Source organism: Arachis hypogaea, chromosome 5 (genome assembly GCF_003086295.3).
Source record: "Arachis hypogaea cultivar Tifrunner chromosome 5, arahy.Tifrunner.gnm2.J5K5, whole genome shotgun sequence".
Taxonomy (NCBI): Eukaryota; Viridiplantae; Streptophyta; class Magnoliopsida; order Fabales; family Fabaceae; genus Arachis; species Arachis hypogaea.
The window spans coordinates 85108858-85253036 of record NC_092040.1 but is presented as its reverse complement, the minus strand read 5'-3'; the positions used below and the strand labels follow the sequence as shown (position 1 = coordinate 85253036).

The 144179-nt window shown below is 38.4% G+C and overlaps 2 protein-coding genes and 2 non-coding genes across 6 annotated transcripts; 3 read left to right on the top strand and 1 right to left on the bottom strand.

Moving 5' to 3' along the window:
* Positions 1-60371: 60371 nt before the first annotated feature.
* Positions 60372-60475, bottom strand: LOC112804671 (small nucleolar RNA R71). Its single transcript, XR_003203282.1, has one exon. It is a non-coding gene; the product is annotated as a small nucleolar RNA R71 (small nucleolar RNA).
* A 12450-nt stretch (positions 60476-72925) lies between these two features.
* On the top strand, positions 72926-106722 carry LOC112803633 (uncharacterized). The gene is made up of 5 exons (XM_072195996.1): positions 72926-73418; positions 103099-103654; positions 103728-103838; positions 103951-104064; positions 106482-106722. Exons 1-4 carry the CDS (start codon positions 72926-72928, stop codon positions 103985-103987), a joined length of 1197 nt encoding a protein of 398 aa, XP_072052097.1. The 3' UTR covers positions 103988-104064; positions 106482-106722.
* On the top strand, positions 83044-83147 carry LOC112804459 (small nucleolar RNA R71). The gene has a single exon (XR_003203074.1). It is a non-coding gene; the product is annotated as a small nucleolar RNA R71 (small nucleolar RNA).
* Positions 106723-110222: 3500 nt separating the features above from the next.
* Positions 110223-116374, top strand: LOC112801693 (uncharacterized). 3 transcript variants are annotated; one of them, XR_011882175.1, is made up of 4 exons: positions 110223-110942; positions 111016-111126; positions 111239-111352; positions 116102-116374. XR_011882175.1 is itself a non-coding variant. In XM_025844600.3 (3 exons), the coding sequence occupies exons 1-3, from the start codon at positions 110674-110676 to the stop codon at positions 113789-113791; spliced, it is 402 nt and encodes a 133-aa protein (XP_025700385.1). In that variant the 5' UTR covers positions 110223-110673; the 3' UTR covers positions 113792-114010. The 3 variants fall into 3 exon arrangements, 1 of the variants encoding a protein (XP_025700385.1); XR_011882174.1 differs by lacking the exon at positions 116102-116374 and adding an exon at positions 113770-114010; XM_025844600.3 differs by lacking the exons at positions 111239-111352; positions 116102-116374 and adding an exon at positions 113770-114010.
* The last annotated feature ends 27805 nt before the right edge of the window (positions 116375-144179 follow it).

Below are 144179 nucleotides of genomic sequence, written 5' to 3'. Positions count from 1 at the left end.
CGTCTTGAGAATTTGTAGAAAATCTAAAAAACTTTATTCAAAGAGAATGCAAATATACATATAGGTGTTTTATCCCTCTAAGTCGGGCAATTTGCAGATCTTGGCTTGGCACCTCAATAAAAAAAACCTTTTCAGGAAAAAGAGTGCGCCTTATCCTAAGACCTTTATTACCTCTAACTGTAGTACCTTCGTAAGTTGCAGGCATGCCATGACCTTGGAAGCTCTTGCCCTTCGAGTTTGGACAGTCTGTAGTGGCCCTTTCCAAGTACCTCTACGACTCGGTAGGGTCCTTTCCAGTTTGCTGCCAGCTTTCCTTCTCCGGGTCGAGTTGTTCCGATATCATTTCAGATTAGGATGAGGTCGTTCTCGGCACAACCTCGCGGTACTACCTTTTGATTGTATCTTGAAGCCATTCGACATTTCAATGCCTCTTCCCTGATTTGAGCTTTTTCTCAAATTTCCAGAACTAGGTCGAGTTTTTCCCTTTGAGGTTGGGAGTTGGCTTCTTTATTATAGTGAATCACTCTGGGCGATCTTTCTTCGATCTCTACTGGGATCATTGCCTCCAATCTGTAAGCTAATCGAAAAGGTGATTCCTTTGTGGTGGAGTGTGGAGTTGTCCGATATACCCATAGGACTTGTGGAAGCTCCTCCGCCTAGGCTCCCTTTGCGTCCTGTAATCTTCATTTTAACCCGGCTAATATGACTTTATTAGCAGCTTCTGCTTGTCTGTTGGCCTTAAGGTGTTCTATGGATGTGAATTGGTGTTTTATGTTCAGGTCGGTCACCAATTTTCTGAAGTCTGCATCTGTAAATTGAGTGCCATTGTCTGTGGTGATGGAGTATGGAACCCTAAACCTTGTGACGATGTTTCTATATAGGAATTTTTGGCTTCTTTGAGTAGTGGAGTTAGCTAGGGGTTCCGCTTCAATCCATTTTGTGAAATAGTCTACCCCTATGATGAGAAATTTGACTTGTCCGGATCCTTGAGGGAAAGGACCGAGAAGGTCGAGTCTCCATTTTGTGAATGTCCAGGGTGAGGTTACGCTAATAAGCTCCTCTGGTGGAGCGATGTGGAAGTTGGCATGCTTCTGGCATGGTGGACATGTCTTTACAAATTCTGTGGCTTCTTTTTGTAGAGTCGGCCAATTGAATCCGGCCCGGAGTATCTTTTTGGTAAGAGCTTGTGCTCTAAGGTGGTTGCCACAAATGCCGCTGTGTACTTCTTCTAAGACTTCCTTTGTGTTGGAAGTGGGCACACATTTTAACAGTGGTGTTGAAATCCCTCTCTTGTATAGATTATTGTTTATGATTGTGTAGTGTTGTGCCTCCCATTTTAACCTCTTTGCCTCCTTCTCAACTGTGGGGAGCGTCTCTGTTTTAAGGTAGTTAATTATAGGAGTCATCCATCCTTGATCCTGACCTGTTATGGCTAGGATTTTTTCTTCTTTTGTGATTGACGGGTTCTGCAGCGTTTCTTGGATAAGGCTTCTATTATTACCCCCTAGTTTGGTGCTGGCTAGTTTTGAGAGTGCATCAGCTCGGGCGTTCTGTTCTTGGGGTATATGGCGGACCTCATATTCCCTGAGTTATCTGAGCTGTTCCCTGGTTTTGTCCAGGTACTTTTTCATGGTGGGATCTTTGGCTTGGTAGCTCCCTGCTATTTGTGAAGTGACTACCTATGAGTCGCTGAAGATGATGAGCTTTTGAGCTCCAACCTCCTTAGCCAGCTTCAAACCAGCCAGTAGTACCTCATACTCGGCTTGGTTGTTTGAGGCAGGGAACCCGAATTTGAGGGAAAGTTCGATTTGGGTTCCCTGGTCGCTTTCTATGATGACGCATGCACCGCTTTCAGTTTTGTTCGAGGAACCGTCCATATAAAGATTCTATTCTATAGGAATTTCCAGGGTGTCTGTAAATTTTGCAATGACGTCGACTAGATATTGCGATTTGATGGCTGTCCGGGCTTCATATTGAAGGTCAAATTCAGACAACTCGACTGCCCATTGCAAAATTCTGCCTGCTAGGTCCGTTTTCTGCAAAATCCCTTTTATGGGTTGGTTGGTCCGAACCTTAATGATGTGAGCTTGGAAATATGGACGGAGCCATCGAGAGGTTAGTATGAGAGCATAGGCAAATTTTTCTATTTTTTGATAGTTCAGCTTAGATTCTTGTAATGCTTTGCTGATGAAGTATACAGGTTGTTGCCCATTGTCGTCTTCTTGAACTAATACTAGGCTACTTCCCGGCTTCCTACCGTGGGATATAATATAAGTGGTTCTTCTTCCCGAGGCCGAGTTAGGATAGGTGGCTGTCCTAGGAATCTTTTGAAATTTTGGAAGGCCTACTCGCACTTCGTTGTCCATTCAAACCTCTTTCCCTTCCTTAGAGTGGCATAGAAGGGGAGAGATTTTATTGCTGATCCAGCTAGAAATTTGGACAAGGTTGCCAACCTTCCATTGAGTTGTTGTACTTCCTTGACAGAAGTCGGGCTCTTCATGTCGAGTGTGGCCCGGCATTTATCCAGATTTGCCTCGATTCCTCTTTGTGTGAGCATAAAACCAAAAAACTTACCAGCCTCTACTACGAAAGTGCATTTTGCAGGATTAAGTCGCATGCCATGCCTTCTTATAGTGTCGAATACTTGGGTGAGGTCAGATAGCAGTGTCTTTTTCACTTTGTGTCTTTATTAACATGTCGTCCACATATACTTCCATGATTTTTCCGATGTGATCCGTAAAGATCTTATTCATTAATCTCTGATAGGTAGCTCCTACATTTTTTAGTCCAAAAGGCATGACGATGTAGCAGTAGTTTGCTTTTGGGGTTAAAAACACAGTTTTTTCTTGGTCGGGTGGACATCCGCCACTTCCCATTTGATTTTTTTTACCAAGACAACGTTAGCTAACCATAGTGGGTACGTGACTTCTCTTATGAATCCTGCCTCCAGTAGAACTTGTACCTGTTCTTCCACAGCTTGGGATCATTCTGGCTCGAGCTTTCTACGTTTCTGTTGTACTGGCCGAGATCCTGGGTAGACTGCTAGCTTGTGGCACATTAACTTGGGGTCTATGCCTGGCATGTCTGCAGCCTTCCATGCAAAGAGGTCGACATTATCTCGTAAGAATTGTACAAGTGATTCTTTTATGTCTCCTTTTAGGATTGTACCGATATTGGTTGTTTGGTCTGGGATATCTCCGATCTGGACTTTTTCTACTTCACCTTTGGGTTGTGGGCGGAGTTTTTCCCGCCTCTGAGCTCCACCAAATTTAATTGTGTGGAATTCTTCTCCTCTGTCTCTGAGGTTTAAACTTTTGTTGTAGCAGCGGCGCGCCGTCTTCTAGTCTGCTTTTATTGTAGCTATTCCTTCTGCAGTTGGAAACTTCATGCATAGATGTAGAGTCGAGACTACTGCGCCGAGCTGATTTAATGTTGTCCGACCTATTAAGGCATTGTAGGCTGAGCTTATGTTGACCACAATATAGTCTATTTTGAGTGTTCTTGACTGGTTTCCTTTTCCAAAGGTCGTGTGTAGTGAAACGTATCCAAGTGGCTGAACTGGGGTGTCTCCCATTCCGAATAAGTTGTTCGGATATGCTCTGAGTTCTTTTTCTTCTAGGCCGAGTTTGTCGAAGGCAGTTTTGAATAATATGTCGGTGGAGCTTCCTTGGTCTATCAGTGTGCGGTGGAGATTTGCGTTTGCTAATACGATAGTGATGACCATAGTATCGTCGTGTCCTGGGATGATGCCGGATGCGTCCTCTTTAGTAAAAGTAATCGTGGGGATGTTGGGTGTTTCCTCTCTTCCCTCAATATGATATACTTCTTTGAGATATCTTTTGTGAGATGATTTCGAGATCCCGCCTCCCACAAACCCTCCGTGTATCATGTCGACGTGTCTTTCGGGTGTATGGGGTGGTCGTTTTGCCTGTCTGGCATCTTCATCCCTTCTTCTTTTTCTGGGATCGTCTGCTCAGCTCGCCCAATGCCGATCTAAGTTTCCTTCTCTTACCAATTTTTTGATGATGTTTTTAAGTCGAAACATTCATTGGTGGAATGTCCATAGATTCGATGATATTCACAATATTCTGCCCGGTTTCCTCCTCCTTTTTTGCTTTTGAGTGGTCGAGCTGGAAGTATCTTTTCAGTATGGCAAACGTCTCTGTAGACATCCACAAGGGATACTAGAAGAGGGGTATAATTATGGTATTTTTTGATCTTTTTCCCATGTCGATCTTCTTTTTTCTTGGATTCTTTGTCCTTATCTCGGGAGGAGTAGGAGAATCTGGATTTTGAGGTCTCTCCTAGTCGAGCATTTTTCTCCATGTTGATATACTTCTCAGCTCGTTCTTGTACCTCATTTAGAGATGTGGGATGCTTTTTTGATATGGATTTGCTAAAAGTCCCTTTTCGTAGGCCATTGATGAGGCCCATGATTGCCGCTTCTGTGGGTAGACTTTGTATGTCTAGACATGCCTTGTTGAATCTTTCCATGTAGCTGCAGAGACTTTCTCGATCTCCTTGTTTGATTCCTAGTAGGCTCGGGGCATGCTTGGTTTTATCTTTCTGGATAGGTTGTCGAAGCTTGAGATGGACCTAGGGGGTAGATTGTCGAACCACTTAATCACCATTTTTGTTAAGGTAGTCGGGAAGGCTTTGCAGCGGATTGCGTCTGAGGCGTCAGTGAGGTACATTTGACTTCTGAAATTACTGAGGTGGTGGCTAGGATCCGCCGTGCAATCGTATAAGGCCATATCTGGGAGTTTAGAGTCTTTTGGGATTTCGGTCTTCATGATCTCCTTGGTGAATGGATCTTGGTCCTTGTGGGAGCTGTCCTCGTGGGTGGAACGAGTCGCTTTGGTTTTGAGATCGGCTTCGAATTTTAGGAGTTTGTCCTCCAATTCCCAGCGTTGCCTTATCTCCCTTTGTAGGTCCTTTCCTGCTTCTCGCTGATGTTGGGCTTCTTTCTCGAGTTATTTTAAACGATCTCGAAGCATCTCAAGGGCTCCCGAGTTTGGTGAATTTTTGTCTTCGTTAGGTTGCGGGGTATCTTTTGGTGTAGTGTCCACATTTTTGTGTGGCGTTCTGTCTTCTAGACCTGAATCGTGGTCATTGTCATGGTCGTTCGCCATGGTGATGGGATAACTTCCAGGTTCCCCGGCAACTGCGCCAATGTTCTGGGGGTTACCTGAAACTGTAGGTCGATCTCGGACGAGATCTTCTGTACTGATCAGAGGTGACGAGTCTGGCTTGTGTATGGCAACCGGAGCTATCAGGTCCAATTTGTTGGACTGGCAATGCTGCTGATCCTTTGTCACCGGAGGGTGGTGGTACCTGCAAGGGACTCTGATGCTTAAGTTAGCAAGGGTATTAAGCAGGTTTTTTATGTAGAATCAGAGTATGAGTTATACCTGGGTGCTCCAGTGTATTTATAATGGTGTAGGGTGACCTTTTCAAATAAGATAAGTTAGTTATCTTATCTTATCTTTATCTTATCTTTTGTGGGAACCACCTTTATCTCTATAGGCTTGGGCTGCCTTTGGATTTGGGTCGCGTTCCTCTATTTGGGCCCTTTATTAGGCTTTTCTGGCTGTTTGGCCGAGCTCTTTGAGAAGAGGTCGGGTAGCTTGACCTGAAGAGGTCGGTCGTCTCGTTGCTAATCATCCCAGGTCGGACAGCTCGACCCAGGATATGAACACCAATGATGCAAGGAGATGGACGCCCCTACACTAGAAGGGTCAACTTTGATCAAAGGTTAGACCAAGTCCTCATGGACATATATGTGGAAGGAGCTCAGTGAAAAAGAGACTCCAAGGGCAAGCCAGTTCAATTGAGAAGCAATGACCTTAAACTCGTGGCTAGAGGATGGTTGGAATTCGTCCAGCGCTCCATCATTCCTACTAGCAACCGATCTAAAGTGACTGTAGATCGGGTTATCATGATCCATAGCATCATGATTGGAGAGGAAGTAGAAGTTCATGAGGACATATCTCTAGAACTCTACAAAGTGGCTGACAAAACCTCCACTTTAGCAAGGTTAGCCTTCCCTCATCTCATCTGTCACCTATGCAATTTAGCTGAAATTGTCATAGAGGAAGACACCCTCATTGAAGAGGACAAGCCCATCACTAAAAAGAGGATAGAGCAAATAAGAGAGTCCACTCATGGACCTCAACAAGAGCATGAGGAAGTCCCTCATCAAGAAATCCCTGAGACACCTCAAGGGATGCATTTTCCTCCACACAACTATTGGGAGCAACTCAACACCTCTGTGGGAGATTTGAGTTCCAATATAGAGCAACTAAGGATGAAAACCAAGAGCACTCCATTATTCTCCATGAAATTAGAGAGGATCAAATAGCCATAAGGGAAGAGCAACAAAGGCAAGGAAGATACATAGAAGAGCTCAGGCGTTCCATTGGATCTTCAAGAGGAAGAACTAGCCGCCATCACTAAGGTGAACCCGTTCTTTGATTTTCCTTGTTCTTATCTTTCTATTTTTCGATTTTTATGCTTTATATTTGTCTATGTTTGTGTCTTTATTACATGATCATTAGTGTCTAGTGTCTATGTGTTAGAGCTATGAATAATTCCATGAATCCTTCACTTTCTTAAATGAAAAATGTTCCTAATTACAAAAGAAAAAGAAGTACATGAATTTTGACTTTTGTCTTGAAATTAGTTTAATTATTTTGATGTGGTGGCAATACTTTTGTTTTCTGAAAGAATGCTTGAACAGTGCATATTTTTTATAGTGAAGTTTATTGAATGTTAAAATTGTTGGCTCTTGAATGAATGATGAACAAAGAGAAATGTTATTGATAATTTGAAAAATCATAAAATTGATTCTTGAAGTAAGAAAAAACGGTGAAAGGGAAAAAGCTTGCGAAAAAAAATATAAAGAAAAAGAAAGAAAAAGAAAAAGCAAGCAGAAAAAGCCAATAGCCCTTTAAACCAAAAGGCGAGGGTAAAAGAGGATCCAAAGCTTTGAGCATTAATGGATATGAGGGCCCAAAGGAATAAAATCCTGGCCTAAGCAGCTAAATTAAGTTGTCCCTAACCATGTGCTTGTGTCATGAAGGTCCAAGTGAAAAGCTTGATACTGAGTGGTTAAAGTCGTGATCTAAAGCAGAAAGAGTATGCTTAAGAACTCTGGACACCTCTAACTAGGGACTTTAGCAAAGCTGAGTCACAATCTAAAAAGGTTCACCCAGTTATGTGTCTGTGGCATTTATGTATCCGGTCGTAATACTGGAAAACAAAGTGCTTAGGGTCATGGCCAAGACTCATACAGTAGCTGTGTTCAAGAATCAATATACTGAACTAGGAGAATCAACAACACTATCTAAATTATGAGTTTCTATAGATGCCAATCATTCTAAATTTCAATGGATAAAGTGAGATGCCAAAATTGTTTAGAAGCAAAAAGCTACTAACCCCGCTCATCTAATTGGGACTAAGTTTCATTGATATTGTGAGATTCATTGTATATTCTCTTCTTTTTATCCTATTTTATTTTAAGTTTCTTAGGGACAAGCAACAATTTAAGATTGGTGTTGTGATGAGCGGATAATTTATACGCTTTTTGGCATTGTTTTTAGATAGTTTTTAGCATGATTTAGTTAGTTTTTAGTACATAATTATTAGTTTTTATGCAAAAATCACATTACTGGATGTTACTATGAGTTTGTGTGTTTTTATGTGATTTCAGGTATTTTCTGGCTGAAATTAAGGGACCTGAGCAAAAATCTGATTCAGAGGCTAAAAAAGGACTAAAGATGCTATTGGATTCTGACCTCCCTACACTCGAAGTGGATTTTTTGGAGCCATAGAAGCCCAACTGGCGCGCTCTCAATTGCATTGGAAAGTAGACATCTTGGGCTTTCCATCAAAGTATAATAGTCTATACTTTGTTCGAGATTTGATGGCCCAAATTGGCGTCAAAACGCCGGTCAAAGACCTTTTTCTGGCATGTGAAAGCCTATGCATGTGAAAGCTTCAATGCCCAGCCCAAGCACACACCAAGTTGGCCCCGAAAGTGGATTTCTGCATCATTTACTTATTTTTGTAAACCCTAGGTTACTAGTTCACTATAAATAGGACTTTTTACTATTGTATTTTCATTTTTTTATCATCTTTGATCTTGGGATCAGATCTTTGAACCCTTTTTGATTGTTTCATGTTATTTGGGTGGCATGGCCATTCGGCTATGTCTAGACCTTGTTCTTATGTATTTTCAACAGTGGAGTTTCTACACCTCATAGATTAAGGTGTGGAGCTCTGCTGCTCCTCATGAATTAATACAATTACTACTATTTTCTATTCAATTCAGGCTTATTCTTGTTCTACGATATCCATTCGCACTTCAACATGATGAATGTGATGATCAAGTAACACTCATCACCATTCTCACTTATGAACGCGTACCTGACAACCACTTCCATTCTACCTGAAAACAAGCTTGAATGCATATCTCTTGGCCTCCTGGTTCACAACGTATGGTTTTCTCTCCTGACAACAGAGCCTTCCATTCCATGCGATCAAAGTCTTCGTGGCATAAGCTAGAATCAATTGGCAGCATTCTTGAGATCCAGGAAGTTTAAACCTTGTCTGTGGTATTCTGAGTAGGATCTGGGAGATGACTGTGACGGGCTTCAAACTCGCGAGTGCTGGGCGCAGTGACAGTGTGCAAAAGGATTAATGGATCTTATTCCGACACGATCGAGAACCGACAGATGATTAGCCCTATGTAACCCATAGCCGGATCATTTTCACAAAGAGGATGGATGGTAGCCATTGACAACGGTGATCCCCCAACATACAGCTTGCCATGGAAAGGAGTACGCATGACTGGATGAAGGCAGTAGGAAAGCAGGGATTCCAAAGGAACAAAGCATCTCCATACGCTTATCCGAAATTCCTACCAATGAATTACGTAAGTATCTCTATCCTATTTTATGTTTTATCTATCTTTTAATTACCAAAACCCCATACCCATTTGAATCTGCCTGATTGAGATTTACAAGGTGACCATAGCTTGCTTCAAGCCGACAATCTCTGTGGGATCAACCCTTACTCACGTAAGGTATTACTTGGACGACTCAGTGCACTTGCTGGTCAGCTGCACGGAATTGTGAAGAAAGTGTGTGAGATCACGATTCTGTGTACCACTTCTCTTCTTGGTAATCAATTCTTTAAGAAATTTTGCATATAATGGCATCTGCTCCAAAGTTTCAGCCAGGAATGTTGATTTCAAGTTTCCTAAAGATTTCTAGAAATTTAGGGAATTGGTGGTCCCTCATTTCTTTGTGTAGCGTCTGTGGGTAAGGGAGTTTAGGTACATAAGGCTTCACTCCTCCCTTCTTTTCCTCTGATTGTGGCTTCATAACTTCCTTGCCTTTCTTAGAGGTTTGTGCCTCTTTATCATTATTGTGGTCCATTTTGTCCTCTTCTCTTGGCTCTGTTGCTTCCCTATTGATGTCCTTTGTGTCTTCTCCAACTATTTTGCCACTTCTCAACTGCAAAGCTTTATATTCCTCCCTTGGGTTGGGGATTGTATCACTTGGAAAGGCATTAGTTGACTGTTCAGCTTGTCTGGCCAATTGCCCCACTTGTCTTTCAAGATTCCTCATCGTGGCCTCTTGTCGCTCTTGTCCTTTGATTAGGCTCTCTTGTCCTTTGGCTAAACTTTGTGTGGTCTGAGCAAGTGATTGTGTGATTTGGGTACGGGCTTGCAAGGTTACTTCAAGATTTGAGATCCTAGTTTCCTGATGGTCAATGAGTGGAGGTATGTTGGGGTATGATTGTTGTTGCTGGAAGTTGTTTGGGACATTGAGGTGGGTATTTTGTGAGTTGAATGGTGGTGTGAAGAGGTTATTCTGATGGGCTTGTGAATTTTTGTGGAGTTACTGATATGTGTTTTGTGGTTTCTTGTATTGGTTAGTGTTAGATGAGTGATTTTGGTTGTTTGTGTTGCGGGAGTTATTTGAATTGTGGTTTCTCTGCCATTGATTTTGATTATCACCCCACCTCAAGTTAGGATGATTCCTCCATGATGAATTGTATATGTTACCATGAAAGTCATTTTGAGAAGAACCTGAGGTGTTATACATGTACTGAACATGCTCTGGTTGCTGCTCAATGTTGCCTTCTTCACTTTGGCCCCACTTATTTGAAGGTTGACTTGCTGTGTTCACTGCAGTTAATTGAAGTCCATCTATTCTCTTGGCCATCATTTTCATTTATTGTTGAATTTGTTAGTGCATCAATTTTTTTTGTGCCAATATAGTGTCTACACCCTCAAGCTCCATTACACCCTTCTTTGAAGTTAGGTTGCATTGCCTTTGAGACGAATAGAAGTACTGATTATTAGCAACAATGTCTATGAGATTATGAGCTTCTTCGGTTGTCTTCATCAACTGGAGAGACCCTTCTGCAGAGTAATCTAAAGCCTTTTGTGCTTCTAGAGTCAGGCCTTCATAGAAATTCTAGAGTATTACCCACTCATTAAACATGTCAGGTGGGCATCTCCTTATCAATGATTTGTATCTCTCTCATGCCTCATAGAGTGACTCTCCATTCATTTGTGTGAAAGTCTACAACTCTGTTTTTAACTTGATGATTTTCTAATGTGGGTAAAACTTAGCTAGGAATTTTCTCACCAAATCTTCCCAATTATTGATGCTCTCCTTGGGAAAGGTCTTCAGCCATTGAGATGCCTTATCCCTTAAAGAGAATGGAAACAGCAACAGCTTGTATATGTCTGGATGCACACCGTTTGTCTTAACAGTTTCGCATATCCTCAAAAAGATAGACAAATATTGATTTGGGTCTTCAAGAGGACCCCGTCCAAAAGAGCAATTATTCTGCACTAAAGTGATGAGTTGAGGCTTCAACTCAAAGTTATTGGCATGGACATTTGGAGTGAGCATGCTACTTCAACAGTTCCTTGGGTTAGGAATGGTATATGAGACCAATACTCTTCTAGCAGGTGGTCTGTTATTGTTAGCAACCTCTTCAGCTGGGTTATGCATATTATCCTCTATAATCTGATCTTCTTCTTCTAAGTCCTCTTCACCAATTACCTCCTTCCCTCTTGCTTCTCTTCTAAGTCTCAGGAAGGTTCTTTCAGGCTCAAAATCAAAAGATGTAGATCCTCCTCTCCTCCCTCCTGGCATGCACAATTACAAACAAACCAAGTAGAACTGTACACTCTACTGATAGAGTGTTGTTAGATAGTTAGATGACACAAAGTGTCGAACAGTTAATGTGCCTTAAACAAAAGGAAAGAAAAATGCCTAATCTAGACTACCATTCTCTTAATCATTGTTAATCATTACCAATCCCCGGAAATGGCGCCAAAAACTTGATACGTAAAAATTACATTTCATGTATAACTACCGGCAAGTATACCAGGTCGCATCAAGTAATAAAACTCACCGAGAGTGAGGTCGATCCCACGAGGATTGGTGGATTAAGCAATTTTTTGTTGAATGGTGATCTAGTTAGGCAGACAATTTATATGATTTCTTGACATATTCAACATGAAAGTAAAGTGTAGTAATATAAATGAAAAGAAATTTAAATGACTGAAATTAAAGAGGAATGAAATAAATAACTGGAAACGTAAAAGCTGAAACTTAAAGTGCAAGGAAATAAGAACTGAATTGTAAATGACTGAAGCTTAAATTGTAAGTAATTAAGGAATAAATGTAAATGTAAGAAATTGTAAATGACTAAAGCTTAAATTGCAAGTAATTAAAGAATAAATGTAAATTACAGAAATGGTAAAGTGCAGGAATATGAAATAGGGAATTGGGTACTGGGTAATAAGAAATTCAAAAGAACAGAAGTAAAGATTGATGATAGGTGAGATCACTAGGGATCAGAGATGTTGATTTCTCAAGAATTAATGGTGATCAATTCCTACTTAATCATGTAAGATAGATCCATGGAAGATTGTAAGTAATTGGTCCCAATCTCTTGGTGACTCAATTTCTCTCAATACAATCAATTACCACTCTCGTGATCTAATTGGTCATGAGAAGAGATGAAGTTCAATAACTAATCCTCAAGCCACACAACTCTCAGGATCTCAATTCAGGGTGGTTACATCTCACATACCAACCCAGAATGTATTAATCAAGAGAATTATGAGAGGATAAACTCTAAACTGACTTCTATGTCTCCTTTCTCAAGTTCAACACATAATTCAAATAGATTCAATCCCTCTCTCTCGATAGTAATTGAATCTGTGAAGAACAAGAGTTCCCTCTTAGAATAATTGGTGGACGAAATTGTGATACAAGAGTTCCAGGTACTGTTAGAGAAGCTTTTTCTTTCCACAACTCCGTTCAACTTAACCAGCAAGTGTACTGGGTCATCCAAGTAATACCTTACGTGAGTAAGGGTAGATCCCACAGAGATTGTTGGTATGAAGCAAGCTATGGTCACCTTGTAAATCTCAGTTAGGCGAATTAAATTGGTTTATGATGAGTTCGAAAATTAATAAATAAATAGAAAATAAAAAGGGATAGAAATACTTATGTAAAGCAATAGTGGGAATTTCAGATAAGTGTGTGAAGATGCTGTGCTCCTCTCGTATCTCTATTTTCTTATTACATTCGTCCAATCCTTCCTACTCTTTTCCATGGCAAGCTGTATGTAGGGCATCACCGTTGTCAATGGCTACATCCCATCCTCTCAGTGAAAACGTTCCTATGCTCTGTCACAGCACGGCTAATCATCTGTCAGTTCTCAATCAGGTTGGAATAGAATCCCTTGATTCTTTTGCGCTTGTCATCACGCCCAGCCTTCAGGAGTTTGAAGCTCGTCACAGTCATTCAATCCCAGAATCCTACTCGGAATACCATAGACAAGGTTTAAACTTTCCGGATCCTCATGAATGCCGCCATCTATCTAGCTTATACCACGAAGATTCTGTTGGGGAATCTAAGAGATATGCGCCCGGCCTAGAGTAGAACGGAAGTGGTTATCAGTCACGCGCGTTCATAGGTGAGAATGATGATGAGTGTCACGGATCATCACATTCATCAAAGTTAAGTATAACGTATATCTTGGAATAAAGATAGAAGAGAATTGAATAGAAAGTAATAATAATTGTATTGAAACTTGAGGTACAGCAGAGCTCCACACCCTTAATCTATGGTGTGCAGAAACTCCACTGTTGAAAATACATAAGTAAAAGGTTCAGGCATGGCCGAATGGCCAGCCCCCTGAGTGATCAAGAGACTGAATAGTCAAAAGATTAAATTGTCAAAAGATGTCTAATACAATAGTAACTTATCCTATTTATACTAGACTAGCTACTAGGGTTTACATGAGTAAGTAATTGATGCATAAATCCACTTCCGGGGCCCACTTGGTGTATGTTTGGGCTGAGCTTGACCTATCCACGAGCTGAGGCTTCTCTTGGAGTTGAACTCCAAGTTATAACGTGTTTTGGACGTTCAACTCTGGATCATGACGTGTTTCTGGCGTTTAACTCCAGACAGCAGCATGTACTTGGCGTTCAACGCCAAGTTACATCATCAATTTTCGAACAAAGTATGGACTATTATATATTGCTGGAAAGCTCCGGATGTCTACTTTCCAACGCTGTTGAGAGCGCGCCATTTGGAGTTCTGTAGCTCCAGAAAATCCATTTCAAGTACAGGGAGGTTAGATTCCAACAGCATCAGCAGTCCTTTTGTCAGCCTTTTTCAGAGTTTTGCTCAAGTCCCTCAATTTCAGCCAGAAATTACCTGAAATCACAGAAAAACACACAAACTCATAGTAAAGTCCAGAAATGTGAATTTAACATAAAAACTAATGAAAACATCCCTAAAAGTAGCTTGAACTTACTAAAAACTACCTAAAAACAATGCCAAAAAGCGTATAAATTATCCGCTCATCAATAATCTACTTGAATTGAGAGGAAAAGAAGAGTTAATAATTTATTGAAACCAACAGAGCTCCTCCCCCTAGTGAAAGTGAGGTTTAGTGATTCATAGCTCTAAGTTCAAACAGAATACTCGAATTGAAAATTGGATTCAACATCAAAAAGGAAAAGAGATTCAAACTCTAACAGAATTGAAACTAAAAAGTAGAGCAGAATCTCAATAGAAAGTAAAATGTAAAAAGTACAAAAGAGATCTAAAAGAAAAATAGACTCAAAAGAAGATCTAGAAGAAGTCCCTTTTGATTCAATATTCCCCCTTTTTATACTGGTTTAGTGGCTTCTTCAATTGTACTTGTAAGTTGCTTTAATTGGGCTTTTTTTTTGTACTTGGACCGATCCAGCTCCAAGAGAATGTAGCGTGCTTGATGAGAGTAGAGTGTTCGCACACCCACGCGTACGCATCTCCTACACTTGCGCGTCGATGACATCTCAGTACTTATCATGCATACGCGTCCTATACTCCTACACGTCCTTGCAGCGCTTTCCAAGAGAGCGTAGTGCTCGTGCCAAGAATGCCTTTCCACGCGTATGTATCATTCACGCGTACGCGTGGATTGCATAATCTCACTTCCACGCCACTGCTCCATCCATGCATTTTCATGCCTCTTCATAGATATCACATCCACGCGTATGCGTTAGATCCACGCGTACACGTCGATGGCTAAATTTGAAATCCAACTTTTAAAAGTATCGCAGGTGCTCTTGGTGGGGAACGTAGCGCTCTTGGTTGAAGAACGCTGCTCTTACCCATGCTACGCATCATCCACACACACGCGTGGCCTTCCAAAAATCATCACTTCTACACGCATGCCCTATCCATGTATTCGCGTGTTCCTTCAAAAGTGCCACTTTCACGCATATGCGTCACCCACGCGTACACGTCGATAGCAAAACTTCCTTGGGTGAAGAACGTAGCGCTCTTTGAAGGAGAGCGTAACATTAAGAACCATGCTATAGAAGAATGTAGCATTCTTCAAACAAGCGTAGCGCTGAGTTATTGTGCCCTTCTCCCCTGTCTTGGTCATAAAACAAAATCGCAACATATCAAAGCTCTGCCTCTTGAGCTATTGCAAAATTGAGCACAAAATCACTTAGTCCTTGACATATTAGTGCATAATGAGAACTTTATTCAAGTGTTTGTTTATTTTGAATAAAATGCATGAAATTAAACTAAACTACTTAAACTAACTAGCTAATCTAACAATAATGCGAATGCATCAATATTCATCCAATCATTCTGAGGAGACTATTCTTGGCCACAGCCAGAGCTCTCATTGATGTTGAGCAAGGGGAGTTGATATTGAGAATACATGATGAGCAACTCACATTTCATGTCTTCAAGCCCTCACATGAATCTGAAAAAGAGAACAAAAGCCTAAAGGATGATCACAATGATGTATTCCTGGAGGAAGCAAGCAATGAATCACAAGCAGAGTCTCTAAAGACATCCTTGTTGGAAGAACAAGAAGCCAAAGAGATACAACAATCAAAGAAGTCCAAAGAGGAGCAGAAACCACAAGATTCAAAAGAGACAATCAACAAGGACCCTTCTGACATGAGAAGTGTTGAAGTACTACTTGAAAGAGAGAAGAGAATCGGGAAGAAGGTGCCAAGGGGATGGAAAAACAAGAACATCCCTACAGAGGATTTCTCTCTAGGGGACAAAGTGATATCAATCCACCTGTCACTAATCCCACCCCATCTTCCTATAATTCCATCTTAGCTACCTCAAGTGTACACAATCAACAAAGTCCTCTCATTGGAGCATGTCGAATTTCTCAAGGAAGGAAGTGGAGATAGATTCACCATGAGAGGGGGAGGACCTCATTATGGAGTTCAAATTAGTCAGCCACCATTGATGCCTTCCTTCTAATTTGTTAATTAAGTTGTTTGTTATGCAGACTGGAATAATTTCCCCAACTAAACAGAGGATGAAGCTTATAGGTCACAGAAAGAAGGATGGATCCAGTTACATCTCCCAACTTAGAAGTTCCTTCGTTAAAGGATCAGTATAAACCAAAGGGAAACAGTGACACCGGCCTTACCAAGATTCAGCATCTTCAAAAGGCTGATGGTGGAAGTTCAAGCATTATTCACCCGGTGAGAACAATAGAAGAGGAGAACCTTGATTATGACAGTAATGCTAGCTCATCCAGCTTGGTTTTTAGTAGTCCCTACTAGAAAAATGCTCTTTAGGCCAGATTTTGAGATGGATAATTGATTTAGAATATGTTTAATTTAGTGGGTATGTTTAATTTAGTGTGAGATGTATAAATATTCAAAATTATGTTCATTCCAATACTTTTGGTTCATTATAAATATATTTTTTGTTGAAAATCATTTTTATTATTATGTATTTATTTTTTTATAATATTTAACTCATTTAATTAAAAATGTAAAATGATACATGTAATTATATTACTAAACAGTACAAAAAATTATTAGAATATTATATATATATATATATATATATATATATATATATATATATATATATATATATACAGAAAATTAAAAAAAACAGAAGGACCTAAGGCTACACTTATAAAAGGTAGCCATGGTATAAAATGTGGCTACGCTTTACACGTGATGCAGTAGTGTTGAAAAGCGTAGCCTATTCTGGCAAAAATAGAAGCTGAAAAGCGCAGCCTTTGGTCGTGGACAGCATCACTTGAAAAGTGCACCCTATTCCCAAACGCCAAAAGCGTATCCCTTGGTGCAGAAAAGTGTAGCCTTTGAGAATAGGCAACGGCTGGATAGGAATCACCCCAAAAAGCGTCGCCATAACCCAGAAAGCGTAGCTGTAGCCTAAGGCATAATTTTTTTTCACTTTTGGCTACACTTTTCAAGTGTACCTGAATGGGTGTTTTTCTTGTAGTGTATAATCAGTGATCATACATCATCTCTTCCTATGAGAAATTAGATTAAGGAATTGGGAAATTGTTCAAGCTTAGAGAGATTGAATTGCCAAGGAATTGGGATTCAATTACCTAAGATTGCTAAGAGATCAATGAGTTGCATGGATTGAGGAGGAGATGAGAATGAACTTGATATGGAGAATACAATATCTCCTGAACCCAATGAATTTCCCATTTCTAATTTCCCCATTCTTTACATTCTTCTGTTTACATTTTTGTTTAATCATCCCCATTCCTATTTAATTTACTTTCTGCCCTTTACATTATGCCATTTACTTTTAGTTATTTACATTTCTTGTTATTTACTTTTCCCGCCAATTAAATTTCTGCTATTCTCAATCCAATTTTGCTTAGCTCAACTAGAACACTCCTCTAATTAAAGTTGCTCAACTAATCAATCCCTGTGGGATTTGACCTGACTCTATTGTGAGTTTTTATTTGACGACAATTCAGTATACCTGTCGAGGGAAATTTGTAGCGGTACAGATTTTCGTGCATCAATGAGTCATTAACCTCCTAGGTTAAGGTTAGGAGCTCTGCTAAGCCTTATAGATTAATAATATCACTCTTCTAATTCAACCTATGCCTGATTCCATTTTAAGATGTATCTTCGTTCTTCATCCTAATGAATTGGGAGTGTAACTTGACCGTCATCCCTATTTCACATGGTTTCTTGTGAGTCCTTGACGGGATAGTACTAAACCACAAGCTTTATTATACATCTCTTAGAAGGCTAATCCACAACTTCCTTGGGTACTTGGAGATATTAGTACATCCGATGTACAGGGCGATTAGGGCCTTTGTGGTATAGGCTAGAACCAGGACGCAGCATTCTCTGATCCGGAAGATCTGACCTTGTGTGTGGCGCTTTGAGTAGGATCACCAAGGGAATGGACTATAGAAGCTTCACCCCTGTTCAGATTGGATGACCGCTGACCCAGTGTTTGATCAGAAGTAGAGGAGGCTAATGACCACTGACCTGGCGTTAGTCATTTACATCCTGCCATGGAATGAATCATCAAAAGTTGGAGTAGATGGTGAGAAAAGTTGATGCAGAAGGAAGAAGCATCTCCGAAGCCTCAACCGTTCTCTCATCATTGATTTCACATCTATTTAGTAACTCTTCATTTATTTATCTATTTTATGCATTTTTCACAACAACTATCGTCTTTTCGAATCGCCTGACTAAGATTTATAAGGTAGCCATTACTTGTTCAAACCAACAATCCTCGTGGAACCGACCCTCACTCACCTGAGGTATTACTTGGGCAATCCGGTGCATTTGTCGGTCTATCTATACAAATATTGCGGAGTCAATTTCATGCACCAAGTTTTTGGCGCCATTGCTGGAGATTGTTCGAGTTTGACAAACTACTGGACTATCTTGTTGCTTAAATTAGGTACTTTTAATTGTGTCTTTTTTTTCTTTTTCAAAAAATTTTTCAAAATCCATCTTTTCTTGTCTTTTGCTTGAGTCTAGTGTCAGTTCTTAAGTTTGGTGTCCTTTGTGTGTTCTTTATTTTCTTTAAATTTTTGAATTTGTTCTTGAGTGTCCTTCTTGGTATTCAAGTTGTTCTTGTTTCTTTTCTTGTTTTGATCTTAAAAATTTTTAAGTTTGGTGTCTTTTGGTGTTTTTCTTTTTAATTTCGAAAATTAGTATCCTTTGATCTAAAAAATTTTAAGTTTGGTGTCTTTTGGTTGTTTTTCTCTTTCTTCATTAATTTGAAAAAAAAAATAAAAAATTTTTCTTTTATCTTTATTCAAATTTCGAAAATCTTTCTTTTTTTTATCTTGATTTAAAAATTTATCTTTTATTTTTGTTTTTTCTTGTTAGTAAAATCAAATTTAAAATCTTATCTTTTTAAATCTTTTCAAATCTTTTCTTTTGATTTGATTCTTTCCTATCTTATCTTTCTTTTAAAATTTTAAAATTCAAAACTTTTTCAAATCTTTATCTTATCTGCGGTTCATCTTTTCTTTTAAAAATTTCAAATCATTATCTTATCTTATTTTAATTTCAAAATTCAAAACCAAATCTTTTTCAAATCTTTTCAATTCTTATCTGATCTTGTTGACTTTTTCTTTCCATTTTAAATTTCAAAATTTTTAAAATTAAATATTTTTCAAGTTTCCTATCTTATCTTAATTTCAAATCTTTCTTAATTAGTTAATTGTTTTCTCTTCCCTCTTTTTCAAAACTTCCTAACTAATTTCTCTGTCTTCTTTTTCGAAAATCATCTTTCAATTTTCAAATATTTTTAATTAATTAGGTTTTAATTTCCTTCTTGTTTTCGAATTCAATAAATAAATAAAATAAAAACAAAAATATTTTAATTTTAGTTTCCCTTTTTACTTCTTAATTTTGGAATTCTTCTACCCCTCTATTCGAATTCTTCTTCCCATTCCCCTATCTTCATTCTTCTTTCTTCTTCACATCTCACTAGGAGTTCTCTATACATTGACATAGAAACTCCCATTCTCTTTCTTTCTTGGTTTTCTTTTTCTTGTTTATGAGTAGGAATAGAGATAAAGAACATCTCTTTGATCCTGATCTTGAACCTGAGAGGACCCTAAGGAAGCGTTTACAACAAGTTAAACCACAACACTCCCGAAGAGACCTCATAGAACTTTTTTAAATAAGAAACTGAAAATACAAACATGGCAGTCGATCAGAATAATGGAGGAGATGCAAGAAAGGTTCTTGGTGACTTCACTGCACCCACTTCTGACTTCTATGGAAGAAGTATCTTCATACCTGCCATTAGAGCAAATAACTTTGAGCTTAAGCCTCAGTTAGTCTCTCTAATGCAATAGAATTGCAAATTCTATGGACTTCCACTGAAAGATCCACATCAATTCCCATCTGAATTCTTGCAAATATGTGATATTGTTAAGACCAATGGAGTGGATCCTGAAGTCTACAGGCTTATGCTTTTCCCTTTTGTTGTTAGAGACAAAGCTAGGATATGGTTGGATTCTCAACCCAAAGAAAGCCTAGACTCTTGGAAAAAGTTGGTCAATGCAATCTTGGCCAAGTTCTTTCCACCTCAGAAGATGAGTAAGCTCAGGGTGAAAGTTCAAACTTTCAGACAAAAAGAGGGTGAACCCCTCTACGAAGCTTGAAAAAGATACAAGCAACTGATCAGGAGATGTCCTCCTAACATGCTCTCAAAATGGACTATCCTAGGTATCTTCTATGACGGTTTATCTGAGATGTCCAAGATGTCCTTGGACAATTCTGCTGGTGGATCACTCCACTTGAAGAAAATGCCTGAAGAGGCATAGGAACTCATTAAAATGGTTGCAAACAACCAATTCATGTACACTTCTGAGAGAAACCCTGTGAATAATAGGGTAGCTCAGAAAAAAAGAGTCCTGGTAGTTGACACTCTAAATGCCATATTGGCTCAGAATAAGATCTTGACCCAACAGGTCAATATGATCTCTCAGCATTTGACTGGATTGTAAATTGTAGGTGACATCCCTCAAAACACCTCCTATGATGAAGATGCTTATGATCCAGATCAACACATTATGGAAGAGGTGAATTACATGGGAGAACCCTATGGAAACACCTACAACTCCTCATGGAAAAATTATCCTAACTTCTCATGGAAGGATCAACAGAAGCCTCAGCAAGGCTTCAACAATAATCAAGGTGTAAAAACCAGAATAGGTTTAATAATAAACCATTCCCATCTTCTCAGCAACATATAGAGACTTCAAAGCAGAGCCTTTATGACTTAGCAACCATAGTCTTTGAACTCTCCAAGATCACTCACAGTTTCATAACAGAAGCTAGGTCCTCCATCAGAAATCTGGAGATACAAGTTGGTCAGCTGAGCAAGAGAATCCCTAAGACTCCTCCTAACACTCTCCCAAGTAACATTAAAGTAAATCCAAGAGAAGAATGAAAGGCCATCACTGTAGAAGCTGAGGCCGAATCTAAAGGAGAAACTCTGGGGTTGAACGCCAGTAAGGGAGTCTTTATTGGGCGTTCAACGCCCAAAAAGGAACCATCCTTAGCGTTGAACGCTAGTAAGGAAGTCCTTACTGGCATTCAATGCCCAAAGAGGAACCATCCCTGGCGCTGAATGCCAGTAAGGAAGTCCCTACTGGACGTTCAACGCCCAAAGTGGCACAAAAGCTAGCCTTGAATGCTAGTAATAGGGCAGCTAGGGGTTTAACACCCACAAAACACTTCCCGATTAAAGATCTGAAGGGAACTAAGGCTTGTGAGGAGACCGTAGAAGTTCCATTGAATGCCTACAAATTATGGATTATAAGGATCACTCCTCCTCCGATGAGGAAGAGAAAACTAGGGAAGAGCAAGTTGCACGTTAACTAGGAATCCACATGAAGCTAAATGCAAAGTTATTTGGAATAGAGACATTAGAGAAAGAACCTCCAGTGCTCACCAAGGAACTCAATGCATTAGTTCAATAGAAATTACCTTAGAAGCTGCCGGATCCCAAACGCTTCCTAATTCTTTGTACTATAGGCACCATTACCTTTGAGAAAGCTCTGTGTGACCTAGGGTCAAGTATAAACCTCACACCACTCTCTGTAATGGAGAGGCTAGGAATCTTTGAGGTACAAGCTGCAAGAATCTCACTAGAGATGGCAAACAAGTCAATATAAAAGGCATATGGTCTAGTAGAGGATGTCTTAGTAAAGGTTGAGAACCTTTACATCTTTGCAGATTTCATAATCTTGGATACTGGGAAAGAAGAAGATGAATCCATCATCCTTGAAAGACCCTTCCTAACCATTCCCAATGCCATCATTGATGTACTAAAGGAAGAGCTAGTCCTGAAATTGCATGAAGACTGTATGTTATACAAGATACCTAGCACTAACTCTCCCTCTGACAAAAGAGAGATAGTTGTGCAACACCTAGTGTTCCAACCCTCTCTCTCAGTGCAAAGTTATACAGAGCCCCCAGACACTGGTGCACGAAATTGTGATCTCAATGACACCAACAACTTGGTATGTACAATTGTAATCTCAACTCTTTTTCACAACTTTGCACAACTAACCAGCAAGTGCACTGGGTCGTCCAAGTAATAAACCTTATGTGAGTAAGGGTCGATCCCACAGAGATTGTCGACTTGAAGCAAGCTATGGTCATCTTATAAATCTCAGTCAGGAGGATTCAAATGGTTATAGAGTTTTGATAATTAAAAGATAAATAAACATAAAATATAGATAGAGATACTTATGCAATTCATTGGTGGGAATTTCAAATAAGCGTACAAAGATGCCTTGTTCCTTCTGAATCTCTGCTTTCATACTATCTTCATTCAATCATTCATACTCCTTTCCATGGCAAGCTGTATGTAGGGGGATCACCGTTGTCAATGGCTACCGTCCATCCTCTCAGTGAAAATGGTCCAGTTACGAGTTACACAGGGTTAATCATCTGCCGGTTCTCACTTGTGTCGGAATAAGATCCAGTAATCCTTTTGCGCCTGTCACTACGTCCAACAGTCATGAGTTTGAAGCTTGTCACAGTCATCCCATCCCATATCCTACTCAGAATACCACAGACAAGGTTTAGACTTTTTGGATCTCAAGAATGCTGCTAATTGATTCTAGCTTATACCACAAAGACTCTGATCTCACGGAATGGAAGGCTCTATTGTCAAGAGAGGCAACCATGCGTCGTGGACCAGGAATCCAACAGATACACACTCTAGCTTTCGTAGGTAGAATAGAAGTGTTTGTCAGGCACGCATTCATAAGTGAGAATGGTGATGAGTGTCACAGATCATCACATTCATCAGGTTGAAGTGCGAATGGATATCTTAGAACAAGGATAAGCATGAATTGACTAGAAAACAGTAGCAATTGCATTAATACTCGAGGAACAGCAGAGCTCCACACCTTAATCTATGGTGTGTAGAAACTCCACTGTTGAAAATACATAAGTGAAAATAGGGTAGGCATGGCCAAATGGCCAGCCTCCCAAAATGTGAACAATGGTCCAAAGATGTCAAAATCTAAAGATCCCCTAGTACAATAGTAAAAAGTTCTATTTATACTAAACTAGTTACTAGGGTTACATAAATAAGTAAATGATGCAGAAATTCACTTCCGGGCCCACTTGGTGTGTGCTTGGGCTGAGCATTGAAGCTTTCATATGTAGAGACTTCTCTTGGAGTTAAACGCCAGTTTGCAGTCTATTTTGGGCGTTTAAATCTAGCTTAACCTGTTTCTGGTGTTTAACGCCATAATAGGGTAGGAAGTTGGTGTTTGAATTCCAGTTTGCATCGTCAAAGCTCGAGCAAAGTATGAACAATTATATATTTCTGGAAAGCCTTGGATGTCTACTTCCCAACGCAATTGAGAGCACACCATTTGGGTTTCTGTAGCTCCAAAAAATCCATTTTGAGTGCAGGGAGGTCAGAATCCAACAGCATCAACAGTCTTTTTTCATCCTCTGAATCAGATTTTTGCTCAGGTCCCTCAATTTCAGCCAGAAAATACGTGAAATCACAGAAAAATACACAAAATCATAGTAAAGTCTAGAAATGTGAATTTTGCTTAAAAACTAATACAAATATACTAAAAAGTAGCTAGATCCTACTAAAACTATTTAAAAACAATGTCAAAAAGCGTATAAATTATCCGCTCATCAGACACCAATTCTAATTTTGGTGTTGGGCAGTCAACATCAAGCACTAAAAATATTGGTACTAAGAAGAAAGTACCTAAAGAATGGAGGGACAAAAAGATCCCCATTAAAGGCCTCTCACCTAGCATGAAAGTTGTCTTCACTAACAATCCAGTCATTCCACATACTGTGAACAAGATCCTGTCTCTAGAGCATGTGGAACTCATCCATGAGAGCACAGGGAAGAAGTTCACTGTATAGGGCAAAATTCTGACCCGCTATCCATCTCCGTAAGGAGCTAACCATCAAGCTAGTGATGTTAAAGAAGCGCTTGTTAGGAGGCAACCTAACCATAATTAGTTATTTCTATTTTTCATTAAATTTATTTTAGTTATATCAGTTTAATTTTCATATTTATTTCTTTAATCTTGTGATCATGTGCAGTAGTTAAAACAAAAACAGAGACAGTCAGAACTGGAAACAGAACACCCTGGAGCAGGTACCTAGCTGGCGTTGAACACCAGACAAGGGGCCAGAATGGGCGTTCAACACCCATAAAGAGCAGCCAATTCTGGTGTTGAATGCCATATAGGGTATCCCTGTTGGGCGTTCAACGCCCAAACAGAGCAGCATTGCTAGAGTTGAACGCCAGCTAGGAGGCAGAGACCTAGCGTTGAACGCCATGAAGGAAGTCTCCTATGGGCATTCGACGCCCTATAAGGAGCATGAAGCTGGCGTTGAACGCCAGCCAGGAGCAGGAGCTGGGTGTTCAATGCTCACAAGGGGCAGGGAATTTGAATTCCCTAGCCTTCCAAGACTAGTGGGTCCCACAGAATCTCCACCCACCCCACCTTCTTCTTTCTTCTACTTTTACTCTTCCCCACACACTCTTCCCATAAACCCTCAACCACTCACATCCATATCTCTTTTCAAAACCATCATAAATCCCACCAACCCCCACCCACTCAAATTCAAATTTCCACACCCAATTCTCACCCATTCATTCGAATCCTACCCCATCCCATTCTTATAAATACCTCTTCATCCAACCCTTCATACACACACCTCACACACTAAAGCCCCCACTTGGTCGAAACACTCTCTCCCTCCTTCTCCCTCTATTCTCTTCTTCTTCTACTCTTTTCTTCCATGTTCTTATTTTGCTTGAGGACGAGCAAAGCTTTTAAGTTTGGTATTGGAAAAGCCTTGCTTTTTTGCTTTTCATTCACACTTATGCACCCAAACCCGGAGAATCCTTTAGAAAGAGGAAAGGGAAAGATGTTGCTTCCGCCTCTAAACCTTGGGAAAGGGAGAAATTCCTTACTAAGGCTCATCAAGACCACTTCTATCAAGTAGTGGCAAAGAAGACGGTGATTCCTAAAGTCCCCTTTAGGCTAAAAAAGAATGAGTACCCAGAGATCCGACAAGAAATCCAGAGGAGAGGTTGGGAAGTTCTAACCAATACTATCCCGAAAGTTGGAATCTTGATGGTGCAAGAGTTCTATGCCAATGCATGGGTCACTAAACATCATGATACAAGAGTGAACCGACGCCCAAAAATTGGAGCACCATGGTCTGAGGGTGACCCTTAGATTTTAGCCCGAAAAGTGTAAGGTTGGCACTCTATTTGCCAGTAATACAAGGAGACCCACACCCTTTCACTAGAAGTGTCAATTTTGATCAACAGCTAGATCAAGTCTTTTCAAACATTTGTGTGGAAGGAGCTCAGTGGAAGAGGGATGCTCAAAGCAAGCCTGTCCAACTAAGAAGGCTTGACCTCAAACCCTTATATAGAGGATGGTTGGAATTCATCTAACGCTCCATCATCCCTACTAGCAATTGATCAGAAGTGACCATTGACAGAGCCATCATGATTCATTGCATCATGATTAGGAGTGAGGTGGATGTACATGAAGTGATACCTTAAGAATTGTACAAGAAAGCTGAAAAGCCTTCCACCTTATATGTCACTTATGCAATTTAGCCGAAATTGTCATAGAAAGAGACATCCCCAGTGAGGAGGACAAACCCATCACTAAAAGAAGTATGGAGCAAACTAGAGAGCTTACACATGCACCTCAACAAGAGCATGTCGAGCAGCCTCAACAAGAAATCCCTGAGATGCTTCAAGGGATGCATTTTCCTTCCCAAGGCTATTGGGACCAATTGCATACTTCTCTAGGAGAATTAAGCTCCAACATGGATCAGTTGAGGATGGGACATTAAGAGCATCCCACCATCCTCTATAAAATAAGAGAAGATCAAAGAGCCATGAGGGATGAATAACAGAGACAGATGCGTGGTATAGAAAACATCAAGCACTCCATTGGTTTCTCAAGAGGAAGTAGTAGCCACGATCAGTAAGGTGGACCTGTTCCCTTAAATCCCCTATTGCCTATGCTATTTTTCTGTTTTTCATTATTTGTTTCTTGTTTCTAGTGCATGATCATCTTTATTTATGTCTTGAAAGAAAATTTTAATTGAAAAAGAAAAGTGAAATGCTTAAATTTCGAGTTATATAATAAGAATAGTTCAATTATCTTGATGTGGTGACATTGCTTTTACTCTCTGAATGCATGAAATAAACAAGTTAAGAATGTTGGCTCTTGAATGAATGAAGAAAAAAGGAGAAGTATTATTGGTAATCTGAAAAATTTAAAAATTAATTCTTGAAGCAAGAAAAAGAAGCAAAAAGAAAAAAAAAGAACGAAAAAAGAGAAAAAAAGAGAGCAAGCAGAAAAAGAAAGAAAAAGAAAAAGCCAATAGCTCTTTACACTAAAAGGCAAGAGTAAGGATCTAAGGCTTTGAGGATCAATGATTAGGAGGGCCTAAAAGAAACAAAATCTTAGTCTAAACATTTCAAATGAGTTGCTTCCCTAACTATATGCTTGTAGTGTGAAGGCGTCAAGTGAAAAGCTTGAGACTGAGCAGTTAAAGTCGTGATCCAAAGCAAAGAGTGTGTTTAAGAACTCTGGACACCACTTTCTAAGGATTCTAGCAAAGCTGAATCACAATCCGAAAAGGTTCACCCAGTTAAGTGTCTATGGCATTTATGTATCTGGTGTAATACTGGAAAACGAAGCGCTTAGGGTCACAGCTAAGACTCAAAAGAAGCTTTGTTCAAGAACCAAAAAGAACTAAAGTAGGAGAATCAATAGTATCATCTGGATTCTAAGTCCCTAAAGATGCTAATTATTTTGAGCTTCAAAGGAAAGTGAGATGCCAAAACTATTCAGAAGTGAATAGCCACTAGCCCCACTCATCTAATTGAAACTGAGCTTTATTGAAAACGCTAGGATTTATTGTATCCTTCTCTTCTTTTTAATCCTCTTTTATTTTTGGTTGCTTGGGGACAAGCAATAGTTTAAGTTTGGTGTTCTGATGAGCAGATATTTTTATACGCTTTTTGGCATCATTTTCATATAGTTTTTGTTATGTTTTGTTTATGTTTTATTATGTTTTCATCGGTTTTAGTAAAAAATTCATATTTTTAGATTCTACTTTGAGTTTATGTGTTTTCTGATGAGTTCAAGTAAATTTTGGCAGAAATTGAGATGCTTTGGAAAAAGTCTGATTCACAGACAGAGAAAGGACTACAGATGCTGTCAGATTCTGACCTCCATGCACTTGACGGAGCATTTCTGGAGCTACAGAAGTCCAAATGGCGCACTCGCAACTGCTATGGAAAGCTAACATCTATGCATTTTAAGAAATATATAATAGTCTATACTCTGGAAAATAATGTTCAAAACTGGCGTTCAACGCCAGCCACCAACCCCATTTCTGGTGTCCAATGCCCAAAAGGAAGCAGCTCGCATCCAACGCCCATTCAAGAGTCTAAAGCTGGCGTCCAACACCCCATAGAGAGTACCAACTTGTGTAGCTTCACTCATGATCAGCCCAAACACTCACCAAGTGTGCCCGAAAAGTGGATTTTCGCACTACAAGACTAGTTTATCTTATTTCTGTAATTCTTAGTTATTAGATTAGTATATATAGAATAAGGATCACCCTTGTTTAGTGAGACCTTTTACCTAATCTTCTTCCCCCCCCCCCAAATTTTACTTTCGAACATTACATTATTGTGAGCTTTGAGTCACTAACCTCCTAGGTTAAGGTTAGGAGTTCTGCTAAGCCTTATGGATTAATAATATCACTATTCTATTTCAACCTATGCTTGATTCCATTCTAAGATGTATCTTTGTTCATCCTCCTAATGAATTGTGAGTGTAACAAGATTGCCATCCCTATTTCACATGAGTTCTTATGATTCTTTGACGAGATAGTACTGAATCACAAGCTTGATTATACATCTCTTAGGCGGCTAATCCACGACTTCGTTGGGTACTTGGAGACATTAGTGCAGCTGAGGTATAGGCTACAACCAGGACGCAATATTCTCTGATCTGGAAGATCCGACCTTGTTTGTGTCGCTTTGAGTATGATCACCAAGGGAATGGACTGCAGGAGCTTCGTCTCCGTTCAGATTAGATGACCGCTGACCCAGCGTTTGATCTGAAGCAGAGGAGGCAAATGACCACTTACCTGGAATTAGTCATTTACAGCCTACAATGGAATGAATCATCAAAAGTTGGAGTAGATGGTGAGAAAAGTCATTTACGCAATATTCTCTAGTAACGTTTCATTTATTTATCTGTTTTATGCATTTTTCACAACAACTATCATCTTTTCAAATCGCCTGACTAAGATCTACAAGGTAGCCATTGCTTGTTTAAATCAACAATTCTCGTGGGATCGACCCTCACTCACCTGAGGTATTACTTGGACGACCCGGATCACTTGCCGGTCTATCTGTGTGAATATTGCGGAGTCAATTTTGTGCACTAGTAAACATATCTTCTGTTGTTCTAATGCTTCTGTTTTGATTGCTTGCGCTACGCTTTGTGTGAATGTTATGGTGATTAGCTCTTGATTCCAATTTTGATATGGTAGGAGTAGTTCAGAAACCTAAATCGGGTGAATGTGTGAATGGTTAAGAATTTGAATTTTATTTGGTTGAATTTTCTTAATCCAATTGTCCTCTAAGATTTTTACTGAATGTCCTCTTCCAATCTTCTAAAAAATGCCTTTCTCCAAAACTTTTCTACCTTCCAGAACACTTTTCCAACCCCAAGATGGATTATTACCTATTTCTGTGTGTAGGAAGGTTAAAAATTTAAAATATATGCTTTGATAGTCCTTGTAAATTAGAGAATGGGGCTGAAAGATTGGCATACCAACGTTGGCACCTCCCTTGCTAGCACCGTTGTTAGCAACGTTGATGAGACAACATTGGGCCACCAACGTTGCTTGTCATGCTTGGAACATTGGGGAGCAACGTTGGTGAGCCAACTTTGGGCCACCAACGTTGCTTGTGATGCCTGGAACGTTGGTGGGCAACATTGGTGAGCCAACTTTGGCCACCAACGTTGCTTTCTTTCTCTTTGACAACGTTCATAGGCAACATTGGTGAGCCAACTTGGGCCACCAATGTTGCTTGCTCCTTCCTTGGCAATGTTCATAGCAACGTTGGTGAGCCAACTTTGGCCACCAACGTTGCCTTCTCTGCTTCTTCTTTGCCCTTCTCTTGCTTCTTGGTGCACGAAATTGTGATTATCAATGGCGCCATCAACATGGTACGCTCAATTGCAATCTCAACTCTTTATCACAACTTTGCACAACTAACCAGCAAGTGCACTGGGTCGTCCAAGTAATAAACCTTACGCGAGTAAGGGTCGATCTTACGGAGATTGTTGGTATGAAGCAAGCTATGGTCATCTTGTAAATCTCAGTCAGGCAGATTCAAATGGTTATGGAGGATTAATTATTTAAAGATAAATAAAACATAAAGTAAAGATAGAGATACTTATGTAATTCATTGGTGAGAATTTCAGATAAGCGTATGGAGATGCTTTGTCCCTTCCGTCTCTCTGCTTTCCTACTGTCTTCATCCAATCCTTCTTACTCCTTTCCATGGCAAGCCGTATGTTGGGCATCACCGTTGTCAATGGCTACAGTCCCGTCCTCTCAGCGAAAATGTTCAACGCACGCTGTCACAGCATGGCTATTCATCTGTCGGTTCTCGATCATGTCGGAATAGAATCCATTAATTCTGTTGCGTCTGTCACTAACGCCCCACAATCGCGACTTTGAAGCTCGTCACAGTCATTCAATCCTTAAATCCTACTCAGAATACCACAGACAAGGTTTAGACCTTCCGGATTCTCAAGAATGCCGCCATCAATTCTAGCTTATACCACAAAGATTCCGATTAAGGGATCCAAGAGATATCCACTCAATCTAAAGTAGAACGAAGGTGGTTGTCAGGCACACGTTCATAGGTGAGAATGATGATGAGTGTCACGGGTCATCACATTCATCAAGTTGAGGAACAAGTGATATCTTAGAACAAGAATAAGCTGAATTGAATAGAAGAACAATAGTAATTGCATTGATACTCGAGGTACAGCAGAGCTCCACACCTTAATCTATGGTGTGTAGAAACTCCACCGTTGAAAATACATAAGAACAAGGTCTAGGCATGGCCGAATGGCCAGCCTCAAATAATCTAAGAAATAGACGTCCAAAGATGATCCTAAGATCTAAAGTGATCAAAAGATTTCAGGATGTCAAATACAATAGTAAAAGGTCCTATTTGTAGATAACTAGTAGCTTAGGGTTTACAAAAATGAGTAAATGACATAAAAATCCACTTCCGGGCCCACTTGGTGTGTGCTTGGGCTGAGCATTGAAGCTTTCATGTGTAGAGACTTTTCTTGGAGTTAAACGCCAGCTTTTGTGCCAGTTTGGGCGTTTAACTCCCATTCTTGTGCCAGTTCCGGCGTTAAACGCCAGAATTCTTGAGCTGATATGGAACGCCGGTTTGGGCCATCAAATCTCGGGCAAAGTATGGACTATTATACATTGCTGGAAAGCCCAGGATGTCTACTTTCCAACGCAATAGAGATCTCGCTAATTGGGCTTCTGTAGCCCAAGAAAATCGACTTCGAGTGCAAGGAGGTCAGAATCCAACAGCATCTGCAGTCCTTTTCAGCATCTGAATCAGATTTTTGCTCAGGTCCCTCAATTTCAGCCAGAAAATACCTGAAATCATAGAAAAATACACAAACTCATAGTAAAGTCTAGAAACGTGAATTTTAAATAAAAACTAATAAAAATATAATAAAAACTAACTAAAACATACTAAAAACATACTAAAAACAATGCCAAAAAGCGTATAAATTATCCGCTTATCACTTCTCCTTACCTATCATCAATCACACAAATTCATCAAAGCCTTGCCATAATCTCAAGATAATGCATCATTCATTGCATTAAGTAATTCTTGCATAAATCTCATGAAAATGCACATAATTAACAATGTTTGATTGAATCAAGGCGTGCATACATTTCTCATCCAAATGCTTACTTATTGCCTAAGAAAGTGCATGAAACCAAGTCAAAACAAATGAAAAAAGGCTTGTGAAACTAGCTTAAGATGCCTAGGCATCAGAGATCAATCTCCATCCCTATTTTCCTAACATAGCTAAGTTAAAAGCCCTGAGATCCTTAAAATTCAGATCACCTTTGTTCTTTGGTCTACAAACAATCCGCCAATTAATCCACTACATCTTCCTCTCTGCGTTCCTTTGGCCCCAAAAAACTGCATTATTGACTTTTGGATGTCCTTTAATAGTGTCTCAGGGAGCTTAAAGCAGCTCAATGTATATAGAGGCATTGCAGTTGCCACTACTTTTATTAAAACCTCTATGCCACTAGCTAAAGGTAAAGCTCACTTCCAATGCTGTAGTTTTTGCAAAACCTTGTCTTTGAAAAAATTAAATGTCTCTTTTTTCGATCTATTGATCACTGCTGGAAGACCTAATTACTTGTTCTGGCAGCCAACATGTAGGGCAAACAACAGGGAAGCCAGCTGATCATGAACTGATAGAGGAGTGTTCTTATTAAAAAAAAAAACAGATGACTTATCTAAATTTATCACCTGAACACTCACTTCTTCATAGTCTTTAAACAACTTTAGTTAACTTTCGCAATATTTCATTGTCGTCTTACTAAACAAAATAGAATTATCTGCAAAGAATAAATGACTGAACATAGGGCATCTGGGGTTCAGTCTCAAACTAGAAAATTCTAGCCTCCGTTCTCCTTTGTGGAGCAGACAAGAAAAACCCTCTACATAGAACAAAAATAGATAGAAGGAGATAGGATCACCCTGACGTAATTGATGACAAGTCATCATATACCCATTTTTCAAGCTAATTTCACTTGTTTTGTTAGCATTTATGCACTTTCTTGTATCCTAAGTAAGTGATTTGGAGTGAAAATGCATAACTTCTCTAAATCAAGCAACCACCATGAAATTAATGATAATCCATGAGGTTTAAGCTAATTTTAATTGAATTTTAATTGATTTATAAGCCTCTTGAATTTAGTGATACTTGGAGTGGTTGTTTTGGTTTATTATAGGTGAAGAAAAGAAAAGAAAAGGAAAAGCGTGGCCTAAGAAGTGTAGCCCAAGGAAAGGAAAGCGTGGCCAAAGTAATAGAAAGCGTGCCGCATGCAAGGGGGAGGCAAACATTGCCCTCCACAAGGGCAGACTGCCCTCTAGGAGGGCAACATAAAGGAACCAACCAAGGAAGGTAACTCTGCCCTGCCCACTACAAGGGCAGAGCACAAAATGGTGCCTTGGAACCAAGAAGAAGAGAACCTTGCCCTGCCCTCCACAAGGGCAGTATCGGGCTCGAAAAGGAAAGAAATCAAAAGAAAAATGCCAATGATGCATGCCACAAGGATCGAACAAGGAACCATGAGGAAGCTAGGATTTAAGGTTGATTGCCGTGCCAAGAAACCAAGAAAAATGATGAGCGTGTGCTTCTGCCGTGTTTCGAACACGGGACGTGAAAGAGGAAACATTGCCCTGCCCTCTGCGCGGGCAGGGCAGCATCTTGTGTGTGGCGCACCAAGAAGCAAATCTGGCGCACCATGGCACGTTCCTGGCAGCATCTGGCGCACCAAGCTCAATCCTGGCAGCACCAAAATTTCCTGCCCTGCCCTCCGCGAGGGCAGGGCAGCATCCTATGCACCAAGGAAAATTCTGGCGCACCAATTCTTGATTCTGGCGCACCAATTCTCGTTCCTGGCAGCACCAAGCACGCACCGTGGCGCACCAACCTTTCCTGCCCTGCCCTTGGCGCGGGCAGGGCAGCATCTCACGCACCATGCCGCGCCAAGCTCGCACAAGGCTGCACCACGCCGCACCAACCGTCCGCACCATGCACCAATTTTCTGCCCTGCCCTCCACAAGGGCAGGGCAGCCTCCTGGAGCAACATTTTGGGCCAAAAATTCAAATTAAAAATCCATTTGAATTCATTTCTTCACCAAATCAAAAGCCCATCCAAATCCCAAAATCCAAGAATAGAAAGTGTATAAATAGGAGTTAGTTTGATGTAATTAGGACTTTTTACCACTTACCTTTTTGACTTACTCTTGGCTTAGCCTTTGAATTTGCACTTTCTTGGAGCTTTGAAGTTCTTGTAATTGTTCTTGAGAGATTTGACCGAGCACTCAGAGGATTAAGGGAGAATTGACTGATCTCCTTCCTCATTCTTACTCGGGCAATTCTACTCTTCTGTTTCTGAGTTTTGGGTGTGTGAAATTGAGGAAATTCTGTCTCAATTCCCATCTAAAATCTCTTTAGATATTTTTCTGCATAATTGAATTTGATTTCTGTTCTTCTACTACTTCTTCTTCAATTTCTTATCAATTGCTTTGTGAACTTGGATCTAGGAAGGCAAATAGAGATCTAGGCTCTGCTACCTAGTCTCTAGAGACCTGAGACCACAATTTACTTTTGGTTCTTCTGTGAACCTCTGCTGCATTTTACTTCCTTTATGTTTGAATGCTTATTGCTTCTGATTCAATTTCTGCTCAATCAATTGTTGCAATTTACTTTCTCTTTGTTTAGATTCTGCAATCCCAGTCCTCAAACCCCTTTTATATTCAAGCCATTTATCTTTCTTGCCATTTAAGTTACTGTAATTTACATTTCTAGCACTTTAAGTTTCAGTCATTTACTTTCTTGTTCTTTAAGATTCTGCAAATTTATTTTCCTGTTCTTTAATTTACTGCACTTTTCCCTTCCCCCTTTACATTTACTGTCATTTACTTCTTGTTAAACACAAATCACTCAACCAAAACTTGATTCGCTTGACTAAATCACCCACTAAACTAAAATTGCTCAATCCTTCAATCCCTGTGGGATCGACCTCACTCATGTGAGTTATTATTACTTGATGCGACCCGGTACACTTGCCGGTGAGTTTTGTGTTGGATCGTTTTCCACACATCAGTAATCCTCTACATGGTTTAAAAAAACCATAAGGTTGACCTTCCACGGTAACAAAGTAAGAAACCGTTGTCACACACTCTTTAATCCAGTCCATCAACTTTTTGCAAAACCCCATCTTGCTCATAATCTCCCACACAAAAGTCCACTCAACCTTGTCATAAGCCTTGCTCATATAAAGTTTCAAAGCCAATTCATAGTCTCCATAACTTTTATTCTTCAGAAAATGCATAAACTCATGCACAATTAAAATATTATCACTAATCAATCTTCCTCTAATGAAAGCATGATGAGAGAAAATCAATTTTACACAAACTAACCATCAAGTGTATCGGGTCGCATCAAGGAGTAAAACTCACCGGAGTGAGGTTGACCCCTCAGGGATTGATGGATCAAGTAACTTTAGTATGGTGATTAGTCTAGTTAAGCTAACATTGACGAGTTGAGTGAAATTGGATTAACAGAAAGTAAAGTGCAAGAAATCTAAAGTGCAGAATGTAAAAAGCTGGAAAAGTAAATGGCAGAAAACTTAAATGACTTGAAAATTAAAGCGCAAGAAAATAAAATAACTAAATCTTAAATTGCAAAAATGTAAATAACTGAATCTTAAAGTGCGGAAAATTAAAATTGCAGAAACTTAAATGGCAAAGAAGCTTAAATTGCATGAATTATAAAGGGAATCGGGTGCGAGAATTCAAAACAGAAATGAACAATGCAAATTGCAGTGAAATAAGAGAGATTTAAGTTGAAGAAATTCAAAGAAAATGATTCTTCAAAGATTGGAGATATCATAATCCTTCATGAATCAAATGGATCTCAACTCCTTTCTCAATCATATGTGTAGATCTATGGCAGATTGAAATTGATTGGATCCCAATTCCTTGGCAATCCAATCTCTCTAATCACAATCAATTTTGCCAATTCCTTGATCTAGTTGTCATGAGAAGAGGTTAAGTGCATATCTCTCATCCATTAGCCACACTAACTCTCAAGATCTCAATTCCTCCCGAATGATGTTGATCAAGAGAGTAGTGAAGGATAGAGCTCCAAATCTAATGCAAGTGATTCCCCTTCTGAGGCTTACACAAGCATTCACTGAATTAAACCTCCTTCCGGAGTGAGTAATTCAAAATCAAAACAGAAGATACCCAATAGCTATACAATTGAATTGAGAAGGAGAAGAATTTCATTGATTCATTGGGATTACAATAGAGCTCCTCTCCCAAATGAAATTGGAATTTAGTTCATCATTGCTCTAGTACAAAATAGAAAGAAAAGAAAAAGTGCAGAACATGAAGAACAAAAAAATAAAAATGAAATTGAATGCAGAGTTTCCCAATTAGGGTCTCTCACTCTCCCAAATCTGCTTCCTTGCTAACCCCCTAATAAAATCAAATTCTCCTCTATTTATACACTTTCCAATTTAGTCTTCAAGTACTTGAATTGGGATTTTTGGCCTTTTCTCCAGCAGGTCTGAATGGGTCCGTATTGGTACTTTAATTCAGCTTTAGGAGAATGTAGCGTTCTCAAAGAGAGCGCATCGCTCATTCACCGACGTGTATGCGTCCCCTGCGCTTGTGAGTTCTTGCTCGCTAAGTACTCATCACGCGTACGCGTGATGTACACCCACGCGTCTCTGGCAGCGCTCTCCAAACGAGTATAGCATTCGCACAAAGAACGCTACTCCACCCGTACGCGTCATACACGTGTACGCGTGGATTGAATAATGTTACTTTCTCCGATGCAGCTTCATCCATGCGTTTGTGCCGTCATCACCATTGTCACACCCACGCGTACACGTCATGCACGCGTACGCGTCGGTGACAAATCTTCATTCCAAATTTTGAAAGTGTCGCAGGCATTCATTGAAAGAGAGCGTAGCGCTCTTGGCTTCTGAGCGCTATTCAAACCCACGCGTATGCGTCATGCACGCGTGTGTGGATCTTCCAAAATGGTTGCTTCACGCATGTGCGTCTTGTATGCCTACGCATTGCTGGAGAGCATAGCGTTCTTTGAAAGTGAGCGTTAAGGTACAGGAGAACGTGGCGTTCTTCAAAGTGCGTAGCGTTCTTTTCCCCTGCTTTTCTTCTCTGCTTCTTTCTTGCATCTTTTCATCTATCATCAATCAAACACATGCAATCAATGCATTGCCAAAGGCATAAGATTTTGATTCATTCATAATAATCAAATAAATCTGGCATAAATCTCATGATAATGCATAAAATTAACAATGTTTGATTGAATCAAGACAAGCATGAAATTCCAATCCAATCACTTACTTATTATGCAAGAAAGTGCATGAAACCTAATAAAAAAACAAGTAAAAATGCTAGTAAAACTAGCCTAAGATGACTTGTCATCACAACACCAAATTTAAATCTTGCTTGTCCCCAAGCAAGTAGTGAAACATGAGAAAAAATCATAGTTGTAAGAACCGAACCGGTGATCGAACCGGTCAGGTTACTGGTTCACTGGTTTATTGGTTCAATCGATAAACTGCTGGTTGAACCGGTAAAACCGGTTTCACATGAATAAAAATATAAAATACTAAAAATAGTCATAAACTTAATAAATTCAAAATACATATCGTTAGTTCTTCACCAACATTTTAAAAACAACCAAGTTTCAAAGTCTAAATATAACTAATACAAAGATAAACATGAAAGTAGTTAGTACTAGTACATTAGTATCTTAATTAAACACAATATGGATAACAATTCATAAACTAAATCCAAGGAGTGATTTCGAAGTCGGCAAGTTGCTCTTCATCTGACAAATGTGGAGCTACATCCTGATTGGTTTCATTTTGATTTGCATTTTCCACAGAATTATTAGCTCCATCATCCTCCCGATCATCTTCCAAATCCAATTGATCTAGCATTATAGATAATGTTTCACAAATCAAGATAAAAAATAATATAAAACATGTTATAAGGTATACAAAAATCATAGTTGATCAAAATTCATAAATAAATAAAAGCATACCTAAATCATCTAAAGGTGATCGAAGAGACATATTTGCAAGATCATTTCGTAAAGTATCAATTTCTTCAGGAGTTAAAAATGGTGGTGAATCTTCAAGTATCCATTCCGAATGATCCTCAAATGCATCAAGACAAATTGGATCATAAACTTGGTTTCTCATTTGGGTCCTATGTTATCAATATATTTCGTTACTCATGTGATGATTAAGATTTTAAAATAATGCTTTCAACTTAAAACAATCAAGAAAGTACCTTTGTTGTAACCTTAAGTTGTAATGAACATAAACAAGATCATTAAGTTTTTGATGCTCTAACCGATTCCTCTTCTTTGAGTGAATGTGTTCAAAAATACTCCAGTTACGCTCACAACCTGAAGAGCTACAAGTCTGGCTTAAAACACGAATAGCCAACTTTTGCAAATTTGGTGCTCCACAACCATAAGATTTCCACAATTGATCTTAACATAAAAAACAGATAAATAATTTATCACAATCATAAATATCACATATAAATACAACACAATAGTAAAAGACCAAATTTATGAAAAAATTTCACCTGGCATAACAGTGGTTCGTTCATGTATTGCAGAAGGTCTTCCAAAATCTTTCTCAGCATTCTTAAAGATCATCTTCTCACTTGTCAGCTTAGAATTCAATACAGGATCATCATAAGCATATTTCTCAATGACATCCAACAAGCCAGAAATCGTTTCTTTGTGCTTTTCAAATTCTTCAGCATTAAATCGAAAAGCTGGATTTAACCAATAACCAGTGGCATGAAGATTTTTCTTAAGTTGTGCATCCCAACGGGTATCCAAAATCTTCAGATAAGGATTAACAACCTTCTTTCTTTTCTGAAACCTCCTCACCATTTCTTCTCTAGCCTTATAAATAGCTTGATAAAGATAACCCATGGCAGGTCTGTCTTCACTATCCACAATACGTAAAACATGAATAAGTGGCGAAGTAAGCTTAACAATATCAGTGCATTGACTCCAAAATTTAGAATCCAAGACTTGATCCACAAATTTCTTAGCTTTGGCTTCTTTGGAGTAAGCTGAGCTTGTAAATTCTTTAGAAGTCACCATAGCTCTCAAAGGATCCTTTTGAGCTAAAATACTTTGCAAAGCAATGAAATTTGTAGCAAACCGAGTTGGAGCTGGACGAAGTATTTCCCGCCCACCTGTAAACTTTCTCATCAAGAACAGTGGATAGCAATGATTATAGATATACTTAGTGATCAGTGAAGCTTGTGACACAGTTTGACTCACTTCTTGCAACTTCCCAATATCTTGAAACATCAGATTAACATAATGAGCTGCACAAGGGGACCAATACAATTTAGGAAACTCAGCCTCCAACAATCTTCCCGCAGCAACATAGTTTGCAGCATTGTCCGTTACAATATGCACAACATTCTCAGGACCAACAAACAATACAACATCCCTAAACAACTTAAACAAATTTTCAGCAGTTTTTGAGATATTAGAAGCATCAACTGACTTTAGAAAAATAGTTCCTTTAGGACAATAAACTAAAAAATTAATCAAAGTACGCCTACAATGATCAGTCCATCCATCGGCCATAATAGTGCATCCAGTTTGCTTCCAAATCTCACGATAACCATCAATCATTTTCCTCACATCCTCAACTAATTTACTCAACAAATACCCACGGACTCTTGGATAACTTGGCCTTTTATACCCTGCACCCATGCTTGCAATAGCATCAATCATTGGCTGATAGTAAGCTGAATTAACCGCATTAAATGGAACAGAGGCATCCACCATCCATTTCGCAATAGCAATATCACACTTCTCCATAATTTCTTTGCTTTGAAGAACGTTTTTGATAGTTGGTTGAGCTCCGGGTGTTGTTGCCGATGGAAAATAGGATTGTAAACCTTTGACTTGTTTTCCTTTTCTAGAGATAGGTGTTGGAACCCTGGATTTTTGTTGTTGTTGCATCTCATTACGTTCGATCTCGTCAAATTCTCTTTCAACATCATCACAAGCATTATAACATTCGGCATATTGTTCTTGAGTTTTTCTTTTCTTGCTTCGAAGCTCTTCAATACTTTCATGGAATTGGTGTCTCACTGCAGCTGGCACCTTTCGACAAGACTCAACATCTCCTCCTTTTCCAGCCAAATGAAGTTTAAACCGATGAATTCCTCCACCCCTAATAAGCTTCTCACAATATATGCATAGCAGAATTGTTTTTCCAGACTCCACAACTTGTTTACAATGACCCCATGCAGGATCGGTTTTTGCTCTATTATTATTTTTTTTGGGTTCCGATTGATGCATCAGAAGTTGAACCTTGTTCTTGCAAAGATGGTGTTTCTGATGGTGTATTCGCAGAAGCCATTCTAAAAGAATATGGAGTAGCAAAACCGCAAAATTATAAAACAATAGCAATCCTAAATTTGCTAGTTCCTATTCCCTATTCAGCAAGATAGCAACCTTAAATGCTTAAATAGTTAAATTCCCTATTCAGCAAGACAAGCATATTCATATATCATAGATTCAAATCAAGCATATAATCCAACAGTTTCATATTTCCAGTATAAATCAACAAAACAACAAATTTACAACTTACAAGTCAGCAAGGATATTCAGGTTAACAATTTCAACAAGCATATTCAACAGTTTCATATTTCAAGTTTTCAACAAGGATATTCAGCTTAACAATTTCAACAAGCATATTCAACAGTTTCATATTTTAAGCTTTCAACAAGGATATTCAGCTTAACAATTTCAACAAGCAATAAGCATATTCATATTCATAACAGCAAGTCAGCAAGAAGTGCAAAAAAAAAGTAAGTTTACAACTTACGAGTGCAATGCAGAACAGAGCGGGTGTAATGCATTTCACACAACAATCATTAAACTTCAAGTGCAGAACAGAGCAGAAGCAGACTACACATTACAAAACTGGAGCTGCTTACCTGTTTGACAGAGTCACAGAGTAGAAGAGCGAGGGCGACTGGGCGAGGGCGATGGCGCTGGAATGGCGAGTTCGACTGCGTGCAACGGCCGAATGACGAGTTCGCGGCAACGGCGAGTTCGCGGGTGGCGGGTTTGTATCTGTCTTGTTTGGCTGTTCCTACTCCCTTGGTTCAGTTGAGTTGGTTTCTTCAGAGTTCAGACCGGCGGTGAGACAAAGAGGATGACGGCGGGCGGCTGGGGGCTGGGTGAGTGAGGTGAGGCGGACTGGCAAAGGGCTGAACTTAGGCTTAGCCGCGCCGTTAGGGTTGGGGGAAAGGGGAGGGAAAGTGGAAACTGGGGTCGGGTGGGGGTGGGGATTGGTTTGGTAGCCCGTAGGGCTTTTCTTTTCTTTTTTTATTAAAAAAAATAAACTAAAACGACGTCGTTTTGGAAAAGAAATAAAAAAAATTTCTGAACCGGTCGGTTAACCAGAAACCGCCAGTTTTCAGGTTTTCATCAAAACCGGCCGGTTCAACCCGGTTCGAAACAGCTCTCTTCCTTATCCGGTTACATCACTCAACCAGACCAGTTCTGGGTCCGGTTCACTGGTTTTCCGGTCGAACCGTCCGGTCCGGTCCAGTTCTTACAACTATGGAAAAAATGAAAGAAAGCAGAAAAGCATACTTGTCTTTATTTGAAAGCATTCAGCCTAAGTTCATGGGGTTTCATGCATAATGTAATTGAAGCTCTACTTTTATTAGTTTCCAGGTTTGAATTGTCCCTTTAAGTGTTAACTATGGGTTGCTACTGTGAACCTTGTTATTTATCCATCCTTGGTGTTTGATTTTTTTGTTTTACTTCTGCTGAGAAACTTATTCCTCAATTACAGCTTAGTGTCATGTGTTGTAGCATCTTTTTAGCTTGTTTTTTTTTTCAGTCAACACATTTTCACTATAGACACTTAGCTCACAATTCTTCTTAAGAACATTGGTGCCCAGCACCTCTTTGGGTTACTAAATTCTTTGTAGCTAGGTTGTTCTTGATAGTAGATTTTCGGTTTATAATCCCAAGTTAGTTAACCCAAGTTACCAAGTGTTGACACACTCCTTAGAACCTATTCATCCAAGCAGATCCCAGTACAAAAGCACCACAGGCATATATTCTTAAGATCCAAGCTATTGGTGTCTAGCTTTATTCTTTGTTTCTTTCATTTTTGTTGCCAATTCTTGCTTTTCTTCCTTCCTTTGTTACTTTTTCTTTCTTCCAAGGATATTTATTTACTAAGGTTTCATTAGACAGTAGCCAAATTCACACTACAATGGAACATTCTACCCTTCATCTTTATTAGTGAACTTGCTTAAACAATCAAACATATACCACCACTGATCCTTATTCTAGTTCCTACCAAATTAGACAATTTTACTTTCTGTTTCACCATTTTCTTTTATTCAAGCAAAAGGGGAAACAAAGCATACATTCATGTAAGGTGCATATGCAATAGACACTCAGACTAGAACACTTCGAATGATAATTGAAAGACAGTAATCAAACAGAATGCAATCGACATACACTAATAAGTAGGGTAGACTTAGACTTTCAATTAAGAGCATTTCAAATCAGATGGAATTAAGTAACAATAAAAACTCTTGGTGGTGTCTTCCAGCTTTCCCTTTGTCATCATCCTCTATAGCTTTTGTATTCTTTTTTGTGTCCTTGGATGATGGTGCATAGTTCCTCCAAGAGATTGATTGTATTCCTGCAAAGTTATTGGAAGTTGCTTGCTCCCCAAGCACTTGACAAATGGTTAGCATGCATGAATGGTTGTAGGATTTTGAACTTATTTTGGTGTGGAACACCAAACTTAGTTCTTTACCCTCATCTGTTATGCATCAAATTAATCACTTACATGAAACCTTGTGCTTTTAAAGAAAACAAACTATAAACTAGACAACAATCAATGGTTAAGTAGTTTTCCTAATTGTTTGGAGCCAGTGACTATTTATGCAGAAGGTTGAAATGTGTTATTATTGAAATCTTCGGTGGAACACCAAACTTAGCATCCTTCATTCATCCTTGTATTGTTTCGGTGTGCAACACCAAACTTTGCTCCTTGCAATATATCCCTTTTATTGAAATAGCTAGGAAAAGAAAACTACCTCTGGTTGGGTTGCCTCCCAAGAAGCACTTCTTTATCATCATTAGCTTGAAGTTGGTTCTCTGTTAGGGTGGCTGATAATCATAGTGCCTTAGCTTGTCTCCTTTCACTGTGAGCTTTTTTCCTGTGTTTTGATGAACAATCTCTATGTGCTCCAGCAAGGGTATTTTACTGATAATGTAGTAATAATCAGATTGTGGAGATGCCTCCGACTGTTGGTAAATCAACCTCACTTTGTTTCCCTCTGAGAACCCTTTAGTTAGAATTTTCCTATTTCTCCACCCTTTTGGAACCTTTTTCTTGCTCTTCTTTCCTTTCCTTGGTGACCCTTCTTTCTTGGCAGCAGGCCTTATGTCAGGGGCTTCTTTCTTAGTGGTCAATCTTGTAACTTCTTTCTGCAATCCTTCCTTAGCTTTCTTATCTTCATAACCCTCGTGTTTTTCTTCAATGCTTGGTTTCTGTGCCAAGAGTGAGTTAATGATCGATTGCTTGGGCTTTTCCTTCCAGTTTAAGTCTTCCTCCTTAATTCTCATGCAGTCTTTCTTTTCAGCAGGATGCTGCATCTCCTTAAAGACATGTAAAGTGATATGTTCATCATGTACCCTCAAGGTTGTTTCTCCTTTCTCCACATCAATGATGGCTCTTGCTGTGGCTAGGAAAGACCTTCCTAATATGATAGAATCACTTCCCTCTTCATCTAGATCCAGAATAACAAAATTCGCTAGAAATATGAACTTTTCCACCTTGACTAGGAGATTCTCTACCACTCCATTGGGAATTACCATTGATCTATCAGCAAGTAGTAAGGACATCCATGTAGGCTTCACTTCTTCTATAGACAACCTTCTCATCATAGACAGAGGCATCAGATTGATAGTTGATCCTAAATCACACAGTGCCTTATCAATAGACATGTTGCCAATGGTGCATGGCAAAAAGAAACTCCCAGGATCTTTAAGTTTTGGTGGAAGACCTTTTTGAATTACAGCACTACACTCTTGGGTCAAGATCACTGGTTCCTTTTCATTCCAGCTTCTCTTTTTGTTGATGAGTTCCTTGAAAAATTTTGCATATAAGGGCATCTGCTCAAATGCTTCAGCAAGTGGGAGATTGATTTTCAGCTTTTTGAAAACTTCAGGAACTTGGGAAATTGCTGGTCCTTGAGCTCTTTTTGTAGCCTCTGAGGGTATGGCAGAGGAGGGGTGTAAGGCTTCACCACTTTCTTCTGCAATTATGGTTGCTCTTCCATGACTTGCTTCCCTTTCTTTGAGGCTTGAGGCTTCTCCTCCTTCTTGGAATTATCTTGGTCATGCTTGTCCTCCTCTATTTGCTTCTTGCTATCAACGTTGTCATTCTCCAATGTCCTTTCACTTCTAAGTTAAATTGCCTTGCATTCTTCCTTGGGGTTGGAAATAGTATCACTTGAGAAAGCATTGTTTGGTCTATCAGCTGGCTGTTTAGATAGTTGTCCAATTTGTCTCTCCAGATTCCTTAGTAAGGCCTCATGAGTCTTATTAGCCAATTCTTGATGCTTTATCATCTTCTCCATCATCATCTCCAAGTTGGAGATTCTTTGGGACTCCTGGGATGGTTGTGGTTGAGTGTGAGATATAGATGGTGGATGAAAATTATTGTGGTTAGCTGAGGGGTTATTGGGTGGATAGTAAGTGGATGAGTGTTGGTTATTTTGTGGTTTTCTATATAGATTTTGGTCAGTGGTTTGATGGTTCTGGTGGTTTGTGTTACGGGAGTTTTTTGGTTTAAATTTCTTTGCCATGAGTTCTGGTTCCCTCCCCACTTCAAATTTTGGTGGTTTCTCCAAGAGGGGTTGTAAGTGTCCCCGTGGAATTTATTTGACCCAAAACCTTGGTTGTGCACATACTGAGCTTGTTCAGGTTGTTGCTCTTCATAGTTCCCTTCATTTTGTCCCCACACATATGTTGGTTGACTTGTTGTGCTTACTGCAGCTAGTTGTAGGCCAACTATCCTCTTTGCCCTCATCTCCATATGCTGTTGGATTTGTTGGTGCATCACTTTGTTCTGTGCCAAGATAGTGTCCACACCTTCAAGCTCGAGTACACCTCTCTTTGGAGCTAGTTGGCACTGCCTTCGATGAGCATAAAAGTATTGGTTGTTGGTCACTGTGTCTATGAAATTCTGAGCCTCTTCAGCTATCTTCATTAGCTGTAGTGAACCTCCAGCAGAGTAATCCAAGGCCTCTTAAGCTTTTAGAGTCAAGCCCTCATAGAAATTCTGAAGTCTGTCCCATTCACTAAACATTTCAGGTGGACATTTTTTAATCAAGGCTTTGTATCTCTCCCATGCCTCAAAAAGTGACTCTCCATCCATTTGGGTGAAAGTCTGCACTTCTGTCTTCAACCTAATGATCCTCTGAGGTGGGTAAAATTTGGCTAGAAATTTACTCACTGAATCTTCCCAATTATTGATTCTTTCCATGGGAAATGTCTCCAGCCATTGGGATGCCTTGTCCCTTAAAGAGAATGGAAATAGTAGCAGCTTGTAGATATATGGGTGCACACCATTTGTCTTAACTGTCTCACATATCCTTAGGTAGACTGATAAGTGTTTATTTGGATTTTCAAGAGGACCTCTTCCATAAGAATAGTTATTTGGCACCAAAGTAATAAGTTGAGGCTTCAACTCAAAGTTTTTTGCATGAACATTTGGGGTGAGGATATTGCTCCCACAGTTTCTTGGATTGGGGAAAGTGTAAGAGGCTAGAACTCTCCTTGGAGGTTGGTCATTATTGTTGGCCACATTCTCTGGTGGATTAGGGAGGTTACCCTCCATCTCTTGATCTTCCTCTTCTGATTATTCTTCTCTAATCACTCCCTTCCCTCTTGCTTCTCTTCTCAATCTCAAGAAGGTTTTCCCTGGTTCAGAATCAAAAGAGGTGAATGCACCTCTTCTCCCTCCTGGCATACAACACAAATAAACCAAAAACCAAAATAAAGCACTATATTGCTAGAGTGAAATTAGATTTAGCAGAAACAAAATCACAAACAGTTAATAGGCTTAAGAAAAACAAAGAAAAATGCTTAATCTAGATTATCACCTACTTAGTCATTGTCAATCTAAATCAATCCCCAGCAACGGAGCCAAAAACTTGATGAGAGAAAATCAATTCTACACAAACTAATCGACAAGTGTACCGGGTCGCATCAAGTAGTAAAACTCACCGGAGTGAGGTCGATCCCACAGGGATTGATGGATCAAGCAACTTTAGTATGGTGATTAGTCTAGTTAAGCTAATATTGCTGAGTTGAGTGAAATTAGATTAACAGAAAGTGAAGTACAAGAAATTTAAAGTGTAGAATGTAAAGAGCTGGAAAAGTAAATGGCTGAAAACTTAAATGACTTGAAACTTATATTGCAAGAAATTAAAATAACTGAATCTTAAATTGCAAGAAATGTAAATAACTGAATCTTAAAGTGCAGAAAATTAAAATTGCAGAAACTTAAATGGCAAGGAAGCTTAAATTGCATTAATTATAAAGGGAATTGGGTGCAGAAAAACAAAACAGAAATGAACAATGTAAATTGCAATGAAATAAGAGAGATCTAAGTTGAAGAAATTCAAAGAAAATGATTCTTCAGGGATTGGAGATATCATAATCCTTCATGAATCAAATGGATCTCAACTCCTTTCTCAACCATATGTGTAGATCTATGGCAGATTGAAATTGATTGGATTCCAATTCCTTGGCAATCCAATCTCTCTAATCACAATCAATTTTGCCAATTCCTTGATCTAGTTGTCATGAGAAGAAGTTCAGTGCATATGTCTCATCCATTAGCCACACTAACTCTCAAGATCTCAATTCCTCCCGAATGACGTTGATCAAGAGAGTAGTAAAGGATAAACCTCCAAATCTAATGCAAGTGATTCCTCTTCCGAGACTTACACAAGCATTCATTGAATTAAACCCCCTTCCGGAGTGAGTAATTCACAATCAAAACAGAAGGTACCCAATAGCTATACAATTGAATTGAGAAGGAGAAGAATTTCATTAATTCATTAGGATTACAAGAGAGCTCCTCCCCCTAATGAAATTGGGATTTAGTTCATCATTGCTCTAGTACAAAACAGAAAGAAAAGAAGAAGTGCAGAACATGAAGAACAGAAAAATAAAAATGAAATTGAATGCAGAGTTTCCCAATTAGGGTCTCTCACTCTCCCAGATCTGCTTCCTTGCTAACCCTCTAATGAAATCAAATTCTCCTCTATTTATACACTTTCTAATTCAGTCTTCAAGTATTTAGATTGGGCTTTTTGGCCTTTTCTCCAGCAGGTTAGGATGGGTCCGTATTGGTACTGCAATTCAGCTTCAGGAGAACATAGCGTTCTCAAAGAGAATGCAGCGCTCATTCGCCTACGCGTATGCGTCCCCTGCGCTTGAGTATTCTTGCTCGGTAAGTACTTATCACGCGTATGCGTGATGTAAGCCCACATGTCCCTGGCAGCGCTCTCCGAACGAGCGTAGTGTTCGCGCCAAGAATGCTACCCCACGTGTATGCGTCATACACGCTGACGTTAGGATTTTTGCTAGTAAAGAATTTTATAAAAATCCTCGCGTTGTAGATATAGTTTCTAAACCAACAAAAATCCTTTTGTGCAAACGTTTTGGTTTTCACAAGTAACCAACCCCTTAAAATTGATAACCGAGTATTTAAACCTCGGGTCATCTTCTCAAGGAATTGCAGGGAGGTATCTTCTTATTATTGGCTATGAGTTTGTAAATTGGGGGTTTTAAGAATGAGGAACAATTATGATGAATGACAAGTAAAATAAATAAATGACAGTAAAATAAACTCTTGACAAGGTATGAGAGATTGGAAGTCCTAGTCTAGTTATCCTTATCAACAATGATGACAATTGAATCTTAATTCCACTTAGTTGACCTTTACTAAAGCAAAGGAAAGTCAAGTGACTAATTAATTAGATCTTCGAATCCTAGTTAATTCCTAAGAACAGATTGGGACTATTGAAGTTCAATTCAATTAGCATAAATAACAATTATCAATTATGTTGTATCTGATAACTCCTGAATTACTAATTTCTTAACCAAAGACAAGAATGTAAAAAGCTGAATTAAAATCATAAATATATCATAAATCTGAAAACACTTGAATTCATTCAAAGCAGTAAAATCTAACATGGAAGGTATTCATAAGCCAATTGGGCAATATAAATAAAATACAAATAAAAGTATTAAAGTATCTCAAAGTAGAAGAGAAGTCAAAATAAAGAAATATTGAACCTGATGTGAAGATGAGATAAATTCCTAATTTCTAAAAATCCTAATCCTAAGAGAGAGGAGAGAACCTCTCTCTCTAAAAACTACATCTAAAACTAAAATTATGAATTATGATAGCATCTTGAATCTCTGCAAGTTCCCTGACTTTAATCTGTGTTTCTGGGCCGAAAACTGGGTTGAAATGCGGCCCAGAATCTCTGCCAGCGACTTTTGTAATTCTGCAGATCGCGCACGTCACGCGATCGCGTCATCCTTGCGGACGCGTCATTCGCGTTTTCCCTGCCACGCGTTCGCGTCGTCCACGCTTCTGCGTCACTTGTGCTTTTCCAATCCGCGCGGTCGCGTGAGCCATGCGATCGCGTCACTCTGATTTCTTCTATTTCACGTGGTTGCGTGAGCCATTCGACCGCGTGACATTTCGCTGGTCATCTCCTCAATTCCTTGTATTCCTTCCATCTTTGCACACTTCTTCATTCTCTAAGCCATTCCTGCCCTATGAAGCCTGAAACACTTAACACACAGATCAAGGCATCGAATGGTAATAAGAGAGGATTAAGATTAGCTAAATTAAGACCAAAGAAGCATGTTTTAATCATGTAATAATATTAGGAAGGAAATATAAATGCATGCTAATTATATGAATAAGTGGGTAAAGATCATGATAAAACCACACAATTAAACACATTGTAAACCATAAAATAGTGGTTTATCAACCTCCCCACACTTAAACATTAGCATGTCCTCATGCTAAACTCAAGGAGACCAAATAAATGAGTAGGGAAAGGCAAGATTCATGCAATGCAACCTATGAATGTGAATACAACTACATGCTAAAATGATTCTACCTACTTGGTGAAAAAGTAAATAAATCTTTCAAGAATAAATATGAACTTGATTTCACTAATTCAAATCACAAAATACAATATAAATAACTTGCAAGAAGAAGATAGCTCATAAAAGCAGGGAACATAGAATTAAGCACTGAACCCTTACTAGTAGTGTGTATCACTCTAACTCTCAAGTGTCTAGGGTCAATTCTCTCAATTCTTTACTAATCTTGCTTTATCTGTCTTGCTCTTCATCTAACAATCAACAAAAATTTAATGCACCAATACACAAATCAAGAGGTCTTTTAAGGGTTGTAATGGGATTAGGGTCAAGGTAGGATTGTATTTGTCCAATTGGACTAAAATTTGAATCCTTAATTAACATAAACTTCCCACTTAAGATAATCCATTTAATTAAAATGCAAAATCTAACTTCCCATTAACTGTGCTTTCCACATGTTCATGCATCCTAGCATTGAGTTTAGTACATATGCATTAATACCAACACTTACTTTGGGGAATTTTGTCCCTTTTTATTAATTGCTCTTTTCTTTTTTTCTTTTTTTTCTCAATGCATACGATTAAAGTATTAAATGCAATAATATGTGCTCAACTATTATTTTGCACATTTTCACTAAAATATACAACACCCAATTACTCAAACCAAATAATTTCAAACCCAACTTTTCCCCACACTTAATTAATGAGCATTCTCACTAGTCTAAGCTAATCAGGGATTCAAATTAGGGACATTATTGTTTTCCGCTTAGAGTTAGTGATGAGCTAAAGTAAAGAACAAGGGGTAAAATAGGCTCAACATGGGTTTGCAAAGGATAAGAAAAGGTAAGGCCATAAGGGTGTGTAAGCTCAGTGAAACAAGGCCTCAATCATATAAGTGCATGCATACATCAAATAATGGAAATATAGAATTAAGCAAGACAAAGATCACAATTTTAGAGAGATAAACACACACCAAAAATAAAATATTGGTTGATAAAATTCAACCAATCAAATAGGCTCAAAATCTCACTGGTTTTGTGTGTTCGAGCTCTAAACTATGTTCCAAAATAATATTTCTTCAAACAAGTTTTTCAAAAAGATTTATTCAAATTAGTGAAATACTATATAAAAATTTCTTGAAAAAGAAAATATTACTTTAACCAAGTGGTAAAATATGCACAAAAAGAAACAAACATGCAAATGCAACAATGAAAAACAAAAATTGGTGTTGAAAAGGGGTTAACTAACCCGTGGAAATCGGTATTGACCTCCCCACACTTAAAGATTGCACCGTCCTCGGTGCATGCTGAGAAGTACAGGTGGGCAGGTGTTGTGGTTCCTCAACTGTTGCTCGTTGTAGAAGCTTTCTCCTTACCTGTTCTGGTGGCCAGCCTAAAAAAGGGAGAAAAGAAAGGGATATGAAGTCAAAGGTGTAGAGCAAAGAGGAGGGCGGTACAAGTGAATATCATGCCAAGTAAGGAAAATAGTGAATGGAAGACATGGTCACGATTCCATGTGATCAGTTTATCAATGGAAATATAGCAAGGCATGGGGAGTATTGGATGCAAGATGTTTATTAGCATGCCGGCAAGGGCATGAGTAGCATAGATCAAGCATCAAAAGCTTTAATGTATTGTTAGTCGTAAGAAACTAACAATAACGTTTATAATGACAATTATATTTAATTAATAAAATATAAAAAGGGTTTTGTGAAAAGCAAGCATTTATAGTAGAAGATTAAAAGAAATCTTAAAAATAGTGTACAATGCCATACGGGCATTTTCACAAGCACATAGCATGCATGGTAAATAAGCTGGTTGAAAGTATTAAATTGAACAAGCAAGCAACCCTTTAAAAAGTAATATATAATTGTCAAATAATCCACAAAAATATAGAAAAACAATGACCTAAATAAAATTCCAACACCAATGAAAATAATGCAATGAATGAAAGTATGCAATTAAGTAAGAGAAAATAAAATATAAGAAGAATGAGAAGGGAAAGAAGGGAACAAGAAGTAAGTAAGAAAGGAGGGAGGAAAAATTAGGATTGGGGAAGTGAAAATAAGATATTTGGCAAATAAGGTTAAGCTGTACGGCGCAAGCGACGCGGACGCGTGGGGCACGCGGTCGCCTGACTTGCACTTTAAGTTAATCGATGCGGTTGCGTGACACGGTTTATGCTACTGGCGCGAGGGCAGCCTCGCGCTCGCACAACTCTCTGTTCAAAATCTTATTTTTGCCAAATTTTGGGTGACGCGATCGCGTGGGTGACGCGATCGCGTGGATGGCCATTTTTAGAAAACGACGCGGCTGCGTGGGGCACGCGTTCGCGTCGGAGGGCTTGGGCTTCTAGCACGAATTCAGCCTAATTCCAGCACAACTTTCGGCCATACACCCTTTTACGTCGATTTACAGGGCCACGTGGTCGCATGGGTAACGCGGTCGCGTGGGAGGCCAAAGTTCCACATGACGCGGTCGCGTGAGCGACGCGGTCGCGTGGGGTCAAATTATGCTAAAGGTGCACCTCCAGCCACGCTCTCACGTGACTCTCTGTTCAATTCTTTTCTTCCCAACGCACTAGTGACGCGGACGCGTCAGCGACGCTGTCGCGTCGCATGCGTGTTTTTCCATTTTTTTAATGCAATATACAGATGCAAATGCAGTGCTTAATGTGAATGCTATGCATGATTCCAGGTTCAGTAAAATAAAATGAATTTCAAAAACAAACAAAACTAAATAAAATTAAAATTGCAAAATGAACGACCATATCATGGTGGGTTGTCTCCCACCTAGCACTTTTAGTTATAGTCCTTAGGTTGGACATTTGATGAGCTTCCTGCTAGGGTGGCTTGTGCTTGTCTTGATCCAGGAATCCCCACCAATGTTTGTACTTCCAATAGCCTCCGGGATCCAAACTAGGCGCAGAAAGCCTTCAAGCAAGTTAAAGCAAGTGACAAGGCCCCAAGAGTATTGATAGCTAGACTGAATTCCGGGGTCCCAAATCGTGCTTTTGCACCTGTCTTCTTGTTGATCATTAGTGTTCCAACTAGGTAGCAGGCAATCTGAATTCTCACTAAAGAAGCCAGATAACTTCCTAGACCCATTTAGTTGAGCTCTACACCAACCTTTGCGTTTAAATGTTGAGCACACAACCATGTTAAACCTTGCAGGATAAATCTTATCACTGACCATCTTCTTCTTACTCTTAATGCCACAGAGAGCTCTAAGTTGACCATCCGTCTCCAGTAGCCCATATTCAAGTGGAATTAGAAAGCTAAGGGATACGAATTTTACCCACTTGAATGTTGTGAAGGATGATGGCAACATAGGGGAAGGTGTTTCTAATGAACATGCAAGCTCCACTCCCTTGTGCTCTTCTTCGACATCTTCCACCTTTTGGCAATCTTCTTCAATATCAACCTCTTCCTCTTAGTGGATTTCTTCCAATTCAATCTCTTCTTCAGTGTTCACCAAGGGCAAGGGAGGTTGTTCTTTTTCTTATGTAATCTCCATGTCAAGTCCAATGGGAGAGGATTCAAATGTAGATAAGAATTCATTAATGATTGAATCCATCTCTTGATCGTCTCCTTCAAAGTCTTCAACCATGATATACTTTGGAGGTTGTACACCCTCCTCAACATCAGCTTCAAACATCTTTGAAGGATGCTCTATAACTTGACTTTCCCATGGAGGTTCAACATCTCCTAAGTCTTCAACCACTGCCTCCTCATCTTCTTCAATAATTTCGGCTTCCTCCACTTGTTCCAATATCAAATCGTGCTGCTCACTATCCACCGGAGTGCCCAATTTCTCCTTCCTGCTACATTCTTCAGTAGATTTCCCACATGAAACCATGGGGGTTCTTTGAATGTCCGAACGTTGGAAAGGTAATCGATTTCTTTCTTGATATAGGTATTTAAGTACGCAATCGTATTCGTCCTCAATGATTTTCCTTCCAACTATTCCTTCACTTTTAAGCACAAAATCCTCCTTGTTGTCTTCTTTCACTAGTTCTTCAACTGCGCTGTCAACTTCAAGGGTGTCTACTACCTTCACCTTTAGTGCCTCCTCTAGCTCCTTATGAAGTATGGATTCATGAAGATGATCCTCTCTCTCTTGTTCTATGTCAATTGTATCAGTGGGATCATGTTGCTCTTGGATTGATGGATGTGGGTGCTCTTCCATGGATGGTGGTGATGGGATGGATAGATCATTCTGTGGTTGAAAAGAAAGTGCACTAGAGCTTGAGAGTTGATTGTTGAAGGGATTTGGTAATCCGATTTGGGCGGCAAGAGCTTGTATAGTAGAGTTTAGATCGGCCAATGCTTTCTCCACGGAGGTTTGGGGTGGATAGGGGGTTCATTTGTTGGGAAAAAGGGTTCATGGTAGGAAGGTGGTTCATCTTGATAATGATAAGGAGATGGTGTATATTGAGGTGGTGGTTCTGTGTATGGTTCATTTGGCTCATAAGGTGGTTGGTATGGTGGATACGGGTTAGGGTCATATGGAGGTGAATGGTGAAAATGGGCTTGTGAGTATGGTGGTCTAAAGTCATGTTGAGGAGGGAGTTCATAGGCATATGGTGGTGGTTGTTGATAATCAAAAGAGCGCTCACCATAGCCATCATCTTGATATGCATCAAAGAATGGTTGTTGGTAGTCCATTGGAGGTGGTTGTTGCCATGAGGGTTGATCAAATCCTTGTGGCTCCTCCCATCTTTGATTGTTCCAACCTTGATGCCTGTTGTCATTATAATCTCCTCTTCCTGCAATATAATTGTAACCAGACTCATAGCAAAAGGGGTGAGAGTTCATAGTAGTAAGAGAAAATAAAAACAAAAATTAATAAAAAGAAAATATTTTGAAAAAGATATAATTTTTGAAAAGGATAAGATAAGATTTTTGAAAAAGATATGATTTTTGAAAAAGATAAGATAAGATAAAAGTTTAAAATCTGAAATTTGAAAAAAAAAATTTTTTTTTGATAAATATTTACAATAACCAATAATAAGGCACACGTTTACAATTCCCCAGTAACTGCGCCATTTTGACGTTAGGATTTTTGCTAGTAAAGAATTTTATAAAAATAGTCACGTTGTAGATATAGTTTCTAAACCAACAAAAATCCTTTCGTGCAAACGTTTTGGTTGTCACAAGTAACAAACCCCTTTAAAATTGATAACTGAGTATTTAAACCTCGGGTCGTCTTCTCAAGGAATTGCAGGGAGGTATGTTCTTATTATTGGATATGAGTTTGTAAATTGGGGGTTTTAAGAATGAGGAACAATTATGATGAATGACAAGTAAAATAAATAAATGGCAGTAAAATAAACTATTGGCAAGGTATGAGAGATTGGAAGTCCTAGTCTAGTTATCCTTATCAACAATGATGACAATTGAATCTTAATTCCACTTAGTTGACCTTTACTAAAGTAAAGGAAAGTCAAGTGACTAATTAATTAGATCTTCGAATCCTAGTTAATTTCTAAGAATAGATTGGGACTATTAAAGTTCAATTCAATTAGCATAAACAACAATTATCAATTATGTTGAATCTGATAACTCCTGAATTACTAATTTCTTAACCAAAGCCAAGAATGTAAAAAGCTGAATTAAAATCATAAATATATCATAAATCTAAAAACACTTCAATTCATTCAAAGCAGTAAAATCTAACATGGAAGATATTCATAAGCCAATTGGGCAATATAAATAAAATACAAATAAAAGTATTAAAGTATCTCAAAGTAGAAGAGAAGTCAAAATAAAGAAATATTGAACCTGATGTGAAAATGAGATAAATTCCTAATTTCTAAAAATCCTAATCCTAAGAGAGAGGAGAGAACCTCTCTCTCTAAAAACTACATCTAAAACTAAAATTATGAATTATGATAGCATCTTGAATCTCTGCAAGCTCTCTGACTTTAATCTGTGTTTCTGGGCCGAAAACTGGGTTGAAATGCGGCCCAGAATCTCTGCCAGCAACTTTTGTAATTCTACAGATCGCGCACGTCATGCGATCACGTCATCCTTGCGGACGCGTCATTCGCGTTTTTCCCTGCCACGCGTTCGCGTCGTCCACGCTTCCGCGTCACTTGTGCTTTTCCAATCCGCGCGGTCGCGTGAGCCATGCGATCGCGTCACTCTGATTTCTTCTATTTCACGTGGTCGTGTGAGCCATTTGACCGCGTGACTTTTCACTGGTCATCTCCTCAATTCCTTGTATTCCTTCCATCTTTGCACACTTCTTCTTCATTTTCTATGCCATTCCTGCCCTATGAAGCCTGAAACACTTAACACACAGATCAAGGCATCGAATGGTATTAAGAGAGGATTAAGATTAGCTAAATTAAGACCAAAGAAGCATGTTTTCAATCATGTAATAATTTTAGGAAGGAAATATAAATGCATGCTAATTATATAAATAAGTGGGTAAAGATCATGATAAAACCACACAATTAAACACATTGTAAACCATAAAATAGTGGTTTATCACACGCATATGCGTGGATTAAACAATATTACTTTCAACGCTGCAGTTTCGTCCACGCGTTTGTGCCGTTCATCACTATTGTCACACCCACACGTACGTGTCATACACGCGTACGCGTCGATGGCAAATCTTCATTCCAAATTTTGAAAGTATCGCAGGCGCTCATTGAAAGAGAGCGTAGCGATCTTGGCTTGCGAGCGCTATTCACACCCACGCGTACGCGTCATGCACACGTACGCGTGGATCTTCCAAAATGCTTGCTTCACGGGTGCGCGTCTTCTACGTGTATACATTGATGCCAGGGCATCTAGGCCAGTTTCACTCACCTTTTCTTTACTATTTTAAGGTAGTTTCATGCATTTTCTTAGAAAATAAGCAAAGTTTGGATGAAATTTCATTTATACCTTGATTCAAGCAACTATTGTGAATTTTACATGATTTCATAAGGATTTTGCAAGGATTGAATGTCAAATTGATGATGCATAATCTCATGACTTGGGCGAGAGCTTTGATTGCACTTTATTTGCATAATCTAGTTAATGTGACCACTAACATGGAATGGGAATGAGCTTGCAACGTTAATGAGAAAAGTGATCGCCAATAACGCCTGCGAAGCCATCATAAGCCCATGTTAATTGCCATGTTAACTACATTAACGTGGTAGTTAATGTGGAGAAAAAGGGAGCTCCAGCGTTAGTGGTAAAGGTGAATACCACTAACACTACAAACTGGCAATCAGCCACGTTAAGAGTCACGTTAACTTAGTTAATGTGAACTCTAACGTGGAAAGGGGACAATGCCAATGTTAGTGACACTCACCTTTGTCACTAACATTGGATTAAGCCAACATTGCCCATGTTAGTGGTCACGTTAAGACCACAAACGTGAAAGTTAACATGGAGCTAAGCATGATGAGCCAACGTTAGTGACACTCACCTTTGTCACTAACGTTGGAGATGACATTCACTACCACGTTAGTGGCCACATTAACCTAGTTAGCGTGAACTCTAACGTGGAGAGGAGGGGCGTTTGGAGCATTAGTGACAAAGGTAAGTGTCACTAATGCTCTCGAAACTTAGGCATGCCCACGTTAAGAGCCACGTTAACCTAGTTAACGTTAACTCTAACGTGGAGAAAGGGGCACAATGCAACGTTATTAGAAAAGGTGATTCCCAATAACGTTTGTGAAGGATCATGAGGCAACGTTAGTGGTCACGTTAGTGCCACTAATGTTGAAGTTAACGTGGACCATTTTGGGGTTGGAACGTTAGTGAGAAAGGTGATTGCCACTAACGTTCTCGAACCCACATTTTCACTTAGCGTTAACTCCACTAACACCCTAACTAACGCCCATGCCTAACTCACACTTTTCTGCAAGCTGAGCCCACTGAAGATTGTACTTGCTTCAACTCAAGGTCTAAGGCCCACATCCAAGACTTGAAGACCTCACTAGAAGATCAAGAAGAGTAGTATATATAGGAGTAGTTTTGAACTATAGATAGGCTTGGCACTTTGGAAAACTACCCTCTGTATATTTACTTTCTGCATTTTCTAGTTAAGATGTATTCTTTTCTACCATTTTCCATTCCCAGAGATATGAACAACTAAACCCCTTTCATTGGGTTAGGGAGCTCTGTTGTAATTTGATGGATCAATTATAGTTTTCATTCTTCTTCCTCTTTCTTTTCTCTTGATTTGCTAGAAAGCTTTCAATCTTAATTCAATTGGTTAGTTGTCTTGGAAAAGAAACTCTCCATAATTGGATCTCCTCTGAGCCTTGGAAAAGGGATGAGGAGATCATGCTAGAAATGCTTTCTCATGTTAGACCAAATTGGGGTTTGGGCGAATATAGTGACATGTAATCCTCCCAACACTTTGATTTGGAAATACATGTGGTATAATCAGTGACCATACTTCATCTCTTCCCATGAGCAATTAAATCAAGAAATTGGGCAATTGTTCAAGCTTAGAGAGATTGGGTTGCCAAGGAATTGGGATCCAATCACTTAAGATTACCAAGAAGATCAATGAATGCATTGATTGAGGAAGAGATCAGAATGAACTTGATCCGGAGAATTCAACATCTCCTAAGCCCAATGAATTCCCCATTTCTGATCTTACCCATTCTCTTTATTTTCTGCCATTTATTTCCATGTTCATCTTTCCCAATCTCTATTTAAGATTCTGCACTTTATTTTTTGCCATTTACTTTTTTGCCATTTATTTTCCTGGAATATCCACTACCTTCTGTTTAGCTCAACTGGCATACTCTTCCAACTAAAATTGCTTGACCAATAATTCCCTATGGGATTTGACCTCACTCTATTGTGAGTTTTTAGTTGACGACAATTCGGTATACTTGCCGAAGGGAAATTTGTTGAGAGATAGGTTTTCGTGCATCACGCATCGCTGGAGAGCGTAGCATTCTTTGAAAGTGAGCGTTAAGGTGTAGGAAAATGTAGCATTCTTCAACGAGCGTAGCGTTCTTCTCCCTTGCTTTTTGATGAGCAAATAATTTATACGCTTTTTGGCATTGTTTTTAAGTAGTTTTTAGTAGGATCTAGCTACTTTTAGGGATGTTTTTATTAGTTTTTATGAAAAATTCACATTTCTGGACTTTACTATGAGTTTGTGTGGTTTTCTGTGATTTCAGGTACTTTCTGACCTCCCTGCACTCAAAATGAATTTTATGGAGCTACAGAACTCTAAATGGAGCACTCTCAACTACGTTGGAAAGTAGACATCCAGGGCTTTCCAGAAATGTATAATGGTCGATACTTTGTTTGAGCTTAGATGACGCAAATTGGCGTTCAACGCCAGTTCCATGCTGCATTCTGGAGTAAAATGCCAGAAACACGTCACAAACCAGAGTTAAATGCCAAAAACACGTTACAACTTGGCGTTTAATCCTAAGAGAAGCCTCTGCACATGTAAAGCTCAAGCTCAGCCCAAGCACACACCAAGTGGGCCCCGGAAGTGGATTATCTTTTGACCCTTTGATCACATTTGGGGGCTGGCCATTTGGCCATGCCTGGACCTTTATCACTTATGTATTTTCAACGGTGGAGTTTCTACACACCATAGATTAAGGTGTGGAGCTCTGCTGTTCCTCGAGTGTTAATGCAATTACTATCATTCTTCTATTCAATTCGGCTTATTCTTATTCTAAGATATTCACTGCACTTCAACATGATTAATGTGATGATCCGTGACACTCATAATCATTCTCACCTATGAATGTGTGCCTGACAACCACTCCTGTTCTACCTTAAGATCGAGCGCATATCTCTTGGATTCCTTAATCAGAATCTTCGTGGTATAAGCTAGAATTATTGGTGGCCATTCCTGAGATCCGGAAAGTCTAAACCTTGTCTGTGGTATTCCGAGTAGGATCTGGGAAGGGATGACTGTGACGAGCTTCAAACTCGCGAGTGTTGGGCGTAGTGACAGACGCAAAAGAATCACTAGATTCTATTCCAACATGATCGAGAATCGACAGATGATTTGTCGTGCTGTGACAGAGCATTTGGACCATTTTCACTGAGAGGATGGGAAGTAGCTATTGACAACGGTGACGCCTTACATACAGCTTGCCATAGAAAGGAGTAAGAATGATTGGATGAAAGCAGTAGGAAAGCAGAGATTCACAAGGAACAAAGCATCTCCATACACTTATCTAAAATTCCCACTAATGATTTACATAAGTATCTCTATCTCTATTTGATGCTTTATTTATCTTTTCATTCGAAAACCTTTATAACCATTTGAATCCGCCTAACTGAGATTTACAAGATGACCATAGCTTGCTTCACACCAACAATCTCTGTGGGATCGACCCTTACTCACGTAAGGTATTACTTGGAAGACCCAGTGCACTTGCTGGTTAGTTGTACGAAGTTGTGACAAAGTGTGATTTACGTTTGAGAGCTACAAGTTTATTGGCGCCATTGTTGATGATCACAATTTCGTGCACCAAGTTTTTGGCGCCGTTGCCGGGGATTGTTCGAGTTTGGACAACTGACGGTTCATCTTGTTGCTCAGATTAGGTAATTTTCTTTTCAAAAAGTTTTCAAAAATCTTTCAAATTTTTTTATTTATTTTCGTTTTTCCAAAAAGAAATATTCAAAAAACCTAAAAAAATTAATAAAATTATAAAAATCAAAAAATATTTTTGCGTTTCTTGTTTGAGTCTAGTGTCAATTTTTAAGTTTGGTGTCAATTGCATGTTTTTAAAATTAATGCATTTTTTTCGAAAAAATTTCATGCATTGCATTCTTCATGATCTTCAAGTTGTTCTTAACAAGTCTTCTTCTTTGATCTTTAAATTTTCTTGTTTTGTGTTTTTTTGTTGTTTTTTATATGCATTTTTGCATTCATAATGTCTAAACATTGAAAATTTCTAAGTTTGGTGTCTTGCATATTTTTCTTTTCTTGAAAAATTTTCGAAAATAAGTTCTTGATGTTTATCATGATCTTCAAAGAGTTCTTGGTGTTCATCTTCACATTCATAGTGTTCTTGCATGCATCATGTGTTTTGATCCAAAATTTTCATGTTTTGGGTCATATTTGTGTTTTTCTCTCTCATCATTAAAAATTCAAAAAATCTTATCTTTTCAAAATCTTTTTCAAAAATCAAATCTTTTTCATTTTTTTATCACTTTCAAAAATTTTTAAAATTTATTTTCAAAATCTTTTTCTTATCTTTATTTCAAAATTTCAAAAACTTTACTAACAATTAATGTGATTGATTCAAAATTTTGAAGTTTGTTACTTTCTTGTTAAGAAAGGTTCAATCTTTAATTTCTAGAATAATATCTTTTAGTTTCTTGTTAGTCAAGTAATGAATTTTAATTTTAAAAATCAAATCTTTCTAAAATTCTTTTTTTTTCAAAATCTTTTTCAAAATAAATTTCAATCATATCTTTTCAGTCATATCTTTTTAAATCATATCTTTTTCAAAATCTTTTCTAACTTCTTATCTTTTCAAAATTGATTTTCAAATCTTTTTCAACTCACTAATTGACTTTTTGTTTGTTTTACTATTTCTTATCTTTTTCAAAACTACCTAACTACTTTCCTCTCTCTAATTTTCGAAAATCACTCCCTCTTTTTCAAAATTCTTTTAATTAACTAATTGTTTCTAATTTTAATTGTTTCATCTAAAAATTCGAACCCTCTATTCTCCTTTGTGTTCGAATTTTTCTCCTCCTTCTTCTATTCTTTTCTTCTTCTACTCACAAAAAGGAATCTCTATACTGTGACATAGAGGATTCCTCTTCTTTTCTGTTCTCTTCTTTTTCATATGAGCAGGAGCAAGGACAAGGACATTCTTATTGAAGCAGATCCTGAACCTGAAAGGAGTCTGAAGAGGAAGCTAAGAGAAGCTAAAGCACAACAATCCAGAGAAAACCTTATAGAGATTCTCGAAAAAGAAAGAGACATGGCCGGACCCAATAACAATGGTGGAGGCGCAAGGAGGATGCTTGGTGATTATACTACACCTACTTCCCATTTTTATGGAAGAAGCATCTCAATCCCTGCCATTGGAGTAAACAATTTAGAGCTAAAGCCTCAACTAGTTGCTCTGATACAACAGAACTGCAAGTTCCATGGACTTCCATTAGAAGATCCCTATCAGTTTTTAACTGAATTCTTGCAGGTCTGTGATAATGTTAAGACGAATAGAGTAGATCCTGAAGTCTACAGGCTCATGCTTTTCCCTTTTGCTGTAAGAGTCAGAGCTAGAACATGGTTGGACGCACATCCTAAAGATAGCCTGGACTCTTGGGATAAGCTGGTCACGACCTTCTTGGCCAAATTCTTTCCTCCTCAAAAGCTGAGCAAGCTTAGAGTGGATTTTCAGACCTTCAAGCAAAAAGATGATGAATCCCTCTATGAAGCTTGGGAAAGATACAAGCAGTTGACCAAAAAGTGTCCTTCTGGCATGCTTTCAGAGTGGACTATTTTAGATATATTTTATGATGGTCTATCTGAGCTTTCTAAGATGTCACTAGACCATTCTGTAGGTGGATCCATTCACCTAAAGAAAACGCCTGCAGAAACTCAAGAACTTATTGACATGGTTGCAAATAACCAATTCATGTACACCTCTGAGAGGAATCCTGTAAGTAATGGGACGCCTCAGAAAAGGGGAGTTCTTGAAATTGATGCTCTGAATGCCATATTGGCTCAGAATAAAATGTTGACTCATCAAGTCAACATGATTTCTCAGAGTCTGAATGGATGGCAAAATGCATCCAACAGTACTGAAGCGACATCTTTTGAAGAAGAAGCTTATGATCTTGAGAACCCTGCAATGGCAGAGGTGAATTACATAGGTGAACCTTATGGAAACACCTATAATTCCTCATGGAGAAATCATTCAAATTTCTCATGGAAGGATCAACAAAAGCCCCAACAAGGCTTTAATAATGGTGGAAGAAACAGGTTTAGCAATAGCAAGCATTTTCCATCATCTTCTCAGCAACAGACAGAGAATTCTGAGCAGAGCTCCTCTAGCTTAGCAAACATAGTCTCTGATCTATCTAAGGCCACTTTAAATTTTATGAGTGAAACAAGGTCCTCCATTAGAAATTTGGAGGCACAAGTGGGTCAGCTGAGTAAGAAAATCACTGAAACCCCTCCTAGTACTCTCCCAAGCAATACAGAAGAGAATCCAAAAGGAGAGTGCAAGGCCATTGATATAATCAATATGGCCGAATGCATAAAGGAGGAGAAGGATGTGAATCCCAGTGAGGAAGACCTCCTGGGACATCCTCTAAACAAAAAGGAGTTCCAAACTGAGGAACCTAAGGAATCTGAGGCTCACCTAGAGACCATAGAGATTCCATTAAACCTCCTTTTACCATTCATGAGCTTTGAGAACTATTCTTCCTCTGAAGAGGATGAAGATGTAACTAAACAGCAAGTTGCTCAATATCTAGGAGCCATCCTAAAGTTGAATGCCAAGTTGTTTGGTAATGAGACCTGGAAAGGTGAACCTCCCTTGCTCATTAGTGAACTAGATACATGGGTTCAGCAAACTCTACCTCAAAAGAAACAAGATCCTGGTAAATTCTTAATATCATGTACCATAGGCACCATGACCTTTGAGAAGGCTCTATGTGACCTGGGGTCAGGTATAAATCTTATGCCACTCTCTGTAATGGAGAAATTGGGGATCTTTGAGGTACAAGCAGCAAGAATCTCATTAGAGATGGCAGACAGGTCAATAAAACAAGCTTATGGATTGGTAGAGGACATTTTGGAAAAGGTTAAAGGCCTTTACATCCCTGCTGATTTCATAATCTTAGACTTTGGGAAGGATGAAAATGAATCCATCATTCTTGGAAGACCCTTCCTAGCCACAGCAAAAGCTGTGATTGATGTTGACAGAGGTGAACTAGTCCTTCAATTGAATGGGGACTACCTTGTGTTTAAAGCTCACGGTTATCCTTCTGTAAACATGGAAAAGAGGCACGATAAGCTTCTCTCAATACAGAGTCAAACAAAGCCCCCACAATCAAACTCTAAGTTTGGTGTTGGGAGGCCACAACCAAACTCTAAGTTTGGTGTTGAACCCCCACATTCAAACTCTAAGTTTGGTGTTGGGAGGTCCCAACAATGCTCTGAACATCTGTGAAGCTCCATGAGAGCTCACTGTCAGGCTATTGACATTAAAGGAGCGCTTATTGGGAGGCAACCCATTTTTTATTTATCTATATTTCTATTGTTCTTTTATGTTTATTAGGTTTATGATCATGTGGAGTCACAAAACAATTGCAAAAGTTAAAAACAGAATCAAAAATAGCAGAAGAAATAACACACCCTGGAGGAAGAGCTTACTGGCGTTTAAACGCCAGTAAGGAGCATTTGGCTGGCGTTTAACGCCAAAACAGAGCATGAAGCTGGCGTTGAATGCCAAAAACAAGCAGCAGTCTGGCATTTAAACGTCAGGATTACACCCTGAGGAGAGCTGGCGTTAAACGCCAGAAACAAGCATGGAAGTGGCGTTCAACACCAGAAACATGCTGTAGATTGGCGTTGAATGCCCAAAACAAGCATGGAAGTGGCGTTTAATACCATAAACATGCTGCAGTCTAGCGCTAAACGCCAGAATTGCATACAAAAGGCAATTTACACGCCTAAAGGGTGCAAGGATGAGAAATCCTTGACACCTTAGGATCTGTGGACCCCACAGGATCCCCACCTACCTTTTCCCTCTCTCTCACACCTTTTCATAACACTCTTCCCAAAACATTATTCACCAATCACCTCAATCACTCTTCTCCATCACCTCTTCACCACTCACATCCTTCCACTCTTCCCCATAAACCCCACCTACCTTCAAATTCAAAATCTCTTTCCCACCCAAACCCACCCTAAATGACCGAACCCTAACCCCTCTACCTCCACTATATAAACCCCTCCATCTTTCTTTATTTTCATACATCACTACCCTCTCTTCTCTCCCTTGGCCGAATACACAACTCTCCCTCTCCTCCATATCTTCTTCTTCTTCATATATTCTTTCTTCTTTTGCTTAAGGACGAGCAACATTCTAAGTTTGGTGTGGCAAAAGCATAGCTTTTTTATTTTTCCATAACCATTTATGGCACCTAAGGCAGGAGAAACCTCTAGAAAGTGGAAAAGGAAGACAAAAGCTTCCACCTTTGAGTCATGGGAGATGGAGAGATTCATCTCAAAAGCCCATCAAGACCACTTCTATGAAGTTGTGGTCAAGAAGAAGGTGATCCCTGAGGTCCCTTTCATGCTCAAGAAAAATGAGTATTCGGAGATCCGACATGAGATCCAAAGAAGAGGTTGGAAAGTTCTTACCAACCCCATTCAACAAGTCGGAATCTTAATGGTTCAAGAGTTCTATGCCAATGCATGGATCACTAGGAACCATGATCAAAGTATGAAACCGAATCCAAAGAACTATCTTACAATGGTTCGGGAGAAATGCTTAGATTTCAGTCCGGAGAACGTAAGGTTGGCATTCAACTTGCCTATAATGCAAGAAGATGCACGCCCCTACACTAGAAGGTCAACTTTGATCAAAGGTTGGACCAAGTCCTCATGGACATATGTGTGGAAGGAGCTCAATGGAAAAGAGACTCAAAAGGCAAGCCAGTTTAATTGACAAGACTAGACCTTAAGCCTATGGCTAGAGGATGGTTGGAGTTCATCCAACGCTCCATCATCCCCACTAGCAATCGATCCGAAGTAACTGTGGATTGGGCCATCATGATCCGTAGCATCATGATTAGAGAGGAAGTAGAAGTTCATGAAGTCATCTCTCTAGAACTCTACAAAGTAGTCGAAAAGCCCTCCACCTTGGCAAGGCTAGCTTTTCCTCATCTCATTTGCCATCTATGCTACTTAGCTGGAGTTGTCATAGAAGGAGACATCCTCATTGAAGAGGACAAGCCTATCACTAAGAAGAGGATGGAGCAAACAAGAGAGCTCATTCATGGATCTCAAGAGACGAATGAGGAAGCTCATCATCAAGAAATCCCTGAGATGCCTCAAGAGATGCATTTTCCTCCAAACAACTATTGGGAACAACTCAACACTTCTCTAGAAGGATTGAGTCATGACATGAACCAATCAAGGGTGGAACACCAAGAACACTCCATCATTCTCAATGAGATTAAAGAAGATCAAAGAGCTATGAGGGAGGAGCAACAAAGGCAAGGAAGAGACATAGAGGAGCTCAAGAACACCATTGGTCCTTCAAGAAGAAGGCGCCACCATCACTAAGGTGGACTCATTACTTAACTTCCTTGTTCTTATCTCTCTGTTTTTCGGTTTATGAGCTTCATGTTTGTCTATGTTTGTGTCTTTATTACATGATCATTAGTGTCTAGTGTCTATGTCTTAAGGCTATGAATAATTCCATGAATCCTTTACCTTTCTTAAATGAAAAATATTTTTAATACAAAAGAACGAGAAGTACTTGAGTTTCGAAATTGTCCTTGAAATTAGTTTAATTATATTGATGTGCTGACAATACTTTTTATTTTCTAAATGAATGCTTAAATAGTGCATATTTTTTATCTTGTTGTTTATGAATGTTAAAATTGTTGGCTCTTGAAAGAATGATGAAAAAGAGGAATGTTATTGATGATCTAAAAAATCATAAAATTGATTCTTGAAGCAAGAAAAAGCCGTGAAGAACAAAGCTTGCGAAAAAAATATAAAAGAAAAAGAAAAAGCAAGAAGAAAAAGCCAATTGCCCTTAAAACCAAAAGGCAAGGGTAAAAAGAATCCAAGGCTTTGATTATCAATGGATAGGAGGGCCCAAGGAAATAAAATCCATGCCAAAGCGGTTAAATCAAGCTGTCCCTAACCATATGCTTGTGGCATGCAGGTCCAAGTGAAAAGCTTGAGACTGAGTGGTTAAAGTCGTGATCCAAAGTAAAAAGAGTGTGCTTAAGAGCTCTGGACACCTCTAACTGGGGACTTTAGCAAAGCTGAGTCACAATCTAAAAAGGTTCACCCAGTCATGTGTTTGTGGCACTTATGTATCTGGTGGTAATATTGGAAAACAAAGTGCTTAGGGCCACCGCCAAGACTCATAAAAGTAGCTGTGTTCAAGAATCAACATACTTAACTAGGAGAATTAATAACACTATCTGAACTCTGAGTTCCTATGGATGCCAATCATTTTAAACTTCAAAGGATAAAGTGAGATGCCAAAACTGTTCAGAAGCAAAAAGCTACAAGTCCTGCTCATCTAATTAGAACTAATATTCATTGATATTTTGAGATTTATAGTATATTCTCTTCTTTTTATCCTATTTGATTTTCAGTTGCTTGGGGACAAGCAACAATTTAAATTTGGTGTTGTGATGAGCGGATAATTTATACGCTTTTTGGCATTGTTTTTAAGTAGTTTTTAGTAGGATCTAGCTACTTTTAGGGATGTTTTTATTAGTTTTTATGAAAAATTCACATTTCTGGACTTTACTATGAGTTTGTGTGTTTTTCTGTGATTTCAAGTATTTTCTGGCTGAAATTGAGGTACTTGAGCAAAAATCTGATAGGATGTTGACAAAGGACTCCTGATGCTGTTGGATTCTGACCTCCCTGCACTCGAAATGGATTTTCTGGAGCTACCAAACTCCAAATGGCGCAATCTCAACTGCGTTGGAAAGTAGACATCCAGGGCATTCCAGCAATATATAATGGTCTATACTTTGTTGGAGCTTAGACGACACAAACTGGCATTCAACGCTAGTTCCATGCTGCATTCTGGAGTAAAACGCCAAAAACACGTCACAAACCAGAGTTAAACGCCAAAAACATGTTACAACTTGGCGTTTAACCCCAAGAGAAGCCTCTGCACGTGTAAAGTTCAAGCTCAGCCCAAGCACACACCAAGTGGTCCCCGGAAGTGGATTTCTACACTTAGACGTATTATTGTAAACCTTAGTAGCTAATCTAGTATAAATAGGACTTTTTACTATTGTATTTACATCTCTAGATCCTTTGACCATCTTTGGATTATCTTTTGATCCTTTGATCACGTTTGGGGGCTGGCCATTCGGCCATGCCTGGACCTTTATCACTTATGTATTTTTAACGGTGGAGTTTCTACACACCATAGATTAAGGTGTGGAGCTCTGCTGTTCCTCAAGTGTTAATGCAATTACTATTATTCTTCTATTCAATTCGGCTTATTCTTATTCTAAGATATTCGCTGCACTTCAACATGATAAATGTGATGATTCATGACACTCATCATCATTCTCACCTATGAACGCGTGCCTGACAACCACTCCCGTTCTACCTTAAGATCGAGCGCATATCTCTTGGATTCCTTAATCAGAATCTTCGTGGTATAATCTAGAATTATTGGTGACCATTCCTGAGATCCGAAAAGTCTAAACCTTGTCTGTGGTATTCCGAGTAGGATCTGGGAAGGGATGACTGTGACGAGCTTCAAACTCGCGAGTGTTGGGCGTAGTGACAGACGCAAAAGAATCACTAGATTCTATTCCAACATGATCGAGAACCGACAGATGATTAGCCATGCTGTGACAGAGCATTTGGACCATTTTCACTGAGAGGATGGGAAGTAGCCATTGACAATAGTGACGCCTTACATACAGCTTGCCATAGACAGGAGTAAGAATGATTGGATGAAAGCAGTAGGAAAGAAGAGATTCATAAGGAACAAAGCATCTCCATACACTTATCTGAAATTCCCACTAATGATTTACATAAGTATCTCTATCTCTATTTAATGCTTTATTTATCTTTATATTCAAAAGCCTTTATAACCATTTGAATCCGCCTTACTGAGATTTACAAGATGACCATAGCTTGCTTCATGATCATCTTTATATTCCGTGGGATCGAGTCTTACTCACGTAAGGTATTACTTGGACGACCCAGTGCACTTGCTGGTTAGTTGTGCGAAGTTGTGACAAAGTGTGATTCACGTTTGAGAGCTCCAAGTTTATTGGCGCCATTGTTGATGATCACAATTTCGTGCACCACTTTTCTTCTTTTCCTCTTTCTTGCATCTTTTCATCTATCATCAATCAAACACATGCAATCAATGCCTTGCCAAAAGCATAAGATTTTGCTTCATTCATAATAATCAAATAAATCTGGCATAAATCTCATGATAATGCATAAAATTAACAATTTTTGATTGAATCAAGACAAGCATGAAATTTCAATCCAATCACTTACTTATTATGCAAGAAAGTGCATGAAACCTAATAAAAAACAAGTAAAAATGCTAGTAAAACTAGCCTAAGATGATTTGTCATCAAATCACTCTGAGTATCACTTATCACCTGATTCATTACATATTATAGTCTTTGTACCAAAATATTAGAAATGATTTTATAGAAAACACTACTAAGGCTGATTGGTCTAATGTTCTTCATAGTATTACCATTTCTAATTTTTCGGAATAAGGTAGATATTTGTATGATTGAAAGCTTTTAACAATTTACCTCCTGAAAAGAAACTCTTGACTGCACTAATTACATCCTTCTTAATTAGCTCTCAATAAAATTGAAAAAACTTTTCTGTAAACCCATCATCTCCTGGAGATGAAAATGGATTAATAGAAAATGCTGCTGCTTTAATCTCACTGTCTGTTACTGTTCTAGTGAGCACTTAGTTTGTGTGAGCATCTACCATCGTAGGAATTTTTTCTAGAACTTTCATAGGTTCCCTTGGATTATTAAAAGAAAATAGATTAACAAAATATTCCTGAGCTACAGTCGCAATACCTTGTTGATCAGAGGCCACATTACCACTGTCATCTATGAGTTGTTGGATTTTATTCCTCTGGCACCTTGACTGAAATTTAGAATGAAAGAACTTTGTGTTTTTGTCACCCTAATTTAGCCATTGCACCCGAGATTTTTCCTTCCAAAACCGTTCTTCCTGCTCCAAGTTCTCTTCTAACTCAGCCTCTAATATCCTTATTACTGTGCCATCTGCAGCTGCTCCTTTTTCTTTTTCTTCTCCCAATTTCCCCTGCACTCTTCGAATCTGCTATTTTGAATTTGAAGCTACTGATTTTTGCCATTCAAACAGTTTATGCTTGCAATATTTTAGTTTTGCAACCAATTTGAACATGGGTGAGCCCACTACTTCCAAGCCCCAAGCATGTTTAACAATTTCCGATACCTCTTCTTTATCGCACCAACGCTCTTGGAACCTGGATCTTCTTCTTGACCCTCTTTTTCCTTTTTTGAATTAATGAGCAAGGGGCAGTGATCAGATCCTGTACCATCCAAATGAGACATGAAACCGTTTGGGTATTCTACTCTCCATTCCGTCAAAACAAGTGCTCTATCTAGTCTTTCTTGAATAAAATTGCCTCCGAATTGCTTATTACTCCATGTGAACTTCTTGCCTTCATATCCCAAATCCACCAATTTAGCTTTATTAACAAAATCATTGAATTTTTTAATGGATGATGCTTATTTCATCCTCCCTCCTTCCTTCTCATGGTGGGCCTTTATAGCATTGAAGTCTCCTACCACCAATCGTTGCTCTTCTGAATTATCCATAATCTGAAGTAACTGTCCGAACTGAGCTTCTCTAATAGTTTCATCTGTGTGGAGGTGCACAGCAAAAATTTCCCAATTTTTTTCATTTTGACCATCTTCCCATGCAAAGTGCACTAGAAAAGATTCAAAAGCTATGATTTGTACCTTCATTTTCTCCTTCCAAGTAACCATTAACCCTCTTGCCTATCCAATCAGGTCCAAGCAAAACAAATTCGAGAAACCAACATCTTTAATCACCCTCTCCACATGCGAGGTATTGTTTTTGGTTTCTCAAAGAAACAATACCTCGGGGGAATGAAATTTAACAATCCTTTTAATGTTGTTAACTATAAGGGGTTTCCCTAAACCTCAACAGTTCCACATTGTCATCTTCATGGATCCTTGGGTGCCAATTATTGGGCGGCACCCTCCTCCTTTTCAGTTTTACTTGTTTCTATCGAATAATGCTTCTTACTTGCAGCCATAGCCTCCTTTTCCTCTGTTCTCCTTTTAACCCCTATCACCTTAATGCCCATTTTACCTCTCCTTTCCATCTACTTCAAACTCAACTTGTGTTTCCCTTTGGCCTCAGGAGCATTGGACAAAACACTAAAGGAAAATATGCTATCTAAGTTATAATTTTGTTCTTAATTTTCTTCTCTATTCTCCATCTGTGCTATTTTTTCACTGTTATATTGCTTTTCCTGAATTGGCTTATCAGCAAGGACTAAAATACTCCTCTCCTCTTTCTGTGTTCCACTTTCCACCTCATCATCCTTAACTCATTTTTGTGTGTTAGCCTTATTAACCGAGAGACTTGCAAAGCTTTTAATCAGGCTTAACGGAGTTGGCTTTCTATCTCTTTGGTATTTCTTCTCTAGCTGATGGTCAGAATTTGGGTTCTGGTTCTCTTTTTGGGAGCTGACCCTCCTTCCAAATTGTTCAGCTCTGACCCAAGGCCCCCATTTCTCTTCCTCAACCTTCCCTACCGCCGAATCCTCAAAGAATTTGCTGCATCCGCGAGCCTCATGTCCGATCCGAAGAATCCACAATAGTAACAAAAGTATCCTATTCTTTCACGTTTGACTTGCATTTCGATCACCTTCTTATCTCCCCCTGCGATCTTCATCGATCTTCGCAATGAATTTGTGACATCCAACTCAATCTACACTTTAACTATTTGCTCCTCTTTTCCTCTTAAAATAAATAAGTCAACATCCATCACTTTCCCCATTATTCTCTCCATCTTCCAACCTAATTCTTTTGTTTTACAATGTTTCAGTAAACCCCACAACTGAATCCATATAGGCACTTGTAGGAATTCATTTTCCACGATTGAATCTTTTCCTTTTCATCTCTTTAGGTTGAGAATATAATTTTTAAATAGCCAAGGGGCTCCATTCTCAATCCTAATCATCTCAATATCCTTTTCAAAGAAAAATTGAAACACGTTGCCACTATGATCCAAAACTTTGAAGTCCACCAGCTATCTCTTAATCGCAAGTAGAGCAACCTCTAACGTACCAACACTGAACTTACGATCAGCCATTAATCTCCCAACTAGACTTCTGGTACACTTCTTCAAACCTTCCTTTATATCCTCCTTTTCAAATTCAATAATTTAGTCTTCCTCCAGCACCTCCAATGCTCCTCCTAACTTCTGAGATGCAACAAATACTGCCGTTCAATTCGTATGAGACTTACTTACAGAAAATTTAATAAGAATTAACCTCAAAATTTTAGTAGAGCACTTTTTACTTTTTTCTTTCTCTCTCCTCATTCTATTTAAAAAATAATATTGTATTAAATAATATTATTTTATTTAAATCGGTTAGTCATGATTAAAATCATGGTTGAACCATAAATATTTCCAATTGATTGTATAAGACAAAGTGATTTTATTGTGTAACTAATTATTGAGGTAAAACCCAAACTAGTTTTTGAAATTTTCAGTGTGAATCAAAATAGCCTTTCTTTTGTAAATGACAAAATAAATCCTTGGAATTTACTGTTTGTGATTTTTAGCTTTTACAAAATTTTTAAATTTTAGGGATATTACGAGGGTTTTACAAGAATGACCATTTTCAGCGTATTATGAAAATTTTAAAGAAATTATGGCATTTTTGGTAATATATGGCAATTCCAAAGCTATCATTTCAAATAAAATGACATTTTAATTTGACAAAAACAATAATTATAAATGCTATGTTAATGATCAAAAATAGCTATTTTAAATGACAAAAAATAGACATTTTAATTTAGATAAAAACGTCAGTTTAAGTTTCTTTTTAAAGAATAAAATTGTCATTTTAATTCACTAAAAATAGTAATTTCAACTATCCTTTTAAACAATAAAAAATTATTTTATTTGGTTAAACACGATGTTTTAGACGGTTTTTTAAACTAGTTGAAAAACTGATGATGTTTTAAAATGATAATTGTATATGTTTTCAAAAAATGTCAATAATTTTTAGAATAACAATTAAGATTATGATTTTTATTAGAATTATTGTTCGAAGTTATTGTTTATATCTTGGCCCAAAAAATAGTCAGATCCAAAATGAATAAGGATCCATTCAAGAGAACTGGTCTCATCTACACCTACTCGACCTCTCAGAGGTCGGGCACGACGATAACAGTTCAGTCCTATTTATCTAAATAAGTAATTAACTCCTAAAAAATCTCCCATTTATTCAGAAAGAAGATCTCAACAATTTTTCTAGGAAAAGAGAACGGTTATCCACCATCAAAGGTAGAACTACACTAAATAATGGTTATCTATTCTACTATAAATACACTAAAATTCTTAAGTATATTCATAACCAAATCTACTAAAAACCTATTTTAAACCCTTGGTAACTTAAACATCAGAGTCCCTTGCAGGTACCACCCCCACCTCCTCACAAGGAACTCGAATGGTGGCAACTGGGCACCAACAAAAGTCAAACGCTGTCTGAAAGGGAGTCTAGACCTCAAGTTCAGGCCCAAAAGCTACTCTGTTTTAGGTAACCCTCAGAACATTGGCGCCATTGTCGGGGATTTGGAAGTCTACACCCAATCATGGTGGACGATCAGCTTGAAGATGAACATACTGCATCTAAATTAGAACTAGAACCTCGTAATGATGACCGAGCCCACATGATACCTTCACGACATGAAAGAAACCCTAATAGAGAGGGAACATTGAGAGACGCTCAACCCCAACAAAGCCATTTCGGAGGTGTATCCACCCGAGAATGAAGAACCTCCACAACCAACTGAAATTACGGGACTCGTACATGACTATCACGGTCGATTAGAACAACTCAACAGGAGATAGTGCGACAAAGAGAGACCGAAAGAGACCTACGAAAGGAAGGTTGACGTCAAAGAGAACTAGAAGAAAAGCTTATAAAATTGGAAGGTGATCTAAGAAATTGGAGCAATAATATAGATTGAAAAGAAAGCCCTTTTAGGAGGAGAAGATCCATTTATAGAAGAGATCATGCGGGCTAGGGTTCTTAGGAACTTTAAAAGCCTCGACATAGGCCTCTATGATGGAACAACCGACCCAAGATATCACCTCAATAGTTTCAAAAGTCGAATGTACCTTGCCAACGCGTTCGATGCGACCCGTTGTAAGGCTTTCCCAACAACGTTAACCAAAGTGACAATGAAGTGGCTTGATAGCTTACCACCCAAGTTGGTGACTTGTTTTGAGGATCTGCCAAGGAAATTTCTTACCCGATTTTTAATTCAGAAGGATAAAGTCAAGCATGCTCCAAGTCTCTTAGGGGTTAAACAAAAAGTTGGAGAGATCTCTGAGTTTATATGGAAAGATTCAGCAAAGCTTGCTTGAAAATACAAAATTTACCTCCAGAAGCAGTAATAATGGGGTTAGTAAATGGCCTTAGAGAAGGGTCATTTTCTCAATCCATATCAAAATGACATCCAACTTCTTTGTATGAAGTATAAGAACGCACGGAGAAGTACATTAACATGGAAGAAAATTCTCGACTTAGAGAGCCACTTCCAAGGCAAAACCCCCTACCAAGCTTGAGATAAAGATAAGAAAGCAAAGAAAAAAAGATGAATATAGCTCGGAGAAGTCTCGAAGATATCATAACCATACCCCATTCCAAGTTTCTCTTGTTGAAATCTATATAAAACTCTGCCACGCTAAAAATTTTCCACTTTCTCATCCTATTAAGCACAAGAAAGCCGAAAGTTAGACAAAATATTGTGAGTATCACAAACTTTATGGGTATTCTACCAATGATTGCTATGATATAAAAATGTGGAAGAGAAACTAGCCAGAGAAGGTCAATTAGAGAAGTACCCCGTCGAAAGGTCAGAAGAACCGAGAAAAAAAAAACGAGAGGTGATGAAGATGGGGGTCAATGAGATTGGTCACCATAAAATCCCTGATAAGTACATACACATGATAAATGGAGGATTTACAGGAGGGAAAGTAACTAAATATTCTCGTAAAAGGCATCTCAAGAAAGTCTACCCAATTGGTAAAGACTGTGACATTCCCGACTTGCCTACAATTTCATTTACCAAAGAAGATGCCCAACGCGTGACACCTGGTCACGATGATCCCATGGTGATCACAATGATACTCGCCAATGCAATCCTCCACAGAACCCTGATGGATCATTGGAGCTCGGCCGATGTACTATACGAACCCGCTTTTGACAAGCTCGGATTAGAAGAAAAAGAGCTAAAAGCTTATCCAGACAACCTCTTTGGGTTAGGCGACACACACATCCAATCTCTCGATTTCATCCTGTTACATACCAGTTTTGGGAAAGGCATGGAATCCAGAACCTTAAGTATTGACTACGTTGTGGTGGCATCGGCCTACAATGCCTTGATAGGTCAGAAACCTTGAACCAGCTAGCCGCGGTTGTTTCCACTCTGTTTCTCTGCATAAAATTCTCGACTTCAGAAGGAATCACTACCATAAAATGAGATCAGAGGTTGGTACGAAAATGTTACAATAAAAGCCTGAATATAAGAGAAAGCATCAAGGTAAAAGAAGTCAATACCATTGAGCTAAGAGGTGTCCAACCATGAGAAAACCTACAACCACAACCTGATGAAAAAACCAAAGAGGTTTAAATCGGAGTTCAGACGGAGAAAATAACAAGCGTAGGGGCTAACCTGAATAAAGAATTAAAAGCAAACCTTGTTAAGCTATTACAGAAAAGCCTCCGATATGCCTGGGATACACCTCGACCTCATGAGTTACAGGCTCATTGTTTATCCAAGTTCGCAACCTATTCAACAAAAGCGATGGACGCTCAACCCTGAAAGAGCACAAGTTATGGAAGAACAAGTGCAGGCTTTATTAGAGGTCGGGTTCATAAGGAAGGTAAAATATCCTTTATGGCTAGCTAATGTGGTACTCGTGAAAAAACAAAATGGGAAGTGGAAAATGTGTGTCAATTATACCGACCTTAATAAAGCTTGTCCTAAAGATCCATATCCTCTTTCCAGTATTGATGCCTTGGTAGATTCAACATTTATATTTTATGGATGCATACTCGAGGTACAACAAAATTTCGAGATATAAGCTAGACTAGGAGAAGATCTCCTTTATCACTCCAAAAGCTTAATATTGTTATGTGTTCATGCCTTTTGGATTAAAAATATAGGAGCCACCTATCAACGGCTAATGAATAAGGTATTTTTATCCCACCTTGGTAAGTTGATGGAGGTCTATGTCGATAACATGCTTGTCAAAACCAAAGAAGATGTTAACCTCTTGTCCAACTTAGCTGAGGTATTCAACACGATAAGGAAGTACAGGATGCAACTAAATCCCTCAAAGTGCACCTTCGTAGTGGAAGCCGAAAAGTTCTTAGGCTTTATGCTCACACAAAGGGGCATCGAAGCCAATCTGGATAGGTGCAAAGCAATATTAGAGATGAAAATCATGACTTTTCTCAAGGAAGTCCAACAATTAAATGGAAGGTTAGCAACTTTATTGATGACTTGCATCATCTACCCTTTTTTCTTTCATAAAAAGGACCATAAAGGAGTATAATCTCATTTGATCATTACAATTCATGCAATATTTGATGAATATTATAGTACATTGCTTTGAAATGGGTTGTGCTGAATTTCCGGTGAAAAAGGCATCAAAAATGGGAAGAAAACAACAAAACAAGCTGGGTGTGTGAAATTGGCGTGCCACGTGAAGCAAACGCCACAAAAATGCACTGGCGTGGCACGCCAGGAGCTGGGCGTGGCACGCCAGTACTAAAGTCCAGAGGAGATTCTCAAGAATTTACATGGGCATGGCACGCCAGAAGCTGGGCGTGGCATGCCGGTACAGATCTCCAGAAAGCAACAATGAAGGCCATTAAAGGGGCATGGCACGCCAGGTTGAGCGTGGCATGCCTAGCCCATCACTTACTATAGGGCGTGCCACTTGGTGTCGAAGGCATGGCACGCCAGCTTCAAAAGTCACTTTGGCGTCCCACTTGAGGAGCCAAGCGTGGCACACCAAGCATAAGAAACCCACAAATGAATGGGCGTGCCACTTGGGCAGCATGGCATAGCACGCTGTAGAAGATTCTAGAGAAGAAGTTGAAAGCTAAAGAGGTCTGGGCGTGCCACTTGAGGTCGAAGGCATGGCACGCCAAGCTCTCACCCTCACTTGGGCGTGCCACTTGAGCATCCAGACGTGGCACGCCAATGTACAAGAAAGCCAAAGCAAGGGATGGGTGTGCCACTTGGTATCGAAGACGTGGCACGCCAGCTCAAAAATCTCACTATGGCGTGCCACTTAAATTTTTTGAAAAAGATAAAATTTTGAAAAAGATATGATATAAAAGATAAGATAAGATAGATTTAATTTTTAAAATTAAAATTAATTACTTAACTAACAAGAAATTAAAAGATAAGATTCTTGAATTTAAAGATTGAACCTTTCTTAACAAGAAAGTAACAAACTTCAAATTTTTGAATCAATCATATTAATTGTTAGCATAATTTTTGAAAATTTGAAATAAAGTTAAGAAAAAGATTTTTGAAAAATAATTTCCAAAATTTTCGAAAAAATAGAAAAAAATGAAAAAGATATGATTTTTTAAAAGATAAGATTTTTAAAATTGAAAATTTGACTTGACTTACAAGAAATAACTAATTTTAAAATTTTTTTGACTAAGTCACCTCAAATTTTTGAAATTTTGGAGAGAAATAAGGAAAAGATATTTTTTATCTTTGAATTTTTGGTGAGGAGAGAGAAAAACACAAAAATGACTCATAACATGAAAATTATGAATCAAAACTCATGATGCATGCAAGAACACTATGAATGTCAAGATGAACACCAAGAACACCTTGAAGATCATGATGAATATCAAGAACATAATTTAAAAAAAAAATTGATGCAAAGAAAACATGCAAGATACCAAACTTAGAAATCTTTAATGCATGGACTCTAACAAACGAAAAATGCATATGAAAAACAACAAACAAAACAAAACAAGAAAACATCAAGATCAAACAAGAAGACTTGTCAAGAACAACTTGAAGATCATGAAGAACACCATGAATGCAAGAATTTTCGAAAAATGCAAGAAAAAATTTTTAAAGCATGAAATTGACACCAAACTTAAAATTGACTCAAGACTCAAACAAAAAACACAAAATAATTTTTTATTTTTATGATTTTATGATTTTTTTGTATTTTCTTTAATTTTTTTCGAAAGTGTTCTTTAGAAAAACGAAAATAATAAAAAAAATATTTTTGAAAGATTTTTGAAAATTTTTTGAAAAGAAAATTACCTAATCTGAGCAACAAGATGAACCGTCAGTTGTCCATACTCGAACAATCCCCGGCAACGGCGCCAAAAACTTGGTGTTGTTGCCAGATCAGAAAAACTTGGTGTTGTAGTTGCATGTAATTGTAATTCAAACAATCCCCTGCAACGGCGCCAAAAACTTGGTGGATGAAATTGTGATCATCAATAATGGCTCCAAAGACTTGGTGCTCTCAAACGTGAATCACACTTTATCACAACTCCGCACAACTAACCAGCAAGTGTACTGGGTCGTCCAAGAAATAACTTACGTGAGTAAGGGTCGATCCCACAGAGATTGTTGGTATGAAGCAAGCTATGGTCATCTTATAAATCTCAGTCAGGCAGATAATAATTGATTATGGGAAATATAAAGAGATACTTGCTTAGATAATAAAGGATAGAAATACTTATGTAAATTAATGGTGGGAATTTCAGATAAGCGCATGGAGATGCTTGTCCCTGTTGAATCTCTGCTTTCCTACTGCTTTTATCAAATTTTATCACTCCCTTCTATGGAAAGCTGTATGTAGGGCATCACCGGTTTCAATGGCTACATCTCATCCTCTTAGTGAAAATGGTCCAAATGCTCTGTCACAGCACGGCTAATCATCTGTCGGTTCTCAATCAGGTTGGAGTAGAATCCAGTGATTCTTTTGCGTCTGTCACTAACGCCCAGCCTTCAGGAGTTTGAAGCTCGTCACAGTCATTCAATCCCGGAATCCTACTCAGAATACCACAGACAAGGTTAGACTTTCCAGATTCCCATGAATGCCGCCATCAATTCTAGCTTATACCACGAAGATTCTGATTAAGGAATCCAAGAGATATGCGCCCGGCCTAAGGTAGAACGGAAGTGGTTGTCAGTCACACGCATTCATAGGTGAGAATGATGATGAGTGTCATGGATCATCACATTCATCAAGTTGAAGTGCAACGAATATCTTAGAACAGGAATAAATCGAATTGGATAGAAAATAATAGTAATTGCATTGAAACTTGAGGTACAGCAAAGCTCCACACCCTTAATCTATGGTGTGTAGAAACTCCACCGTTGAAAATACATAAGTGAAAGGTTCAGGCATGGCCGAATGGCCAGCCCCAATGTGGTCACAAGACCGAATGATCAAAAGACTACTAATACAATAGTAAACTATCCTATTTATACTAGACTAGCTACTAGGGTTTACAGGAGTAAGTAATTGATGCATAAATCCACTTCCAGAGCCCACTTGGTGTATGTTTGGGCTGAGCTTGATCTATCCACGAGCTGAGGCTTCTCTTGGAGTTGAACGCCAAGTTGTAACGTGTTTTGGGCGTTCAACTCCGGTTCGTGACGTGTTTTTGGCGTTTGACTCCAGACAGCAACATGGAACTGGCGTTGAGCGCCAGTTTACATTGTCTAATCCCGAATAAAGTATGGACTATTATATATTAATGGAAAGCTCTGGATGTCTACTTTCCAACGCCATTGAGAGCGCGCCATTTGGAGTTCTGTAGCTCTAAAAAATAAATTTCGAGTGCAGGGAGGTCAGATTCCAACAGCATCAGCAGTTCTTTGTCAGCCTCCTTATCAGAGTTTTGCTCAGGTCCCTCAATTTTAGCCAAAAATTACCTGAAAAAACAAAAAAACACACAAGCTCATAGTAAAGTCCAGAAATGTGAATTTAGCATAAAAACTACTGAAAACATCCCTAAAAGTAACTAGATCATACTAAAAACTACCTAAAAACAATGTCAAAAAGCGTATAAATTATCCGCTCATCACAACACCAAACTTAAATTGTTGCTTGTCCCCAAGCAACTGAAAATCAATTATGATAAAAGAAGAGAATATACTATAAATTCCAAAATATCAATGAATATTAATTCTAATTACATGAGCGGGACTTGTAGCTTTTTTGCTTCTGAACAGTTTTGGCATCTCACTTTTTCCTTTGAAGTTCAGAATGATTGGCTTCTCTAGGAACTTAGAATTTTGGATAGTGTTATTGATTCTCCTAGTTAAGTGTGTTGATTCTTGAACACAGCTACTTTTATGAGTCTTGGCCGTGGCCCTAAGCACTTTGTTTTCCAGTATTACCACCGGATACATAAATGCCACAGACACATGACTGGGTGAACCTTTTCAGATTGTGACTCAGCTTTGCTAGAGTCCCCAGTTAAAGGTGTCCAGAGCTCTTAAGCACACTCTTTTTGCTTTGGATCACGACTTTAACCACTCAGTCTCAAGCTTTTCACTTGGACCTGCATGCCACAAGCACATGGTTAGGGACAGCTTGATTTAGACGCTTAGGCCTGGATTTTGGTTCCTTGGGCCCTCCTATCCATTGATGCTCAAAGCCTTGGATCCTTTTTACCCTTGCCTTTTGGTTTTAAGGGCTATTGGCTTTTTCTGCTTGCTTTTTCTTTTTCTCTTTTTTTTTTCAAGCTTTTGTTTTTCACTGCTTTTTCTTGCTTCAAGAATCAATTTCATGATTTTTCATATCATCAATAACATTTCTCTTTGTTCATCATTCTTTCAAGAGCCAACAATTTTAACATTCATAAACAACAAGATCAAAAATATGCACTGTTCAAGCATTCATTCAGAAAACAAAAAGTATTGTCACCACATCAATATAATTAAATTAAATTCAAGGACAATTTTCGAAATTTGTGTACTTCTTTTTCTTTTTGAATTAAAAACATTTTTTATTTAAGAGAGGTAAAGGATTTATGGAATTTTATTCATAGCTTTAAGACATTGTTACTACATACTAATGATCATGAAGTAGAGAAACAAAACATAAATAGACATGAAGCATAAAAATCGAAAAAAAAAACAGAGAAATAAGAACAAGGAATGAGTCCACCTTGGTGGCGTCTTCTTCTTGAAGGACAAACAATGTCCATAAGCTCTTCTATGTCCCTTCCTTGCCTTTGTTGCTCCTCCTTCATTGCTCTTTGATCTTCTATTATTTCATGGAGAATGATGAAGTGCTCTTGATGTTCCACCCTTAATTGTTCCACATTGTAGCTCAAATCTTCTAAGGAAGTGTTGAGTTGTTCCCAATAGTTATTGGGAGAAAAGTGCATCCCTTGAGGCATCTCCGGGATTTCTTGGTGATGAGCTTCCCCATGCGTCCCTTGGGCTCCATCAGTGGGCTCTCTTGTTTGCTCCATCCTTTTCTTAGTGATGGGCTTGTCCTCCTCAATGAGGATGTCTCCTTCTATGATAACTCCAGCTGAGTAACATAGATGGCAAATAAGATGAGGAAAAGCTAGCCTTGCCAAAGTAGAGGACTTATCGGCTATTTTGTAGAATTCATGAGAGATGACTTCATGAACTTCTACTTCCTCTCCAATCATGATGCTATGAATCATGATGGCCCGATCCACAGTAACTTCAGATTGGTTGCTAGTGGGGATGATGGAGCATTGAATGAACTCCAACCATCCTCTAGCCACAAGCTTGAGGTCCAGTCTTCTTAGTTGAACCGGCTTGCCTTTGGAGTCTCTTTTCCATTGAGCTCCTTCCACACATATGTCCATAAGGACTTGGTCCAACCTTTGATTAAAGTTGACCCTTCTAGTGTAGGGGCGTACATCTCCTTGCATCATGGGCAAGTTGAACGCCAACCTCACATTTTCTAGACTAAAATCTAAGTATTTCCCCCGAACCATTGTAAGATAGTTCTTTGGATTCGGGTTCATACTTTGATCATGGTTCCTAGTGATCCATGGATTGGCATAGAACTCTTGAACCATTAAAATCCCGACTTGTTGAATGGGGTTGGTTAGAACTTCCCAACCTCTTCTTTGGATCTCATGTCGGATCTCCGGATACTCATTTTTCTTGAGCTTGAAAGGGACCTGAGGGATCACCTTCTTCTTGGCCACAACATCATAGAAGTGGTCTTGATGGGCTTTGGAGATGAATCTTTCCATCTCCCATGACTCGGAGGTGGAAGCTTTTGTCTTCCCTTTCCCTTTTCTAGAGGATTCTCCGGCCTTGGGTGCCATCAATGGTTATGGAAAAACAAAAGCTTATGCTTTTACCACACCAAACTTAAAATATTGCTCGCCCTCGAGCAAGAGAAGAAAGAAGAGAAGAAGAAGAAGAAAATATGGAGGAGAAGGAGAGGTGTAGGTTTCGGCCAAGGTATAGAAGAGGGGGTTATGTTGTGTGAAAATAAAGTAGAATAGAGGGGTATATATAGGGAGGGGGGAGAGGGTAGGTTCGGCCATTTAGGGTGGGTTTGGGTGGGAAAGATTTTTGAATTTTGAAGGTAGGTGGGGTTTATGGGGAAGAGTGGAGGGATGTGAGTGGTGATGGGGGTAATTGGGAAGAGAGATTGAGGTGATTAGTGAAGGGTTTTAGGGAAGAGTGTTTATTGGAAAGAGAGAATGAATGTTGAGAAGAGGGGAGAATATGTTAGGTGGGGATCCTGTGGAGTCCATAGATCCTGAGATGATCCTATGGGGTCCACAGATCCTGAGGTGTCAAGGATTTACATCCCTGCACCAATTAGGCATGTAAAATGCCTTAGCATACCATTCTGGTGTTTAAACGCCGAAGTGATGCACGTTCTGGGTGTTCAACGCCCATGTGCAGCATGTTTCTGGCGTTGAACGCCAGTTCCATGCTTGTTACTGGCGTTCTGCGCCAGCTTTCCTCAGGGCACATTCCTGGCGTTCAAACGCCAGGATGTTGCTTGTTTCTGGCATTCTGCGCCAGATCCATGCTCTGTTCTGGCATTGAACGCCAGCCAAATGCACCTTACTGGCGTTTAAACGCCAGTAATTCCTTCCTCCAGGGTGTGATTTTTCCTCTGCTGTTTTTGATTTTATTTTTAATTTTAATATTTTTTTCGTGACTCCTCATGATCATGAACCTACTAAAACACAAAATAACAATAAAATAAAAAGAAAATTAGATAAATAAAAATTGGGTTGCCTCCCAACAAGCGCTCTTTTAATGTCACTAGCTTGACAGTGGGCTCTCATTGAGCCATAGAGAAGTTCAGAGCATGATGAAGGTTTCCCAACACCAAACTTAGAGTTTGAATGTGGGGTCTTCTCAACACCAAACTCAGAGTTTGGTTGTGGCCTCCCAACACCAAACTTAGAGTTTGATTGTGGGGGCTCTTTTGGACTCTGTACTGAGAGAAGCTCTGCATGCTTACTCTCTTTTGTTACAGAGGGATGGTCGTGTGCCTTAAACACAAGGTAGTCCCCATTCAATTGATGGACTAATTTTCCTCTATTAACATCTATTACAGCACCTGCTGTGGCTAGGAAAGGTCTTCCAAGGATGATGCATTCATCCTCTTCCTTCCTAGTGTCTAGGATTATGAAATCAGCAGGGATGTAAAAGCCTTCAACCTTTACCAACACATCCTCTACTAATCCATAAGCCTGTCTTACTGACTTGTCTGCCAATTGTAATGAGAATCAGGCAGGCTGTACCTCAATGATCCCTAGTGTTTTCATTACAGAGAGTGGCATAAGATTTATCCCTGACCCCAGGTCAAACAGAGCCTTGTTAAAGGTCATGGTACCTATGGTACAGGGTATTGAGAATTTCCCAGGATCTTGTTTCTTTTGAGGTAGAGTTTGCTGAACCCATGTATCAAGTTCACTAATGAGCAAGGGAGGTTCACCTTCCCAAGTCTCATTACCAAATAACTTGGCATTCAGCTTCATGATGGCTCCTAGATATTGAGCAACTTGCTCTCTAGTTACATCTTCATCCTCTTCAGAGAAAGAATAATCTTCAAAGCTTATGAATGACAGAAGGAGATTTAATGGAATCTTTATGGTCTCTAAATGAGCCTCAGATTCTTTTAGGCCCTCAATAGGGAACTCCTTCTTGTTTGAGAAACGTCCCAAGAGGTCTTCTTCACTAGGATTTTCGTCCTTCTCCTCCCTTGTGCATTCGGCCATATTGATTACATCAATGGCCTTACACTCTCCTTTTGGATTCTCTTTTGTATTGCTTGGGAGAATACTGGGAGGAGTTTCAATGACTTTCTTACTCAGCTGGCCCACTTGTGCCTCCAAATTTCTAATGGAGGATCTTGTTTCACTCATGAAACTTAAAGTGGCCTTAGACAGATCAGAGACTATGTTTGATAAGTTAGAGGGGCTCTGTTCAGAATTCTCTGTCTGTTGCTGAGAAGATGATGGAAAAGGCTTGTTATTACTTAGCCTATTTCTTCCACCATTATTAAAGCCTTGTTGAGGCTTTTGTTGATCCTTCCATGAGAAATTTTGATGATTTCTCCATGATGAATTATAGGTGTTTCCATAAGGTTCACCCATGTAATTTACCCCTGCCATTGTAGGGTTCTCAGGATCATAAGCTTCTTCAGAAGATGCCTCTTTAGTACTGTTGGATGCATTTTGTCATCCATTCAGACTTTGAGAGATCATGTTGACTTGCTGAGTCAACACTTTGTTCTGAGCCAATATGGCATTCAGAGCATCAATTTCAAGAACTCCCTTCCTCTGAGGCGTCCTACTATTCACGGAATTCCTCTCAGAAGTGTACATGAATTGGTTATTTGCAACCATGTCAATAAGTTCTTGAGCTTCTGTAGGCGTTTTCTTTAGGTGGATAGATCCATCTGCAGAATGGTCCAATGACATTTTGGAAAACTTAGATAGACTATAATAGAATATATCTAATATGGTCCATTCTAAAAATATGTCAGAAGGACACTTTTTGGTCATCTGCTTGTATCTTTCCCAAGCTTCATAGAGGGATTCACCATCTTTTTGCTTGAAGGTCTGAACATCCACTCTAAGCTTGCTCACCTTTTGAGGAGGAAATAATTTATCCAAGAAGGCCGTGACCAGCTTATCCCAGGAGTCTAGGCTATCTTTAGGTTGTGAGTCCAACCATGTTCTAGCTCTGTCTCTTATAGCAAAAGGGAAAAGCATAAGCCTGTAGACTTCAGGATCTACTCCATTTGTCTTTACAGTCTCACAAATCTACAAGAACTCAGTTAAAAACTGGTAAGGATCTTCAGATGGAAGTCCATGAAACTTGCAGTTCTGTTGCATTAGAGCAACTAATTGAGGTTTCAACTCACAATTATTTGCTCCAATGGCCGGAATGGAGATGCTTCTTCCATCAAATTTGGAAGTTGGTTTAGTGAAATCACCAAGCATCCTGCTTGCATTATTGTTGTTGGGTTCGGCTGCCATCTCCTTTTCTTGTTCAAAATTTTTAGAAAGGTTGTCTCTGGATTGTTGTAATTTAGCTTCTCTTAATTTTCTCTTCAGAGTCCTTTCAGGTTCAGGATCAGCTTCAACAAGAATGCCTTTTTCCTTGTTCCTGCTCATATAGGGAAGAAGAGAACAAGAAAAGAAAGAGGAATCCTCTATGTCACAGTATAGAGATTCCTTTATGTTAGTAGAGAAAGAAAGGGAATAGGAGTGAAGATGAATGAATAGGTAGGGGTAGTGATTTGAGATGAAGAGAGGTGAAGAGAAGTGTTAATAAATAAATAAATAGAAGAAGGGGAGAGGGAAGAAATTTCGAAAATAAATTTGAAAAGAAGTTAAATGATTTTCAAAAATAAAAGATAAGATAGAATTAAAATTAAAATAATTAATTAATTAAAAAGAATTTTTGAAAAAGGGATGAGATATTTTCAAAAATTAGAGAGGGAAAAGTAGTTAGGTGGTTTTGAAAAAGATAAGAAACAAACAAAAACTCAAATAGTTAGTTGAAAAAGATATTAAAATCAAATTTGAAAAGATAATAAGATAAGAAGTTAGATAAGATATTTTGAAATTAAATTTTTTGAAAAGATAAAATTTTGAAAAAGATATGATATAAAAGATAAGATAAGATAGATTTAATTTTTAAAATTAAAATTAATTACTTAACTAACAAGAAATTAAAAGATAAGATTCTATAATTTAAAGATTGAACCTTTCTTAACAAGAAAGTAACAAACTTCAAATTTTTGAATCAATCATATTAATTGTTAGCATAATTTTCGAAAATTTGAAATAAAGTTAAGAAAAAGATTTTTGAAAAATAATTTCCAAAATTTTCGAAAAAATAGAAAAAAATGAAAAAGATATGATTTTTGAAAAGATAAGATTTTTAAAATTGAAATTTTGACTTGACTTACAAGAAATAACTAATTTTAAAAATTTTTTGACTAAGTCACCTCAAATTTTTGAAATTTTGGAGAGAAATAAGGAAAAGATATTTTTTTATTTTTGAATTTTTGGTGAGGAGAGAGAAAAACACAAAAATGACTCACAACATGAAAATTATGAATCAAAACTCATGATGCATGCAAGAACACTATGAATGTCAAGATGAACACCAAGAACACCTTGAAGATCATGATGAACATCAAGAACATAATTTTTAAAAAAATTTGATGAAAAGAAAACATGCAAGATACCAAACTTAGAAATCTTTAATGCATGGACTCTAACAAACGAAAAATGCATATGAAAAACAACAAACAACACAAAACAAGAAAACATCAAGATCAAAAAAGAAGACTTGTCAAGAACAACTTGAAGATCATGAAGAACACCATGAATGCATGAATTTTCGAAAAATGCAAGAAAAAATTTTTAAAGCATGCAATTGACACAAAACTTAAAATTGACTCAAGACTCAAACAAGAAACACAAAAAAAATTTTTACTTTTATGATTTTATGATTTTTTTGTATTTTCTTTAATTTTTTTCAAAAATGTTCTTTAGAAAAACGAAAATAATAAAAAAAATATTTTTGAAAGATTTTTGAAAACTTTTTGAAAAGAAAATTACCTAATCTGAGCAACAAGATGAACCGTCAGTTGTCCATACTCGAACAATCCCCGGCAACGGCGCCAAAAACTTGGTGTTGTTGCCAGATCAGAAAAACATGGTGTTGTAGTTGCACGTAATTGTAATTCAAACATCCCCGGCAACGGCACCAAAAACTTGGTGGACGAAATTGTGATCATCAATAATGGCTCCAAAGACTTCACTACAAGAAAAAAGGCCTATGGCCACGCTTTTTTCTTGCCACGCTTCAAAAGCATGGCCAAAAGTGGTCAATGGCCACGCTTTTTTGAGGGTGGCGATAGATTAGAGATTTGGCCACTTTTTTTTTGCCACGCTTCAAAAGCGTGGCGAAAAGGATCAACGGCCACGCTGTTGTAAGGGTGGCAATTGATAAGGAAAAAGGCCACGTTTTTTTTCTGCCACGCTTCAAAAGCGTGGCCATAGAGAGAAACAAGGACGTTTTAAAAGCGTGGCCACAGGGTTTCATTACGATCACGCTTACAAAACGTGGCTATATGCTGGTACACTTTTGCCACACTTTAAAAGCGTGGCCAAAAGTTTCTTTTCTGCCACGCTTCAAAAGCGTGGCGGTAGAGAGCAACAGTAACGGCTTAAAAGCATAGCGAGAAGGCCCCAACCGATTGACCCAAACCCGGCTCTCAAACCCGGATACCAAACCGGCCCAAACCCGGCCCCCAACCCGGTCCCCAACCCTAATCTCTCTTTCCCCTTCGAAACCACTAACCCCAATCTCTCTTTCACCTTCGAAGCTACTCGACTGTATCACGGAAGAGCTCCTCCCTTCGCCCTTCGTCCTTCAGCCCCTTCGCCCTTCGCCCTAGCCTTCGTCACTGATGGAAACCACTTCTTCTTCATCTTGTTAATCTTCATACCCTTCTTCTCTTTCTTGTTCTTCTTCGAATCGTGGCTGTATCTAAGCTTTTTTGCCACATTTTTCAAGCGTGGCCAAATCTACTCTAATATCACGCGTTTGCCACGCTTTAAAAGCGTGGCCATATATCTAGTCTACTGTCACACTTAAAAAGCGTGGCCAGATCTACCCTATTGCCACGCTTTAAAAGCGTGGCCATATCTGGTCTACTGTCACGCTTGAAAAGCGTGGCCAGATCTACCCTATTGCCACGCTTTTACAGCGTGGCCTTATCTCTACCTATCGCCACACTTTTAAAGCGCGGCCGTATTTCCCACCTTCAGCCATTCTTTTACAAGTGGCAGTTTGTAAAAAAGCGTGGCAAACAAAAAGCGTGGCAATAGGCTGCAAAAAGCGTGGCGATAGAGCAACCGCCACCCTTTGATAGGTCACCCTTTCAAAAGCGTGCCGGTAGCTCAAAAAGCATGGCGAAAAGCTATCGCCACGCTTTTTTGGGTTTTTCGCCACGCTTTAAAAGCGTGGCAAAAAACGTGTTTTCTTGTAGTGCTTGGTGCTCTCAAACGTGAATCACACTTTATCACAACTCCGCACAACTAACCAGCAAGTGTACTGGGTCGTCCAAGTAATACATTACGTGAGTAAGGGTCGATCCCACAGAGATTGTTGGTATGAAGCAAGCTATGGTCATCTTATAAATCTCAGTCAGGCAGATAATAATTGATTATGGGAAATATAAAAAGATATTTGCTTAGATAATAAAGGATTGAAATACTTATGTAAATTAATGGTGGGAATTTCAGATAAGCGCATGGAGATGCTTGTCCCTGTTGAATCTCTACTTTCCTACTACTTTTATCCAATTTTATCACTCCCTTCTATGGCAAGCTGTATGTAGGGCATCACCGTTGTCAATGGCTACATCCCATCCTCTTAGTGAAAATGGTCCAAATGCTCTGTCACAGCATGGCTAATCATCTGTCGGTTCTCAATCAGGTTGGAGTAGAATCCAGTGATTCTTTTGCATCTGTCACTAACGCCCAGCCTTCAGGAGTTTGAAGATCGTCACAGTCATTCAATCCCAGAATCCTACTCGGAATACCACAGACAAGGTTAGACTTTCCGGATTCCCATGAATGCCGCCATCAATTCTAGCTTATACCACGAAGATTCTGATTAAGGAATCCAAGAGATATGCGCCCGGTCTAAGGTAGAACGGAAGTGGTTGTCAGTCACGCGCATTCATAGGTGAGAATGATGATGAGTGTTACGGATCATCACATTCATCAAGTTGAAGTGCAATGAATATCTTAGAACACGAATAAATCGAATTGGATAGAAAATAATAGTAATTGCATTGAAACTTGAGGTACAGCAGAGCTCCACACCCTTAATCTATGGTGTGTAGAAACTCCACCGTTGAAAATACATAAGTGAAAGGTTCAGGCATGGCCGAATGGCCAGCCCCCATGTGGTCACAAGACCGAATGATCAAAAGACTACTAATACAATAGTAAACTATCCTATTTATACTAGACTAGCTACTAGGGTTTACAAGAGTAAGTAATTGATGCATAAATCCACTTCCAGGGCCCACTTGGTGTATGTTTGGGCTGAGCTTGATCTATCCACGAGCTGAGGCTTCTCTTGGAGTTGAACGCCAAGTTGTAACGTGTTTTGGGCGTTCAACTCCGGTTCGTGACGTGTTTCTGGCGTTTGACTCCAGACAGCAACATGGAACTGGCGTTGAGCGCCAGTTTACGTCATCTAATCCCGAATAAAGTATGAACTATTATATATTGCTGGAAAGATTTAAATGTCTACTTTCCAACGCCGTTGAGAGCGTGCCATTTGGAGTTTGGTAGCTCTAGAAAATTTATTTTGAGTGCAGGGAGGTCAGATTCCAATAGCATCAGCAGTCCTTTGTCAGCCTCCTTATCAGAGTTTTGCTCAGGCCCCTCAATTTCAGCCAGAAATTACCTGAAATCACAGAAAAACACACAAGCTCATAGTAAAGTCCATAAATGTGAATTTAGCATAAAAACTAATTAAAACATCCCTAAAAGTAACTAGATCATACTAAAAACTACCTAAAAACAATGCTAAAAAGCGTAGAAATTATCCGCTCATCAGCACGCCAGGGAAGGAGCCAAGCACACAAATGGGCGTTGCATGCCAGACCCTGGGTGTGCCACGCTAGTATAACTTTCCAGAGAGATGGATCAAGCACACAGCATGGGTGTGGCACACCAGATCCTGGGCATGCCACGCTAGTTCAATTTTCTAGAGGCAAGAAGGAGATGGAGAAGACCTGGGCGTGCCACTTAGGCTCGAAGGTGTGGCACGCCAGGCTACACAAGTGGTTAAAAAGACCCTGGGCATGCCACGTGAGGTCGAAGGCATGGCACGCCAGGGATGTTTCTGAAGGAGGGCGTGCCACTTGTCGAGCTGGGCGTGGCACGCCAAGCCAGAATCAGAGGAAGGCGGGGCACGCCACTAAAGCGCCAGCCGCACGCTAGCTGGGAGATCACGTTTATTGAACTATGAGTAATTTTCCTTTTCACTTTTTGTATTTTTTTATTTTTAGAACTAGGAGTAGTATAAATAACACGAAGAAGTACTGAGAAAGGGGTTCAAACAGTTAGAAAGCTAAGTGTAGAATAGCTTTTAGATTTACTTTTTACTTCATCATCTTCTTCATCTTGAGTACTTTTCTCTGAGCTATGAGTAGCTAAATTCCCTCTCGTTGAGAGAGGGAGCTCTGTTGTACTTGATGGATTGATGATAACAAATTTCTTCTTCTCTTCATCTTCTCTTTGATTCGCTAGAAGGAATTTCGTTCTTTATGCTTAGTGTTCAATTATCTTGGGAAAGAGATTGAATGCAAAATGGGTTTCATGGGAACCTTGGAAAAGGAATCATAAAACCATGCTAGAAATCCCTTCTCATATTTGAGAATGATATGGGTTTTGGTGTTTGGATATGGTGACATAAAATCCTCCTTCTACTTGGACCTATGATGATGTGTGGTATAATCAGAGACCAAGCATATCTCTCTTCATGAGCAATTAGACCAAGGAATTGGCTATTGCTCAAGATCTGAGAGATTGAGTTACCAAGGGATTGGGACTCAATCAATCATGATTGCCAAGAGGTCAATGAGTTGCATGATTGAAAAGGATATAAGCTGGATTTAATCCAAAGAGACAACATCTCATGATCTCAATGAATTCCCCTATCCTCATCTTTCACCTTCTTTATAGTTTTCTTTTACATTCTGCAATTCCCCATTCCCATTTACATTTATGTCATTTAAACTTCTGCCTTTTACATTCTTGCCATTTATATTTCTGAACTTTATTGCTTTTCTTTACTTTTGAGTCATTTATATATAATTCTGCAACCACAATCTATTCTGTTTAGCTTGAATAATTCACCAATTAATTAAAGTTGCTCAAATCAACCAATCTCTGTGGATATGATCCCACTCCACTGTGGGTTATTACTTGACGATAATTTGGTGCGCTTGCCAAAGAGCGGATTCATAAAATTTTTGTGGGGAGTGAATTCGGAATCATCCTTTATCCAGATTATTGGCAGGATCAGTTTTGAAGTCTCTACCTCTGTTTTCAATACTAAAAAATGAGCCGATTTGAATGGACTCAGAAATGTGAGCAACCTTTTCAAGACTTTGAAAAGTTCCTGAGTCAACCTCCAATCCTTACCTGACTTGTTCAAGCGAAAGAGCTCATATTGTATTTAGCAGTTGTAAATAGTGCCATAGCCTTGGTCTCGTCTGAGAAGATGGGAACGTACAACAACCGATTTACTTTGTTAGCAATGCCCTACAGGGGGTAGAGCTAAACTATCAAAAGATAGAGAAGCTCTCAGATGCCCTTGTTATCACTTCCAGAAGACTCCGACCTTATTTTCAAGCTCAAACCATAAAGGTCCGAAATAATCATCCTATGAAGCACATCTTACAAAAGACGGATACTGCAGGTCAGATGTTATAATAAGAAATAGAGCTGTCCGATTTCGACTTAAGGTATGAAACTCGGACAGCAATCAAATTCTAATATTTAGCTTACTTTGTAACCGAATACACCGAAGTTCATAAAAGTCCTACAACCTGGATGTTATATGCAGATGGATCATCCAATAAAGCTGGAAGTGGAGCAGGACTTATTTTGGAGAACGAAGAAGGAACTTGGATTGAACATTCATTGAAATTTAAGTTTTTAGCCTCCAACAATCAAGTCGAGTATAAAGCCTTACTCGCTGGCTTGATCCTAGGCAAAGAAGTCAGAGGCAGTAAAGTTGATTGTGTTTAGTGATTCTCAAGTAATAACCTCTCAAGTTAATGGGACTTATCAGGATAAATATCCCAACATGAAAAAGTACTTAGAAGAAACACGAGAACAATTAACTCAATTTTCGGAAGCAGAAATCTAACATATAGCTCAGGAATCCAACATCCGAGCTAATGCCCTCTCCAAATTGGCTAGCACTAAGCCAGGGGGCAACAATAGAAGCTTGATCTAGGAAACTATCCACACACCATTAGTAACAAAAGAAGTCGACAAGTCAGATACAATGATTATTTCCAACCCAAGTTTAGGTTGGATGACCCCCATTATCGGATATCTCGAATTTGATATCATCCTGGAAGATAAAAGGGAAGCACAAAACTACACCCTGGTTCACAACGTTCTCTATAGAAGAGGAGTATCTACACCTTTACTAAAGTGCATCCCGACCTCCAAAACTAACACAGTCTTAGAAGGAGTCCACAGCGGCATATGCAGAAATCATCTAGGAGCACGATCACTAGCTAAGAAAGTGATCCAAGTTGGCACCTGCAAAAGAGCTCATTAGTATCACATCACCTTGGCCATTTGAAAAGTGGGTCTTAGATCTCCTCGGCCCATTCCCACAGGTACCTAGACAAGTAAAGTACCTCACAATAGGTACTAATTATTTCACTAAGTATTTCGAGACAGAACCTTTAGCAACTATCATAGCTCAAAGAAAACGAAAGTTTCTCTACAAGAACATTGTCACCCCGTTTGGATTTCCACACTCCATTACCACGGACAATGGAACTCAGTTCACCGACTCAGACTTCAGAAGCTTGGTGGTAAGTCTCAAGATTAAGCACCAGTTTAGGTTAGTAGAACACCCCCAAGCCAATGGACAAGAAGAAGCTGCGAATAAAGTTGTGTTGTTCGGGTTGAAACACCAACTACAAGACGCAAAGGGAGTTTGGGCAGATGAGCTCCCTCAAGTCCTATGGGCATATTAGATAACCCCCCCTTATTCAACAATTGGGAAATCTCCTTTTCGACCTTCTTACGGAATAGAAGCCATGATACCTATAAAAGTCAATGAAGAATTTCCAAGGGTTAGATTCTACGACAAAGTAGGAAACATCCAAGCTCAAAAGGAAGAACTTGCTCTCCTACTAGAAGTCCGAGAACAAGCTCGGATAAAAGAGGAAGCATTGAAACAAAGAATGGCCTTAAGGTACAACAAGAAAGTCATTAGAAAAAGTTCTCCACAATTGACCTCATATTAATCCAAAATGACATCAGAACGCCGAAGTCGGGCACGGAAAGTTGGCTACAAACTAGAAAGGACCTTACAAGATCACTGAAGACTTAGAAAAGGGTTACTACAAAGTGTTTGACTTAAAGAAAAACAAGCTCCCAAGGCCATGGCACGCATGAAACCCAAAACGATACTACAGTTAGAAAGCACACCTTGCTCCCTGATGTGCTCTTTTTTCTGACTTCATGGTTTTTCTCGAGAAGGGTTTTCCTGGAGGGAGTTTTAATGATTTTTCATTGCCCGACCTAATTTAAGGTCGGCAAGATGATTTTCGGGGTTTTTTTAGCTTAAATTAGTGCGTTTAAAAGGGAAATTTTTATAGAAAATGAATTATCATTAATAAGTAAACGATGATTTACATAAGTTTTGTTGCTACCAAGAGTTTTCCATTAACCCTTAACCCTAAACCCCGAAAATCATTGCCCGACCTAATTTAAGGTCGGCAAGATGAAATAATAAGGTATAAATTAGTGTAAGAAGTTATATAAGCAGATCGTGGTCCGACCTCATTGAAACATAAAGGGTTGGGCCTAACACGAATCACAAAAGTAGTTTGTTAAAATCGACTACTTAAAGTTGGAGCATAATTAATTAAAGGAAATAGCATTGATGAGCGGATATCTTATACGCTTTTTGGCATATAGTTTTCTTGGTTTTCCTTTCTTCAAATTTGAATTATTCTTGGTTATTTTCCTTGTTTGATTTAAAAAATTTTAAGTTTGGTGTCTTTTAGTGTTTTTCTTTGTCAAAATTTCGAGAATTGTGTTTTTAATTTCAAAAATTTTAAGTTTGGTGTCCTTTATGTGTTCTTTATTTTCTTTAAAATTTTTGAATTGTTCTTGAGTGTTCTTTCTTGGTATTCTAGTTGTTCTTGTTTCTTTTCTTGTTTTGACCTAAAAAATTTTAAGTTTGGTGTCTTTAGATATTTTTCCTTCAATTTTCGAAAATTTAGTATCTTAGATCTAAAAATTTTAAATTTGGTATCTTTTGGTTGTTTTTCTCTTTCATCATTAATTCAAAAAATTAAAAAATATCTTTACTATCTTTATTTAAAAATTATTTTCGAAAATTTCAACCAAAACTTCAAATTTTAATTTCAAAATCATTATCTTATATTATCTTAATTTCAAAAATCATATTTCAAATCTTATCTTTTTATATCTTATTATACCTTTCTTTTAATTTGATTCTTTCTTATCTTATCTTTCTTTTAAATTTTAAAATTCAAAACTTTTTCAAATTTTATCTTATCTTTTGTTATCTTTCATTAAGTTTCAAATTATTATTTTATCTTTTCTTAAATTTGAATTTCAAAATCAAATCTTTTCAAAAATCAAATCTTTTTCAAATCTTTATCTTATCTTGTTTTATATTTCAAATTTTAAAGTAGAGAATTCTTGAAATGTTGAGATGAAGAAAATGAAGAATCTGAAGAAAGGAGAGGGATGAACAAGAACATTTTCGAAGAAGCAAAAAAAGAAGAAAGAGAAAGAGTTTGGATATTTAGAAAACACTATGGACAAAGAAGTAATTCCACACCCTCTCATTAATGGGGAAGGTTACCAAGGTAACCGTAGAGTAACGTGCAGAATTATGAAAAGACGTAACGCCTCACATTTTAAATCACGTCGAGCACCCGATCTAGCTCCAAGGAAGGTGGTTTGCCCGATCTGGTATCTTAAATCTACAAAAAACCAGTCTTACCTTCAAATACTTGAATCCGAGCTAGTGAAAGCTTGGACTCAAGCATGGAACACTGTTCATACCCTGGTCCATTTTTCAAAATGAATAAAGGTCCATTCAAGAGACTTGGCCTCATCTACACCTACCAAACCTCCCAGAGGTCGGGCGCGACGACAACAGTTCAACCCTATTTATCTAACTAAGTAACTAACTCCTAAGATATCTCTCCTTTATCTATAAGGGAGATCTCTTTCCTAGTAAAAGAGAACGGTTATCCACCATCAAAGGTGGAACTACACTAAAAGTCTACTATAAATACACTGACATCTTCAGGTATATTCAGAATCTAATCTACTAAAAACCTACTTTAAACCCTTGCTAACTTAAGCATCAACGTTCTTTAGAGGTACCACCCCCACCTTCTCACGAGGAACTCAGACAGGAGCACCTTAGCACCAACATAAATTGGACGTTGTTCCAAAAGGAGTCTGGACCTCATGTTCAGGAAAAAAAATAATCCCGTTTCGTGTAACCTTTGAAATAGTTATAATGACAGTTATAACCGCTATAAATAAAAATATGAACAGTTGTGGTTTACCAATTTTTTTTTTTATAGTAATGTGTAGATTTTTTTTTGGTTTAATTATTCTTTTGGTCCCTATACTTTTGCAAACTTTTTAATTAGGTCCCTATACTTTTTTTCCTTTTAATTGAGTCCTTGCAGTAAATTTTATTTTTTATTAGGTCCCTATATTTTTTTTCTTTTATTTGGGTCTCTGTACTATTTTTTTAAATTAGATTCTTATATAATTAAACCAATTACTATTAAGAGGACCTAATTGAAAAAAAAATTGGTACAGAAACCTAATTAAAAGAGAAAAAAGTATAGAAACCTAATTAAAAATTTCGCAAAACTATAAAAACCAACAGAATAATTAAACTTTTTCTTTTGTAATTCTCTTCCTTTATGTGCAAGTATTATTATTATTATTATTGTTAGAAAGAAAATATCCTTTTCGATATTTTCCTGGAATGTTGAGTTATTATTATTATTATTATTATTATAATTAACAACCCAAGTGATCCAGACCAAAACAAAAATTAAAGAACAGGCGAAAAGGAAAGAACAGGGTGGTCTCCACTTTCCTTATCATTATTAATTATTACTAATAATTATACTGAAAAATCAGCTAAGATGACACTTTTCACGTATCATGGTATACAAGGTGCATCACGCACTTGGTTTTGGCCACACCCATAAATGTGGCTAAAAGTAGTGTGGTGAAATGTATTAACCACATTTTTTTCAAGAGGTGTATTTAGTCACATGTTATTTTGACAAGGTGTATAGTGCATTGATCTTAAATTCTTAGTCGACATTGACACCACGATCGTGTGATTTAAAATAGGCGAAAATATCCTAAAGTTAGAAAAATGACTATTGGAGATCAATATAATGTTCACTAATGAATATAAAGTGGAAGTCTGGCTTAGACAAGAGGCTTTAGAATCCACTAACAAGGATCATTTAATTTAGATTCAGACTATTTTCTGGCAAATTTATTGAAATTAAAATGCAGATTAAAACGGCGTGCTACACTATCTTGTGTGGGAATTAGCATATGACTTTCTACCATGCATCTGTATTCAAGTTATAGCCAATGATCCAACCAACCCCCCTCCTTTTCTTAAATTTCCTGTGGGTCATATCGAATTTTGCATCTTGTGAGAAAGGTAGCTAGATTAAGTGTACTTGCTAATATGCCATAATGGGAAATAATGAAGTCATTAATTTGTAATGGAAAAATTCGTTAGGGCTAAACCACAAAAGATGTTCTCTAGAACTAGCTTTTAATTTCATTAAAGACAAGTATTTACAAAATATTTTACAATATAATAAAAATAATCAAAAAATACATTTTTGTAAAATATCAAATGATTTATGTATTTGATATGTCATTTCTGTATTTAATTTAAAATTTTTAAAAATATTTAAAAATGCATGTAAAAAATAACTAAGATTTGGTCCTTAACTTTTTTCATTCTTTAAAAATAATTTTGGCCATTTAAAGTAAAATCTGTAAAAAAAAAATTCAATTATAATAAAATTTAATAATTTACAATACTTTTGGTGGTTTATTCTTTTCTAAGCTATTGTAATCTATCTATATCTACATGTCATGTAAGATTGTGGAAATAGATGTCCAGCGAATTTGAATAGCTGGCATTCCAATCCAAATTGATATTTTTCTATTAGTATTTATTTTTGTTGGGGCTTTATTAACCAGTGAGGATCTAGTGTCCAATAAAGGCAGCTATATTAATATTCATGGTTTGCATTGCAACGAACAATGATATATAAGGGATAGGGGAAAAAGACAAAGAGGATGAGTGGGACTGGGACTACGTGTCTGGTTGTCCCCTTAATTAAGATCTCAAAGTAAAGTAACACCAAAGGTTTGTGGATGGTTTTTCTCAACTCAACTGGAAGAACTAATTGGTAATTGGTAATCAACATTATATTATTATGAGGATACATAAAATGATGCCCTGCATCAATGCCATTATTTTACCTACTTTTGTTTTTCATTTTTTGTTTTTTCAATTTTAAGGTATGTATTGTTTCAAAGGTTAATTATTTAAAATTTTATCAGAGTTCTGCGATAAATTTATGCGTAAACCTCATAAATTTTTTTATAGTTATGTTACATATACAAATTTTTTTGGCTTATAAATCCTACAAGTTAAGCTAAATTCAACAAAAACTACTCTCACTCAACTCAAACGTGTTAAACACGCACGTCACTCAATCAGTTCCAAAGCGCGCTACTCACCATTATGAATGACTCTTCTTCTTCTTTCTCAATCAAAACTCCAACCGTCGACATTCAAAGCACATTTTAAACTCTGAAAAAACGTTCAAACTCCTCACCAACAGTCGATGAAATCAACTAGCAAACATCAAAATCTCCATAAAAAAATAACAAAAAGAAAGAAGAAACATTATTTAAGGTACTGTGTCACTAATCTTCTAGGTTTTTCAGATTTTTCTTTCTGATTTTAAAAATGAAGCATTATATCGTCGTATTTCTCTTTTATTATTCATTATATGTTCTTAGTTTAAAGTAGATATTAAGGTTCAGGTGAAATTACACAAGTTGGTTATACTGGTTTACGTACTCTTAGCAAATGGTTTAACGTGCTTTTTCATCTGTTTTTGTGCATGTTTATATGTTTGAAAGTGAGTTTGTATACATAGTGAAATTTGTACTATATTTCAAGTGAATTCATATTTGGGTGTATATGGTCAATTTTTTGGTGTATATCATCCAATTACATATATATATATCATCGAATTCGAATTTGACTGGTGCTTCTAGTGAAATTTTAACCTTAAATATCATTTTGAACTCAAATTATATTATGCAATTTTAAAAAAATGTAGGTGTATGTATCTGGTATATATATCAAGAGTATTCAAGTGTAACGGGTGCTGTTGTACTTGTATTTTAGCTTGTAGTGTCATTGTATGCATGTTTAGTGTAAGAACCAGATTTTTCACGGATAAAATCATTTAAATACCCAAATTAAATTCCGGAAAGTTAGGATGAGAATTTGGAGATTTAAATATGATTTTTAGACCCAGTAGGTCCTTTTGAGTCAGAAAAAGTGTTTTCTACAAAAAACCGTAAAAAACCGTAAACCGACAGTTAAACCGGTTCAAGTCTGTTCGGTACCGCACGAAAAAAGTGGAAACAAGTCAAAAACTTTAGAAAAACATTAGAAATGGAAAACCGAGCTTTAGTGTTAAAGATTTGGCCCAAAGTTGGACCAAACGGACTAAAAACGCCAACGGGTTGGACCGGGCCCAAGTTAGGCTCAAGCCCAACATATATAAGGGTTCATTAATGAACCAACTCAGCATAACACAATCACAAACACACACACACCAGCTGAAAGGGGAGAAGCCGAAGAAACCCCCATGAGCACTATTCATTTTCTTCTTCCCAAGCTCATATCTTGAGCTATAGAGCTCCGATCGCCGCACCGTTTGCGACTACACGTTCCTTGTGAAGAGCTCTACAAAACCCATAGAATAAAGTAGTGAGGTAATGAAGAGAGAACTTTTGCATGGTCTAGAATTCAAAATAAATTCCTGTTGCAAGTATAGCTTCTAAACTAACAAAAGTCCGTTCTTACAAACGTTTTGGTTGTCACGAGTAACAAACCCCTTATAAAATAGATAACCGAAGTATTTAAACCTCGGGTAATCTTCTCAAGGAATTTCATGGAGATATGTTCTTATTATTGGTTATGAGTCTTATAAATTGGGAGTTTTGAAAGTAAGGAACAAGTATGTTAAATGATAAGAAAAATAAAAAGTAATGATAAAATAAACTCTTGGTGAGTTATTAGAATCGAAATTTCTATCCTAGTTATCCTTATCAGGTGTGATGAGAATTGGATTTTGATCCCACTTAGTTATCCTTTATTAAACAAGGGAAGGTCAAGTGGACTATTTAGCTTGATCCTCAAGTCCTAGTCAATCCCTATGGGAAGACTAGCTTTAGAGTGATCTAGATCAATTAGAATTTGTCCATTACAATCACTGCTGAGTTTGACAACTCAAGTATTACCAATTACCTAACCAAAGCCAAAAGGGGAAAAATCCAAATTATTTATATAAATAAAAGAAAACAATCATGGGTCTGAAATACCTCAAATTATATTAAATAAGGAAATCAATTTTAACATGGAATTCATAAATTAAAGTGGAAAAGTAAATAAAAGGAACATTGATCCTGTGATGAAAAAACAATCCCAATAAGATAAATCCTAATCCTAATCCTAATTTCTAAGAGAGAGGAGAGAACCTCTCTCTCTAAAAACTACATCTAAACTATGTAAAGTGTGTATTATGAATGAATGATGATGAATTAATGGATTCTCCCACTTTATAGCCTTTAATCTGTGTTTTCTAGGCCGAGAACTGGGTCAGAAATAGTCCAGAAATCGCTGATTGTGAAATCTGGTTCGTACAGGTCGCGGCAAAGTGACGCGGAGGCGTCATCCACGCGTTTGCATGGACTGAGATTTTGTAAATGCGATGTGGGCGCGTCATCCACGCGTTCGCATTTCCTAAATTTGGAGAAGCTGTGGCAAATTATATATCGTTGCGAAACCCCGGATTTTAGCTTTTCTACACAACTAAAACCATCTCATTTGGACGTCTGTAGCTCAAGTTATGACCATTTGAGTGCGAAGAGGTCAGGCTGGATAGCTTAGTAGTTTCTTCAACTTCTTGTATTCCTTCCACTTTTGCATGCTTCATTTCCATCCTCTGAGCCATTCATGCCCTGTAATCCCTGAAATCACTTAACACACATATCACGGCATCTAATGGTAATTAGAGAGGATTAATATTAGCAAATATAAGGCCAAAGAAGCATGTTTTCAATCATAGCACAAAATCCGGAAGGAAAACGTAAACTTATGCAATTAGTATGAATAAGTGTATGAAAGGTTGATAAAATCCATTCAATTGAGCACAAGATAAACCATAAAATAGTGGTTTATCAACCTCCCCACACTTAAACATTAGCATGTCCTCATGCTAAGCTCAAAAGAAGCTATAAAGGAGTGAAGAAGAATGATAGAATGTATGAAATGCAACCTATCTATGTGAATGCAACTACATGCTAAAATAATTCTACATACGTGGTGAAAAAGTAAATAAATATTTCAAGAACAATTATGAACTGAATTTCACTAATTCAAATCACAAAATGCAATACAAATAACTTGCAAGAAGAAGATAGCTCATGAAAGCAGGGAACATAGAATTAAGCACTGAACCCTTACTGGTAATGTATATCATTCTAACTCTCAAGTGTCTAGGGCCAATTAAGTCTCATAGAATTAAGTCTAACCCTTACTTGCTCTTCATCTAACAATCAACAAAAATTAATGCACAGATACACATATCAAGAGGTCTTTTAAGGGTTGTAATGGGGTTAGGGTCAAGGTAGGATTGTATTTGGTCAAGTGGACTAAAATATGAATCCTTAATTAACTTAAACTTTCCACCTATCTTAGGACAATCCATGTAATCATAATATAAAATCAATAACTACCCATTAACTGTGTTTACTACATATTTATGCATTCCAAGTTTTGAGTACAATACATGTGCATTGCTATCACCATTTACTTTGGGGCATTTTGTCCCCTTTTTATTTTTTGCTCTTTTTTTTCTTTTCTTAAAATTTTTTTTAATGCATATGATTAAGGTATTGAATGCATAAACATGTTCTTAACATTTTTCGTATTTTCACAAAAAGTGCAACATACTGAATTCCCAAACCAAACGTTTCCAAACCCACTTTCCCCACACTTAATTCATGAGCACTTTCACTAGTCTAAGCTAATCAAGGATTCAAATTAAGGACATTATTGTTTTTCGCTTAGAGTTAGTGATGAGCTAAAGTAAAAAACAAAGGGGTAAAATGACTCAACATTGGTTTGCAAAGGATAATGAAAGGTAAGGCCATATAGGTATGTAAGCTCAGTGAAACAAGGCCTCAATCATATAAGTGCATGCATACATCAAATAATGGAAATATAGAATTAAGCAAGACAAAGATCACAATTTTAGAGAAAAAAACACACACCAAAAATAAAATATTGGTTGGTAAAATGTAACCAATCAAGTGGGCTCAAAATCTCACTAGTTTTGTGTGTTCGAGCTCTAAACCATGTTCCAAAATAATATTTCTTCAAACAAGTTTGTCAAAAAGTTTTTAATTTAAATTAGTGAAATACTATAAAAAGTTTCTTGAAAAAGAAAATATTACTTCAACCAAGTAATGGTAATATATGCACAAAATCAAACAAACATGCAAATGCAACAACTAATTTAAACGTTGGTGTTGAGACAGGAAGGTACTAACCCACAAAGATCGGTATCGACCTCCCAACACTTGAAAATTGCACCGTCCTCGGTGCATGCAATGCTGTACAGGTGAGCGGGGGTTGTGGTTCCTCAACTGGTGCTCGTTGTAGAGTCTTTCTCTTTACCCTTCCTGGTGGCCATCCTAAAAAGGGAGAAGAGAAAGGGACATGAAGTCAAAGGTATAGAGCAAGGAAAATGGCAATACGAGTAATAATCATGCCAAAATAAAGAAGAATGTCATTAACACATGTTCGCGATTCCATGAAATTAGGACATCAGTGGAAACATAGCACGATAAATTAAGGCAATTAAATGCAAGATGTTTATTGGCATGCTGACAAAGGCATGAGTAGCATAAATTAAGCATTAAAAGCCTTACTTAATTATTAGTCATGAGAAACTAACAATAACATTTGTATTGACAATTATATTTAATTAATAAAATATTGGAAAGGGTTTTGTGAAAAACAGGCGTTAGAGTAGAATGATAGAATATTGAAAAATGCACAATGCCATATGGGCTTTTTCACAAACACTTAGTATGCATGTTTAATATGATAGGGGAAGAATGAATTTGGAACATGCAAGCATTCCAAGTAATACGAATTGTCAAACAACTCCATAATAATCCACAAGTAATAGTGAAAGACCTAAATAATGTTCCAACACCAACATAAAAATGCATGAAAATAAAAAAGAAAGGAGAAAGAAGGAAGAAAAAAGAAGGAAGAAGGAGGAAGGGGGAAGAAAGAAATAAGAGAGGAAAAGAAAAAGTAGGATTTAGGGAAGAAAAAGATAAGATATTTTGGCAGATTAAGATAAGTTGTGCGGTGCAGTCGACGCGGACGCGTGAGTGACGCGTTCGCGCGGATAGCGCTTCTATGAAATGACGCGGTCGCGTTATCCACGCGGTCGCGTGGATCAATTTGTGCCATTAGCGCGAGGGCAGCCTCGCGGTCGAGCAACTCTCTATTTGAAATTCAAATTGCCAAATCTTTGGGTGACGCAGTTGCGTGGTTGACGCGATCGCGTGGATGGCCTAAATTTGAAAACAACACGGACGCGTGGGGCATGCGTACGCGTGGCAGGGCTTGTGCTGCTAGCACGAGTCCATCCCAATTCTAGCTCAACTTTTAGCCATACACACTTATACGTTGATTTACAAGGCATGCGTTTGCGTGGGTGACGCAGACGCATTGGAGGCATTTTGCCCACTTTGACGCAGACGCGTCATCGATGCGGTCGCGTGGACCAATTTGTGCCAAAGGCACGCCTCCACCCACGCTCTCGCGTGACTCTCTGTTCACTTTTTTTTCTTCCCAACGCACCTATGACGCGGACGCGTCAATGACGCTGTCGCGTCGCGTGCAAAATTTTTTTCAAACAGTATACAGAAGGCAAAATGCAATGAATGTTATGCACAACTCCAGGTTCAATTAGAATTCAAAAACAGACTAAAATGGAAAAAGAACGATCATACAATGGTGGGTTGTCTCCCACCTAGCACTTTTAGTTAAAGTCCTTAAGTTGGACATTTGATGAGCTTTCTATTATGGTGGCTTGTACTTGAATTCATCCAGAAATCTCTACCAGTGTTTGGAATGCCAGCATCCTCCGGGGTCCCAAACAAGGCATGTGAAGCCTTTGAGCAGTTTCAAACAGGTTTTCAGGCTCCCGTGGTGTTCAATGTCAGAAGAGATTCCAGGATCCCAAACTTTGCTTTTACACCCATTTTTGTCTTGATCTGCATTTTTTCAGTCGGGTGGTGAGTAATCTGAATCTTCACTGTAGTGACCAAACAGCTTTCGAGATCCTTTCAATCGAGCTTGACACCAATCCTTGCACCTCAAATTGAAGTGTGAAACCTCATTGAATCTTGCATACCAGCTCTGAGTGCGAGTCATTTCCCTTTTGCTCTTAAAACCACAAAGAGCTCTAAGCTGGCCATCTGTTTCAAGCAAACCATATTCAAGTGGAAAATTGAAGATAAAGGTTAAGGATTTTACCCACTTGAAGTTTGTGTTGGGTGGTAATGGCCTTGGGATAGGTATTTTCTGTGGTTCTGCAAGCTCTACTCCCTTGTGGTCTTCTGTGAATTCCTCCACTTCTTTGCAAATTTCTTTCATTTCAACCATGTCTTGATCAAAGTCTTCGATATCTTCCTCATCACTTAAGTCATAACTAGGAGGTTGAGAAAAGTCTACCTCTGCATCATCTTTGTAAGACCCAGAATCTTTGAAAAGTCTTATTATGAGCAAGTCTCAAATCCTACAGTTATTTATAGCCTTAATTTCAGAGATTATTTTATTATAGATAATTAAGGCAAGTTTTGATTTATTGGATTTGAGATAAGTTATGATTATTATCCAATTTTATAATTATTGGATTATTTTCTATATTTAAAGTATAAAGTTGATAGTTATGAAATAATAAAGATTTTATATGATTTGGATTAAATAAGTAATGTTTTAAATATTAATATTGCTACTTTGGAAAATAAAGGGTTTAATTATATTACTTCTAATTATTTTGATTTGGGCATTTTACGAAAAATAATTTGTATGATTGATGAGCAAATAGTATTTTTATACACTATTATTGTTGGATTAGAACTCATTTCTAATTACTATATTATCCCTATTTTTAAGTGAAATTACTATATTGCCCCTAACCCTAAGTTTCAAAAATGAAACCCTAATCCTTATAACCCAGCCGCCACACTCAATCTGTCTTCCTTCCCTCTTTCATTCATGCCACACACGGTTTCCCTTTTGTTTTCATGAAAGAAAGAAAAGAGAAGCAGAAAGGGAGAGATTGAGGAGAGCTGCGATCATGGGGTAGGGATGGGCCGCGCTACTGGCGCCGGTCACCTCGCCGCCGCGCCACCGCGTCCTGCCGTCGGATCCATCCCGCTGTTGCCACCAGCGCCGAAGAGAGGGGTTGTCTCCGGGAAAGGAGGGCGCCGACGGTGCCGTTCAGGGTAGAAGGAAGCGTCGTGCGAGGGGCAGAGGAGGAGGGAGCCTCTGTAGCGCCGCCACCGCGCTATTGCCGTCGCGGGAGAAGCTTCGTGCATCGCCGTCGCTCCCTGGCACCACCGAAGAAGCCGCCGACGTTCGTGCCCCGCCACGCCTCGCCGCCAGTGCCATTGCACCATCGATGGAGGAGAGGGGGGAGAACGCTCGCGAGGAGCTACTGCAGAGGCCAGCGCCAGCGTTGTCCGCGCCGCCTGAGGAAGCCGCTGCCGCCAACGAGCTGCTGCCGCCCTGCCTGGTTCCGTGTTGACTCACGCCGTCATGCCTGGCCTCCGGAACCACACCGGAGTTTCTGCCCATTTCTGTCGCCGGAGAACCTTGCTGCCGTCGCCGGAGAACTCTTCCGGTAAGGGCTTTATTTGAGGTTTCTGTCCTTTTTGAATTCCGAGGTTTCTATGGTCACTGCCTGTTGGTTTCAGTCGTCGTGATTGGAATTCGTCGCCGCTGCCGCTTGAGGTGGCTGCCGGGCTGCCGCCGAGCCGGTTCGGAGACTGCCGCCGTGTCGGTTCAGCCGTTCCTCCTTCGGTTCGGTAAGCGTTTTTGATTTGAAAGCCCTTTAGTTACTATTCTGTTATCATACGCTGAGGTTTGTGGCATTAGTTGCTATACAATTGAGTTTCGGTTGTTGTATGTTGCGACTAGAGTTGTTGAGTCTGTTGCAAAAGTGGCTGGGAGCTGAGGTTTTAGTTCCCGTCAGTTCGGTTTGAGGCGGAAAGGACTTGATGAGGCATTTGGGCTATGGTTTTGCGTTTTGAGGTAGGGGCGCTTTCCAAAAACTATGTTTTGTGTATTGGAATTATTACATATGGATACTGATGTGAGATACTGTGTATTTGGTGATTGTATCTGCCTTATGTATTATTTGATTGACTTGAATGATTATGAATGTTGGTTTGGCTGAGTTGTTGTGCGGCTTTGTGAAATATAATATTTTGAAGTGGATTCTTTAAAGATTTGAAATCTGAGTTTAAACCGTTGAGGATTGGTTTGAATTGAGTCAATTATTTCAATAATGTGAAAAGTTGAATGCACTTTTGAATTCAGCCTGGTTTATTTTAATTGATTTGGTTTTGGACAAATGATTTGTTATTGAACCGTTTCTTTAAAGCTTTGGAAATGAGTTATATCGATCGATATTGAGTTGATTTTGAAATGGTATCCTTGAGAAACGCCACTGAGGCGATTGTTGGATTTAGCTTGCTTTAAATTGATTTCTGGTTTTGAGCTGTTGAAAAGGAATGAGAAATGGTTTAGTTGGGACCCGAACCGGGTGGCAAAAGTCCAGGTTTTAGGGGAGGTGCTGCCGAAATTTCTACAAAATCCTACACTTGTTTGTAAGGTTATTTAAAAAGGGTTGGATTTGAGAAATTGTATTATTTGATTCATTAAAAGGATATTTATGTTTTCAAGCTTAATTTATTTAATGAACCTTATACGTTGAGTTCGGCTTATTTAGAACTGAACTATTTTTACCGTTTGAATCACTGAAGGAAAGAATGATGCGTTAATATTGATTTCAATATAAAAAGGAGTTTTTAGTGATTTTTAAAGGAACCTAGACTTTTGATTGAGTAATCAAGTTTGAGACATTTTGGAAGAGTTGGAAAAATGGGTTCCAAAAAGAAACCTGAAGGTGGTTTGATTCAAATGAACCGGTTTCGTTTCAAACGAGTTGATTTTTGGACCGGGTTGGAACTTGTGATTTTGTATGATCGGTTTTATAATAAATTCAGTTTTATTTACTTGAACCGAGAATTTATGATTTTAAGAGTTTCAATGAATTTTAAGGAATTTATATAAGTTGACCTTCCCTAAAGACTTGGGACTCTGGCAAGAAACTTTTGTTATAAAATCCCATTGTTGGATGGGTGATTTTGAATGTTCCCAAAATGAATCTTTAACTTTCCATGGTTCTGGAAGTGTTGGAAAGAGAATGCCGAGAGTGGCTTTGTTTTAAAAAGGGAACTCACTTTGAGTAAATTCGGCTTATGAGCCTGAGATGATTTGAGAAACGAGATCTTTAAAGCCAAGGCTGAAAAGAGTTGAAATTTGATTTCAAAGTGAAATGGCTTGAGAAAAGTGATTTATGGCTTAAATGCCGGTTTTATGAATCTGATGATGTTGAGTGTGGAAGTGCTGTTTTGTTATGGGCTGGAATGGCTGTGTATGATTATGAATATTGGCTGGTTCTGGATTGGACCGTGAGCCGAAATGGCTGTGTATGATATTGACTTATGACTGATTACCGAATGAGTTATGGGCCGTATGGCTGACTATGAATTATGAATTTAAGCCGAATGGCTGAGATGGATGTTGATCCATGGTTGGACTGAATGAATATATGCTTGAGGTACCTGGGTAGTAGCAAGGGTTGTGGTTCGTCCCACTTGCTCCAGGTCAGAGACTGTGATGCCTGGGTAGTAGCGGTAGTAGTGGTGATTCCACTCGCTCCAGGTTGAGCTGTTAAACACCCGCCTGGGTAGTAGCCGCAGTAGTGGTTATTCCACTGGCTCTGGGTTGAGCGGGTAGTAGCAATGGGGTTGTAGCTCAAATCTACTTGCTCCGCGATGGGTGTTTCTATCCATGGTTAGCTACCAGGACGTGTCGGGTTGGCTATATAACCGACAGATGATATTATCAGCCACTAGGGACAGGCATGCATCATATGCATCTATGTGACATTGTTTGGGTATGCATATTGTACTTGGTTTGCCTATGTGATTAACTGCTAATTGTCCTACTTGCAATAACTGTTTGTTTGTGTTTGCATCTTCCTACTTGTGTTTGCATCTGGAACTCTGTTGGATTGTGGTGGATTGGTTGTGGTTGGATTGTTTGGGCCTAGGGCCGTGGTTGAATGAGATGGACCGATGGTTGATTTCGGTTTTGTGGTTCTGGTTTGGAATAAGATATGAAAGGTTATTTTGGTTCAGTATAGATAAACCTTTTTGAAATGCTTTGATGTTTTGAGAATTGAACAGTTCCTCTTTCAGAAAAGATTTCTGACTTTACCTTATTTGTAAACTGTTGTTTTTGAAAAAGAGGCATAAGATGGTTATTAATCACTGGTACGGTTTATCCTCATGTATCCTATTACAGTAATTCCCAAAAACCCTCTACTGAGAACCCTTTCGAGGATGATGTTCTCACCCCTTACATTTTTCCCCTTTCAGGATTTGGGCGCAGAAGTTATGAAGAGTTTTATTTTTTGTTATTGAGATGCTCTGTAATGCTTTAGATTATTATTTTTGTACCCTCGCCTTTATCTTGATATATTCTATAAGAGGGATAGGAATTGTATTGGTTAATGTTTGTAATATTACTTATATATATATGTATGTATATATATGGATGTATCTTTTAAGAGTTTTTGTAAGTTGTATGGTATCTATGGATGTACTTTGTCGAACGAAAGTATTTTGGGAGTGGTATTGCATTTTTAAAGTTTTCAACAGGCTCATATTTTAGTATTAACTAGTATAAGGGTCGTCGTAATGTCCGAGCTATCAGAGTTGCGCAGCCGGAAGCGTGAGCTTTGGTAGTTAGGGTGTTACATTATGGTATCAGAGCAGTCCTTCCTGTAGAACCTGAGGAATGGACCGACTATGCTTCAATTGCATACTCTGAGCGTTTGTCATGTATTAGGTCTTGTCGAATGACGAGAATTAGAGCTTTATGCACATGACGATCTATTGATTTAACGCTGTTAGTCTTGCATTTCATAATTCCTGATATTAAGTTTGGCCGGCTTAATACTAGTGAGTTATGTATATGAAAGCACTGATGGGTTATCATAGATGATATACGAGTTTTGAGTAAAGCGGATCGCGGGTTTTGGGAACTTGGAAACTATTTCTCGAGGCTATTCAGTTGTGTCTTGAATTCCGTTCGAGTCGACCTGTTCCTTCATGTCCTAAATTGAAGTTCTTGTTTGCTAATCCCTTTGAAAAGTAGCTTGATTTTTCAGCTCTATTCCTCTATTCGTATGCCTTCTTGAATGATCTTAAGTGCATATGCTTATTTAAAAATCCTTGTTGCATCTATCTTCCTCTATTTGAGTTCTTCTTGATTCATGTATTCTTTGATATAGCTTTGAACTTGTCTTGACGCGCTGTGCCTTTTTACTCCGGATTTCGAGTTCATTATTAGAGAGATTGTTGATTCAATTTTTCTCTTATTTAACAGTGATTACAGCCAATTTTTGAGATTTTTATGAAAATTTCTGTTGAATAGATATATACTATATATGAACTTTGAAGATTTCTTATACAGTTTAATAACTATTTGTCTCTAATATCTTGCCTGTACTTTTACTGGTTTACGGAACTACATTTACTTTAAAATACAATTTGACTTTCTAGTAATTTTACTACGGTCCCATGCACATATTCATTTGATTATGTATTTGGATATTTTTCAAAATTTTGGAAAGGAAAGCTTTTTTACTTTTATCCCGGTTGAGTTTCGGCTGATAAGCTTTACTTAACTTATTTTGAATTGAGTTTGATTTAGCATGCTATATGATTTATGCCATTGTTGTTCTTTTGAGAGTGTTGGACTCATAGCTTTCTTCCTATGAACGGACTAAATTCTCTACTAAACCTTCCATCTATATGAATATCATACTTGACCTTATTTTTAACTAATCTTTTACAATTTGTGAACATTACCATTGATCTTGGTTTTTCCAATCTTGTAAATTTCATCCTTATGTGAGTCAGTTTGATTCGTTTCAAATTAGTGCATCGTTTATCTTCTCATTGTCTCTAACAAAGTTTTTAGTCAAAGATTTATCCTTGAGAAGTTACTAATGATTAAGTTGTCTTTTTCTATGATTTTTATATTCTTTTGAGTCAAATGAAAGCTGGTTTGATGTGTCACGCCTAGTGGATCTTGTTTTAACTATTTTGATTTGAGATTCTTTCTTTTGTGGCTTGACTCCTTTTAAGTACATTATAATCTCCTTGAATGTCCTTCTGAGATAGTGATTTCAAGAACACTTTGGAGTTGTTTTGAACTTTTAAAGAAGTTTTAAAGTCTCTTTGAAGAAATTCTAAATGAAATTTAGTTTCTGTTGCTTGATTGGGATTGAAACCATTATTCAATTTTTGACAAAATTGTTTTAAAGTTGACATGCGCTATTTTAAATGAGGTTTTGAAAAGTTTTCTTGTTTAATGGAAACCTGTTCGTTTGTAACGCACCACTTGTTTCCTTACCAACTGTAAGCAAATTTTTACCTCGGATTTTCTTTTCTAAAGAGAATTTAACTTCCTCTTTCGTCCTTGCTATAAATGCTATACATACTTGTTTGAATATGAATTTTGGGAAATTTTGAACAAGCATTTGATTTCTCTTCCGAGTTTTATGATTGCTTTTGGTTAAGTTGTGCACCTAATTATCTTTCTGAAATGTTTTGAGGAAATATTTTAGCTTTTAGCCAAACGTGTGAGCACCTTGTTTTTAAAACTCTGCATAATCTACTTCAACATGAGATTGAATTAGAGCAAAGCCACGTTTATGCTTTTGTTACTCCCTTAAGGATAGTTGTTGTTTAACTTATCTTTTAGATTGCGAAATGATTTTTTCGCAAGTTTTCGATTCTTCTATGAACAATGTATCCGGGAGTATTTTTAATCGTGCTCTTGAGTTTTATCTTGGGTTTGAAATATTTTCTTCTGTAAACATCATGCTTCCTCGACTTAGCTTGAGTTTGTTTCAAACTGATGCGCTGGTTTTCTTCTTATTGATCCTATTGGATTTCTTTGATTCAATGGTCATCTTTGAGGTTGTCAATTGAATTGTGTCTAGAAAACTTCATTGCCTGAGTATCCTGCGGCATCTGGGATTGGCTACATCCTCTCAAATCTATTATTGCTATCCTTGACATTTGACTCTCCCTTCTAAATCTTGTATCCTTCTGAGTAGACTCGATAATTGTTTTGATATCACGTGCGACTTGTAGACATAGTAACGCGATACGTTAGTTCTTTAAGACGTGATGTGTATACGGAAGTTGAAGCGGTAGGTGTGCAACGTATGAGTTGTGGGCGTTTTGTTCCTTGCGAACGGGTTTGTGGTTGTTAGGCTAATGATCGAATTTGGGGTTTGTAAAGTGCTTGATGGAGTTGGAAAGTTGAAACTTTGAGGTTGATATGAGATTAGTGTGCAGAGGTTAAGCACGTCGTTTTAACTCCATCCTGTTTTATAGCCTTTAATGCTTTGCCCTTCTATCACATGATTGACCCATGTTAACTTTTGCATTGAGCCTACCTTGTAACGTTTGCCTTGCAATCACACTCCTACCTTTACATCCTTAAGCTTATGACAATCAAAGTATTTGAAAATCGTATATATGATTATATTTTGAGATATTTTTGCTTCTTCCTTAAATGTGTTCAAGGGTGAACTGTTATGGAATTTCTTTCATTTTGTATCAATTTTCGAGGGCAAAAATTTTTATAAGGTGGGTAGAATGTAAGACCCAGAATCTTTGAAAAGTCTTATTATGAGCAAGTCTCAAATCCTACAGTTATTTATAGCCTTAATTTCAGAGATTATTTTATTATAGATAATTAAGGCAAGTTTTGATTTATTGGATTTGAGATAAGTTATGATTATTATCCAATTTTATAATTATTGGATTATTTTCTATATTTAAAGTATAAAGTTGATAGTTATGAAATAATAAAAATTTTATATGATTTGGATTAAATAAGTAATGTTTTAAATATTAATATAGCTACTTTGGAAAATAAAGGGTTTAATTATATTACTTCTAATTATTTTGATTTGGGCATTTTACGAAAAATAATTTGTATGATTGATGAGCAAATAGTATTTTTATACACTATTGTTGTTGGATTAGAACTCATTTCTAATTACTATATTATCCCTATTTTTAAGTGAAATTACTATATTGCCCCTAACCCTAAGTTTCAAAAATGAAACCCTAATCCTTGTAACCCAGCCGCCACACTCAATCTGTCTTCCTTCCCTCTTTCATTCATGCCACACACGGTTTCCCTTTTGTTTTCATGAAAGAAAGAAAAGAGAAGCAGAAAGGGAGAGATTGAGGAGAGCTGCGATCATGGGGTAGGGATGGGCCGCGCTACTGGCGCCGGTCACCTCGCCGCGGCGCCACCGCGTCCTGCCGTCGGATCCATCCCGCTGTTGCCACCAGCGCCGAAGAGAGGGGTTGTCTCCGGGAAAGGAGGGCGCCGACGGTGCCGTTCAGAGTAGAAGGAAGCGTCGTGCGAGGGGCAGAGGAGGAGGGAGCCTCTGTAGCGCCGCCACCGCGCTATTGCCGTCGTGGGAGAAGCTTCGTGCATCGCTGTCGCTCCCTGGCACCATCGAAGAAGCCGCCGATGTTCGTGCCCCGCCACGCCTCGCCGCCAGTGCCATTGCACCATCGATGGAGGAGAGGGGGGAGAACGCTCGCGAGGAGCTACTGCAGAGGCCAGCGCCGGCGTTGTCCGTGCCGCCTGAGGAAGCCGCTGCCGCCAACGAGCTGCTGCCGCCCTGCCTGGTTCCGTGTTGACTCACGCCGTCATGCCTGGCCTCCGGAACCACACCGGAGTTTCTGCCCATTTCTGTCGCCGGAGAACCTTGCTGCCGTCGCCGGAGAACTCTTCTGGTAAGGGCTTTATTTGAGGTTTCTGTCCTTTTTGAATTCCGAGGTTTCTATGATCACTGCCTGTTGGTTTCAGTCGTCGTGATTGGAATTCGTCGCCGCTGCCGCTTGAGGTGGCTGCCGGGCTGCCGCCGAGCCGGTTCGAAGACTGCCACTGTGTCGGTTCAGCCGTTCCTCCTTCGGTTCGGTAAGCGTTTTCGATTTGAAAGCCCTTTAGTTACTATTCTGTTATCATACACTGAGGTTTGTGGCGTTAGTTGCTATACAATTGAGTTTCGGTTGTTGTATGTTGCGACTAGAGTTGTTGAGTCTGTTGCAAAAGTGGCTGGGAGCTGAGGTTTTAGTTCCCGTCAGTTCGGTTTGAGGCGGAAAGGACTTGATGAGGCATTTGGGCTATGGTTTTGCGTTTTGAGGTAGGGGCGCTTTCCAAAAACTATGTTTTGTGTATTGGAATTATTACACATGGATACTGATGTGAGATACTGTGTATTTGGTGATTGTATCTGCCTTATGTATTATTTGATTGACTTGAATGATTATGAATGTTGGTTTGGCTGAGTTGTTGTGCGGCTTTGTGAAATATAATATTTTGAAGTGGATTCTTTAAAGATTTGAAATCTGAGTTTAAACCGTTGAGGATTGGTTTGAATTGAGTCAATTATTTCAATAATGTGAAAAGTTGAATGCACTTTTGAATTCAGCCTGGTTTATTTTAATTGATTTGGTTTTGGACAAATGATTTGTTATTGAACCGTTTCTTTAAAGCTTTGGAAATGAGTTATATCGATCGATATTGAGTTGATTTTGAAATGGTATCCTTGAGAAACGCCACTGAGGCGATTGTTGGATTTAGCTTGCTTTAAATTGATTTCTGGTTTTGAGCTGTTGAAAAGGAATGAGAAATGGTTTAGTTGGGACCCGAACCGGGTGGCAAAAGTCCAGGTTTTAGGGGAGGTGCTGCCGAAATTTCTACAAAATCCTACACTTGTTTGTAAGGTTATTTAAAAAGGGTTGGATTTGAGAAATTGTATTATTTGATTCATTAAAAGGATATTTATGTTTTCAAGCTTAATTTATTTAATGAACCTTATACGTTGAGTTCGGCTTATTTAGAACTGAACTATTTTTACCGTTTGAATCACTGAAGGAAAGAATGATGCGTTAATATTGATTTCAATATAAAAAGGAGTTTTTAGTGATTTTTAAAGGAACCTAGACTTTTGATTGAGTAATCAAGTTTGAGACATTTTGGAAGAGTTGGAAAAATGGGTTCCAAAAAGAAACCTGAAGGTGGTTTGATCCAAATGAACCGGTTTCGTTTCAAACGAGTTGATTTTTGGACCGGGTTGGAACTTGTGATTTTGTATGATCGGTTTTATAATAAATTCAGTTTTATTTACTTGAACCGAGAATTTATGATTTTAAGCGTTTCAATGAATTTTAAGGAATTTATATAAGTTGACCTTCCCTAAAGACTTGGGACTCTGGCAAGAAACTTTTGTTATAAAATCCCATTGTTGGATGGGTGATTTTGAATGTTCCCAAAATGAATCTTTAACTTTCCATGGTTCTGGAAGTGTTGGAAAGAGAATGTCGAGAGTGGCTTTGTTTTAAAAAGGGAACTCACTTTGAGTAAATTCGGCTTATGAGCCTGAGATGATTTGAGAAACGAGATCTTTAAAGCCAAGGCTGAAAAGAGTTGAAATTTGATTTCAAAGTGAAATGGCTTGAGAAAAGTGATTTATGGCTTAAATGCCGGTTTTATGAATCTGATGATGTTGAGTGTGGAAGTGCTGTTTTGTTATGGGCTGGAATGGCTGTGTATGATTATGAATATTGGCTGGTTCTGGATTGAACCGTGAGCCGAAATGGCTGTGTGTGATATTGACTTATGACTGATTACCGAATGAGTTATGGGCCGTATGGCTGACTATGAATTATGAATTTTAGCCAAATGGCTGAGATGGATGTTGATCCATGGTTGGACTGAATGAATATATGCTTGAGGTACCTGGGTAGTAGCAAGGGTTGTGGTTCGTCCCACTTGCTCCAGGTCAGAGACTGTGACGCCTGGGTAGTAGCGGTGGTAGTGGTGATTCCACTCGCTCCAGGTTGAGCTGTTAAACACCCGCCTGGGTAGTAGCCGCAGTAGTGGTTATTCCACTGGCTCTGGGTTGAGCGGGTAGTAGCAATGGGGATGTAGCTCAAACCTACTTGCTCCACGATGGGTGTTTCTGTCCATGGTTAGCTACCAGGACGTGTCGGGTTGGCTATATAACCGACAGATGATATCATCAGCCACTAGGGACAGGCATGCATCATATGCATCTATGTGACATTGTTTGGGTATGCATATTGTACTTGATTTGCCTATGTGATTAACTGCTAATTGTCCTACTTGCAATAACTGTTTGTTTGTGTTTGCATCTTCCTACTTGTGTTTGTATCTGGAACTCTGTTGGATTGTGGTGGATTGGTTGTGGTTGGATTGTTTGGGCCTAGGGCCGTGGTTGAATGAGATGGACCGATGGTTGATTTCGGTTTTGTGGTTCTGGTTTGGAATAAGATATGAAAGGTTATTTTGGTTCAGTATAGATAAACCTTTTTGAAATGCTTTGATGTTTTGAGAATTGAACAGTTCCTCTTTCAGAAAAGATTTCTGACTTTACCTTATTTGTAAACTGTTGTTTTTGAAAAAGAGGCATAAGATGGTTATTAATCACTGGTACGGTTTATCCTCATGTATCCTATTACAGTAATTCCCAAAAACCCTCTACTGAGAACCCTTTCGAGGATGATGTTCTCACCCCTTACATTTTTCCCCTTTCAGGATTTGGGCGCAGAAGTTATGAAGAGTTTTATTTTTTGTTATTGAGATGCTCTGTAATGCTTTAGATTATTATTTTTGTACCCTCGCCTTTATCTTGATATATTCTATAAGAGGGATAGGAATTGTATTGGTTAATGTTTGTAATATTACTTATATATATATGTATGTATATATATGGATGTATCTTTTAAGAGTTTTTGTAAGTTGTATGGTATCTATGGATGTACTTTGTCGAACGAAAGTATTTTGGGAGTGGTATTGCGTTTTTAAAGTTTTAAACAGGCTCATATTTTGGTATTAACTAGTATAAGGGTCGTCGTAATGTTCGAGCTATCAGAGTTGCGCAGCCGGAAGCGTGAGCTTTGGTAGTTAGGGTGTTACAATCTTCGTATTCACTTGGGGAAGATTCTTCTATCTCAAAGAATTCACTTGCGGATGCAAGTTCATTACTAAGAGGACTTGACTTGTGATTATCATCATCAAGGAGACATGCGTCTTGGGTTATTCTGTCCAATTCCTCATAAGATACCTGCCTTGGGGGTTGTGCACTATCCTCCTTAGCATCAATTGTAACGTCTTCGACAGAATTCTCCACAACTCTGGATTCTGGCGGAGGTTTGGCATCTCCTAAATCTTTGACCAACTCTTCTTTTTTTACAATGACAGCTTCCTCTACTTGTTCTAGCATGAAGTTATGCTCTATACTGTCCACTGGAGTTTCTAGTGTCTCCTTCATGCTACGTTCTTCATTGGATTCTCCACATGAAGCCATGGGGGTTTGTTGAGTGTCTGAACTTCTGGAAGATAATTGATTTATTGCCTGCTCCAGTTGATGAAGGGTTGTATGAAATTAGTCTACTAATTCTTCGAAGCGAACCTGTGATTCTTGGCTTGATGGATATGGACATGGTGTATAGGGGAGTGGTGGTTCTTGGGAGTAATTGGATTGGCTTTGGGTTGGATAAGGATCGTCTGGTGGCGAGTGGTGAAAAGAAGCTTGTGAGTAAGGTGGGTTGAGGTTATGTTGAAAGGATGGTCTCTGGGCATAGGGTGGGGCTTGTTGGTAGCTACAAGGTGGTCCACCATAACTATTAGCTTGGTATGCATTACAGAATGGTCTCTGTCCATGATATCTAGGAGGGTGTTGTTGCCTAAAAGGGTGATCAGATCCTCTTGGCTTCATCCATCTTTGATTGCTTAGACCTTGATGCATAGTCCTGTTATAGCTTCCATTCCTTGCAACAAAAGTAGAACCAAACTCAAAGCGAGAGGGGTGAGAATTCATAGTAGCTTATCAGAAATAAGAAGGGGAAACAAAAACAAATAAACAAGTAAAAGAAAAATATTTACAATAACCAATAATAAGGCACACGTTTGCAATTCACCAGCAACGACGCTATTTTGAAGAGAGAACTTTTGCGTGGTCTAGAATTCAGAATAAATTCCCGTTGCAAGTATAGCTTCTAAACCAACAAAAGTCCGTTCTTACAAACGTTTTGGTTGTCACAAGTAACAAATCCCTGATAAAATTGATAACCGAAGTATTTAAACCTCGGGTCATCTTCTCAAGGAATTGCAGGGAGGTATGTTCTTATTATTGGTTATGAGTCTTGTAAATTGGGGGTTTTGAAAGTAAGGAACAAGTATGTTAAATGATAAGAAAAATAAAATAGTAATGATAAAATAAATCTTGGTGAGGTATTAGAATCAGAATTCCTATCCTAGTTATCCTTATCAGATGTGATGAGAATTGGGTTTTAATCCCACTTAGTTATCCTTTATTAAACAAGGGAAGGTCAAGTGGACTAATTAGCTTGATCCTTAAGTCCTAGTCAATCCCTGTGGGAAGACTAGCTTTAGTGCTATCTAGATCAATTAGAATCTGCCCATTTCAATTACTGCTGAGTTTGACAACTCAAGTGTTACCAATTACCTAACCAAAGCCAAAAGGGGGAAAAATCCAAATTATTTATATAAATAAAAGAAAACAATCATGGGTCTGAAATACCTCAAATCATATTAAATAAGGAAATCAATTTTCACATGGAATTCATAAATTAAATTGGAAAAGTTAATAAAAGGAACATTCAACCTATGATGAAGAAACAATCCCAATAAGATAAATCCTAATCCTAATCCTAATTCCTAAGAGAGAGGAGAGAACCTATCTCTCTAAAAACTACATCTAAACTATGTAAAGTGTGTATTATGAATGAATGATGATGAATTAATGGATTCCTCCACTTTATTGCCTCTAATCTGTGTTTTCTTGGCCGAGAACTAGGTCAGAAACAGCCCAGAAATTGCTGATTGTGAAATTTGGTTCATACAGGTCGCGGCAAAGTGAAGCGGAGGCGTCATCCACGCGTTTGCGTGGATTGAGATTTTGCAGATGCGATGTGGGCGCGTCATCCACACATTTGTGTCACCTAACGTCAGGGCAGCTATGTCAAATTATATATCGTTGCGAAGCCCCAGATTTTAGCTTTCCAACGCAACTAAAACTATCTCATTTTGAATTCTGTATCTCAAGTTATGACCATTTGAGTGCAAAAAGGTCAGGCTAGACAGCTTAGCAGTTTCTTCAACTTCTTGTATTCCTTCCACTTTTGCATGCTTCCTTTCCATCCTCTGAGCCATTCATGCCCTGTAATCCCTGAAATCACTTAACACACATATCACGGCATCTAATGGTAATAAGAGAGGATTAATATTAGCAAATATAGGGCCAAAGAAGCATGTTTTCAATCATAGCACAAAATCCGGAAGGAAAACGTAAACTCATGCAATTAGTATGAATAAGTGTATGAAAGGTTGATAAAATCCACTCAATTGAGCACAAGATAAACCATAAAATAGTGGTTTATCAACCTCCCCACACTTAAACATTAGCATGTCCTCATGCTAAGCTCAAGAGAAGCTATAAGGGAGTGAAGAAGAATGATAGAATGTATGAAATGCAACTTATCTATGTGAATGCAACTACATGCTAAAATGATTCTACCTACTTGGTGAAAAAGTAAATAAATCTTTCAAGAACAAATATGAACTGGATTTCACTAATTTAAATCACAAAATGCAATACAAATAACTTGCAAGAAGAAGATAGCTCATGAAAGCAGGGAACATAGAATTAAGCACTGAACCCTTACTGGTAGTGTATATCATTCTAACTCTCAAGTGTCTAGGGTCAATTCTCTCAATTCTCTACTAATCTTGCTTTCTATAGCTTGCTCTTCATCTAACAATCAACAAAAATTAATGCACAGATACACATATCAAGAGGTCTTTTAAGGGTTGTAATGGGGTTAGGGTCAAGGTAGGATTGTATTTGGTCAAGTGGACTAAAATATGAATCCTTAATTAACTTAAACTTTCCACCTATCTTAGGACAATCCATGTAATCATAATATAAAATCAATAACTACCCATTAACTGTGTTTACTACATATTTATGCATTCCAAGTTTTGAGTACAATACATGTGCATTGCTATCACCATTTACTTTGGGGCATTTTGTCCCCTTTTTATTTTTATGCTCTTTTTTTTCTTTTCTTAAATTTTTTTTTCAATGCATATGATTAAGGTATTGAATGCATAAACATGTTCTTAACATTTTTCGTATTTTCACAGAAAGTCTAACATCCTCAATTCCCAAACCAAACGTTTCTAAACCCACTTTCCCCACACTTAATTCATGAGCACTTTCACTAGTCTAAGCTAATCAGATTCAAATTAAGGACATTATTTTTTTCCGCTTAGAGTTAGTGATGAGCTAAAGTAAAGAACAAAGGGGTAAAATGGCTCAACATTAGTTTGCAAAGGATAATGAAAGGTAAGGCCATATAGGTATGTAAGCTCAGTGAAACAAGGCCTCAATCATATAAGTGCATGCATACATCAAATAATGGAAATATAGAATTAAGCAAGACAAAGATCACAATTTTAGAGAGAAAAACACACACCAAAAATAAAATATTGGTTGGTAAAATGTAACCAATCAAGTGGGCTCAAAATCTCACTGGTTTTGTGTGTTCGAGCTCTAAACCATGTTCCAAAATAATATTTCTTCAAACAAGTTTGTCAAAAAGTTTTTAATTTAAATTAGTGAAATACTATAAAAAGTTTCTTGAAAAAGAAAATATTACTTCAACCAAGTAATGGTAATATATGCACAAAATCAAACAAACATGCAAATGCAACAACTAATTTAAACGTTGGTGTTGAGACAGGAAGGTACTAACCCACAAAGATCGGTATCGACCTCCCAACACTTGAAAATTGCACCGTCCTCGGTGCATGCAAAGCTGTACAGGTGAGCGGGGGTTGTGGTTTCCTCAACTGATGCTCGTTGTAGAGTCTTTCTCTTTACCCTTCCTGGTGGCCATCCTAAAAAGGGAGAAGAGAAAGGGACATGAAGTCAAAGGTATAGAGCAAGGAAAAGGGCAATACGAGTAATAATCATGCCAAAATAAAGAAGAATGTCATTAACACATGGTCGCGATTCCATGAAATTAGGACATCAGTGGAAGCATAGCATGATAAATTGAGGCAATTAAATGCAAGATGTTTATTGGCATGCTGACAAAGGCATGAGTAGCATAAATTAAGCATTAAAAGCCTTACTATATTATTAGTCGTAAGAAACTAACAATAACATTCGTATTGACAATTATATTTAATTAATAAAATATTGGAAAGGGTTTTGTGAAAAACAGGCATTAGAGTAGAAGGATAAAATAATGAAGAATGCACAATGCCATACGGGATTTTTCACAAACACTTAGTATGTATGTTTAATATGATACGGGAAGAATGAATTTGGAACATGCAAGCATTCCAAGTAATACGAATTGTCAAACAACTCCATAATAATCCACAAGTAATAGTGAAAGACCTAAATAAAGTTCCAACACTAACATAAAAATGCATGAAAATAAAAAAGAAAGGAGAAAGAAGGAAGAAGAAAGAAGGAAGATGGAGGAAGGGGGAAGAAAGAAATAATAGAGGAAAAGAAAAAGTAGGATTTAGGGAAGAAAAAGATAAGATATTTTGGCAGATTAAGATAAGTTGTGCGGCGCAGTCGACGCGAACGCGTGAGTGACGCGTTCGCGCGGATAGCGCTTCTATGAAATGACGCGGACGCGTCATCCACGCGGTCGCGTGGATCGATTTGTGCCATTAGCGTGAGGGCAGCCTCACTGTCACGCAGCTCTCTGTTTGAAATTCATATTGCCAAATCTTTGGGTGACGCGGTCGCGTGGTTGACGCGATCGCGTGGATGGCCTAAATTTGAAAACGGCACGGACGCGTGGGTCACGCGTACGCGTGGCAGGGCTTGTGCAGCTAGCACGAGTCCAGCCCAATTCCAGCTTAACTTTCGGCCATACACACTTATACATCGATTTACAAGGCACTCGTTCGCGTGGTTGACGCGGATGCGTGGGAGGCATTTTGCCCACTTTGACGCGGATGTGTCATCAACGCGGTCGCATGGACCAATTTGTGCCAAAGGCACGCCTCCACCCACGCTCTCGCGTGACTCTCTATTCACTTTTCTTTTCTTCCCAACGCACTTATGACGCGGACGCGTCGGTGATGTTGTCGCGTCGCGTGCGAAATTTTTTTTCATACAATATAAAGAATGCAAAATGCAATGAATGTTATGCACAATTCCAGGTTCAATTTGAATTCAAAAACAGACTAAAATGGAAAAAGAATGATCATACCATGGTGGGTTGTTTCCCACCTAGCACTTTTAGTTAAAGTCCTTAAGTTGGACATTTGATGAGCTTCCTGTTATAGTGGCTTGTGCTTGAATTCGTCCAGAAATCTCCACCAGTGTTTGGAATGCCAGCATCCTCCAAGGTCCCAAACAAGGCATGTGAAGCCTTTGAGCAGTTTCAAACAGGTTTCCAGGCTCCCGGGGTGTTGAATGTCAGAAGAGATTCAAGGATCCCCAAACTTTGCTTTTACACCTGTTTTTGTCTTGATCTGCATTTTTCCAGCCGAGTGGTGAGTAATCTGAATCCTCACTGTAATGACCAAACAGCTTCCGAGATCCTTTCAATCGAGCTTGACACCAATCCTTGCACCTCAAATTGAAGTGTGAAACCTCACTGAATCTTGCATACCAGCTCTGAGTGCGAGTCATTTCCCTTTTGCTCTTAAAGCCACAAAGAGCTTTAAGCTGGCCATCTGTTTCAAGCAAACCATATTCAAGTGGAAAATTGAAGATAAAGGTCAAGAATTTTACCCACTTGAAGTTTGTGTTAGGTGGTAATGGTCGTGGGATATGTGTTTTCTGTGGTTCTGCAAGCTCTACTCCCTTGTGGTCTTCTGTGAATTCCTCCACTTTTTTGCAAATTTCTTTCATTTCAACCATGTCTTGATCGAAGTCTTCGATATCTTTCTCATCACTTGAGTCATAAATAGGAGGTTGAGAAAAGTCTACCTCTGTATCATCTTTGTATTCACTTGGGGAAGATTCTTCTATCTCAAAGAATTCACTTGCGGATGCAAGTTCATTACTAAGAGGACTTGACTTGTGATTATCATCATCAAAGAGACATGCGTCTTGGGTTATTCCGTCCAATTTCTCATAAGATACCTGCCTTGGGGGTTGTGCACTATCCTCCTTAGCATCAATTGTAATGTCTTCGACGGAATTTTCCACAACTCTGGATTCTGGCAGAGGTTCGGCATCACCTAAATCTTCATTCAACTCTTCTTTTTCTATAATGACAGCTTCCTCTACTTGTTCTAGCACGAAGTTATGTTCTATACTGTCCACTGTAGTTTCTAGTGTCTCCTTCATACTATGTTCTTCATTGGATTCTCCACATGAAGCCATGGGAGTTTGTTGATTGTCCGAACGTCTGGAAGATAATTGATTTATTGCCTGCTCCAGTTGATAAAGGGTTGTATGAAATTGGTCTGCTGATTCTTCGAAGTGAACCTGTGATTCTTGGCTTGATTGATATGGACATGGTGTATAGGGAATGGTGGTTCTTCAGAGTAATTGGATTGGCTTTGGGGTGGATAATGATCGTTGACGATTGGATTTTTGACGGTTTAGAATTTTACAAATGAAATCTCGTCGAAGTATAGTCTCTAAACCAACAATAATCCTCTCATACAAAAATTTGTTTGTCACAAGTACAAACCCCTAAAATCTATAAACCGAAGTATTTAAACCTCGGGTCGTTCTCCCTAGGATTTACAATAAAGTGTCTTGTTATTGGTTGTGAGTTATATTTGGGGTTTTAGATGAGAAACATGAATAGTAAATGGTAAGAAAACTTTATTAACAAAATGGTCTTGGCAAGATTTGGTTGTCAAGGGTCTTCATCATTATCACTAGCCACAAGTATGGTAGTTGCAAGGATTAATCCCACTTAGTCATCCTTAAATCAATTAACAAAGGAAAGTCAAGTGAGTTATATCAATCCTAGTCCATAAGTCCTAGCTTTCCACTAATTGGATTAATGAAGGCTAGAGTTAATGGCTATCAACTAGCAATCAATTGGACACTAGTGACTCAAGAAATCCTAAGTTACCTTCTCAAGCCAAGAACATAAAATCCTACTCTAACATCCTCTCAAGCATTTCATCAAACACTTGGAGGGTAATGAAAGAAAGCATTTTTATTTGTAAGAATAAAAGGGATCAACAACCAACAATTACAAAGAATTAACAAAACAACAATCAACAACATCACAATCACATGAATTATCTCAAATTGCATTATTAAAAGAAAACAAAAGAACAAGAATATCTCAATTACAAACCTAGAAACAAAATAAGAGAAATTACAACAAGAGGATAGGGATAGAAAGAAGAACCAAAGTGTAGTAATCACCACTTGAAGGTAGAAGTAGAAGGAGACTTGAATTAAACTTAGAATTATGAGATCCTAATCTAACCCTAATTCCTAATCCTAGAGAGAAGTGAGAGCTTCTCTCTCTAAAACTAACTCTAACTCCTAAAACTAAGCTAATGATCAAAAAGTATCTAAAAGTATCTTGATTCCCCTTCAATACTTGACTTAAATAGCATCAGAAATGAGTTGGATTGGGCCCACATGGCTCCTAAAACCGCTGGGGACGATTTCATAATAGTGGGCCACGGACAGAATCGGCGCGCGCGCGCAAAGTGCGCGTGCGCGCCCCTGAACGCGAAGCAACATATGGCAAAATTTATATCATTTCGAAGCCCCGGATGTTAGCTTTCCAACCCAACTGGAACCGCATCATTTGGACCTCTGTAGCTCAAGTTATGGTCAATTAAGTGCGAAGAGGTCGGCTTGACAGCTTTCCGGTTCTTTCATTTCTTCATGAGTTCTCCAACTTTACATGCTTTTTCTTCATTCCCTTGATCCAATCTTTGCCTCCTAAATCTGAAATCACTTAACAAACATATCAAGGCATCTAATGGAATCAAGGAGAATTAGATTTAGCTATTTTAAGTCCTAAAAAGCATGTTTTCACTCTTAAGCACAATTAAAGGAGAATATACAAAACCATGCTATTTTATTGAATAAATGTGGGTGAAAGGTGATAAAATCCCCAAAAATCAATACAAGATAGACCCTACAAATGGGGTTTGTCAATCGTATGGTGGCGAATGGTAAAAAGAAGCTTGTGAGTAAGGTGGGTTGAGGTTTATGTTGAAAGGATGGTCTCTGGAAATAGGGTGGGGCTTGTTGGTAGCTACAAGGTGGTCCACCATATCTATCAGCTTGGTATGCATTATAGAATGGTCTCTGTCCATGATATCTAGGAGGGTGTTGTTGCCTAAAGGGGTGATCAGATCCTCTTGGCTCCATCCATCTTTGATTGCTTAGACCTTAATGCATAGTCCTGTTATAGCTTCCATTCCTTACAACAAAAGTAGAACCAAACTCAAAGCGAGAGGGGTGAGAATTCATAGTAGCTTATCAGAAATAAGAAGGGGAAACAAAAACAAATAAACAAGTAAAAGAAAAATATTTACAATAACCAATAATAAGGCACACGTTTGTAATTCCCAGGCAACGGCGCCATTTTGAAGAGAGAACTTTTGCGTGGTCTAGAATTCAGAATAAATTCCCATTGCAAGTATAGCTTCTAAACCAACAAAAGTCCGTTCTTACAAACGTTTTGGTTGTCACAAGTAACAAACCCCTGATAAAATTGATAACCAAAGTATTTAAACCTCGGGTCATCTTCTCAAGGAATTGCAGGGAGGTATGTTCTTATTATTGGTTATGAGTCTTGTAAATTGGGGGTTTTGAAAGTAAGGAACAAGTATGTTAAATGATAAGAAAAATAAAATAGTAATGATAAAATAAACACTTGGCGAGGTATTAGAATCGAAATTCATATCCTAGTTATCCTTATTAGGTGTTTTGAGAATTTGGTTTTAATCCTACTTAGTTATCTTTTATTAAACAAGGGAAGGTCAAGTGGACTAATTAGCTTGATCCTCAAGTCCTAGTCAATCCCTGTGGGAAGACTAGCTTTAGAGCGATCTAGATCAATTAGAATCTGCCCATTTCAATCACTACTGAGTTTGACAACTCAAGTGTTACCAATTACCTAACCAAAGCCAAAAGGGGAAAAATCCAAATTATTTATATAAATAAAAGAAAACAATCATGGGTCCGAAATACCTCAAATTATATTAAATAAGGAAATCAATTTTAACATGGAATTCATAAATTAAATTGGAAAAGTAAATAAAAAGAACATTAAACCTATGATGAAGAAACAATCCCAATAAAATAAATCCTAATCCTAATCCTAATTCCTAAGAGAGAGAAGAGAACCTCTTTCTCTAAAAACTACATTTAAACTATGTAAAGTGTGTATTATGAATGAATGATGATGAATTAATGGATTCCCCCACTTTATAGCCTCTAATCTGTGTTTTCTAGGCCGAGAACTGGGTCAAAAACAGCCCAGAAATCACTGATTGTTAAATCTGGTTCGTACAGGTCGCGGCAAAGTGACGCGGAGGCGTCATCCACGCGTTTGCATGGATTGAGATTTTGCAGATGCGACGCGGGCGCGTCATCCATGCGTTCGCGTCACCTAACTTCGGGCCAGCTATGACAAATTATATATCGTTGCGAAGCCCCGGATTTTAGCTTTGGAATGTAACTGGAACCATCTCATTTGAACCTCTGTAGCTCAAGTTATAACCGTTTGAGTGCAAAGAGGTCAGGTTGGACAGCTTAGCAGTTTCTTCAACTTCTTGTGTTTCTTCCAATTTTGCATGCTTCCTTTCCATCCTCTGAGCCATTCATGCCCTGTAATCTCTGAAATCACTTAACACACATATCACGGCATCTAATGGTAATAAGAGAGGATTAATATTTGCAAATATAAGGCCAAAGAAGCATGTTTTCAATCATAGCACAAAATCCGGAAGGAAAACGTAAACTCATGCAATTAGTATGAATAAGTGTATGAAAGGTTGATAAAATCCACTCAATTGAGCACAAGATAAACCATAAATTTGTGGTTTATCAAGTAACCACGAAATCTTTTCTATTCTTCTCTCCAAAGTTTCGAGTTCTAGGGTTTGTAGTTAAGTGAGATTTGTGATTTTTAGATGTTTAGGTTCACTCTACTCCTTGCTTAGCTTTGGGTTTTGGCTTCCAAAGCAATTAGAAAAGGTAAGAGCTATTGAACCTTTGTGAGATTATGTTTATGTTGAATCCTAGGTTGATTTGTGGTGATTTATATGTATATAGCTTGATTATTGTGAGTTTGGGTGCTTTTGGATCATTTTGGTGCTTGTTGGAGTGGATTGGAAGCTTGTTTGTGCTAAATTGGAGTTTTGGTTCATGTGGGAAATTGGCTAAGATATGGTTTCGGGTTCCTCTATGTAGTATATAATATTCATGGACACTTAGGCTAGTGACCCATAGGATAAGTTTGAATTTGAGTGGTTGTTGAGTTGTTGAATATTGGTATGTGGTGATTTATGATGAATTGTTGATTGATGAGTTGGATTATGATAATTGATAGTGATATGAGGAGGATGAATGATTTGTGAAGTTAATAGGTGAATTGTGTTGATTTATATATATGATATTGACGTTGATGAATTGGTAATGTAGTTTGGAATATTGTTAATGAGGATTGATATATGTGACATATTGATGTTGAGGTTGTGGATGATGCAAAGTGAAGAAAAATGTAGTAAGCTTGGGTAATATGAGATATAGTGTTAATGGTGTTGAAAAATGGAATTTGGTGTGGTTTTGGTTGTGTTTTATAAAAGATTGAGGAAATTGTGATTTTGGGTAAAAGTTGAATTTTGGTGAACTTTGTCTGATCATAACATTTGCCTCAGTTTTCAAAATTTGTTGACATTTGTTTAGAATTCAAGATCTTTGAAAACCCTTTAAATCGATATAAAGTTTGAGAAATTTAAAATTTTGTAGAGGAAGTTATGATCATTCAAAGTTGGTGTTGAAAATATGAAATTCTGCAAAGTTACAGAATTTTATGTTTTCTGGTATGTGCGCACGCATACTCTGTGAAAATTGTGATCTGTGCGCACGCACAAACCTGTGCGTCCGTACACGTAGAGGCAGGCAGTCTGCTTGCAGCACTGGCACAGCTTCTGCGCGCGTACACCAATGGGAAATTGCAACCTGTGCATACGCATAGACCTGTGCACACGCACACATTGGGGAGGCCAGTCTATTGGGGGTGCTGGCACAAGTTGTGCGAGTGAACAGACCTTTTAAGTTTTGATACATGTGCATACGCACACCCCTGTGCGTACGTACCCTTTTAAAAATTTTCTGGGTGTGCGCACGCACACCCCTGTGCGAATGCACACGCCTTGTTTCTCAAATTTTGCTTTGTTTTCAACTATTTCACCCTCTCGATGAGGTTGTAAGCTTCTATGACACCTTTTTAAGACTTTTGGGCATATTTTTTGATACTTACATATGGGACACGATTTAAGGGTTTTTGATGCTATTATTTGTAAATTTAGAAAACGGAGGACTAGGCTTCTGGCGTACTGAAGGTTGTTCGATATTATGTGATGAATGGTTGATGAATGTGGTGAGGGTTAAGGAACTGTTGATTTCGGAATTCTAATGTGAATTAACAGTGGTAGAAAACAGTCGAGGACTCTGAATGAAGTGATGGATCCATCTTGTACTAAAAATGTTTTTGAAAACTACTGTACTACTTTTTCATTGAGATTATGAGACGCTATGTGCCCGGCAGGGGCCGAGGTTTGATCCCGCCTGTCAAGGTAGCGGCAGTGGCATAAGGGGGTTGGTTCGTTCCGCTTGTGCTTATGGTGCACGAAATTGTAAATCACACTTTTCACAACTCGTACCACTAACCAGCAAGTGCACTGGGTCGTCCAAGTAATACCTTACGTGAGTAAGGGTCGATCCCATGGAGATTGTTGGCTTAAAGCAAGCTATGGTTATCTTGTAACTCTTAGTCAGGATATCAATTATAATTATCAGTTGACTTGCAAATGAACAAGAGAGCATGAATTAAATAATACTTGTTATGTAGTAACGAAGAATATGTTGGAGTTTTGGAGATGCTTTGTCTTCTGAATCTCTGCTTTCCCCCTGTCTTCTTCTTCACGCACGCAAGGTTCCTCCTATGGCAAGCTGTGTGCTGGTGGATCACCGTTGTCAATGGCTACCATCCGTCCTCTCAGTGAAAATGGTCCATGTGCGCTGTCACCGCATGGCTAATCATCTATCGGTTCTCACTCATGCTGGAATAGGATCCATTGATCCTTTTGCGTCTATCACTATGCCCAATCCTTGTGAGTTTGAAGCTCGTCACAGTAATTCAATTCCTGAATCCTACTTGGAATACCACGGACAAGGTTTAGACTTTCCGGATTCTCAAGAATGCTGCCAATGGATTCTAGCGTATACCACGAGGACTCTGATTAAGGAATCCAAGAGATACTCATTCAATCTAAGGTAGAACAAAGGTGATTGTCAGGCACGCGTTCATAGATTGAGAATGGTGATGAGTGTCATGGATTATCACATTCATCATATTGAAGTGCGAATGAATATCTTAGATAGTAACAAGCATGTTTGAATAGAAAACATAAATAATTGCATTAGTCCATCGAGAACCAGCAGAGCTCCTCACCCCCAACAAAATGGAGTTTAGAGACTCATGCCGTCAAAAAGTACAAAGTTCAGATCTAAAATGTCATGAGGTACCAAATAAATCTCTAAAAGTTGTTTAAATACTAAACTAGTAACCTAGGTTTACAGAAAATGAGTAAACTGAGATAGATAGTGCAGAAATCAACTTCTGGGGCCCACTTGGTGTGTGCTGGGGCTGAGACATGAGCTTTTCACGTGCCTGAGCTATTTCTGGAGTTAAACGTCAGGTTGTAACCTGTTTTGGGCGTTTTAACTCCAAATTGCAACCTGTTTCTGGCGTTTAATGCCAGAATGGAACATGGAACAGGCGTTAAACGCCAGTTTATGTCGTTTATCTTCGAGCAAAATATGGACTATTATATATTCCGGTAAAGCCCTGGATGTCTACTTTCCAACCCAATTGAGAGCGCACCAATTAGACTCCTATAGATCCAAAAAATCCATTCCAAGTGCAGGGAGGTCAGAATCCAATAGCATCAGCAGTCCTTTTTCAGCCTGAAAACTAATAAAAATATACTAAAAACTAACTAAAACATACTAAAAACTACATGAAATTACCCCCAAAAAGCGTATAAAATATCCGCTCATCACAACACCAAACTTAAACTGTTGCTTGTCCCCAAGCAACTAGATAAATAAAATAGGATAAAAAGAAATTAAGAAGCAATAATATCTCAGAGTTTTAAGTGAAGCTCAGATTCTAATTAGATGAGTGGGACTAGTAGCTTTTTGCTTCCGAACAGTTTTGACATCTCACTTTATCCTTTGAAATTCAGAATGATTGGCATCCATAGGAACTCAGAGTTCAGATAGTATTATTTATTCTCCTAGTTTATTATGTTGATTCTTGAACACAGCTACTTTATGAGTCTTGGCTGTGGCCCTTAGCACTTTGTTTTCCAGTATTACCACCGGATACATAAATGCCACAGACACATAACTGGGTGAACCTTTTCAGATTGTGACTTAGCTTTGCTAAACTCCCCAATTAGAGGTGTCCAGAGTTCTTAAGCACACTCTTTTGCTTTGGATCACGACTTTAACCACTCAGTCTCAAGCTTTTTACCTGGACCTTCATGACACAAGCACATGGTTAGGGACAGCTTGATTTAGCCGCTTAGGCCAGGATTTTATTCCTTTAGGCCCTCCTTTCCATTGATGCTCAAAGCCTTGGATCCTTTTTGTCCTTGCCTTTTGGTTTAAAGGGCTATTGGCTTTTTCTGCTGCTCCTTTTTTTTATTATTTTTATTTTTATTTTTATTTTGTTTACTGCTTTTTCTTGCTTCAAGAATCAATTTCATGATTTTTCAGATCATCAATAACATTTCTCTTGTTCATCATTCTTTCAAGAGCTAACAATTTTAACATTCACAAGATTCAATATAAAAAATATGCATTGTTCAGGCATTCATTCAGAAGACAAAAAGTATTGCCGCCACATATAAACAGTTAGAATTTTCCTTATTAAAAACTCGAAAAAAGATTGCTTCCTTATTCTAAAAATCTGCTATTTTATTCATGTTTGATGATGATGAGAAAAATAAATTATAGCTTAATTGGAGATAAAATCAAAATAGAGATACTAATTACTACTACTCATATATAACTTCTAAGGTAAATTCCTAATAATAACAATTATCACAGAGTTAAAGCTAAGATTAGGACTCAACAACCTTTATTTTGGGAAGTGGATGATCCTTTATTCTATGGGGTGCTTGGCCCTTGAAGAGATAGCTTCTGATGCTTCAGTTGCTTTAGTTCACGCCCTTGCTCTTCTTGTTCCCCAAGCAGTTTGCAAAGGATGCTATTTTGATTTTTCTATTCTTCCTTTAGTTAGTCCATAGCTTCTTATAACTTGGTAATAGATGCTTCAAGATACTCCCAGTATTCAATTTGAGGGATTTCCGAGAGGAACTCCTGTGCTTTCCTCTTGATGGGGTCGTCCTGCACTTGTTGTCCTTCCATTGACTTTTTGGTGATTGGTTGCTCAACTGAGATATACTCATTTACTCCCATCTTTCAATTGATGCAGCTTGAAGATCTCTCTTATTTTGTCAGGGTGGAGGTGAATAATCTTCCCTTTGACCAGAGTTCGATAGTTATAGAAGGCGGTTCCAGCTATTCTCTGCCTGTCTGTTTGCCACAGATTAGAGTAGAATTCCTGAACCATGTTTCTTCCCACCTTTGTTTCAGGATTAGCTAGGATTTCCCAGCTCCTGTTTCGAATTTGCTCTTAGATCTCCGGATATTCGTATTCTTTCAGATCGAATTTAACTTCCGGGATCACTGACCTTAGACCTATTATTTTGTAGTAATGGTCTGAATATTCTTTGGTTAAGAACTTCCCTTGATTCCAAAGTGGTTTTGGAATATTCTTTTTCTTGCCTCTTGGAGTGGTTTGTTTTCCCTTAGGAGCCATGATCTTAGTGGGTATTGGTTTAGTGATCACGAATAAACACACCAAACTTAGAGGTTTGCTTGTCTTCAAGCAAAAGAAAGGAAAGGAGAGGGATAGAGGGAGAGCCAAGTTCTTGTGGAAGAGAGGAGTGAGGCCGAACATGGATTTAAAGGGAAGGGGGTGGGTTTTCGAAAATTTTTGAAAAAAGATATGATAGAAGATATGATTTGTAAAAGATAAGTATGATAGGAAAAAGATGTAATTTAAAATTGAAAAGATATGAAAGATATTTGAAAAAGACAAATCTGAATTTTGAAAAGAAGATATGATGAGTTTAAAAAGATTTGAAAAGAATTCAAAAAGATAAATGAGTTTTGAAAAAGGTTTGAAAAGATATTAAAGAAAAATTAAGAAATATGTTTAGAATTAAAAAATTTTCAAAATTAAAGTTGAAAGATGAGAGTTTGTAACATGTTTATGCAAGAAATCATGAATTGAAACATGAAAAATGGAAAATATTTGAAGTGAAAACGAAGTTACCTTCTCCCCACAATCCTGGCATTAAACACCCAACTGCTGCATGTTTTGGGAGTTTAACGCCCATCTGTTGCTTCTCCTGGGCGTTTAACGCCCAGTTGTAGCTTCTAAAATCCTTTATCACTGGGCATTTTTCTGAACGCCCAGGATGCTGCAAATCTGGCGTTAACGCCCAAATGGCTATCCCTACTGGCGTTAAACACCCAGTAGATGCTTCTTTTGGGCGTTTAACTCCCAAAATAGCTTTTACTGGCATTTTCGCACCAGTGAGCTTCTTTTTGCTGTTTTATCCTCTGAATCCTTTTGTAACTTTGTGAACTCATGCAATTGCTATTTTACCTTGAAGAAAATTAATATGAACTTGTAAAATTATCATTTAATTAACAAATAAGCTTTGTTAATGGCTGGGTTGCCTCCCAGCAAGCGCTTCTTTGTTGTCTTTAGCTAGACTATTACTGAGCTTTAATCAAGTCTCAGTTTTGAGCATTCTTGCTCAAAATTGCTTTCAAGATAATGTTTGACTTTCAGTCCATTAACAATGAATTTTTTGTTTGAGTCATTATCCTAAAGATCTACATATCCATATGGTGACACATCTGTAATCACATATGGTCCTTTCTATCGGGATTTCAACTTTCCGGGAAATAATTTGAGCCTAGAGTTAAATAGCAGAACTTTCTGCCCTGACTCAAAGACTCTGAATGACAGCTTCTTATCATGCCATCTTTTTGCTTTCTCTTTGTAAGTTTTTTCATTTTCGAAAGCATTGAGTCTGAATTCCTCTAGCTCATTTAACTGGAGCAATCATTTTTCTCCAGCTAACTTGGAATCAAGGTTTAGGAATCTGGTTGTCCAGTAGGCCTTGTGTTCTAGTTCCACTGGCAAGTGACAGGCTTTTCCATACACAAGCTGGTATGGAGAAGTCCCTATAGGAGTCATGAATGCTGTTCTGTATGCCCACAGAGCATCATCTATCCAAGCTTCTTGCCCAATCCCTTCTACGGTTAATCACAGTCTATTCCAGGATTCTTTTAAGTTCTCTATTAGAGACTTCAGCTTGTCCATTTGTCTGTGGATGATATGGAGTTGCCACCCTGTGGCTAACTCTATATCGAACCATAGCAGAGTAAAGCTGTTTATTGCAGAAATGAGCGCCCCCATCACTAATTAGTTCTTTAGGGACACCAAATCTGCTGAAGATGTGTTTCTTGAGGAATTTTATCACTGTCTTAGTATCATTAGTGGGTGTTGCAATAGTCTCCACCCATTTGGATACATAATCTACTACCACCAGAATATAAGTGTTTGAGTATGATGGTGGGAAAGGCCCCATGAAGTCAATACCCCATACATCAAACAACTTAATCTCCAAGATCCCTTGTTGAGGCATGGCATAACCATGAGGTAGATTTCCAGATCTTTGGCAACTATCACAATTACGTACAAACTCTCGGGAGTCTTTATAGAAAGTAGGCCAGGAGAAGCCACATTGGAGGACTCTTGTGGCTGTTCACTCACTTCCAAAATGTCCTCTATACTGTGATCCATGGCCATACCAGAGGATCTTCTGTGCTTCTTCTTTAGGCACACATCTACGGATTACTCCGTCTGCACATCTCTTGAAGAGATATGGTTCATCCTATAGATAGTACTTTGCATCCGAGATCAATTTCTTTGATTGCTGCCTACTATACTCTTTGGGTATGAATCTCACAACCTTGTAGATTGCAATGTCTGCAAACCATGGTACATCCTAGATGGCAAAGAGTTGCTCATCCGGAAAGTTTTCAAAGATCTCAGTAAGAGGGAAGGACGCTGATGAGCGGATACTTTATACGCTTTTTGGGGGTAATTTCATGTAGTTTTTAGTATGTTTTAGTTAATTTTTAGTATATTTTTATTAGTTTTTAGGTAAAATTCATATTTCTGGACTTTACTATGAGTTTGTGTGTTTTTCTATGATTTCAGGTATTTTCTGGTTGAAATTGAGGGAGCTCTGATTCAGGCTGAAAAAGGACTGCTGATGCTGTTGGATTCTGACCTCCCTACACTCGGAATGAATTTTTTTGGAGCTATAGGAGTCCAATTAGTGCTATCTCAATTGGGTTGGAAAGTAGACATCCAGGGCTTTCCAGCAATATATAATAGTCTATACTTTGCTTGAAGATAAACAACATAAACTGGCATTTAACGCCAGTTCCATGTTGCATTCTGGCGTTGAATGCCAGAAACAGGTTGCAAGTTGGAGTTAAATGCCAGAAATAGGTTTAACCTGACATTTAACTCCAAAAACAGCCCAGGCACGTGAGAAGCTCAAGTCTCAACCCCAGCACACACGAAGTGGGCCTCAGAAGTGGATTTCTGCAGTATCTATCTTAGTTCACTCATTTTCTATAAACCTAGGTTACTAGTTTAGTATTTAAACAACTTTTAGAGATTTATTTTGTACCTCATGACATTTTAGATCTGAACTTTGTATTCTCTGATGGCATGAGTCTCTAAACTCCATTGTTGGGGGTGAGGAGCTCTGCAGCATCTCGATGAATTAATGCAATTATTTCTGTTTTCTATTCAAACACACTTGTTTCTATCTAAGATATTCATTCGCACTTCAATATGAAGAAGGTGATGATCCGTGACACTCATCACCATTCTCAACCTATGAACGTGTGCCTGACAACCACCTCTGTTCTACATTAGATTGAATGAGTATCTCTTAGATTGCTTAGTCAGAGTCTTCGTGGTATAAGCTAGAATCCATTAGCAGCATCCTTGAGAATTCAGAAAGTCTAAACCTTGTCTGTGGTATTTCGGGTAGGATTCAGAGATTGGATGACTGTGATGAGCTTCAAACTCGCGAGTGTTGGGCGTAGTGACAGACGCAAAAGGATCAATGGATCCTATTCCGACGTGATCGAGAACCGACAGATGATTAGCCGTGCAGTGACAGCGCATTTGGACCATTTTTACTGAGAGGACGGATGGTAGCCATTGACAACGGTGATCCACCAACACACAGCTTGCCATAGAAGGAACCTTGCGTGCGTGAAGAAGATGACAGTAGGAAAGCAGAGATTTAGAAGACAAAGCATTTCCAAAACTCCAATACATTCTCCGTTATTATGTAACAATTACTTATTTCATGCTCTTTCACTTTTTACAATTGAAACTAAAGAACCCTATTGGTATCCTGACTAAGAATAATAAGATAACCATAGCTTGCTTCAAGCCAACAATCTCCGTGGGATCGACCCTTACTCACGTAAGGTATTACTTGGACGATCCAGTGCACTTGCTGGTTAGTTGTGCGGAATTACATAGTGTGAGTGTAATTTTCGTGCACCAAATTTTTGGCGCCATTGCCGGGGATTGTTTGAGTTTGAACAACTAACGGTGACTCTTGTTGCTTATATTAGGAAAATTTTGTCTTTTGGGTCAGAGTATTTTATTTTCTTTTCAAAAATTTTTCAAAAATATTATTTTTCTTTATTAATTTTTAGTTTTTATGTGAGTTCAGTGTCATGTTTTAAGTTTGGTTTCAATTGCATGCTTTTCTTTGTCTTTCAATTTTCGAATTGCATGTTCTTTGTTCATCTTTGACCTTCAAGTTGTTCTTGTCTATTTTCCTTGTTTGATCTGTATTTCGTCTTTTTTTGTGTCTTTTCTTATTTTTCTTGTGCTTTTTCAAAATATCAGTTTTCAAAAAAATTTTATTTACTAAAAATACCGCTTTAAAACACGTTACATTTATAGCTCAATTGGCTAGAGCATTGTGTTTGTGTTCTTGGTAATTGGGCATCTTCTTTTTAAAACTTTTTCAAAAATAATTTTTCTTTGATTAAATCTTGTGCCAAACTTTAAGTTTGGTGTTCTCTTGTTAATTTTCCTTTAATTTTTGAAAATTTTATTGTGGTTTTCTAAAAATTTTAAGTTTGGTGTTCTATCTTTTGTTCTTGTGGTTCTTGTAAGTCTTCAAGGTGATCTTGAGTCTTCTTTGTGTCTTGATCTTAAAATTTTTATGTTTGGTGTGCCTTGGTGTTTTCCCTCCAAAATTTTCGAAAACAAGGAGCATTGGATTTAAAAATTTTAAGTCTTGTTTCTTTTATGTGTTTTTCTCTTTCATAATAAAATTCAAAAATAAAAAAATTATCTTTTCTAACTATTTTAAGCAATTATTTCGAATTTTTTTATAAAAATTCAAATTTCAATTTCAAATTTTTTCAAATCTTATCCTTTAAAGATTTTTAAAAAATCATATCTTTTTCAAAAATATCCTAACCACTTTCTCTCTCCTCACTTTTTCGAAATCTTCATAAAATATTTTTAAATTTTTTTATTTTTATTTTAGTTTTTATTTTATTTTATTTTATTATTTCGAAATTTTTTTTAAAATAAATAAAATAAATCTACGTCATCTCCCTTTCTCCATCATGGACCTAGGTGGAAATGAACAATCTAGAAGGACTCTGGGGTCATATGCTAACTCCACTACTGCTTCATATGGGAGTAGTATCTGTATACCCTCCATCGGAGTCAGTAGTTTTGAGTTGAATCCTCAGCTCATTATCATGGTGCAGCAAAGTTTCTAGTATTTCTGTCTTCCACAGGAAGAACCAACAAAGTTTCTGGGACATTTTTTACAAATTGCTGACACAGTACATGATAAAAATGTAGATCAGGATGTCTGCAGATTATTACTATTTCTATTTGTTGTAAAAGACCAAGCTAAGAGGTGGTTAAATAACCAACCTAAGGCTAGCATAAGGACATGGAAACAGCTGTCAGAAAAATTCCTGAATCAATACGTCCCTCCAAAACGGATGACACAGCTAAGGCTGAACATCCAAGGCTTTAAACAAGGAGATAATGAATCTCTTTATGATGCCTGGGAGAGATACAGAGAGATGCTAAGAAAATGCCCCTATGAAATATTTTCAGAGTGGGTGCAGTTAGACATCTTCTATTATGAGCTTACAGAGAAAGCTCAGATATCTTTGGACCACTCAGCTGGTGGATCTATACACATGAGAAAGACAATTGAAGACGCTCAAGAGCTAATTGATACAAATGCCAGAAATCAGCATCTGTACCTAAGTAGTGAACCTTCCATGAAAGAAGAGGCTAAAATAGTAACAGCTGAACTCGGTCCTGCAAAACAAGTTACTGAATTCAATCAGCAATTAGATTTTCTAACAAAACAGCTAGCCGAATTCAAGGAGATATTAGAAGACACAAGAATGGCTAATATGAATATGGAAGTGCAGTTGAAGCAAACAGAAGTGCAGTTATCAAAACAAATAACAGAAGAGTGCCAATCAGTTCAATTAAGAAGTGGAAAAACATTAAATACCTCACTTCAAGGCAGTAGGAAGCCAAGAAATGAACAAACTGCTACCCAAAATCCCTCTGAGGATAGTAAGAGCCCAGAGAGGAATAATTCTGGCGCTCAAACGACAGAAGAGGGTGGAAAGTTGGCGTTGAACGCCCAAAGGAAGCTCAGTTCTGGCGTTCAAATGCCACAAACAGGCAAGGAGTTTGTGTTAAACGCCCAATGGAAGCTCCGTTCTGGCGTTCAAATGCCAGAAATTGGTAAGGAATTGGCGTCCAACGCCAATCCAGCTTCCAACCCTGGCATTCAAACGCTAGTGAGGGATCAGACACATACAAGTGCTGATAGAAACCCCCTCTAAAAAGGCTTCTCCAACCACATCTGTAGGAAATAAACCTGCAGTAGCTAAGGTTGAGGAATACAAAGTCAAAATGCCTTATCCTCAGAAAATCTGCCAAGTGGAACAGGATAAGCAATTTACCCGCTTTACAGACTATCTCAGGACTCATGAAATAAAGATTCCGTTTGCAGAGGCACTTGAGCAAATACCCTCTTATGCTAAGTTCATGAAAGAGATCTTAAGTCATAAGAAGGATTGGAGAGAAACTAAAAAAGTTTACCTCACTGAAGAATGCAGTGCAGTCATTATAAAAAGCTTACCAGAGAAGCTTAAAGATCTCGAAAGCTTCATGATACCATGCACATTAGAGGGTACTTGTACCAAGAAAGCTCTATGTGATCTTGGAGCAAGTATCAACCTAATACCTGCATCCACTATCAAAAAGCTTGGTTTGACTGAAGAAGTCAAACCAACCCGGATATGTCTCCAACTTGCTGATGGCTCCATTAAATACCCATCAGGCGTGATTGAAGACATGATTGTCAAGGTTGGGCCATTTGCCTTTTCCACTTACTTTATGGTGCTGGAAATAGAGGAGTACAAGAGTGCAACTCTCATTCTAGGAAGACCTTTCCTAGCAACTGGACGACCCTCATTGACGTCCAAAAAGGGGAATTAACCCTGAGAGTCAATGAGGACAAGTTTAAGTTGAATGTTGTTAAAGCTATGCATCATCCAAACACCCCAAACGACTGCATGAGTATTAATATTATTGACTCTCTGGTGAAAGAGGTCAATATGACTGAGAGTCTCGAATCAGAGCTAGAGGATATCTTTAAAGATGTTCAGCCTGATCTGGAGGAACCAGAGAGAATAATAGAACCTCTGAAAATCCCTCAGGAAGAGGAGAAACCTCCTAAGCCTGAGCTCAAACCATTATCACCATCCTTGAAATATGCATTTCTGGGAGAAGGTGACACTTTTCCTGTAATCATAAGCTCTACCTTAGAGCCACAGGAAGAGGAAGCACTAATTCAAGTACTGAGGACAGACAAGATAGCTCTTGGGTGGTCCATCAGTGATCTTAAGGGCATTAGCCCAGCCAGATGCATGCACAAGATCTTATTGGAGGATGACGCTAAGCCAGTGGTTCAACTACAGAGGCGGCTGAATCCAGCCATGAAGGAGGTGGTGCAGAAGGAGGTCACTAAATTACTAGAGGCTAGGATTATTTATCCTATTTCTGATACCTCCTGGGTGAGCCCTGTCCAAGTCGTCCCTAAGAAGGGTGGCATAACAGTGGTTCATAATGAAAAAAATGAACTTATTCCTACAAGAATAGTTACAGGGTGGCATATGTGTATTGATTACAGAAGGCTCAATACAGCTACCAGAAAGGATCATTTTTCTTTACCATTCATAGACCAGATGCTAGAAAGACTAGCAGGTCATGATTACTACTGCTTTTTGGATGGATATTCAGGTTATAACCAAATTGCAGTAGATCCCCAGGATCAAGAGAAAACAGCATTCACATGTCCATTTGGAGTATTTGCATACAGAAGGATGCCATTTGGTCTGTGCAATGCACCTGCAACCTTTCAAAGGTACATGCTCTCTATTTTCTCTAATATGGTGGAAAAATTTATGGAAGTCTTCATGGATGACTTTTCAGTATTTGGAGACTCATTCAGCTCCTATCTTGACCATCTAGCACTTGTTTTAAAGAGGTGCCAAGAGACTAACATGGTTTTAAACTAGGAGAAATATCACTTTATGGTGACTGAAGGAATTGTCCTTGGACACAAAATTTCGAACAAGGGAATAGAGGTTGATCAAGCTAAGGTAGAGGTAATTGAAAAATTACCACCACCTGCCAATGTTAAGGCAATCAGAAGCTTTCTGGGGCATACAGTATTCTATAGGAGGTTTATTAAGGATTTTTCAAAAATCACAAAGCCTCTGAGCATTCTACTGGCTACTGATATACCATATGTCTTTGACAAAGAGTGTTTGCAGGCCTTTGAGACTCTAAAAGCTAAGTTGGTCATAGTACCAATCATTTCTGCACCAAACTGGACATTACCATTCGAACTAATGTGTGATGCCAGTGACCATGCCATTGGTGCAGTATTGGGACAAAGGCACGATAAGCTTCTGCACGTCATTTATTATGGCAGCTGTATTCTAAATGATGCGAAGAAGAACCACACAACCACAGAAAAGGAATTGCTTGCAGTGGTTAAAGCCATTGACAAATTCAGATCTTAATTAGTAGGATCAAAAGTGATTGTGTACACTGACCATGCTGCTCTTAAATATCTACTCACAAAGCAGGATTCAAAACCCAGGCTCATAAGATGGGTATTGATTCTACAAGAGTTTGATATAGAAATAAGAGACAGAAAAGGGACAGAAAATCAAGTAGCTAATCACCTATCCCAGATAGAACCAGTAGCAGGAGCGTCCCTCCCTGCTACTGAGATCTCTGAAACCTTTTTGGATGAGCATTTGTTTGCTATTCAGGAAGCTCCGTGGTTTGCAGACATTGCAGACTAGATTAAAAGCTCAGTAATAGTCCAGCTAAAGACAGTAAAGAAGTGCTTGCTGGGAGGCAACCCAGTCATGAGTTCATTTTATTTGTAATTTTAATTCTAAATTAGATAATACATTTCAGTAAATGATACAGAGAAATAAAGGTTCAGGACATAAAGCAGAAGAATCACAGAGAAAAGGACATTATTAGCGCAAAAACACACCAGTAAGGAAGGTTTCTGGCGTTTAACGCCAGGAAGAAGCAGCAAGTGGGAAATAAACGCTAAAAACAAGCAAGTACTGGGCATTAAACGCCCAAAGGAAGCATCTCCTGGGCGTTTAACGCCAGGATTGTGAGGAGGAGAATTTTCGAAATTGCCTCTCCTTCTATTCCTCTGCTTTCCTTTCTTTTGCTTGAAGACAAGCAAACCTCTAAGTTTGGTGTGTTTTTCCGTTATTAATGAGCTAAAACTCATCAAGATCATGGCACCTAAGGAAAAATAAACCACTTCAAAAGGCAAGAAAGAGAATATTCCAAAACCACTTTGGAATCAAGAGAAGTTCTTAACCAAATAACATGCAGATCATTACCACAAAACAATGGGTCTGAGATCAGTGATCCCGGAAGTTAAAATTCGATCTGAAAGAAGACAAATATCCGAAGATACAGGAGTTAAAGCACCAGAAGCTGTCTCTCGAAGGACCAGACACCCCACAGGTTGAAGGAGCACCCATCATCTCCCAAACTAAAGGTTGCTGAGTCCTAATCTTAACCTTAAATCTGTGATAACTTTTATTTTTAGGAACCTATCTGATTAGTAGTAATTAGTATCTTTATTTTGATTTTATCTCCAATTAAACTATAATTCATTTTTCTCATCATCATCAAACATGAATAAAATAGCAGATTTTTAGAATAAGGAGGCAATATTTTTTCGAATTTTTAATAAGGAAAATTTGAATTATTTATATGTGGTGGAAATACTTTTTGTCTTCTGAATGAATGCTTGAACAGTGCATAATTTTGATAGTGGAGTTTATGAATATTAAATCTATTAGCTCTTGAAGGAATGATGAATAGGAAAAATGTTATTGATGATCTGAAAAATCATGAAATTGATTCTTGAAGCAAGAAAAAGCAGTGAAAAAAAAAAGAAATGGTAAAAAAAAAAAGAGCAGAAAAAGCCAATAGCCCTTTAAACCAAAAGGCAAGGGTAAAAATGATCGAAGGCTTTGAGCATCAATGGATAGGAGGGCCCAAGGAAATAAATCCAGGCCTAAGTGGCTAAATCAAGCTGTCCCTAACCATGTGCTTGTGGCATGCAGGTCCAAGTGAAAAGCTTGAGACTGAGTGGTTAAAGTCGTGATCCAAAGCAAAAGTGTGTGCTTAAGAACTCTGGACACCTCTAATTGGGGACTTTAACAAAGCTAAGTCACAATCTTAAGGCCACGGCCAAGACTCATAAAGTAGCTATGTTCAAGAATCAACATACTAAACTAGGAGAATCAATAATACTATCTGAATTCTGAGTTCCTATGGATGCCAATCATTCTGAATTCCAAAGGATAAAGTGAGATGCCGAAACTGTTCGGAAGCAAAAAGCTACTAGCCCCGCTCATCTAATTAGAATCTGAGCTTCACTTGAAGCTCTGAGATATTATTGCTTCTTGATTTCTTTTTATCCTATTTTATTTATCTAGTTGCTTGGGGACAAGCAACAGTTTAAGTTTGGTGTTGTGATGAGCGGATATTTTATACGTTTTTTGGGGGTAATTTGATGTAGTTTTTAGTATGTTTTAGTTAGTTTTTAGTATATTTTTATTAGTTTTTAGGCAAAATTCATATTTCTGGACTTTACTATGAGTTTGTGTGTTTTTCTGTGATTTCAGGTATTTTTTGGCTGGAATTGAGGGAGCTGAGCAAAAATCTGATTCAGGCTGAAAAAGGACTGCTATTGCTGTTGGATTCTGACATCCCTGCACTTGGAATGGATTTTTTGGAGCTACAGGAGTCCAATTGGGTTGGAAAGTCGACATCCAGGGCTTTCTAGCAATATGTAATAGTCCATACTTTTCTTGAAGATAAACGACGTAAACTGGGGTTTAACGCTAGTTCCATGTTGCATTCTGGCGTTGAATGCCAGATACAGGTTGCAAGTTGGAGTTAAATGCCAGAAACAGGTTACAACCTGACGTTTAACTCTAAAAACAGCCCAGGCACGTGGGAAGCTCAAGTTTCAGCATCAGCACACACCAAGTGGGCCCCAGAAGTGGATTTATGCACTATCTATCTTAGTTCACTCATTTTCTGTAAACCTAGGTTACTAGGTTAGTACTCAAACAACTTTTAGAGATTTATTTTGTACCTCATGACATTTTAGATCTGAACTTTGTATTCTCTGATGGTATGAGTCTCTAAACTCCATTGTTGAGGGTGAGGAGCTCTATAGCGTCTCGATGAATTAATGAAATTATTTTTGTTTTCTATTCAAACACGCTTGTTTCTATCTAAGATATTCATTCGCACTTCAATATGAAGAAGGTGATGATCCGTGACACACATCACCATTCTCAACCTATGAACGCGTGCCTGACAACCACCTCTATTCTACATTAGATTGAATGAGTATCTCTTAGATTCCTTAATCAGAGTCCTCGTGGTATAAGCTAGAATCCATTGGCAGCATCCTTGAGAATCCGGAAAGTCTAAACCTTGTCTGTGGTATTCCGAGTAGGATTCAGGGATTGGATGACTGTGATGAGCTTCAAACTCACAAGTGTTGGGCATAGTGACAGACGCAAAAGGATCAATGGATCCTATTGTGACATGATTGAGAACCGACAGATGATTAGCCGTGTCGTGACAGCGCATTTGGACCATTTTCACTGAGAAGACGGATGGTAGCCATTGACAACGGTGATCCACCAACACACAACTTGCCATAGAAGGAACCTTACGTGCGTGAAGAAGATGACAGTAGGAAAGCAGAGACTCAGAAGACAAAGCATCTCCAAAACTCCAACACATTCTCCATTACTGCGTAACAATTACTCATTTCATGCTCTTTCACTTTTTACAATTGAAACTAAAGAACCCTATTGGTATACTGACTAAGAATAATAAGATAACCATAGCTTGCTTCAAGCCAACAATCTCTGTGGGATCGACCCTTACTCACGTAAGGTATTACTTGGACGATCCAGTGCACTTGCTGGTTAGTTGTGCGGAATTACATAGTGTGAGTGTAATTTTCGTGCACCAGATGCCCCTTCTACTGGTTCTATTCGGGACAGGTGATCTGCTACTTGGTTTTCTGTCCCTTTTCTGTCTCTTATTTCTATATCAAACTCTTGCAGAAGCAACACCTATCTTATGAATCTGGGTTTTGAATCCTGCTTTGTGAGTAGATATTTAAGAGCAGCATGGTCAGTGTACACAATCACTTTTGATCCTACTAAATAAGATCTGAACTTGTCAATGGCGTAAACCACTGCAAGTAACTCTTTTTCTGTGGTTGTGTAGTTCTTTTGTGCGTCATTTAAAACATGACTGGCATAATAAATGACATGCAGAAGCTTGTCATGCCTTTGTCCCAACACTGCACCAATGGCATGGTCACTGGCATCACACATTAGTTCAAATGGTAATGTCCAGTCTGGTGCAGAGATGACTGGTACTGTGACCAGATTAGTTTTCAGAGTCTCAAACGCCTGCAGACACTCCTTATCAAAGATAAATGGCGTGTCAGCAGCTAGCAGATTACTCAGAGGTTTTGCAATTTTTGAAAAATCTTTTATAAACCTCCTATAGAATCCTGCATGCCCCAGAAAGCTTCTGATTGCCTTAACATTGGCAGGTGGTGGTAATTTTTCAATTACCTCTACCTTAGCTTGATCCACCTCTATTCTCTTGTTCGAAATTTTATGCCCAAGGACAATTCCTTCAGTCACCATAAAGTGATATTTCTCCCAGTTTAAAACCAGGTTAGTCTCTTGGCACCTCTTTAGAACAAGTGTTAGATGGTCAAGACAGGAGCTGAATGAGTCTCCAAATACTGAAAAGTCATCCATGAAGACTTCCAAAAATTTTTCCACCATATCAGAGAAAATAGAGAGCATGCACCTTTGAAAGGTTGCAGGTGCATTGCACAGACCAAATGGCATCCTTCTATATGCAAATACTCCAGATGGACATGTGAATGTTGTTTTCTCTTGATCCTGGGGATCTACTGCAATTTGATTATAACCTGAATATCCATCCAGAAAGCAGTAGTAATCATGACCTGCTAGTCTTTCTAGCATCTGGTCTATGAATGGTAAAGAAAAATGATCCTTTCTGGTAGCTGTATTGAACCTCCTATAATCAATACACATACGCCACCATGTAACTGTTCTTGTAGGAACCAATTTATATTTTTCATTATGAACCACTGTCATGCCACCCTTCTTAGGGACGACTTGGACAGGGCTCACCCAGGGGCTATCAGAAATAGGATAAATAATCCCAGCCTCTAGTAATTTAGGGACCTCCTTCTGCACCACCTCCCTCATGGCTGGATTCAGCCGCCTCTATGGTTGAACCACTGGCTTAGCGTTATCCTACAATAGGATCTTGTGCATGCATCTGGCTGGGCTAATTCCCTTAAGATCCCTGATGGACCACCCAAGAGCTGTCTTGTGTGTTCTCAGCATTTGAATTAGTGCTTCCTCTTCCTGTGGCTCTAAGGTAGAGCTTATGATTACAGGAAAAGTGTCACCTTCTCCCAAAAATGCATATTTCAGGGATGGTGGTAATGGTTTGAGCAGGTTTAGGAGGTTTCTTTTCTTCCTGGGGGATTTTCAGAGGTTCTATTATTCTCTCTGGTTCCTGCATATCAAGTTGAACATCTTTAAAGATATCCTCTAGGTCTAATTCGAGACTCTCAGTCATATTGACCTCTTCCACCAGAGAGTCAATAATATCAATGCTCATGCAGTCGTTTGGGGTGTCTGAATGCTGCATAGCTTTGACAACATTCAACTTAAACTCGTCTTCATTGACTCTCAGGGTTGATTCCCCTTTTTGGACGTCAATGAGGGTTCGTCCAGTTACTAGGAAAGGTCTTCCTAGAATGAGAGTTGCACTCTTGTGCTCCTCTATTTCTAGCAGCACAAAGTCAGTAGGAAAGGCAAATGGCCCAACCTTGACAATCATGTCTTCAATCACGCCTAATGGGTATTTAATGGAGCCATCAGCAAGTTGGAGACATATCCGGGTTGGTTTGACTTCTTCAGTCAAACCAAGCTTTTTGATAGTGGATGCAGGTATTAGGTTGATACTTGCTCCAAGATCACACAGAGCCTTCTTGGTACAAGTACCCTCTAATGTGCATGGTATCATGAAGCTTCCGGGATTTTTAAGCTTCTCTAGTAAGCTTTTCAGAATGACTGCACTGCATTCTTCAGTGAGGTAAACTTTTTCAGTTTCTCTCCAATCCTTCTTATGACTTAAGATCTCTTTCATGAACTTAGCATAAGAGGGTATTTTCTCAAGTGCCTCTGCAAACGGAATCTTTATTTCAAGAGTCCTGAGATAGTCTACAAAGCAGCCAAATTGCTTATCCTATTCTGCTTGGCAGAGTTTCTGAGGATAAGGCTTTTTGGCTTTATATTCCTCAACCTTAGTTGCTACAGGTTTATTTCCTACAGATGTGGTTGGAGAAGCCTTTTTAGAGGGGGTTCTATCAGCACTTGTATGTGTCTGATCCCTCACTAGCATTTGAATGCCAGGGTTGGAAGCTGGATTGGCATTGGACGCCAACTCCTTACCAATTTCTGGCATTTGAACGCCAGAACTGAGCTTCTATTGGGCGTTTAACGCCAACTCCTTGCCTGTTTGTGGCATTTGAATGCTAGAACTGAGCATGGATTGGACGTTTAATGCCAGCTATTCACCCTTTTCTGGCATTTGAGTGCCAGAATTATTCCTCTCTGGGCTCTTACTGTCCTCAGAGGGATTTTGGGTAGCAGTTTGTTCATTTCTTGGCTTCCTGCTGCTTTGAAGTGAGGTATTTAATGTTTTTCCACTTATTAATTGAACTGCTTGGCACTCTTCTGTTATTTGTTTTGA

Excerpts from the sequence above, each read along its gene's own strand:
- LOC112803633 (XM_072195996.1), top strand. The coding sequence starts at position 72,926 with ATGGGGGTCAATGAGATTGGTCACCATAAAATCCCTGATAAGTACATA. Across the intron at positions 73,419-103,098 it reads GGCCTACAATGCCTTGATAG|AGCTGCGATCATGGGGTAGG; the intron begins GTCAGAAACCTT and ends GAGATTGAGGAG. Across the intron at positions 103,655-103,727 it reads GTCGCCGGAGAACTCTTCCG|TCGTCGTGATTGGAATTCGT; the intron begins GTAAGGGCTTTA and ends TGTTGGTTTCAG.
- LOC112801693 (XM_025844600.3), top strand. The coding sequence starts at position 110,674 with ATGTTCGTGCCCCGCCACGCCTCGCCGCCAGTGCCATTGCACCATCGA. Across the intron at positions 110,943-111,015 it reads GTCGCCGGAGAACTCTTCTG|TCGTCGTGATTGGAATTCGT; the intron begins GTAAGGGCTTTA and ends TGTTGGTTTCAG. Across the intron at positions 111,127-113,769 it reads GCCGTTCCTCCTTCGGTTCG|GATTTGGGCGCAGAAGTTAT; the intron begins GTAAGCGTTTTC and ends TTCCCCTTTCAG.